Source organism: Chaetodon trifascialis, chromosome 12, assembly GCF_039877785.1.
Source record: "Chaetodon trifascialis isolate fChaTrf1 chromosome 12, fChaTrf1.hap1, whole genome shotgun sequence".
Taxonomy (NCBI): Eukaryota; Metazoa; Chordata; class Actinopteri; order Chaetodontiformes; family Chaetodontidae; genus Chaetodon; species Chaetodon trifascialis.
This window is the reverse complement of record NC_092067.1, coordinates 19,338,223-19,469,726: the sequence shown is the minus strand read 5'-3', so window position 1 is coordinate 19,469,726 and position 131,504 is coordinate 19,338,223. Positions and strand designations below refer to the sequence as shown.

General features: G+C 41.2%; 17 protein-coding genes across 18 annotated transcripts; 5 read left to right on the top strand and 12 right to left on the bottom strand.

The window, feature by feature from the left end:
• Positions 1–2,131: 2,131 nt before the first annotated feature.
• chpfa (chondroitin polymerizing factor a) lies at positions 2,132–10,303 on the bottom strand. The gene is made up of 4 exons (XM_070975501.1): positions 9,859–10,303; positions 7,961–8,525; positions 6,255–6,437; positions 2,132–6,095 (listed from the first exon to the last, which is right to left on the bottom strand). Exons 1-4 carry the CDS (start codon positions 10,146–10,148, stop codon positions 4,833–4,835), a joined length of 2,301 nt encoding a protein of 766 aa, XP_070831602.1. The 5' UTR covers positions 10,149–10,303; the 3' UTR covers positions 2,132–4,832.
• Positions 10,304–13,559: 3,256 nt separating this feature from the next.
• On the top strand, positions 13,560–23,059 carry LOC139340523 (pyridoxal kinase-like). The gene is made up of 11 exons (XM_070976390.1): positions 13,560–14,152; positions 15,015–15,069; positions 18,197–18,301; positions 18,998–19,081; positions 19,183–19,217; positions 19,407–19,492; positions 19,659–19,704; positions 19,804–19,915; positions 20,090–20,226; positions 20,309–20,375; positions 21,630–23,059. The coding sequence occupies exons 1-11, from the start codon at positions 14,072–14,074 to the stop codon at positions 21,755–21,757; spliced, it is 936 nt and encodes a 311-aa protein (XP_070832491.1). The 5' UTR covers positions 13,560–14,071; the 3' UTR covers positions 21,758–23,059.
• Positions 23,060–24,471: 1,412 nt separating this feature from the next.
• Positions 24,472–46,542, top strand: agpat3 (1-acylglycerol-3-phosphate O-acyltransferase 3). Of its 2 annotated transcripts, none has more exons than XM_070975529.1 (10): positions 24,472–24,815; positions 37,260–37,316; positions 37,510–37,740; positions 38,266–38,435; positions 38,695–38,856; positions 40,247–40,400; positions 40,486–40,588; positions 42,062–42,137; positions 42,458–42,656; positions 42,752–46,542. In XM_070975529.1, the coding sequence occupies exons 3-10, from the start codon at positions 37,563–37,565 to the stop codon at positions 42,841–42,843; spliced, it is 1,134 nt and encodes a 377-aa protein (XP_070831630.1). In that variant the 5' UTR covers positions 24,472–24,815; positions 37,260–37,316; positions 37,510–37,562; the 3' UTR covers positions 42,844–46,542. The 2 variants fall into 2 exon arrangements, with proteins under 2 accessions (XP_070831630.1, XP_070831629.1); XM_070975528.1 differs by lacking the exon at positions 24,472–24,815 and adding an exon at positions 31,611–31,724.
• A 3,055-nt stretch (positions 46,543–49,597) lies between these two features.
• On the top strand, positions 49,598–66,064 carry LOC139340503 (GTPase IMAP family member 4-like). Its single transcript, XM_070976352.1, has 2 exons — positions 49,598–49,920; positions 64,097–66,064. Exons 1-2 carry the CDS (start codon positions 49,890–49,892, stop codon positions 65,749–65,751), a joined length of 1,686 nt encoding a protein of 561 aa, XP_070832453.1. The 5' UTR covers positions 49,598–49,889; the 3' UTR covers positions 65,752–66,064.
• Positions 66,065–68,506: 2,442 nt separating this feature from the next.
• LOC139340467 (olfactory receptor 6E1-like) lies at positions 68,507–69,436 on the bottom strand. The gene has a single exon (XM_070976306.1). The coding sequence runs from the start codon at positions 69,434–69,436 to the stop codon at positions 68,507–68,509; it is 930 nt and encodes a 309-aa protein (XP_070832407.1).
• Positions 69,437–72,076: 2,640 nt separating this feature from the next.
• Positions 72,077–73,003, bottom strand: LOC139340442 (olfactory receptor 52E8-like). Its single transcript, XM_070976270.1, has one exon. The coding sequence runs from the start codon at positions 73,001–73,003 to the stop codon at positions 72,077–72,079; it is 927 nt and encodes a 308-aa protein (XP_070832371.1).
• A 2,988-nt stretch (positions 73,004–75,991) lies between these two features.
• Positions 75,992–76,927, bottom strand: LOC139340660 (olfactory receptor 4B13-like). The gene has a single exon (XM_070976570.1). The coding sequence runs from the start codon at positions 76,925–76,927 to the stop codon at positions 75,992–75,994; it is 936 nt and encodes a 311-aa protein (XP_070832671.1).
• Positions 76,928–79,454: 2,527 nt separating this feature from the next.
• LOC139340659 (olfactory receptor 1M1-like) lies at positions 79,455–80,390 on the bottom strand. Its single transcript, XM_070976569.1, has one exon. It carries the CDS (start codon positions 80,388–80,390, stop codon positions 79,455–79,457), a length of 936 nt encoding a protein of 311 aa, XP_070832670.1.
• Positions 80,391–82,877: 2,487 nt separating this feature from the next.
• On the bottom strand, positions 82,878–83,813 carry LOC139340658 (olfactory receptor 1M1-like). Its single transcript, XM_070976568.1, has one exon. The coding sequence runs from the start codon at positions 83,811–83,813 to the stop codon at positions 82,878–82,880; it is 936 nt and encodes a 311-aa protein (XP_070832669.1).
• Positions 83,814–85,769: 1,956 nt separating this feature from the next.
• On the bottom strand, positions 85,770–86,693 carry LOC139340657 (olfactory receptor 51E1-like). Its single transcript, XM_070976567.1, has one exon. It carries the CDS (start codon positions 86,691–86,693, stop codon positions 85,770–85,772), a length of 924 nt encoding a protein of 307 aa, XP_070832668.1.
• Positions 86,694–89,038: 2,345 nt separating this feature from the next.
• LOC139340656 (olfactory receptor 2K2-like) lies at positions 89,039–90,019 on the bottom strand. The gene has a single exon (XM_070976566.1). It carries the CDS (start codon positions 90,017–90,019, stop codon positions 89,039–89,041), a length of 981 nt encoding a protein of 326 aa, XP_070832667.1.
• A 3,531-nt stretch (positions 90,020–93,550) lies between these two features.
• LOC139340655 (olfactory receptor 10A3-like) lies at positions 93,551–94,528 on the bottom strand. Its single transcript, XM_070976564.1, has one exon. It carries the CDS (start codon positions 94,526–94,528, stop codon positions 93,551–93,553), a length of 978 nt encoding a protein of 325 aa, XP_070832665.1.
• Positions 94,529–96,353: 1,825 nt separating this feature from the next.
• Positions 96,354–97,295, bottom strand: LOC139340654 (olfactory receptor 51E1-like). Its single transcript, XM_070976563.1, has one exon. The coding sequence runs from the start codon at positions 97,293–97,295 to the stop codon at positions 96,354–96,356; it is 942 nt and encodes a 313-aa protein (XP_070832664.1).
• Positions 97,296–103,217: 5,922 nt separating this feature from the next.
• On the bottom strand, positions 103,218–104,168 carry LOC139340653 (olfactory receptor 10J5-like). Its single transcript, XM_070976562.1, has one exon. The coding sequence runs from the start codon at positions 104,166–104,168 to the stop codon at positions 103,218–103,220; it is 951 nt and encodes a 316-aa protein (XP_070832663.1).
• An 8,047-nt stretch (positions 104,169–112,215) lies between these two features.
• Positions 112,216–113,142, top strand: LOC139340435 (olfactory receptor 2F1-like). The gene has a single exon (XM_070976261.1). It carries the CDS (start codon positions 112,216–112,218, stop codon positions 113,140–113,142), a length of 927 nt encoding a protein of 308 aa, XP_070832362.1.
• Positions 113,143–116,702: 3,560 nt separating this feature from the next.
• Positions 116,703–117,629, top strand: LOC139340651 (olfactory receptor 7G1-like). Its single transcript, XM_070976561.1, has one exon. It carries the CDS (start codon positions 116,712–116,714, stop codon positions 117,627–117,629), a length of 918 nt encoding a protein of 305 aa, XP_070832662.1. The 5' UTR covers positions 116,703–116,711.
• A 5,654-nt stretch (positions 117,630–123,283) lies between these two features.
• On the bottom strand, positions 123,284–126,902 carry LOC139340385 (frizzled-7-A-like). The gene is made up of 2 exons (XM_070976175.1): positions 124,714–126,902; positions 123,284–124,536 (listed from the first exon to the last, which is right to left on the bottom strand). Exon 1 carries the CDS (start codon positions 126,456–126,458, stop codon positions 124,755–124,757), a length of 1,704 nt encoding a protein of 567 aa, XP_070832276.1. The 5' UTR covers positions 126,459–126,902; the 3' UTR covers positions 123,284–124,536; positions 124,714–124,754.
• Between the last annotated feature and the right edge of the window lie 4,602 nt (positions 126,903–131,504).

Sequence of the window (131,504 nt, the reverse complement as noted above, 5' to 3'; positions counted from 1 at the left end):
AGCTACTCTACAAATTCTGTTGATCATGTTTCCCTCATAGCATGCTAGCGGTTCATTTTCTCTCATGCAGTAGTTTGAGTCCATATACCTCAAAGCTAAGAGATCCAGATTTTGTTGCTAACTGAGAAGGTTTACAGTCTAACCCTACCCTGCACAAAGTCGAGCCTGTTTAAAGCAGCCAGTGTTTCGACAGGCTTTCGACAATCCACTGTATGGAGTTCATGACATTTGTCTGGGAAATTTACGAAATACTTAACCTCACAGGATATCATGTTTACAAATGACAACATAATTTTTCTGTTAATTTGATTGGTGCTTTCTGTTGCCGCAACATCGCTATACATCATTTTAGCTCACAATGAGATTCCACACTCCTCCATCTGTCAAATCCCCTCCTCCTGTCAAGTAATCATGGGCTATACATGGCTGTTTAATATTCATAATCATGTGTCACTTTGACATTTTCAAAAGGTTCCCAATCACAGTCTCTGATGGCATCCTGTACAGGCTATGCATAACAATCTTCTCCTCTGTCATCAATAATTGTAGCTATCCTCAGACGAGTCACACAGGGGGCTGGTGTGATGAGATGAATACAGCTGCATTATCACTGTAGTTCTCTTTGGCTGGTAGAGCCTGGAGTCAATGTAGGAAGGTTTTTTTTTTTTAATCCTCCAGATGCTGTGTTTACTGCACTGTAAAACACAACCTGATTAAATCTGTATACAAAATTAAAGACGCAGATCAGTCGATTACAAAGAGTTGATTTTACAACGGTGTGCAGTCTGTGCGAGGTGCCACAGGGCTGAGAGGTGGGCGGCAGCTCTGGACTGTAGCAGATGGGACAACTTCCCTGCTCGACAACATGTAGCTCACATTCCTCGGATTCCTCAAGACTCGACTCTGAGCTCCCTTCTTGCACAGCTGTTTGGGCCTACCTTTTTATAGCTCCATGACGTCCAACCTGTTTGTGCTTATTACATTATCCATAAAAATCAATTTAATCCCACTAGCCACCGATGTTAAGTTATGAATATGTGCTGTTGTGTCCGTCTTTTTCAGCTGCTTATTTTTAGCTGAGGTCTGCAAGGTCACCTCATGAGGAGAAAATATGAGTGAGGGGTGAGAAAAAGCAGCTGTCAGGAATTCATAAGTATAAACTTCATCCCATGTCTGACACCGATGGAAATGGACCGTCACTGCAGTAACAAAGAACGCTTACGTTTTGTACAGAAATGTGATCTTGTGATTATTTCCTCTGTTAGAACACATTTTATAAATGTTAAATATAATAAATACAATAACTATTAAAGTTTAGATTGGTAAAACCAGTGCCTCCTAAATCCAGAGCCCGGTTCACTTTGTAACTCCATGTTGTCTGTTTTTTCTTCACAGTCAAAAGAGAAAGAAATGTCTTACAAGGTCACAAGGAGACTGAAGGCATCTCAAAAGTAGGTTTTGGTAAACGTGGGGCAACACAGAGGGTCGTTACAGAAGTATAATTATCTAGTTAGGATAAGTGAAGTGATTTTGGGACCATTCTTCTTAATGTCTAGCAAACCATGTAATTTCACCTCTTGCAGTACCCTCCAGGTGAACTCAAGTTGTCATGAAAACTCTCAAATTCTTGTGCCAGTTTCTGAAGGACTTGAACCAACTGTGTCCCTGTGTGGGAGGAGAAAGTCCTGGGATCGAACGTAAAACGAAGTACAAAATAATGACTTACAATTAACTCCCAGCTGCTCTGTAGTTATGTGGTTTTACAGCATGCCTCAGGGTAGTGCATACGGACCCTTGAAATAACTAAAGCTGTAATTAAGGTTGCAGCGTTTTCCCTGTTTTTACCCAACCCAGACATAGGGAATACCTCGGGTCTGACATGAGCAAGAATGTTCACTGCAGTCCCACTGAGCGCACGCAGGGAACACGAATTAGAAAAGCAGTTTGTATCAGATATGCCATTTCTAAATGTTGCTCAGCGGCAGAGCTCACCTCAGCCGCTGGACTTGTGCTGCCGACAGTAAACACGCTCATCTGCTGACACCTAAAGGACAAACGGGAATTTTGTGGCTGGAATATAAAAATGACTACTGCTCATCTTAAAAAAAGATGGCAACAAAAAGAGGAAATGTTTATATTCAAATAGTCTTTATTTAAAAATTACAATAATTCACAGTTCATTGGGAATTACAGCACACATTTAAATGTGATGAGCATTCATTAAAATGTATTGCTTTGGTTATAGTACCCATATGCATAATATAATGTAAACTGACAGGTCCAAACAATGATGGAAATGTAAAAATGAGACTATGTATTTGCCTGCTTTTTGAAATGAATTACTTGATTGAAAATGAAAGACACATTTTAATTGTCAAATCACGTGATTTTCCAAGAACAAAACACAAAGTGAGATACAGTATACATTTAATTTTGTCACCAAAAATAATAAAATATCAATTGCTGTGTAAATGAAGCTAAAAAAAAAAAAAAAGGCTTAAAAATAGAGTCTATAAAATATTCATACATGTACAGAGAATGTCATGAATGCCTCTGTTAGTGCGGAAGTATTCAGAATCTGCATAATTCATCGAGAAATGACAGATAAATAAGTTATGGACAAAATACTTCGAGACTTCGCTCAGCGATGGTGGGTGTGTTAACAACACGGGGTGATTAATCTGCCACGCTCGCTTAATTTTAAGCTTCTCACGTCTGCAGGAGGCAAATACGACGCAGATCACCACAACAACTTCATATTGTAATCTCAGCCCTCCATCTTTCACAGTGGTTTTTGGAAGATTCAGTTTCCATTTCTGCACATTATTAGTGTCATACTCTTCAAAGAATCAAGGAGAACATTCATATTACGTCAGCTGGAGTGCTGTCACGGTGAAAAACTGCTCTCGTCAACTAAGAGATGCGTTATAAAATGAATGCAAAAATTCAGCTAGAACTGACCTCCATAGTCTGTTTTCACATGGCAGAAAATACAGCAAACACTGATGAGGACCACCACTGCGGACATAGTGTTTCCAACATATACTTTGAATCCAATTAAAGTTAAATAAAAAGGACTTTCCTTAATTTTATGTATCTCAAAGTAAATTTGATGATGAAAAGTGTCTAGTGTCAGCAAAATACATTAAAGGTCTTGCAAAACAAATTACAGTGTATTCACCTAACATTGAACAGAAAGCATGAGTCTTACTCTACGTAATTTCATGAACAGTATTGTGATAAACACACTGCCGTACTTGCAGCAAATGTCTTTGAAATAAAAAGTCCCGTCCTCCATCGGACATCTATATAGTTGTGTTATGTGTAATATTGCACATTATCATATACTAATAACTTTCTGGTGTCAAGTACCGCGACCTCCACCACCACTCAGTAAAATGTAGAAAAGGCCTCCCACTGGACTGCACTGCAACTGGGAGAAAAGAACCATTTCATGAACTGAGCTCAGGTAATGGAGATCAATGACACCATTTAATAACTTACAAAATCTTACACAATACCGTCCAAAACACTTTGGAACAGTTAAACGTCTTCTTTTAGAGTATAAAAACTGTCTGCTATAAGTTGGTGACGTGGAAAAATATTTCATACATTCTTAATTTCAATCATTTCTAGAATAATTACATTATGTTTTAAAGTACCACTTGCTTGAAACTCCTTCCCTGCTTTGAGGCACAAATACAACCTGTGGATGGTTGGGATTATAATATTTCCAAGTTACCTAAAAAATGTAAAGTTGACTGGCAACCATTCAATTCTCCCAGCTAGTAACAGGCTTTATCCACAGTGAAGGATGAAACGTCCCACCCATTCAAAAGAGTTATACATGTTGTAACAATCCCAAAATTCTACTGAAAAACATCAGCTGTGCATCACCTGAAGTGAACCGCAAAACTGTGTCATCATATGAAACATCAGTGTCAAGGCACAGATACAAAGATGCGCATTTGGAAATACACGAACAGTAAATATCAAAAGCTCAATGTTTCAACACCCTCGTGTGAGGGGGCACGCAACCTGTGGTGCAATCTATTAGAGCTGTACACTGAAGCTCCATTTAATAATAACTGCCAGTCTATCAATGTGAAAGGATTGCTGCTTATATGTGATCTTACTGAAAGGCAACAAACTACTGCAGCGTTTTACCTCTTTCAACTCCCTGTTTAGATGAAATGGATTCAAACACCCCAAACAAAACAATAAGCAGCTGTATCCAGCACATTATCTCAAATTCGTATCGTGTATACTAGTTCCCAGCATGCAATGGTTGAAAGGAAGATATGTCTTCCAGGATTTAATGAAACAAACAAGATAAAATCCCAGGTGAATACTGGAATTATACTGGAGTAACTCCAGTGGGTTACCTGCGTAGCCCGTGTCTGCTGGATGTCTAGTGGACACCTTAAACATAACAACTGAATAAATCAGCACTACATCAAGGCGCTGCTAGTGTGAGTCTGATCGTTTGAGCAGCAAAAAGCATTTGGTTCCAGCAACTCATATGTATGGACAAGTACTGTAAACATTTAAGGAAAGGTTCCATTAGGAATGTACTGCATTCAATGTTCCAAACTAGCTGAACCAAATAACCCCTGATGCACGCTGAAAGATGGAGAATGTTAGGCAGGGTCACATATGTAAGTAACCACAGCCCCAGCAATTGGCTGTGTTTAGGGCAAAGGGTTAACGTATGGGTGGTACTACATGTGTTCCTCCTGTTCAACCCAAAATTAAAAAAGAGGCTAATCCAACAAACACACAGCTGGTGGGTTAGGGTTGGCTAACCCTAACCCTAACCCTCACTGGTGTTTTCAAGTGCTGTTTCCTTGTTCTTGCTCAAACAGCAGCATGGCGAGCTGGGAGCGAGAACCGAGACCTTCCAGGTTGCTCTGAACACATCTGTGATAGATTTCCTCACTAAGCCGTGGGTTGCAGGCTTGGGAGGTGTACTGCTGATGCAAAGCTGGTTCCACCGCCCTGAATACGTGAAGATCCGAATACTTTACGAACATGTCAAAGATGTCCAGGGTCTCTAGAATTTCCTCATTCTCTTGGACGTCTGCCACCATTCGTGTGCGTGTTGCCATGTAGTCAGAGTTGTAAAAACACGCTTCTTCAAATGACCTGCGGTCAAAATGGCCTGCGTCTTTCACCAGATCGATTGTGACTGGACGCTGCTGGTTGTGATAGGCCACATCAGGCTTGTAGTCCTGGAAATGGACGGGAAAGAACACCTGCCAGTTGTTTATGGAATTCATGCGGCAGCGGTTCAGGAATTCTGAATTGATGTGTGTGTTAGCATTAGCTAAGAAGAAGAGCGTGTCAACCGGGTGTTTCTTTGAGATGATGTCCATGAATTTGATCTGGGATGGCGTTTCCGTCTTGACACTTATCCATGGGATCTTTACTGTAGGGTATTTGCGTTCATAAGCATTTATCTGAGTCTTCACGCTGGCAAATATGTCATTCTGGTTAACTTGCTGTGCCTCCACTGGGTCATAAATAAACAAGAATGTTAGGATGGCATTTTCACTGGTCTCAAACGCATTTGAGGCAAAGACTTCCAGGAAATGGTCGACATTGCTCCGGTCCTGCAGAGTAAGAGGTATAATGATGTGAACCCTTGTAGCTTCAGTGACGTAGGGCATGGGAATGATCTCAATCCGACTCAAAGGTCGCACCAGATGAACCCGTTTGGTAATGGATCGGCTGTGACCTTTCTGGTTAACCACCTCCAGCTGAAGGTCTAAGGTGTACTCCATGCCCCTGGTGGGGTCAAAGCGCCTGTAACCATTAATCAGCTGCTGCTTCTTCAGGTGTAGGACAGGCTTGTACTTCTTGTTCAGCTCTCCCATGGCTACGTCAATTACATCAGCCACATCCATGCGATCAATACCACTCAGTTCACACTTTGGAGAGCCATCGATGCAGGAATAAATCTCCTTCTCCGTAAAGTATTCCCATTTCAGAACTTCAAACCTAGATTTTGGCTCAAAAGGTGGACTGATACCAATGGGCCACTGGGAGCTTCGGTTACCCTCAAAAGCAACCACGCTCACGTTCTTTATTTCAGCCTGTGGAAACACAAGAAGCATTTTGATCTACACAGTTGCAAACCCACCACTGGCCGAACTAATACTGTGTCAACCTGCTGTACAATACAGGTAAAACTCTTTAAATCTACAATAGAGGCTACGAAGAGAAGCCAGGTTTTTGCCTTAAAATCAGCTTACCTGCAGTTTAGCAATCTCATCGTAAGTCTTCTGGAGTTCAATCTCAGTGAAGTATCGGTGCAGCCGGTACATCTGTTCAGGGTCAGACACTGGATGGACAGTTAGAGCTTTCTTGAACTGTTCACTCTGCTCTTTACTGGGATCCGAGTTTTTTCCCAGCTCATAATGGTGGTACTGAAGGCCCTACGAAGAAACAGAGAGGTCTTTTCATGAGGCGTCTGAAATCCAGCATGACAGAAACATGTTTCTCCAAGCTTAGTTGTTACGCTACGCTACTTCGACTCAGACAAACATGACACGGTATCCAGGCAGCATCTTGGGTTCATCTCCACTGTGACTGTATAGAAAACACTGACATTCATCCTGTAAGAATACTATTGTTATGCAACTGCAGTTTTGGTCATTTTCAGGAGCTAAATTTGTTCTGGGAATATGAGGTTTAGGAGATTTTTTATCTTAATTAATTTCACAATTTTTATGTTAATAAATTCTGACCTAAGCAGCATCAGGTTAAAAAGCAACAGCTAAGAAATTAATGATGAAACCTATGGTGCAAGTGGCACCTGAATCCCACTTAAAGACACAGTCATTTAAGCTGAAAACAGAGTAACCACCTAAGGAGCTTGAGTGATTAAAAAAGTGAATCCAATCTGATAAAGCTATTAAAAGAACAAAGAATGGAGACGCTGCTTAACTGAGCAGCAAGGCCGCTCAGCCAACAGCCTGTAGTGGTACACTTAGTGAAGCATTGTCCATGCCTAATTGTCATCAATGCTCTCTTAACACATAAATTGATGTCTGGCTCTACGTTCAAGCTGTTTTCTTCACCCACACCAGGCATTTTAACTTTCCCCCTGCTCCTCTCCCTTATCTAGGGAGGCTCTGTTGGAGCTCTTCTGGCTCAGGGCACTTTAGTTTGCCATGCGACTCACTCTCAATTGTGTAACAAGATGGTTTCCTGCACTGGGTCATGGCCAAGGAGGAGAAAATGGAAGCAAAAGGCAGTGGAACAAGTCAGCAATAAAGTATTGGCCCACATGTATACTATAAAAACAGTAAGGACACATTCACACTGATAACCTTCTAACAATGTTTTTTAATGTGTTGACAAAGACCATAAACTTAAGCGTGGACGAAGCAAACTGTACCGAACACAAACAATCGCCTGAAAGGGCACTAGGACAGATCAAGGCTCCACAGAGCTTGTTTGACCTTAAATGCTAATGACATTACAGGAGCAGAGCATGTTGACCCACAGGGGATTTTCACACCATTGAACCTAAGCAAGGCTGAACTCTGCTGTGCTCTGCTTGCCTGTTTACCTATTCCACGTTGCTGCAGGAGCTGTGCAAAAAAAAGAATGAAAGGCTAAAGGGTATTAGCAATCTACTCTGTAATATAAATACCACCTCTGTGCTAGCATGGTAATTACAGTTTTATATGGCTGTCTGTCAGTTTTAAGTGCCGTCCCAGAGGCAAAGCATGATTTCTGTCGTGACAGCTTTGTTTTTCTGTCGAGCAGGAGAACCCCTGCTGGAACCCGTCTCACAACTCTTCTGAATGATAGTCTCCTTGTTCTTTTTAACTATGAACTGCCTCATTTGGTTCCCTTTCGACATCAAACAGTGAGAAGCTGAGATACAGCATTTTATAAATTAAAAAATGTTTGTACTATTGAAAAGAGATCAAGAATACACCCAACCTACCTCGTATTCACTGACACAGTTGGTGCTGGTGTAATCGATGATGCATCTTCCGAGCCACTCGTCAGGCCTTGCGCTCAGGATGTCGTTCCTACAGTTTTCCAGGAAGGGCTGGAGCCGGAGGAGCAAGGTACGTGACAGGAGGTACCCAAACCCTCCATAGCAGTACCTCCCCTCCATCTCCCCACCTATGAACTCCTCAGGACTGCCCATGTAAAGCTCTCGGTCCATACTGAGGTGATCCACCAGGAATTTGATCCTGTCGGCTTCTGTGTAAGCGTCATCTTGGACAAAGTAGAACCAGTCGTATTCATTGATGTAATGGTCTAAAATGTATTTGATATTTTGAAACATGTTCCATATCAGTCTCTCGTCTCCATGAGAGACAACAAACATGCCATGAGGGACTTTGCGGTTGCGCATGCCGGTGAAGAAGACGACAGTGTCCAGGTGATGGCTAATGGTGCGATTGACAGCTACGCCCAAGGTGTTTATGGTGTTTTTGGATGTCAAGACCCCGACGAACAGACGCTCTCGCATCCCCAACTCTGTGCTTATGTATTTAGCCCTGAAAAAGAGATCAAACAGCTACTGACTAAATGCTGCTTTGGGAAAAAAAAACATACAAAGAAAACTAGAAGAAAAACCTTCACCAGTGCTGACTAATTCTCCAACTTATTGTCACACTAAAAATACATTGTTTTGACCATTTTGTTTCTGTAACTTTTGTGTTCAGTTGATTATACAAGGCAGAGATTTGGGATCCGGTCTCATCCTCATGGGATCCTGTCCACCAAATTTCAAGGAAATTATGGATGTTTTGAAATGTCTCACGCAGACAAACAAGAAAAACCATAAGCTCTTTGGGAAAGTAAACATGCGAGAACTTGAATTGTGATTCATCACTGCAACCGCAACCCAACCCAACATCTATTTCCCTGTTATAATGTAAATGGCATAAATTATCCCTCATATTGGAACTGCAATGATTTATGGATGAACTGTTGCAAAGCAAATAAATCGAAAATCAATCATTTTGCAACCAAAAATGCCCAAACGTTTGTTGCTCCCAGCATCTCAACCATAAGGATTTGCAACTTTTATTGTTCATATGTGAGAAATATATAGTATAGTAAATATACTACAGTAAATATGTAAATATATTTAGAGTTTTGCACAAACAAGACATTGGAAGACATTACTCTGAGCTCTGGACAGTTGCGATGAGCTTTTCTTCCATTAAACTAAATCAATAATCAGCTAATCGAAGAACCAGTCGGCATTGATCGAGAAGGACAATAATCATTAGCTGCAGCCCTGCCCTTCAAGCTGCCTCTGAAGGCTGGATGCTTGAGTACTGGCAGCCCTGACCTCTGCAGAACTTTTCCACTGGGAAAAGTCTCTTTCTGAGAACTGCACGGCAATGCAACCACTCTGGGTGTGAAGGCTAACACTGAAACAAGGTCTCTATCCAGGAAATCTTGGAAATGTGTGCCTGTTTACAAAGAAAATGTGAAGCATGTAGTTAATGATAGCTCTGTGGCAGGGAGGGCAAGGGCTGCAGACTTTTATCAGACTTTGATCAAGGCCATTAACATGAGGGAGAGGGGAAGTACTTCAGGTTCATACTTAGTTATGCCTGCTTTTAGTGTAGTTTTATCAGCTTATTCTTCATGTTGTCAGTGGAAATGCTCATGCACACACGAGAACACCTGTACAGCTGGCATTATGTGGACTAACACCATGATTTATCATTAAGTGAGGAAGAGCTCCACTGCGGCCCGCTGTGCTGCAGACTATAATAATGAGGTCTGTGTCCAAAACAAGTGTAAGCCATTTATTATGTGCCTGCTTTAAGGAATGTGTTCACCGTGCACAGTAAATGACCGTACAAAGCTCACCTGAAAACTTTCTTTGGGGCGCTCTGCTGGACTTGTTTATATGGGACTATTCTTGGTTCAAAATCCTCTTCGGACTCCACATCGTTGATGGTCGAAATGGAGTTGGGCTTCCGGGCTCCTTTGAGCTGTCCATCCTGCCCCACGGTCACATCCTCGCCCTCCTTACCGTCAAGGTAACACGCTTCTTCCGTCCAGTTTACGCTCAACAAACTCAACGTGAAGCCTAAAGAAATGCCGATTACCACCGGGCCGACCGACCGCAGGACAGAAATAAACGCGGAAAATCTCATCTTGTGCGTCGGCTCTTCTGTCTTAGCAGTCCCGCGTCGCTTCAGAAAAGCGTCCGAACAGGCCTGTGGTTCGGAACAGGTCAACTGTGCATCAAGTGGGACTCGAGGCAGCTGTATCGACGTTCAACTTCAGGAAAAGATGTAGGTTCTTCCTTAAAATTTACGCAGGACTCTTACGTGTCAGTATAGCTGCGACATTGCTCCTCCCCGGCTCGACGTTCGCATCAGAGGCCGGTCTAGTTCCAGACTGTGTGGCTGAGTACACGCTGCGCAGCGCGGAGGGATACTCAATAAGACCTGGTTGAAGGCAGGGCAATGCGTCCTGGAACACAACCAAAGTGTGTTCGTACCTGGTGACGGCCTCAGTTCACACATGCGGTCATATTTACTGAACTAACAGGTAATGTTTTCAGCATTTTTGTGCTGCTTTTTCCTTTTTAATTTAACCAAAGCTACAATCACATACCGCTATTAATATTTAAAAACACATAGCTGAAAAATACAGCTTAGAAAATGACAAGTCATAAAGGTTATTAAACCATTGTAATCGGTGAAGGACATACCTGCATTCACTTAGATCTATATAGACATTTTGTTAAGGTTTTGTAACTTTTCATTTAATGCCACTTAACACTTCCACCCCACTACAATTCTATTTTACTCCACTACATTTATTTAACAGCATTAGTCTATTAGTTTCTTTACGCATTAAGATTGTACATACAAAAAAATGATGCATTGTTATTAAAACTGACCAGTAGTATACATAATACTTTAATTTTTTTCTGCTTTGAGTGCTATTACTTTTGATACTTAAATTACATTTTGTTGATGATACCTACGTATACTTAAAGTAACATCTTCAGTGCAGGGCTTTTGTGATGGAATATATTGGCTGCCTAGTTTTGTTACTTATGTAAAGGATGCGAATACTCCATATTATTATTGCACTCAAAAACTTTCATAGTTTTTAACACTTTCATTACATTTGTAATTTGCACCTCTCTTGGCCTATTTCAACGTGTAACACTATGTATTAATACAATACAGACTGTGTATTATGTACACAGACATTTCTCTCAGGATCTTATTTCATCTTAAAGAAAGCAATGGCTCTTTTATACAAACACTCGTATCTTGTTTACGTTATCATCCTTTGTTGCACTCATAAGGTGCACATCCAGTCTGACTGTACAAACACATTTCGTATAATTTGTTTGATTTCGGATGTATAATCTGATATAGTATGTTATTCGATAGATCTTATTCTGATCTAATGTAACAGATATAAATGCTGTGCCTCGGGCTCCAAAAGAAGAAGGGCAGCAGGTAGATTTTTGTGCGTCTTGTGAATGATTAAAAACAATAGGGGCTTAAATGTAATCAAAAATATTACAACCTCGTGAAATCCATTGTTTTTTCATTGAATTTGCCCCATCCATATCACATTACTTTTTTTAAGGATTCATCCAGTGTTTAAAATGAGCACAATTACGCACTGACACCAAAGAACATCTTTATTAAGGATCGAGAAGAAAAGCACTCAGTAGCAGAAGTCTCTCTCTGCAGCTGCCTCATGTGTATTTCAGTGATGATTAGCTCAGCTTTCAGCTCATCCACCTGGCTCTCGCTGTTCTCTATCTGGCCTTTGTGCTCCTCACCCAGGTGTCAGGGGCAGTGGGCTTTGTAGTCTGCTCAGTCGATCTTTCAACCGCATCTTTTTGAGTCCTCTCCTGAAACTCGCTGCCCCCGATCTCACCCGTCTCACTAAGACCTCCATCCTCCCCCTGAGCCTCTGACCCACACAGCAGCAGCAGCAGAATGAGAGAAGACCTCATTGTGCAGGTGCAGATCTTCAGACTGGTACACTTACAAGGTCGGCGTGTTTCGACATATTCTTCCCACTTCAGCTGGATAAATAGAGTCTTTTTGATTGACAGTTTAACAAGATTAAAAGCCTGACATGATTCAGTATGTTCCTGTGCTGGTGGTGCTACAGGCTGCTGATGTACTGTCCTTGTACACATGCAGTCCATATATGAACATACATTAATAGACAAAGACCATCACACATACACATCACATCACTTTAAAGGGAGTGACAATTATCTGACTTTATTAAGCATAATTTTATATATATATACACTTCAATTATAAGAGAGTATTTTGTCATTTCATCTCCTCGTTTATGTCCCTCTCCTGTGATATGTAACTAAAATACAAATATAAAAGGTTTCCTCTCTTGGAATATTGTTATTGTGTTCTCTTGTGCCCTCTGTTGGTAAATAAAATACCTGCAGTGCCTCACTTCATCTGAATTTAGGTCATAGCGGGGTTATTCAAATCTGTCAACTTGTGATCAAAGAGTTATAGAACAAACAGTGACTTGCACTAATTTAACATTCATTTTCTTTCAGTAGTGGGCTATTTTTACACAGACTGACTCTTGAACACGCCGTTTGCAGGTTTACATGTGCACAGGTTTACCACTAGATGTGTCGAAATCTCACCGACAGATGGCGCCACATGATGAACTTAAACGGCCAAAACTCACTTTTTGTGTTTGTGCAATCCATTCCTGTATGAAACATTAATGTTCACTTACAGGTCAAAAGTCTTGGCCGCCATCATTTAATCACCATTACTTTGCAACGCTGTGTGTATTTTAATCCAGATCCTGACACAGATTATTATTACATATTTTTATTATAATACATGTATACGTATTATTTAAATAACGCATTTAGAGCAAAGTACAGCCTTAGCAGAGGCATATGCTTTATCTCTTTATAGTGTAAAATGGTTATACATGATTTATGAAATTTGTTGTAGACATGAAGGTCTGAAAATCCGATGTGAATTATTTTTCTAATCTCTTTCTAGATCAGCTTGAAAATGTATGTGCTGTGCTATATGCACAATTTCAAAATTAATTCACTCAGTATCCATTAATGATTTTTTTTATACATGTGTCACAAAATCTTTACAAGCTCCTGGAAACACAAAGAACTATTCAGTTTCACATGACAACCATTTACTTCACTAACATAACTGCAGTATGAGTAATTGTTCAGCTAGTATTAAAGCAGAGGTTCATATTTTATCCAAGTCTTTGAAGGTTGTGCTTGCTGTAATAATTCCTCCTTTTCGCACAGGTCATGAAACCATCCTTTTGCATAATGATTCAATGTAAGTGATGGGAGATAAACAAAAAAATAAATAAACGCTTTTCTGTGTAAAAATACCTCCCAGAGTTTATTATGAAGCTCATATGAGGTACCGCAGAGGGCATTTAATCAAGTTTAAACTACGGAAGGGGCACACAAGAGGACACTTTTGCAGCGTTTTGGACCATGGGGACATGCGTGAGTCCACCAGAGCTAAAAAGATTTAACTTTGTGTTTTTGTCTCAGCCTGCTGAAGCCTCATATTCAGATAAACAGCGGATATTGCACAGTTGGGGAATTGGGGATTTTGTCCATGACTTAGTGACATTCAAGTGCAATAGGGAGGGATCCCCTACTGGCCAGTATATACAGGAAGAATAACTACAATAAGGAAATTCTGTCGCAATGTTTATATGGGAATCTGTTTGTTGTTTTAAGAGAGTCTTTAAAAATCGCGAACCTATCCTTTAACTAACTGGAAGCTGAGCTAAACGTTTAATCTGGCATGATGTCGGTGTCTCCTACATTCTTCAAGGGCTTTTGAACGCATCAGTTTAGGTGTCCTAATCAGCTGCCTGAAGAAAAACCGTAAATGTCACTCGCAGCGGCGCCGCTTCTGTCCTTCAACGCTGGAGTTGTACCTCACATGCTGAGTTTCAGCGTGTCAGACCCTGTACAGATCTTTAATGCAGCTTTAAGACTTATCACGTCTATTTCTGCTAGGTGTTTTTAAACGCGCTCGGTGTAATTGCTGTAATGGAGTGTCGTGTGTTGTCCATTCAGAGTCATGTTGTCAGGGGATACGTTGGGAACAAGTCGGCAACGTTTCCTTTGCAGGTAAGAGCTGGATCTTCTGTTCAGGTGGCTCCGCTAAACGACTCAGTTTGGGCTACGAGAAAAAAGGACAAACAGCATTAGACAGACGGAGAAACATTTGGAAATGCGTTTTGTTTTACAGCGTGACTTCCTGAGTCTTGCGTTTATTGCAACAGTATTTCCTGTCCTGTGGAAACATTACAGGCCGTCTTCCAGTTTTCAGAAATGACCCACCGAGCTTCTTAGACAACAGCTGCGTATTAAAAACACCGAAATATTCACAAACTCCGTGAAAAAATTGGCTTTACTGTGACAACGAGGTTGGAGAATGATCAAGAGTCTCGTTGCCAGTTATTTCCACTCTGCAAAAACATGTCTGCAGCCACAGGTAGTCAACAGTGTAAATTAATGGTATAAGTTGGAGGTTGGTTTAAACATGGTGTTTTATTTACCTGAAGGGACTGTGAATTATTAAACTGATTGAAGCCATGTTCTGCTTGACAGTAGGTTTTTTGTCCCCATATTAAAGCATCATACCAAATACCAATGTTTGAGAAAGACCATAAGACCTCTGGATGTGATTTCCCACTCAAGGCAGCCATTGGTTTCATTTCCATGTCACATTTCTGGGACTTTGTGTATTGATTGATTTGAAATATTTGCATTGTATGACCATGCAGCCTGTATGTTGCAGAGGCAGCAAAAAGTTGAAACGATGATCCGGTTTATGCTCCTTTTGTCAAACACGGTTCCAGTCAGAGCCCAGCAGGTTCAGCATGCTGTTCCCACAGTGCACAATGAACCGATGAAGCTCACTGAGATCGTGGGTGACACACGTCATTGTTCTGTGTTTTAACAGCTGCTTCATCACTCTGTCTCTCAGGTGCTGGGCTTTGAAGTGGACTCCATCAACTCTGTGCAGTTCTCCAATCACACAGGTTGGTTGTGTGCTTTTCCACAGTGTGACACAGCTGAATGGTTTTTACTGTGTCTCAAAGTAGATGAAGTCATTTTCCACTTTTTAATAACTCGACCCGTTCATATTTTTGTTCAGATGTGAAGCTGTGATTAATTTTTTTGATTGCTAGTGTAGTACATGGATCAGGAATGCTCCGACTCTGAAAGCCTATGAAGTTGTGATCCATGTGGTGTTGTTCAGTGTCTGAAAGCCTCTTTGTGTGGACTTTGACCACTAGCCATTGTTTTGTTTGAATCTTTTGGTCTTCATGAACCAAAAACTGATTCTGGAGATGATGTGTTGGGTAAGAAATTCATTCAAAGTCTTTGTTAAGGATACACCCAACACATGAGTGAGAAAGACTGAACAAAAACAAAACTGTGTTCACGTCTTTTAATTAGGTGGCTGCGATGTAATCACTGTCTGAAGTTCTTGTACTTTGCCTTGCTTGTGTATAAACCTTTGGATGAGCTCTGTAGTCTTTATCTGAGTCAGTAAAGTGCAGCCTTTGTGGTCATCAGTCAGGTTGAGAGGAGGAGACTCTGTATTGCGTTTAAACTATAAAGTTAATGTTTTCCAAGAACCGTCTCTCTGTCATCAGCTTATCTTACTTTGAAGTTTGGGTGTATCTGTGGGAGTTGCTTGGTGTGAATACCATCTTTTAAAGTTGATGCAATTGAGTCAAAGTCAGCTGTTAAAAAAGTCAGTTTTAAAGATGGAGTAAGTTTTCCTTTAATTTGAGGATACTGAAGATTTACACCCAAAATGATCCTTCCAAGAAAAAACACACATAACATCCTGTAACATTGAGTCTGACAAACAGAATCCTGAAGGGGTAACACAAAAACAAATACAATTTTACATAGATACACGTGCATGTACAAATACATTTAACATCTCTGTTGTTGGAGTTTATTGCAGACAATTCACATTTGGGTGTGAGTACAATTAGTTGCATAATATGTGTATTTACATTTTCATAGTTTGAGGAAAAGCTTTGTTACAAATGTGGACACAGCTGAGCTGATACCAGGAAACAGATTTAGAATGTAAAAGGAGTCAAATCACATACGGGGGCTGATGAAAGCCAGACATCTTCATCTCTGGCCTGTTCATTATTCTCTCTCTCTCTATATATATATATACACACACACACACACACACACACACACACACACACACTAGTGCTGTAAAATATATCGCGTTATTAACGCAATAAACCAATTTTAACAGTGTCATTGTTTTTATCGTGAGATTAACGCTCTTTGTGACCAAGTGAACTTGTAGTTTTTTATATGCTGGGGCCACTGCTAGTAATGTAAGAGAAACCAGAAACTACAGGATCCGGTTGTGAACCGGAAACAAAACAATAGGCACGCCCCACGCACGTGTTTGGTCTAGCCTGCTCGCTAGCTGTCAAAGAGTAGGCTACCAGTTTGTGTGGATGCGAACAAGATTCAGAATAGAAAGTTTAGTTTCAAAAAGTTGCCAGATGGGTCGACTGACAAGACCAAAGTTATCTGTGTGTATTGTCGGTGTGAACTGATTTATCACTGTAGCACATCCAGTCTGAAATACCACCTGATGGCCAAACACACGGCGAATGCGAATTTTCTGCCGTCTCCTTATCAAAACCAGGCGACAATGGTTGGCTTTCGACAGAGGCATATGGATGCTATTATGTTCAAAGGAAACTTAAGGAAGGAAAGTTTAAGCCATGGTTTAACTGCACTATAGCCTGAGTCCTAGTTTACAGTGATGTGCACTTTGTAACTTGATCTTGTATCACCCTGTTTTGATCCCTTAGAAAAGGCTGTAGAAGGGCCTTTTTATTTTTTGTCATCTGTTTATTGACTGTGTTAAATTGTGTGAGATTTTGCTTCAAATGTGAATGACTGCTCAAAGAGAGGATGTTAGTGTGAAATAAAACGCTACACTTTGCACAAAGCAAGCCTATCCACTTTTCCATGTTGATAAGAGATTAAAATGATAATTCAAGGGACATTTAGAATAGATAAAAAATGTGCAATTAATTTGCAATTAATCACAAGTTAACTATGACATTCATGAGATTAATCGCAATTAAATATTTTAATTGATTGACAGCACTAATATATATGTATGTATGTATACACACACACACACAAATATATATATATATAGAGAGAGACACAGAGAGAGAGAGAGATAATAAATATTAACAACTCTATTATTATCCCACAGTTATGCTTCATTATAGTCGCTTGTGCAGTGGGCCAGTAAAATTGTTGCTCCATCATTGCTCGATTAAGGAAAACAACAATCTATCAGGTTGAAACTTGCTTGCTGAAACACCTGCAGAGAGGACAGGATTATATTCTTCGGTTCTTGCTGCCAGAGTATGTGAAGAATGTGTTTTCACTGCAGGGGCAGGACACATTTGCACAGAGACCACTTAAATCAATATATCTGCTCCACTGGAGGAGCAGACTGGTCAGAGTTGAGTATATGGACGTCGACTGTGATCCTCATATGTGCAAACATTATTTTCACTTTCGTTGGAGGCATTAATGCACACTTTCCCCTCTAACCGCAGCACATGCCTCTACTTTGCCTCAAGCTTTCTGTTAAGTAATCTCTCCAGGAGGTGCTTTCACTGGCTCAGGGTCAGCTCGGGGCTCTGTGTGAACTCTGCGCTTCAGTATGCAGAATATACCAAAGTGTGTTTGTGTGTGTCCGATCATTTGCAGTCAGAACAGTCTTTGAGGGTTTATTCTCGGTTAACGGTGAAAGGGGGACAAAGAACGAGGGGAAGCTGGCAGCCAGGATACAGGCATCCCATCAGTCAGTGCGGGGGCCCACTTGGCCCTGGACAACAACCAGAGGAGAGGGGCTTCAATAGAGGGAGTGGGGGGATGGGAAGACAGAAAAAGGAGGAGAAAACAGTTCTTTGTCTGTTCTTTAGATTGATAGACAGCATGGTGGCAATACTGCAGTTTTTCTTAGTTTAAGTTGGTCTAAAGTGTGTGATTCATGGTTCCCTGTGGACCCTGTTTTTGTGTTTTCCACATCCAAAGTCAGTGTTTTTAAAGTGTCGTGTCAGTTTGAATCTCCCCTCTCAATCCTAGGCTACGCCCATTGGAAAGGACAAGTACTGACGGCAGAGGAGCTGAATGTGCTGTATGAGGGCATTAAGCTAAACAAGGTGAACCACTATGACTACATCCTCACAGGTGAGTTTCAGCAGTGTGTGCATGGGGAGTCAAGAAATGTGCAGATGAGAAAGCCCAAACACGGCAGCACAGTTTTATAAGAAGAGATCCTAAATTCTCCTCCAACAGCAGCTTCAGTAGGACAAAAATCCAATGCAGCCACAATGTAGTGCTGCATTTTGAGTGAAGGGACACGCTTCCCCCCCAAAGTCACTGACGTGTTGACTCCAGAATGTCAACCTGCATCCCATTGACTGTGCCTGTCTATTAAAGGTCCACCGTGTAGGATTCAGAGGCATCTAATGGTGAGATTGCAGATTGCATCCAGCTGAATGCCCCTTGCCTAGTTGATCCTACCGTGGCTGCAAACCCCACAAAACATAAAGGCCCTTCGTAGAGCCAGGTTTGTTCATTGAGGGCTGCTGTAGAAACATGGCAGTGCAACATGGCAGACTCTGTGAAGAGGACCCACTCCCTTTGTAGATATAGAGCTCAATCCATGGTAATTATACACCAATGAAAACATACTTCAGAATGTTATATTCCATTTCCGCCATATTCCAACAGATCCCCTTAAATCTTACACGCTGGACCTTTAAATTTGACCCTTTTGGTTCTGTGGGCTGCCATTGATTGAGTGATTGATTGACTGAGTTCTTGGGAAGGGAACAGAACAATAAATATTTTCTTCCTTCCGTTTAAACTTTCATCCACAAGGCTACAGCAGGGACACGTCTTTCCTGGAGATGGTGGTTGACATCATTCAGGAGCTGAAGAAGGCCAATCCCAGCCTGATATATGGTGGGTTATTCACGTCCTACACATCTCAAATTGAATTGAATAATAATGAAAAGAATCATTAGTTGCAGCCCAAACTTAATGTTGAATTGTCTTTGCCACAGTTTGTGATCCTGTTATGGGAGACCAGGGTGCTATGGTAAGCACCGTGCTACTTAAAGTTGGTTTATTTCATATTGAGTCTGTACAAGTACGTGTGGCAGAGAAATCATGTAACTTTCATTCCTATTGTCATAGTTTCACTGTGGGAAATCCATCATTTTTGAAGAATTATGTGTAAAAACTGCAAAGAAAAATGGAATGAAGTTGTTTTTGCCGTCTGTTTCAGTACGTTCCAGAGGACCTGCTGCCGGTCTACAGGGACAAAGTCGTGCCTTTGGCCGACATCCTCACCCCCAACCAGTTTGAAGCAGAGTGAGTGCACTTCCAATCATCAAAATCAATTGTGCACTGTACAACACAGTAAAAGGCATTATCAGGAGAAATATAAGTCGTGGATCACTACCCCATGTAGATAAATACTGTGACTGTAGTTGCTGCATCTCATAATGTTTATAAAGTCTGGCCTGTTTCTATGCAGGATATTAACCGGGATGAAAATTAACACAGAGGAAGATGCTCTGAAGGTGAGTATCCTGCCTGTTTCTCCTTGTGTCGTATCTAATATGGTTTATGACAACAAACATCACAAAGCTTGAGGAAATGGGACCCCTCTTACTCCACAGGTGATGGACTTGCTTCATAAAATGGGTCCAGAGACCGTGGTCCTCACTAGTACAGATCTGCCATCGAAACATGGGGACCAATTCCTGGTGGCCCTTGGAAGCCAAAAAATAGGTAAATAAGACTTTCTCCAGACAGAACATCTAGTTAGATTTGGGGATTTAACTCATTATTTCTTGTTTCTGGTGGGAAAACCTTTGTGTCAGTACTTGCCAGTCATGGATTTGATGCTCTTGTGTGGTTTTAACTGCTGTTTTGATATCACTGCCCTGTGTTTCCTCACTGTAGTGAAACCAGATGGGACCAACACCAGTCAGAAAATCTGCATGGACATTCCCAAAGTGGATGCTGTGTTTGTGGGGACAGGAGACCTGTTTGCTGCCATGTTGCTAGCCTGGACTCACCATCACCCCAAAGACCTGAAGGTCTGAACTAATCCGAATCTGAGCTAATTCTGCGACTACACTCCATGATAAATTCATCCCAGCTTCTCTCTGTTTTTCACAGGCTGCCTGTGAAAAGACTGTTTCCGTCATGCACCATGTCATCAGGAGGACCATGACTTATGCCAATGGTAGGGTTTGTGTGTGTTTGACGTCTGTTTGTCTTGTGGTCTCTCTAGTTTTTCTTGAAGTTGTTTGCTGGACATAAATTAACACTGTTTGTTCCCTTCTGCTGTTAGTACTATATTTACACTGTCAATAGTAATGTGCATTATGTAGAAGCCACTAGAATTTTCTTAAAAAACTCCTTTTTAGACACATCTTAATTGAATAGATTATAGTTTGCTTTGTGACCAATTTGCTTTTACTTTTTTAATTATCGAATAAAAGTCGATTCCATATCGAAGGAGGCGCACCAGTCATGTTTCTCTTTTAACTGTATGTAAAAAGCCAGCCAGAATTCATTGAAAGAAGAATGAGCCACGTTTAGACCAGCTATTAAAATAGGATTTGTATCCGGATACATTGTCCAGATAATAAACGATCCAGTCTTGCCTTCGCGCTTACACCTGGTATTTTTAATGCGTTCTTGTTATCCTCATAGAGATCGGATCTCTGTCCTCCACATTAAAATCTGCCTGTGAGCAATTTCAGGTGTCAGAAAATCAGCCCCAGACTCCCTTTAAAAATCATGGAGTTTTGTGGGTTGTTGAGTTAGGGGTAGTTAATTATTTGTCCCCTCCTAATATGTTAAGTTATTTATTTCTTTGGATTAAAAATCAGTTTGTCATAGTGTGTTGGAGTACCAGCATGTAGGCTGTGACAAGATGAAATGTATGATTCGTGAACTGCAGATCAGCTGTCAGATAAAAGCAACGCACACTCTCATACACACAGTTATTTCCCACTGTGTGTCATTTATTTCCCACCCATACGGCGTTCATTTTTCATGCAGTTCTGTTTAATAACACAGCTTTCATGGCACAGAACAGACGTACAATCAGTATTTAGAGGCGTCTCTTTCTGCCTTCTTGCTCTCTAAATTTGGACAACAACCTATATTTTATGTTGGCTAAAAGCAACCATCAGTGTTATGTTGTGCACTGATGTCAGCACATTGTACAGACTGTGTTTACATCTACTAAGATCCGGGCACAATGCGAGCCAGACTACCTCCAGATGTGCGTCAGGCACATCCAATCATATTCCAGTAATGACACATGTGCATCTTGTATTAACATGCGTGTTCCCTTATCAGGACAACATGCCTGCATGCAAATCACATTTTAATACCAGGTGTAAATGAGGTCATTGACTGCCAGTAACCCAAAGTCTAAAAACCTGGTGTTTGCTTTAAAGTGCTCTTCTTCTCCTCTCTCTGTCAGAGATTGCTGGTCCTGGGAAAAGGCCAACTGCCGCACAACTGGAGCTGAGGATGGTTCAGAGCAAAGCCGACATCGAGAATCCTGCCATTGTAGTGGAAGCTAAGGTTTTACAGACGTCTTCGTGCTGAAGACAGTAACGTTTTCTGTGAACGTTCACATCGTGCTGGTACAAATCAGCTTCAAATCTGGGCCCTCCGCCAGACACATGTAGGATTTTCACATCAAAGACTGTCGCGTGTCTCTGCCTTACAGAATCTCTGAGGTTTTCATGAGAGGGGTCAGCAGGATTTGTTGTATGTACGTTCTGCTCACACTGGAATCACTGCCACATGTGTCTGTACTATGGCCTGTGTAGACATCCTCTGCCCTTCAACAGAAAAAAGGACATTAGCCAACTATGTTTAGATTCAAAGATAGTGTAAATGTACTTTAATCCTCCTTAACAACTCATTTAAAAAACTCATTTCAATCAAGCTAAATAGAAAATACACAGTACCAGTGATGCATGCATGACCAGGCCTCTACTTGTTTAGGTTATGATAGCACATAAGGACTAGTCATGTGTACTTAAAGTGTGTTGCGCACAAGGCATTATAAGCACATGATTATATCTATAATATGATCAAAATAAAATGTGTTGGGCCAGACGTAGCACACAATGCAAAATCAAAGGGGCTAACAGCTTCTTGGTGAGAAAATATCTAATAATTTTTAATCGATGATGTCAGATTTACAATTTATTGCATTGCGAGTTTTCTGAAATGATTAAAAAAAATGGTATGAATGCATGCAATGTGCTTATAATGTACTTGGGTGTTTTATCATGCACTTTAAGTAAAGTGTTACCACCTTATTCATGCTGATTGGATGCATTTTAAGTGCTGAGATGTGTATCGTAACTCCCACGAATGTCGAACATCTTATGCAATTTATATGCAGTCTGTACGGTCATTACCCCAATTTGTTTCACTTAGTTTTGCTTGAAACAAATTGTAACTTAAATGATAATCCTGAGAATAGTTTATGTCTAAAATTGCTCTTTTAATCAATTTTCTGATGTTTTTCACCTCTTTTTTTAATTATGCATTGCTTTCTTGAACTAGCAGATGTGTAACATGTTAGATCCATGTCTTTAACATCTCAAATTGAGGTATTTGCACAGATAATCTTTAATATATTTACTAATGATCATTGTTTTCATTATAACTGTTGTCATATCTCAACAAAAGAGTCTGTATGAGAGACCATGCTGTATAATAGCCTTAACAGGGTTAGGAAGAAAAACATTGGTTGTGAATGTTTTTGTGTACCAATGTAATAGTTGATCCTCTCACATACTGTTAGAAAGTCAAGTGCCAAACCTTGAGCTGCTGCTCTGATACAGAGCAATAAAAGAACAGAAATAATAAATTATGAATCTTTTACTGAAACTATGCTTTGAGTCCATTTTTATTACTTATTTATTATTGCTAGGTTTTAAAATGAGTCTCCAAAGCGTGTTTCATTTGTTTTTTACTGATACATTTTTTTTGTTTTAAGGTCATTTTTACTATGTGTGCATACAAATGCCAGCTCTTCTTTTTCATTTTGGAAATGTGATGGATTCAGACTCATAATCCCCAGATAACGTTCAGGTTGAATGTGGGCAAAGATGATGGGTAAAAGAGAGTAAAATTAAACCTGTGTTATTTGTCAAGACTTACACGAATAAAAAGAAGTAAAGTGAAACCTAATTTACTCAAAATACTTTGGTACAATTTAACCCGTAAACTTAAAGAGTGGCTCATTTTTAAAAAGGTATTCATGATATATGTATATTAAATGAACTGCTTGGAAAATACATGATTGCATTAAATCCTGTTCATGTGTTGCAAAGAGGACAGGAGAATTCAGATTAGATGCTTTTAATTTGAAAGAGTGAATAAAAGTACAAAATAGAGAAGAAAGGCACGCAAGTCAGCTGCCTAGTGTTTACTATATTGTGTCATTAAAGCCAGGTGACCACTCTGCAACACTAATCCAGAGTATGAATAGCCGCATTAACCCAAATAACCAGACGGGCCACTATGTCTGGTCAGCTGCAACCTGAATACAGTGAGCAAACTTAGGAGGACTTATGAGCACCATCCATAAGGTAACCAAAATGAGAAATGACAGCAGGATGTTACAGACACAAATACCAGATTTGTCAGACAAAAAGCCAAGGGGCTTATGCATACAAGCAGTTTCTGATCCCTCAGCTTGTCTTGCATCCAGCTTATGCTGCAGCTATGCAAAAACACCAGCAGAGGGCTAAAGAGGTCTAAAGTTGATCAAACATGCACACCTAAATGACCTCAATGACAAGTCACTGCCTGTGGCAGGTTGGAGGTTTAGGAGAAAAATGTCTGGTGAAAAGTTTTCGCCTTAAGCACCATTACACATGTAAGATCAGGGAAAATGGATTCAAGATATTGGGTGTTAAATGAAAAGTGCAATTAAAGACCAAATGTTTTCAGCCCTGTAATACAACAGTACAAACTCTCTCATAGGTCATGGTGACTGTCAGTATATATAAGCAATCCTGTTTCAGATAATGCAAAAAAAAAAAAAAAAAAAAAAAAAAGAAAGTATGTTACTTGTGGATAACATGCAATTTTTATTGTACATGGTTTGTAGACTGCATTTAATTTCTTTCAGTCAAAGGGATACTTTCCATTAAAAGGGTAAATTTAAACATGAGAGAAATTCTCAGTAATTAAACTTTATGTTTTATTAACTGGTGTATTCTACCTGGTCACAGGGAATCAGTATGGCAAAATACATAGTCACATTAAGTAAATGTACTTCTACTGTTTTTTCTGTACATGGACGTGTAGTGGATTATCACATGTGTGGCTGCAGAGGTCCGTTGTTTTAAAAATATTGTGTATTTTATTATTTTTGTGAGAATGAATGAGGGGCCGGACCGGATGTGGGGCATGCCACCTTCAGATGGGCTTTGAGGAAATGTGGGGCTTTAACCGACAAACAATAGAGCTCTTGCAAATCGCATTAGCTCAAGTCATTTTCTTGCGTTTCAGGAAACGGACGAAGTAATAAGGGCTGCTTGGCAGACTTATTGTACGCCCCTAAAGGCCAGAAAGCGGTGAAAAAAGTAGAACAAAATCTACCGACTCGTCCGACTCCCAAGTGAATAATTTTCAGGTAAGCCCAGAGTACCGTTACTGACACTGACTGCTGGTGTTAGCCGGCTGACTAGCATAGCATGCCGTTAGCAAGCGACACAGGTCAGTTTGATTATTTACGGATAATGTTTGAGGGAAATTTGGCCACCATTAGCAAATGAACACTCCAAATAGCCTGCTCCATCTTCCTCCCCAAACACAATTATTACCCTCGCTACACTTGTCTTGCTAACGTAACATGCTAGCGTGTACTGTTAGCCGCTCATTCTGTCCTTGTGCTGCTCGGTTGAGTTGCACACTAACGTCAGGTTTCGGCTCCGGACAGCTAGCGGTAACTTATTTGTTCTCTCAGGTAGTAATAGCGGGACCCGTTTATGTTATTTTCTCATGCTTAACGTTAGATGTGGAAAGATCTGTGTTTGAGACTTTGAGTTCACCGCGCAGCTAGCTTCATTTACGTCGCCGGCCGCAGTGAAGACATGTGTCAAACGAGAAGCCCAGTCACTGGTTGGACACAAGGTGCATACTGGCTAGTTGGTTATTTAGCATTTTTAAGCTAGCCACCCCTCGCTAATGAAGTTAGGCCACTTGTGCGTTTTTATTCGGGGTTCTTGAAGCTGCAAAACTAAGCCGGGTATATCCTGAAGTGGCATACAGTGTGGCATGTCAGAGTATGGGCAAAGTGTCTCTGGGTTCATTTCAAATAAACTGCTGTACTGCTGCCAGCCGTCTGTGCCTCGCTTTACGTCAGTTCAACCAGCTGGCTCCAAGTTGACCTGCGTAACGGTGTCGTACCACACATCAGACGCGAGGTTACTGGAGTTCATTCAAGTCTGCGGCTCTTTCAGCCAGTGCTAACTTTAGGCTTGACTCTCAGTTTTGACCAACGAGACGAGCAGAACGTGACAGGCAAGTGGTGTTACTCTGATCCTTCCTGACAGATGATTTCTTCCAGCGGTGTTTTAAAGGATATTTCGATGCTCACCCGAGATCATTGTGATGCTGTAACTGTTCATGCTTTGTGCAAGAGCCAGCTGTGTTCTCACGATACTGTCCACGTAGTAAGACTGTGTCCATTGACACAACGTTTGGCTTGATAGACAGTCAATAATCAGTATTAAATGGGAGTTTTGTAGAGACGCTTTTTAGGTGTGTCTGCATGCAACATACCTTGAGCGGGAGATGTGTAGACTGCTTTATTGCTGGGCAGGGCCAGTGATTAAAGACTATTGTTATTAACTTATTAGTTAATATGTAAGGTGGGTGATTCATCTTTGATTATCTGATAAATATTGAGACAGAGAACTACTTATCTAAATTGCAGTCTGCTCATTTTCTGTTGAGAATAACCGCTTGACTGTATAATCTTTTCAGCACTGATAGTAATCATGATTTCATCCTGCTGACCACAGGGACCCCTCACAGCCATTTTCCAATTAATCAGGAAAATGGGCATCCAATAGTAGTTATGACTATAATGTACAGAAAGCTGCAGACTTCTAAACATTTTAGCTTTCAGCCTGGTGAGAAATCGTTCTGGCCAGCAAGAGGTTGTAAATGATTTACTTTCCTTTATATCCGATTCTTTGGATATAACATATATACATTTGGGTTGTTGCAGTGACTCCGTTTTGCCTTAAGAATAAGCAGAATAAGTCTTATTTTTTTATGCAGGAGGACAGACTAATTACACTTTGGCCTCATAAACTAAGAGCAAACAGAAATTATGTATGTTGTGTTGCAATGGTGGGCAAATTGAAGCATCTATCTCAAAACTTCTCAGGTTGTACATCAACACGTCATAAAAATGCATGTGTTCATAGATTAAGCTGTTTGTTCAAAGTCCAGTGACATGACTGTTGGATGTAACCTATTGAACTCTTTATCAGTTAATCAAGTCGTAGTATTGCCCTATAGGACTTTGAGATAAGCCTTTATCTAAACAGTGCCATCTTGGACTGTAATCCTGCACTAGCAATGTGTCATTTTTTGACATCCTGGTGAACTGCAAAGTAACTTTGAGCATTCATATTCAGGCAGTCTTGCAGTTTTACCTATTAACTTATCCTCCTTCTTTTTGCATTTGACCCATTATTTTGCTGACAACAAGATGTACCTTGAGTATCCTTGAGCCTTATCAGTCATCACGTCTCACTATGGCTACATCCAGAGTCCAGAGGGAGCTTTGAAAGGGTTCTGACCATGCTTAAGTGGTATGCAAGGCCATCCTACATGACTTTTTACCTTATTTGTTAAATGCTCTGTCCTTTCTGAGATAAACCCTTCTGTAAAGGCTTTACATTAAAAGTTCGACTAGTTTTCAAGATTTTCTCAATATCAAATTCCATTGTTTGAGAATTAATTTGAAGCAACTTTGCAACTGCATTCTTGATTTCTGGAGAGTAGCTTTGTATCAGGCAGACCTCAAGGACACGGTTCGATGTTTACACTGAGGAATTAACTACACTCACTGTGACTGTTGTAATAAGATCACCCAAGTGCAAAGATCTTTAATGTGTTTTTAATAGTGTTTGGATGATGGTAGATAGCTATACATTATATAGACAGTGTTGGTAGGATCTGTGAATTGCTTGTTTTCATTTCATGAGATGTGTTAATAATGATAAAGAGATCAAATACATTCAGTATTAGAGTGCATTGTGCATATGGGGTGTATTATTGCCATAACAATGATAACGTCAGTTCATTTTCTAAACTGTGAAGTCCAATGTAAAACTGGGCATGTGAATGTTAAATCACACTTGATGTGTTATCATTCTCCATGTTAGTTTTTCTTTTTTGGCCTTTGTATGCATGTTCATAATTAGGCGTATAATGGTTTGAAACCAAGACTGAAACTGCAACACAGATGTCCACGGTCTCGAGTCCTGCTTCCATTCATTCGTTTTTCAGTTTGCAGGTAACACTTCAACACATGTTAATGACAAAATTATCATTCTGTGTATGTCCATGTACTTTCTAGAACACAAGCTTTACCCAGAACACTTTGGCACGGCCAAATATTGTGTATTAGCTGTAGCATGCTTGTCAACTTACCACGATTAGTCAAACTCATGTAGTTGTATGGGAGCATTACGGTTCCTGGTTAGTTACAGCAAAAATGGACAATTAATGTCAAACTGTCTATCAGCTAGGGATGTCTTTTTTTGGTTAGTTTTGCTTTCGATACCCTGACAGCCTCTAACGAGCACAGTGGGTGGCATCTCGAAGTCAGTCGTGCCTTTGAAGATTTCAGTGTCCCGGACAAATAAGAGAAATTCTTGTCAAATATTTTCTGTCTTTATGGACCATATTTTTCCATGTTTTCATGTCTAAGTGACTAATAGGGACAGCATTTTTTTTAATGGTCCAGTATTGAGCAAGAACGCTGCAGATAGCAGCCACAAAACAGGCTGCAATGTAAACCCTCCGGGCACTTGCACACCATCAATGTACATCCACTAAAAGTATTAGTTTTTGCCACCGACAGACTTAGACTGTTGTTGCAAGTATTTGACAGAGCTTTACAGACCTTTTTGTTGAAGAATAAGGTCATTTTTGTCTAACCATAAACAGCCACTATATCGTTCTCACCAAAGCCACCAGACTCCATTTATAGAAACAATAATTTTATTGTTGTAAAACACACTTCATTCATTCTTGACAGAAACAAAATAACACTTGCCAAAACCTTCTTGGTTCACCCTTACTCTGTTCCATCTCTACCAACTCTGGTAGGTCAAAAATAAACCCTTAATTCACTGAATCAGGAGAGGAGTGAGAGGGCGGACATCATGAGAAGCGGCGGGGGGTAAATGGCATTTGGAGCTGGAATATTTTCACATCTAACCAAACTTGGACATCATGACTGGACAGATTTGCTGGACTTCAAAAATATTTTCCATAAAAAACAGATTATTCAAAAAATAAAAAATAAAATAAAGTAATTACGACATAACAGAGACCCTATTCCCAGTCATCATTAATGAAGGGACAGTTGTGATGTAGCTTTTGTTTGTGAGAGCTGTCCAGCAGTTGATGGCTAGAGCTAGCTAGCTCTAGCCTAGCTACCTTGACTTTTAGCTCATCCCTCCTTTCCTCAAAGTGTTCAAAGCATTCAGTCACAGTAGCTCTTGTTGACACCCAAATGTGTCAATTAGCAGATTGAAACCGACTGGAAGGCGAGACGTTCTCCCTGCAGTGTTCAGGTGGCCTTTCACTGCAGATTCAGACCAAAGCAATAACTAATGCTGCAGGAGAGTTTATCTCTGTAGATATGTGGCCATACTCAGTCTAAATAACACGGGATTTAAACTTATGGTCAAAGTGCTTGAGCTATGTCTTTACATGTTTGGTAGTCAGTCCACTGTCCATGTTTTTGTTTTCTCTGCTGTGCTGAAGACACATCAAACGGTGAAACAAGATACATGTCTAACTGTGAATTTTGTATACTGTAACATCCCTATTCATAACCAGAGGAAATTAATGTGCTTTCAGTGTTTTTTTACCTGTAATAGTAACTTTTGGCTCTAGTAAGTGGTGTGGCTTTATATGTAATATCACACATGGCCTAACTAACAACTATTGAGTGTGCAACAGTACAGTGGTGCTATGTGCAGGGCTGAGAGCACTCCATGCTTCGAAACATGAATGCCCTTCATTGTTCAGCCATCACAATGTATTTTTATCTCTGTTTATATTTGGCTTTTATGCCCAGTGGCAAGGCCTCAGGACTGTGCTGTAACCTTTGACCTATTTGCTTCAGTAAATGCTCGAGTTTATTTCTGCATCTCTCTACCAGCTTGTCGGAACCACATTTGACATTAGGGTAGGAACCCAAAGGCTTTTGTTAGCTTGCCCTGTTTGTCGTCTCTGTGTGGCTGAGCATTACAGATCTGTTGTGAGTAATTTTCAGTACCCAAGGTACTGTGAAGAAGACAAAAGAGGATTAGGATGGATACCACAGATTTCTAGGCTTTGTTAATTAATCACTAATTATACTGTCTCTCCACCATTATTTATTCATTTGACTGAGAGCAAAGCTCAGGAACTTCCTCATCACATTCATACAGTTACACATTTACACCCGAAAGCTGTTCTTGTACAACCAGTCAGCAGGCCATTGAGCAGCTCCACTGGAGTGTGGAAAGTGATGGGTAGCATCACTTTCCCAGACTACCCAGATTTATCGTGCCAGTCCTGAACCAAAGACCTTCCACCCACAAGCTTGTTTCTTTAACCTTTAGGCCACTACTTGATCAAAACACCGCTTGGCAACACCCATGAAGAGGTTGTTTAAGGAAACTATTGGTTCTCCAGTCTCCAGAGCTTTCTATAAGCACCAGCTGGTGGCCAAACAACCAACTAGTCATTTAAGTTCAGCTGGCTTCTTTATTATAAAAAGTTTTTGCTTCTAATAATCTACTTTTGACTGACAAGTTGGGTTTAGCTTTGCATGTACATTCAATGACCAACAACCTCTGCTTCAAAACAATGTGAGGATGATGATGATGATAGAGAAGCATGCCCCACTGTATGTTTAAGTCACGCCCTTACAAGTTCTATAAGAATATGTGTGTGCACGCACACACACACTCAGTTGACAGATTGTGTCATGCTGAGTAGAGAGCTTAGAGTCGCCTTCAGCGTTTGGCAAATATTAGCAAAGTACATGATGGCGAAACACATTAAGAATTGCATAGATTGTACAGCCAGGGGAAATCCTTGTTAGACGAGCTGGCCAAAATTTGTTTTAAATGGCCAGAATTTTTCTCCAAAGCACATTCTCCTGAACCTCGCCAGTTGGCTACTCTTCCTGCTGGCCACCTACTCCATATCCTTGCAGAAAGCCCTGTAATTAAGAGGTGGCCAATGTGAATGTGAGGCAAGAAATTCCACATCCATCCATCCATTATCTATACCGCCTATCCCTTTCGGGGTTGCGGGGGGCTGGAGCCTGTCCCAGCTACAATGGGCGAGAGGCGGGGTACACCCTGAACCGGTCGCCAGCCGATTGCAGGGCCACATGCAAGGACAAACAACCATTCACACTCACACTCACACCTACGGACAATTTAGAGTCATCAATTAACCTAATGAGCATGTTTTTGGTCTGTGGGAGGAAGCCGGAGTACCCGGAGAGAACCCATGCATGCACGGGAAGAACATGCAAACTTCACACAGAAAGGCCCCGCCTGACCCGGGGATCGAACCAGCAACCTTCGTGCTGTGAGGCACGCGCACTACCTGCTGCGCCACCGTGCAGCCCGAAATTCCACATTATGATTGGTTTCTTTAGTGTAACAGATGCCATTCTGCTAACTCCACCCTGGTATGGGAGAGCCCAGCTTCCTTCTTTGTTTATGTTAATGAAATGTGACATATCCAGGGTGCCCATGGCCTGCTAATCAGCACTAATCTGATCCATTGGATTAGAGGATGGGAATGCATGTAAGACACTTCTTACAGTACATGTGTGCCTCCCTCCTTCTCGAAGTGAGCCATCTTTCAGTCTCTTAGCATTTATCAGTGGACTCCAGTAAGAATCCGCAGCGGCCTTGAGGAGTTTTTGCCCTTGTTCTCAATAGAGATCCATTCTTTCCGGTCATTTTTGTGGCGATAGGAAATTCATTGGTTCTCAGTACAGTCTTGCGCTGATTAGGCAGTTCTTCCAACAAGATCTGGGATCTGGCTGTGTTCTTGCTGTCATCATAATCTCCCGCTTTCATTTTGTGGGATTATCATGGCTGTGAAACAGGACAGCCTGTGACTGCCCATTGCTCTCTGCAGGCCTTTTCTTTATGTTTTTATTCTGGCTTTAATTTGGTGAGATACCAGGAGCCAAAATGCTGAACCAGAGTGCTGTGATGATCTTCACTGGGATTTGTGGGGCGTTGGTGGTCATGGCAATGGCCTACTACGTCTACTGGTAAGTTAAATGTGAGAGAAGTGGTCTGGCTAGCCTCGGAAGGGCCTTATCAAATTTATTAGAACTTGTAAGAGAGAGCAGTCAGCATAGCACTTAAGGGCATGACTCAACCTTTCACAGGGATAAGTGGAGTGCCCTTTGCAAGCCAAATTCAGTTTTTAGAATTTAAATGACTTTGTAAAGGTGTGGTACCCGCCAGGATGTGTCTGAGGTTTGCCAGTTAGCTGATGTCTTCTGCTCTTTATTTCAGCTGTTCTTTCTCATATCAGAGTCTCCTAGCAAGCAGTGGTCATTTGTTGGCATAGAAGCTGCATTCAGGAGATGCAGAGCAGAGGCAGCTGTCCGGCCTTAAGCAGCTTTAGCCCAGTCAGCATCACTAATCTTTCCTCCAGGCTGAGTGGGGTCACAGGTGGGCTCTGCACCCACACGGAGGTGGACCCCCATGGGCTGTTTTCATGGTCAAACATAATGTTTGTTCCTCTGAACCTCTTATACTCCATCTTTTTTATATGAGCCTGTTGAAACCTCGGTGCAAGACCAATATGGTCTTAGCAAGAGAACACAATGCTACAGGGAGAAGCTGCTTTGTGTGATGAAGTCATGGTGGTTTTCAGCTAAGTGTTTGTAATCTTTTTTTGATTTTGGGTCTGGAGAGTGAGTAAATGTGAACACTTAGATCAAATTGGATTTTAACGACCTACTCTTACTGTTAACCTGAATAACTGAAATGGATCACTGATACAGAATTGCTTATCTATTTGTATGTCGTTGGTTCATGCTCTGTCTTATATAAATATTTTTTCAATTGTTCGTAAACACTCAACCTTATTAATGATACCTTGTCTTCAATACACCTTAGCCTAAGAATATGCACAATATATCATTCGCTCCACTGCCCAGTTGGTGACAGTTCAGTACACCTGCCAAGCAACCGTCAAACACTTAACCTCTGTAACAGCCTGTATTAGTCCCGCGTTTTAATGCTCATTACCTTACCAAATGTGCATATTGCTCATAGTTCAGTCCTGCCGGGCAGCCGACAGCGCTGAGCCGAGCACTGGCTGTATGAGCATCTGGTTAAAAGTAGTTTAGAAAACTTCTTTGACAGTCATCACCCGAGCTGAGAGCGTCAAACACGAGTCGCACTGCCCTGCCTCGCACTGGCATTGGGGTGCCACTGGTGACTTGACAGCCCCTGAGAAGCTTGTTATGCATATGTGGCGGTGGGGTAGTCGTTGCTATCATGGCGTCTGATGTCAGGTGGTAGAGATGATGATATTCGCAGCTGGTTTTCCAGGTTTGGGTAGTCAGTCTTGAGCAGAACTGAGTCTTAGCGAGAATCCATTTAGCATAGCAACTATGTTCATTTCTTTTTGTTTACTTTTCCTCTCCTGAAACCTCTCGCCAAGTGCCTGAAGGAACTGTCACACTCACCAGCATATTCAGATGTTACCGTAGGCTTTGTTGTTATAGAGTTGAAAATGCAATTAATTTCTCTTCAAATGATTTTACATTTGAAAGCAGAGAGCTGAGAAGTTAGCTGTAGCTTCAGGTTCAGCTCTGAGAGGTACTTGGTAATGTCCACCATGAAGGTTTTCCTTCATCTCTATAAATTATTCAGACAAACTGACGCTCTGGAACAATTTTACTTTGTCTGGTGCAAGCAGCAACAAGCCACTCATTCATAGTTATTAGCTTGCTCGCCACAAAACTTACCTGTATAACTGTCTCTGTCAGGATTCTTGGGATTGGCCCCTCGATGGCCAGATCAAATGGTATCGTGAACCTTATACAAGTGAGATGTTCCCACCCCTGTTTTAGTGGGAAGACGAGTGGGGAAAAAAAACTATGAACCTGGTTGCGCTAATTCACACTGTATTGAGATCTTGGTTGCCCATTTAACACAAATCTCATTTTTCTCAAAGCAAATATGTTAAATGCTGCTGGTTAGTTGCATTTTGTAAAATGAAGATATATTTAGAGGTGACATGAATGCAGACAAAGTTAATAGTAAGACACACTTTCCTCTAGTGTTGTGAATGAAGGCCTCCATTTCAGCTTGAGTGAAAATTTGTAATTGCTCTGAGTTGAATAACTCCATGAGGTTGGAGCAGAAAGAGGAGTGTGGAGCAAAATGCGAACAGAGTTCACGGCATGTCTTGAAATCTGTTGAGCTGTCACACACAGTTGCTGCTTGTTGCCACAGCAAAAGTTGGTTGGGAAACTTCTCCATTGGCTGCTTGTGGCCAAACAACACACTGAAAGTTTAAAGTCTCCACAGGTCAATTTTCTTACTAAGTAGTACTCACTTAGTACTGAGGTTAATTGTAACCAGTGGCTGATTGTAAAGCAAGTTTAACCCTAAAAATACCAACATTACTTGGCTTAAAGAAATTTATTTGGGCTTCCAAGTCTGTTTAATATTTTCAGAGTAAGTTCATAAACTTAACAAACACAGTATACCAATGAATTGATCATTTGTATGAATGTGGTGGTGACTCTGTCACCAAAAACAAATCAAAATCAATCAAAAAGCAGAGTTTAACAGCAGCCTATAGTATCAAAACACTTAAAATGTGTTTACCTTGTGTGCATTGCAGGATAATCCTACCCCGAGCGTGGATGTTTGACGTTATCTTTGAGACAACAATGGAATGAATGTAGATGACTTTTTTTTTAACATTTACCAGTAATTTTCACCAGGGAAATGCGTTAACCGCTTTCATAACAATTCTATGAATTAGACATATTGAAGATGTTGGGGAGATGTGGCAATCTTTAAAGATTCTCTCGGATCTACAAATGGATCTGACTTTCTGGGGCAAAGGTTTAAGCTTAAACAACAGAGTGTGCTGAAGACATTTCTTGATAAGCAGTGATATATAAACAAATACTGATAAATTATCAGATTGAGTAGCTTTCTGGGAACTAAAATAAAGTCACATGCAGCACTTGTTGAACTCTGTATTTACTCTTTGATTCTTTCGTGTTGTAGCTTGCCAAACTTCCAATATATGTTTCAGGAGCCACAAGTGAAATGTCCAGTAGTGTTGATTCACCCCTCCCAGTCACTCTCCCCCAGTAGGAACAAAGATCATGTCTGTAATTTGATGCTGAGACAACTGTGGATGTTTGGACCAATAATCAGATCCATCTGGCAACTGATGCCTTAGGCACATGTGACAGTATTTCACCAAAGTGTAACGTGGATCTTCACTAGAGATTTACTCAGTTTTATATTCATTTTCCCAAGAGACTGAGCTGAAGTTCTGTGGATGTGCATGTAAGACTTCATTTCATTCACACCCTGGCCAGTTTCTTAATCTGTGTATTGTGTTACAGTGATTAAGTAGGGATTGATTGCGCTGGAGAAGACTTGTTGCCGACCTACAATGAACCGGCCTGGTGTCGACTGTGTGACTTAATTTAAAGTTGCTTGGTTTGTCCTTTACTGAGATAATACTTTGCCATGTTGGATTTCTGATCATCCATATTTAGAGGCTGTTTTAATTATTTGTCAGGATAGATAAAACACCACAGGTTGCTAATGTTTTTTGGCTGTCTTTGGAATTCACTCACAGGCATCCATTGCTTGTTTTATGTAGGTGCCCTTGTGAAGAAATATGTAAGGCAATAATTATAGAAGAAACAACAAAGTGGTCATTGTAGACACGATTTGAACAACAGAGTCTGTTGTCGATGACGGTTATGTCAGTGACACGCAGGCACACAATGTTTCTGTCTATCCCTTGTTGTCTAGCATGCAGCCTGTTGTTCTAAAAACCAAACAGCACACGGCCTCTTTTCTGCCGGTTTGCTGACGCAGTTGTAGCAGTGAATGCAGGTGACTGTATATATGTTGATGTTGCTAGCGGCGCACAGTTAATCGTCTAATAGTTGTGAGCACAACAGCACAATTTTACCTTCCACAGTGAATCAAAAGTTATTGAGTGCAGCGTTGATGCTTTACTTTTATAGTGCTTGTTCTGGTGAATCAAATTAAATGCACCCTCTTTATAGGTAAATCGTTTAACCACCAGGTGTTCACTTTAAATTTCATTCATTTTCTGTTTTATGTGTAAGGAGACGCTATTTCACATGAGCAATGACTTGTTTTAATGAAATTTAGATTTGTTTTATTGAAAATATTTTGAGACCAAACTCACAGACTTGTGTTATATAACTGTATGATTTTTAGCCATATACTCTCACATTGAGAAAGTTTTAGAGTGTGAAACAAAGCGGGTGGATACGCAGATCGCCACACAGAACTGCAGAAGACCAACTTAGATTATAAATGTTTCTCAGAACAGCTTTAAGCTGGCTTGACCTGCACTTTAATGGGCTTTGGTGCAGATGTGAGAACAGTCCATTCAAGGCCGAGCGGTCTGCGCTCATCCTGATGGATACTCATAGATATTAATTGTCCCTCCTAACAAAGTGCTTGATGTTTTTATGAGCAGTGTTTAGTGACAGTGACCTAACAGTAGACCCAGTATGGCCACCGACTTGTGTAGTGTGAGATGTTGTCTGATAAAGCATCTAATGGACACCTTGCCTTAAACAAACTGTATGAGCATGTTGTCTGCATAATACACACCAGCCTTTCTTCCATCCATTCAATCTCTGTGCCTGCTTATTCTTATTCAGCATCATCGAGGGGTGGAACCAATCCCAGCATGCTTTGCACAAACACGGAAATGCCCCGGACAGGTCCCCAGTCTGTTTCAGTGCTAGGCTTCAGACAGACGCAGTCACTCACATCCCTTGAGGCCTATTAAATGTTTCCAGTTCACCTGAGTACAATGTGTTTGACCTGTTGGGGGAAACTGGAGCAGCCAAAGGAAACTTGCTCAAGCACAAGCCGAACGTTGCATAGTGGCACATGAAGCCAAAAAAAGCCACTTCCTGCTGTAAAGAAATTACGCCACAGAGCATACGCATCACATATAGGGGCTGGCTAACTTCCGGTTTAGCCCTCCGCTAGCTTGAATGGGGATAAAATGATTTCCTCGCATGGCTTTTCAGACTTTCCAAATATTATCAGACCAAATGGATCAAATTCTGATAGTGAAACAAGTCGTTTTGTGAGTTTTGTGATGCTCAAACAAAAATTAAGCCACTGTGTTACGACTGCGTCTTTTTCCTGTTAATAACACAATGAAAGCAAGAGAGATATCCACAATATGTGGTTTGAAGCTGCAAGGACTGGCTTTAATGTCTTCCTGTCCTTTAGTATGGCATTCGTTGGGGTTTAGGATGGACTATACTGTGTTTTATCTACTCTGTATTTTGAAAAAATATTATGTCATGCTCGTCTCGTGTGCCACGAGCCATGCTGTCGCAGCATTCATCTTCTGCTTAATGTCAAATTGAAACCTACGCTAAGACCGACGGCTAACACAGTCCACCCTGTTCTGTTTGATGAAACATGCACCCTGCCCTTTATTAAATTCTGTAATGATACTGCACTGTAGCCTTTTATGCTTTATGTCACTCCTGCCACCTGAACCTCTGCTCTGCTCTGTTCATCAGGTCTGTAGTATTGGCTGAAGGACCGTGTAAACGGGGCTTGTAAAAGGATCCACCGTGGTAAGAAACACTGCTGTGTTTTTTTGCAATTTCTGAAAGCACATTTGCCTGCACAACAACAGACCATATCCATTTGTCTGCACTGTTCGATCAGTCTGTAATTGTTTGCCACCCCCGTGCTCTTTCATTTTCTGTCAGTAAACTTGTTTTCTTTGCTGTGGCACTCCCTCCTCTGTCTTCCACCCTCGCTCAGGTTGGTCGTAGTGTATAGAGAGGAGCCTACTCAGCCCTCCAGGCTCCTCAGCCATGGCTCTGCTGGCCTACCTGAAGAGCCTGTTCATCCTGCAGCTGCTGATGGGCTTTGTGTTTGTGGTGAGCGGCCTCATCATAAACTTCATTCAGCTCTGCACCTGCATCCTCTGGCCGATCAACAAGCAGCTCTATCGCAGAATCAACTGCCGACTCTCCTACTCCCTCTGGAGTCGTGAGTAGATGATATTCCAACACTGTTGCCATGAGTTGTATTTTTCCTGCATGCAAATACCAAGTTAGATTTCAAAAAAATTACGTAGAAAAGGCACCAGGTAGTGTGTCATCACACTTAACCTGGCCACCTGTTGAATGCATGATCCTCCACAATGTCAGTGCCCCCACTAACTTTGTCTGTCTGCTGTTTATTGCTGGGCAGTGGGAGTACGGTGGGTTTATCCGAGCTTTTTGCTGCCCACGGGGGCTCATGAGAGCAGCCGCAGCTCAAACAGACAGTACTTTTACACCAAAATAATGATCTAAAAATTGTCCATACAGCTGCAAAGTTTGCTGATAATCCTCTGTGAGGTTGTCACTACAACCAACCAATTTGTAGCATGAATCACTGTTTCATTAATCAGCAAAACTGAGGTGCAAATCTAACATGTATTTCGAGGAAATGCCTTAAACTGGTAGCTTAGTTCCTATATTCGAGAGTTGTCAGTTCCTCTCAAATGCCCGTGTTGTTGTCTCTGTGCAGAGCTGGTGATGCTGCTAGAGTGGTGGTCGGGCACAGAATGCACCCTATACACCGACCAGGCTACGGTGGACAAGTTTGGCACAGAGCATGTCATCATCATCCTGAACCACAACTTTGAGATCGACTTCCTGTGTGGCTGGACCATGTGTGAAAGATACGGCATCCTAGGGGTCAGTAACATAGCAAAATATGACCGTTAGTCTGGGTCCAAAATGATCCTCAGCCAGTCATTACATAACTGAATTAACACTCAGTATCGTCACATCCTGCTCCTCACAACCAGGTTGGACTTCAAGCCCAAATGTGAGAAATCATTAAAAACACAAACCTTTCCCCTCTCTCTCTCTCTCTCTCTCTCTCTCTCTCTCTCTCTCTCTCTCTCTCTCTCTCTCTCTCTCTCTCTCTCTCTCTCTCTCTCTCTCTCTTTAGAGTTCAAAAGTGCTAGCCAAACATGAGCTACTGAAGGTTCCTCTGATTGGCTGGACCTGGTACTTCCTAGAAATAGTCTTCTGCAAAAGAAAGTGGGAGGAGGACCGAAATACTGTGTTCAGAGGACTGACCAGGCTCAAAGACTACCCTGAATATATGTGGGTAGGTACACGACAGACATGCTTTCTTTGTTTGTCTTCTGGCTTGAGCGGGCAGGCGCTGTAGTAAGCTGTGTGTGGGGGTTAGTAGTTTGCTTAGATTTATTTTCATGCTGCTACCCGTCCATTTGCACAAACACCCTGTAATGTGTCAGTCAACTCTAATCCAGTTGCCCAATCCAGTTGGTGAAATATCATCCCAGAACTGACTTCTTAGTAACACACATGTTGAGGCCAAGAACAATCCCTTCAATGAAGTCTAGGTATGACTGTTTCCATTTAGGGATAGAAATACATAATGTGGATAAATCAGTTTACTCATTTAAAGGAAAATTATGCTTAATTACTACTTGGGTCTCATTTTTGTAGTTGATCACTTTACAGGTTGTGGTCAACCAGGAAGTCAGTTCCCAGAGCACATAGAGATTGCTAAAAAGAAGTCCTACAGGGCAACCAGAACAACTGATAAAATCCAATGTGCGTGCACCCAGAAGTCCAGTAATAATCCATCAATGCACAGGAATGAGTAAGCACCATTACTGCAAGCAGAGTAGGTCAAAGGTCAAACCAGAAAGTTGGCCTGTAAGGGATTTACATGGAGCAGTTTGAGTAATGGTATTTGTGTCTGCATTCCCTCTTTTCTAGTTTCTCTAGGTTGACATATCTGGCAGTTTGTTAAAACCTGTGTGATTGTGTGATAGATTGTGTGTGAGAATGGCCGAAACCACAAAATCCGCTGAAAGTCATGATAAACTGAAATTGTTCTGAAATCATTTAAGTTCAGCTCTCTTACTTACTCAGGAAAAATACATGAGGAACTCCAGATGCTGCCCTTTGACCCAGTTTCTCTTAAATAGGTCGATTTCAGTGGTGATATACACACAGGTTAACAGTGCACCAGCTGTATTTCAAATCTCTCAACGGGAAGTTGTGTTTTTTCTTCCCTGTGAAACTTCATGAACTGGGCTCCCCCCTGTGCATAAACAGTCCTGCTTTGGGAGGCAAAACAGCTCTTTACTGTCAAATAAGCAGGTGGCTTACATTCATGGCATCTTACCTTGTGCTGTGCGCCTGTCCTGGAGGTGTGAAGGACCTTGTGTTACAGATTTTCACCACGACTCACCTGCTCAGATTAGGCAGATCAGCAGTTGATCTAATTACCCCTTAAGTCAAGCATTAGGCCACTGCTAATGACATAGTTTTTGAATGTTCAGGTAAACAAACTACCCCTTCCTGAGATAAGACGGTGACTGTGTTTTAGCACAGTGTTACATTGAGGTGAACTTGATCTGTAATTCAACCAAGCAGAAGTAGGGTAGTGGATGGGACAAGAGAAAAGAGGTCACCTCAAGTCTTTGTGTGTGGGTGTTAACACAGCTCTTCTCCCTCCACAGTTTCTGCTGTATTGCGAAGGCACACGCTTTACAGAGACCAAACACCAAATCAGTATGCAGGTTGCAGAGAGCAAAGGCCTGCCCAAGCTCAAATACCACCTGCTACCCCGAACCAAAGGATTCACCACCACGCTGCAGTGTCTTAAGGGCACAGGTTGGGACTGCAAACACACACAAACCATTGTGCTCAAAACATGAGTCTTTTGTTCTTCATATGTATTATTTTCTCCTCCTTTCAGTAACTGCTGTTTATGATGTGACTCTCAACTTCAAAGACAACCAGACTCCCACTCTGCTGGGCATTGTCAACGGCAAGAAATACAAAGCTGACATGAGTGTAAGGTGAGTGCCACCGATACCCTCCATTTATGTTTGAATCATCAGCTATTGTAATAATGATGCATTACACTGCCAGCTGCACTGAGGTTCTTCAAGTGGAAAATGTGTTTTAAACCTTTTGGCCTCCTACCAGCTGCATTTTTGTCCCATAACAATGAAAGAGACAGCGAGAGCGCTAAAAGTGTTGGCTCGAGTCCCAGCACGTTTATGGTTTCAGAACAATAACGCTGATTGCAGGACACTCCTACTGAGTAAAGAGCTCTCAGTGAGATGGAAAGTCTCTCACAGAAATGGCTTCGGAAGATAAGTCTGGATAGATCAACTGAGTCAGAGAAATACAGTGAAAAAACCTGGAAAAGGAGGATACTTTGTGTGCCTTTGCCCAGGTGATAGCCATGGCCGGCTTTTTATCGCGTTGCTGGTCTTTCCGTATGTACATCTCAGTCTTGAGAGAATCTCTTCATATTTGACACAAACGTTCACTCGAGGATGAACTGATTAGATTTTGGTGGCCAAAGGTCACTGTGACCTCATAAAACATGTTTTTTGTCATAACTCAAGAATTCATACGCCTATTATGACATAATTTCAAACAAATGTCTCATAGATAACCTGATGAAGTGATGGCATTTTATGAGGTTAAAGGTCAACTTCACTGTGACATCATAATGTTCTGCTCAAACACTTTTCTGGCCATTATTCAACACCATAACTCAGGAACAGAAGGGCAGATTGTGACCGTATTTCGCATTTGGTCAGATCTGTGCTCATTGCATAGATCTTCTGTACTGCTGGGTTCAAGATGTGTGTGAAGCATCCCCCTTTTTACAGTTTGCAGCTTCTCTGTAGCAACACCCATATTTGAAGCATTGCAGTCCACCACAAGCTGGTTCTGCTAATATTGAGCTTCATGTGGTAGTGGTTGCACCATGTGATGAAGCTCTCTATCAGTCCTCTGTGCTCTTCTGGGAAAATACTCTCTAAGTGAAGACAGCATGTAACTCACTGGAAAGTATTCACTGGAATCAAACACGTCCGTAAAGTGAAAACCTCCATCTTGGCAAAGCATCTGCTTTATTAAATTCCTTCAAAGTCTTCACTTATATATATATATATATTGTGAGCCTGGACAGACGTGGATGTAAGCTGCTGCTTGACTGGTTAGCAAAGGAATACGACCACAAGGCGGTAACTCTAGTTTCAGTCCATTAAACATGCGAGTGGCTTTAGAGACTGAAATCACTCAACACAACAGCAGATGAGCTGTGGTGCAGAGTGGAAGTGAGCTTGAGATAAGGGAGCCCCCTGGTGGTGAGAGAGAGCCGTAACTAATGATCTGAAACGTGTTCTGTTCTCTCTGAGAGGACCAGCGGAAAGTTAAGTGTCTGTGTGTAATCTGGCTGTGCACCTCTGTGTGTGACACTGAAGAGAAATATGATTTCATTCCTAAATGATCTTTTACTCTTTCCCAACCAGGCGGTTCTCTGTGGCGGATATACCAGATGATGAGCAACAGTGTGCCAACTGGCTGCACAAGCTCTACCAGGAGAAGGTAAACTGAGGAAAGCTGACAGTGAAGGCACAGTCTGTCATCAGAACGTAAACAGGACCCATCCCAAAAATTCAGAAAAACAAGCTTTGAAACTGATTGACAGGTTCACTCTCAGACACCTCAGCTCACTTGTTGTATAAGTAATTGGAAAGGATTCTTTCTGCTATGAAAGTGTAAACTTCCTTATGCACCTCTGGCCCTTGAGGCTCAGTTTGAGCAGTTAGGTCTTTACTTGTGGCAACATTTATTTTCTGATTTAATGCATCACTTTGTCATTTATTGGCACTGGCACATATGATCAATGAATCCCTGTCCCTCAGGATGCCTTGCAAGAAATGTACAGCAAGGAGGGCAAGTTCCCCGGACCCACAATAATCCCACCTCGCAGGCCATGGACGCTGCTGAACTTCCTGTTTTGGGCCACCCTGCTGCTTTCGCCCCTCATCAAGTTTGCTTATGGAGTGGCCGTCAGTGGCTCCCCCCTCCTCATCATTGGCTTCATCATCTTCCTCATCATAGGTGGGTAAACTCTCCACCAGTGGCCCTGAGAAAGACAAAATTTAAATTGCTGTCCTCAGTCACGCCTCTCTTTTTCTCCTTTGTTCTCCCCACAGCCTCCATAGCTATCCGTCGCCTCATAGGGGTGACCGAGGTGAAGAAAACAGGTTCCAGTTACGGCAACCCGGAGGCCAAGAAACAAAACTGAAGCGTGTCACCCCTCCCCCCCTCCGTGTACGGCCGCTCTGTACGGCCGCCCTGCGGTGTCTCACCCCCACCCAACTCCATTCTCCTCCTACTGTTGAGTCAGTTGGCAGGCCGGGGAGGAGACCCAGCTGTGAAAACAATAATAGAGACAAGAGTTAGAAATACTAATGGCACTAGAGTGAGAGAGCGAGAGAGAGAGAGAGAGAGCGAGCGAGCATGAAAGGTCTGGGGTTCCATCTCCCTGTGTAACTGAGCATGGGGGAGATGCAGCACTGTATCTCCTGCATCTTTCTAAATCCAGCTAGCAACCCACTGTTCCCATCCAAGTCCCATTAAATCCCGCTAACACCCAAGGTTAAGCTCCTAACCTGTCTGAGGTCACATGGACCCATTTCCTGCTCACGGCTACCTACTTCCACTTCCTGTCACCTATCATCAGCTCATCAGGGAGTGGTGACGTGCTCATCCTCTCTGTCCACAGAACACAAGGCCTTGTGTATCTTTTAAATCTTAGCCTCCATCGAGGGGCGGTGTGTTTCTGCAGCAGTAATCTGTAACGTGCAGGGCATCTCCCTCCTTTGTTTTTTCACTAAGTGGGACTTGTAATGGGAACCGGTGCCTTGAGGCCCAGCCTGATTTCCTCAATCTTAAAGGGTCATTTCACCCAAATCACAAAACATTTACCATTTAACTACCAGGTATGTAGTCAGGCAGATAGTTTGGGATTCGTATGTGCAGAGGGTCTCATTTAGCCCAGCCAGACAAGTGCAATGTAGGTGAATGAAATGTCCATTTTTGCACCACCAGTGACGTTGCGTCGGGTCAGCAGCAGAAGTCTCAGGGCAGAGATCTGAAAATATAAATCCCACATCATTTCCAGGGCTGCATACTGCATGGCTTAAGTGGGAAAATCTTTCTTTTAAATCTGGTGGTCTCGGTGAACTGACCCCTTAACATCTTCTCCTTATTGGAGAGGCTGGTGTCTGTTTAACTACAGCAAGGGCTCGGAATGTGAAAACCGTCCGTATCAAGGACACCTAGCATCTGTTACAGGTCTCATGTGTAGCCCGCCGCACCAACACCCACAGACTCATTCTGCCACATTTGAATTCTTTTTCCAGTTTCTATTCCTATTCTCACTTGCTTTACACCAATAAAGCAAAAACACACGTTATGCTTCCTTTTTAAAACATAATCTGACCCCCTAAATGTGATCAGCCAGCACTCCCAGTGCTAACACTGAAGCAGGTCAACCTACCACCCCCCCTCCCTCTTATGATTGACAGCTGAAATGCAGTGCACGCCAGTGTGCTCGACGCGACTGTTGTGCTTCTGCTGTTGAATGGCAGTGGAGCCAGATTCCAGAAAAAGGTCACCAACTGTCTTCATGTAGCCTCACAGCTGTTAGCATTTTATTTGGCTGTCCAGATATAGACTGCGTAGTAGTGATGTTTTAACCTTTGCCTTAAGTCAAGCTTGCTCAGGCAAGGGATTGCTTATCCGCCACCCCTTTAAAAACAGCACCCACCTCTTACCTCCACGTTTTGTTTGAATATTACTCCTCCCCCTCCTCCTCCTCCTCCTCCCATGATGGTGCATCATGGAGTAGTGTGCATTCATTTGAATTGATTACCAAACTGAATGAGTAATTGAAAACCAGTTTTAATCTTTGAAGTCGAAGGCTAGAAAAGTTGTTGGTTCGTTAACTGTTCATTGTCATTAGTTGAAGAAAGCTGCTGTGCTGGCAGCTTTGTTTCTCGTAGCCATTGTCGGTGCACTCACAGTTCCATACATTTCACCATTTTTAGAGCCGATCATCCCAGAGTTGGTTGTTTTTAACTGTAACAAATGAAACATCAGCTGCTGCAACACATGAGTGAATCTCATCCAGTGTTATCTACCAGCTACATTTCCTGGTCCAAACAATGGTAGCGAGACCTGAAGGGGATAATTTGTCCCGCTCTCTCCTCCCCTCCCCCCTCACATGCCACATGTAGTATTAATCACATATTTTGATTTGTTGGTTTATTGTTTTTTGGTGGTGGTGGAGGGGGGTCATCACTCCTCGGCAGCAGTATGTTGAGTACCTCCTCTTTCTCTAGAGTCCTCTCAACCCAGACAGATTTCATGCAAGCCTTAATAGACAGCGCTGCTTAATTTTTGTGTGAAAGTGTAGAAGCTAACTGAGCCCCCGTGGTGTTGTGAAGGATTGAAAACTGAAAGATGGCCTCAGAATTAAAGAGAAGTGAGAGTCCACTCTGATGGACGAAGAGCCCTGTCCGTAATCAATTCACATTTTTTACAAGGAGGCACTCTGAGTTGCTTTACCTCAAATATTTGTTAAAGCTTCAGTATGTTAGCTTGTTGTCTCCCAAGAGATCTGTTTCGTTGTCCTTTGAACCCGGCAAACTCATCCGATAGGAACGCAGCCCCACTGTCATTCAGTAAAAATCATTTTCCTGAAGCAGAAAAGATGCTGAGAAGCTCCAACAAGTATTTGGAAAACCTTTTTACACTGGATGTTTTTTAATCAGTAAAGGAAAATAAATGTACCTTGTGGTTGTTTTTTTTTCTTCAGAGGTCTCAAATGGAATCAAACGACACAAACTGACACCACGTCTTTCTTTCTTTTTTTAAATCAACATAATTCAGTTAGTGGCACCTCCTGCTTCAGCTTTTGTTTTGTTTTCTAAGGCTATTTTTATGTTTTCTTCAATTAAAAACACTTGAGAATATTAAAGGATTTAATCACAAAGCAAATCTTACTTCTTTGACTTATTTGGATTTGTGTGAGTTTCTCTGTTTGCTCAGCAGCTCAGAATGAAGGAACATAGCTCAGCGGCACCAGGGCCGGGTGTAGCTGCATCCACATCCTCCATCTTTTCAGCTCCATCCACAGCACCATTGTCTCAGAGGCACATCTACATCCACTCTCCTTCATTCATCATTGCATATTCACAGTTGTCCATTAAGATACAGTATGAAGTCACTGAAGAGTGACCGTATGTAGAGACTGTGTAAACTGAAAATATGTACATAAGGTAAATGATGAATGTCATTCACTTTTAGGAATTGTAGAGATGTACTTAGCTGTTCTTTTGCAGTAGACCTTTTGAATGACACATTAACCAATTGTCCAAATGTCCTGAGGACGTTTTGGATATACAGTCGCGAGATGTGTGAGAGGATGCTGAGACTGTATAAATATGTACATAATGTAAATGATGAGTATGATGTTCACTTTGAGAAATGGCAGAAAAGCTCTTCTGTTCTTTTGCAATGGCTCTTGTGAATGATGGGCCAAGTGTTCAGGCTACAACCAAATGTACCACTGATGGAAAAGCCACAGCAGAGGATTCAAATTGAGCTGGCCTGAGTGCAGCGCAAAGGTTCAACTCAACACTATCTCACCTTTCAGGTCTGGAGCTGTAAATACCTTCAGCGATGCCTCTCTTCTAATTAAAGCCACAGACAGAAGGCTGTAGTCACAGATGATGCTTACAAAGCATTTTTCCAACTTTGTAATTAATCATGGTTTCTACTGTAGTCGGTTACTTTTTGCATGATGTGCACTATTGCACAGTCACTGAATCGAGTTAATTCTGACTCAGGGACTCTTTTACAGACTGGCAATGCGACAGCTGTGGCATTAACTCTGGATTTGAACCTGAATAAAAAGGCTTTCTGAGGAAGCTGAAAAGGTGTGATTTTGCTTTTGTTAACACGATACCAACTGTTCAGATATCATGACTTGTTTTCTTTAAAGCCCCTGAAAGCCTGGTTTCAAGCTATAAGTGTTCTATACAATTTTAAATATTCCTGACTAAATAAGCCAGATTGGAGACAAACATACTTGGGTATTATTACGAGTTTAAAAACTCAGCTAGACTTCATCAGGATGAGAAACGACACTTTGATTCAGACATGACTCCGCTCTCATTGGTGCACTGAAGAACATGAAATCACCTTTTTCCCTCAGAGATCTGCTCACTTCCAGCAGTGAGAAGACACAGGAAACTCATGAAATAACCATAACGTTACAAGAAGTCATGTAAATCACTCATAGTATAACCAACAGTAACATAGAAAATTATACTTGAATAATTACATTGGGTGAGTGGGAAAGTGTCAGGGCAGCATTTTAAATACACCCATGTGTTTTTCAGTTACTAACATTTTTCGTAGATTTCTATCATTAGTGCACAAATGAATTAGATTTGCACTTCGTGTGTCTGTGCAGGAGAGTCATTAGTCACATATGTTGACGATCATTAGTTCCTGTGATCATATGCACACGTGCAAACACACCCTGTGTGTCATCAGCGGCTGGCCATTTGTATGTCATTAACAGCTGTGAGATGTGTCACAGACAGGGGACAGGGGACAAGACAGGGGACAAGAAGACAGTTGTTCTGATCTGCTGGTCATAAGTCAGTGTCCTCATCCCAGCAGGTGGACCACATCTGGTAAAATCCCAACATCTGGGCTGGCAGGGTGGCCTCATAATTATAACAGTGCGACAGACTTTGCTCAGTGTTGTTTGGAATAAAATCAGTCAGGCCTTATTTTTTGAAGATTTCAAGCTCATATGCAAACACTTTCCTCAGAGCAAATGTTGTAAAATCAGCTGTTGTACAGCAGCTTAGTGGAAATACTGGCGAGAGAATCACATTTTAAAATCTATCCTTAATGAGCATAGATGGAAGTTTCTGTGTGTGTGTGTGTGTTTATCTGCATGTAAAGTACACAGAAGTATCAGGCAAATGCAGTTTGAAAACGTGGCTTCATGCAGGTGTGTTTCTGTATACATGGATGTCCTCGGTGCGGCGTCCACATCAGCTTGTGGTTTTGTTGTCCTTGAAAGTTGAGTGATGTATAAATGTGGCTGCGACTTCTCCTCAGCAGCCACTAAGCCGACCTAAGGAGCAGTAAAACCCTCTCATAATACCAGGCTGTGTGGCCTCTTGCCTTCTGTCACCCTGTCTCCTCAGAACCTGGGATTTTCTGGGAAAGCTTCCAGGCCGTCTGGACTGACTCAGACAGCTGTACCTTAAAGGACCTCACTGAACTGAACTCATACCCTGGCATTAAATATGGTGGTAACTTTAACCACTTTTACACCAAAAATAGAATGGATGCAGGGTATTTAAATGTGGGTAAACCCACTAAACATAGGCGACTGACTCCTTTCCCCTTGCTAGTAGATGAGTTTTTTGTGGTAGAAAATTGGGAGCAGTAGAAAGCAGCATGGAGGCCAATGACAACATTGTGCTGGTTACTTTTTATATCTTTTATGAGATGATGATGATGAGATGGAAACTGCCAATAATGGCAGGTTTTACTGATATCAGGCAATATGTATATGCCAACATCGTTAACCTCAACATGCATCATAATCAGGTCAGAAAAGGGACAAATATAGCAAGTCCACCCAGGTCTGGTGTTTCCATAGTGCCAATAGGAGCTGGTGCTGATAAATACCTGTGAATACTGCAGGTTTTTTTACCCAGGAATGAACGCGGATTGTACCTTGAAGACAAAAGCCAGATGTTGGCACGTGTTAGTGGATGTTTTTGTCCAGTGAAGGAGGTTTTAGTGTAATTACACTGTTACAAACGTGTTCGCCGCATGTGATAACTGCATGTGATAGTTATCCTCAGAGGACAGGTGATAGGACTGGCTGTGTTGGCTGCACTTTGACCACTTGTCAGAAAGCGGAGTCAAACATTAAAGCCCAGGATGACATGTCACTCTGTTGTGTTTGGTTTAAACACTGATTTCAAATGTAACACAAATATCAGCATTGAAAAAATATTTAACAAAAAAAGATGGAAGAGAGGATTTTGATGGGCTGCAGAGCAATGACACGGAAAGGTAAGCTCCTGAATTACATTTGCACTTAGCCTAAATTATTATGTATGAATAGTATGCTAGTATAAATACTAGCATTGTGTTTCTTGACAATTGTATAATATATGTGTATGGTGATCAAGGAAGAACTATTAAGAGCACAGACCTGAAAAAAAAATCTCCCAGCAAGGTCCATTTAGTAGAAAAAAGTCTTTGTCAGCAGGTGGAGTTTGTTCAGTTGTCATGGAATAGTAAATGTAAAGTACGCAACCATGTTGTCCTACAAGTTGAGACTGAAAGTTCATTCTGGACCTTCAACAAACAACAGAACAGTCTATTCTGTAGCTTTCAATTATACCACAGCATGTTTGTCATTGAGTGCTGTTTCCAAGGTCCAGAAACAGTCTTGAGATCTTGAGAGGACAGGTCCTTCGAAGTTCTCTGGAAAATATCTTATTCCCAAAAATATTTAAGCATATTTGCATTGCTGCTGAATAATCTTGTCTGCCGCTGCTAGGGGACAAACACCACCTTCAGGAGCTGAGGATCGTCCTCTTGGGGCACGACTGGCTGGAGAAGAGTTTGACAGGAAACGCCATCCTCGGACGGCAGATGTTTGACACCAGCAGAGACGTGAAGATGTGTGTTAGGAGACAAGGTGTTCTTGATGATGGCCGTCAAGTTGTCGTAGTCAACAGCCCTGAGAGGTGGATCCACTACTCTGTCCAAGACCCTGGTCTAGTGAAGGACAACATGTCAGTCTGCATGGCCATGTGTCCACCAGGACCTCATGCCTACCTCATGGTCATACCCATCAGCTCTCACAGAGGAAGGGAGTGGACAGTAGAGGGACCTCTTGAGCTGCTTCATGACACAGTGTGGAGGAACACAATAGTAATATTCACACGATGTGAGAGACTGAGAGGGTTGTCTGTGCAGGGTTTCATTTCAAGATGCACGTTTCTGAAAGCAGTTTTGGAGCGGTGTGGACATAGGTACCACCTTTTAGACACAAGCATTTGGGGGAAAGATGATAATACTCAGCTTGCAGAACTTTCAGAGAAGATTGATGCTGTGGTTGCAGGAAACATAAAGGCAGGGGGAGTTGGCTATGTGACAACAAGTGAAGTCTGTGGAATAACTGAGAGGGAAAGGAAGGCAAAAGAGAGAGCGTTGCTGAGGCGAAGGAATGTGCAGATGGCCAGAAGTTCGCTCAGATCTCTAATAGGTAAGCATTGTAGTATAATTTTTCTATTTGATACGTGAAGAATTAATATGTGAAGAATCGATATGTGAAGAATCAAGTGTAACACTGTAAGCTAATGGTAAACAATAGTAGCAGCTCTATGAAGTTTGATATGATAAGAGTAGCTCTGTGCAAGCCTGATATGATAGTAAAAAATAATTGCTGTTTGCTTAAGTGAAGGAAGAGCACATGAAAGGCCAAGATGCCAGTGCAAAGATAAGAAGGGAGGTTGCTGTGCAGCGACGATAATGAGCTGCAAGACACCATGCAGCCAACATTGCGAGGGCAGGACACCTGGACCATAAATCTTTGGTGCTTTCCATGGCCTTGCAGGTGTTTTAGCCGGTTCTGACCAGTTTCAGACCAGGATGATTGTGACCTAATATAACCCTGCGTGTCCTTACATAACCTTACTGTATTTAATCCATGTTTAACATTTGTTATAATCATGAAAGAACTAAATGGTCTTATAATCACAACTATGATTTACTGTGTGTTAACGAATAATGGTTTGGGATGATTTAATATACTTTACTATGTTTGTGAAGCATTTTCTATGTGATGTGTCCTTATGCTTACATGCAATCATGATAATAAAATGTAATTTGATGTTATTTTTAAAAAAACAGAGCCCATGACAATCAAAAACTAATGGTGTATAATTGGAGGAATAGAGAGGAGAAAAGAGGAGATAGCAGCCAAAAAGTACCTAATGGTGTAAAAAAATAGAAGAGCCTAGAAAAAAGAAAAGATGCCCCAAGGGCGGGGAATACCTTCAGCAGAACTGTATAAAAGATAGAGCACTGACCATTGTAGGTCAGAGACTTCTTCAGATGTACACCCTGTGTGTTTCTGGATTTCTCTCCCTTTGCTGCCGCGGCAATAAAGTGTTTGCATCTCGGACCCTGACTCCTGCAGATCCTTTTGAGCACTTTTTCTCAGACAGCTGAATTTGACTATTTCTGGACTGTTGTGGGTTGCACATCTGGCCTTCAAATTCCACAACATATCAGTGGCGAGCCAGCCAGGAGAGGACAAGGACAAGGAGGTCCCCAGCGCCAGAGGCGGCTACACTCTGCCACCAGACACTCGGGCCCACGAAATTTAAAGGTAAGCAGAGCATTTACTTCTGCAAATTAGAAGAGAGTGTCTGGGTGACGGGGGTGGTCCGCCCAGGTGATTGGTGTGATTCTCTGATGATCCACCTCTACCGAACCTAACCTAAATTTCAGAAATTACTGAACTTTCAATGAACTGCAGGGGGCAGCCGAGGGGCTTTGTCTGTCTGCTTAAACTTTATGTCTGCATATATGTCTGTGTCTGTCTCAGTGCTTCAGCAGAAACCATGGTGCGGACATGAATGAATGGGGAGAGTGTGAAAGAATCATATTTAATATATGTATTGCATGCTGGTTGATTGCAACACTGGTATTTGCTGGAGGACTAGTTTGGCTGGTATTGAATAGGGACGACTAGAAAGAACAGAGTAAACGTCCCTGGGAGAGATAAGTCTGAATATTCAGAAATAGAGTGTGACACGGATCTCTGTAGTAAGAAGGTTTATTAAGTTGACAGTTTCCTTGATAAACGCCTTTCCAATGTTGAGGAAGTGTATTTGGAAGGGAAAAGGTGTAACACAGATCGGGAAAGGAGTGAACGAAGCTTTAAAGAGGTATTAAAGCGCCTTAGACGTTGATTTAAGGCTAGAAGCAGGCCGTTCATGTTGAGGAAGTGTATTGAACGCGCAGAGACAGAAGACAGATGAGAGTGAGGATCGTGTGTAGCAGGGAAGCCTGTGTGATTATAGTATACCAAGTCAAAGCAGGCGCAGTTGTCTTTCTTATGTGTCTAGTCAGACGCCCATGAATACCGCCGTCTAACGATTAGTCGGGTCTGCATGGGTGGGTTGTCTGGCCGTCGACGTAGTCAACATTTATGGCTACCGCTCTCCTACATTAATTAAGAGAAAATTAATTAGAAGAGGCCTGCACGGGTAAATGCTTGACAACACCGGTGGGTCATCAACACGGATACCGCTCCCACGGGAGGTCTGCATGGGTGATTGATTGACCAGCGCGCCGCTGCCCAGAATGAAGCAGCGACCACCTGTTTGAGTGGTCACCTCGCTTAGGAAAAGCGAGAGATAAAGAAGTGCACAAAATCACTAGGGAGTGATTACAAGAAGAAAATAGTAAAAGAACAAAAAAAGGAGTTACAGAAAATAAAGGAGAATAAGGATTTAAAATACCGTAGTGGTATTTTCGGAGGAAAAAGGGTTAAAGAGAAGAAGAAAAAGTAAGCGGAGCCGAAAGGAGGGGTGAGCTGGTCTTCCCCTCTCACACTCGTCTTTGACACACACACACACAGAGAAGAGTGCAGGTGCAGGTACAGACACGCACCCACACACATACACATACACACGTGCGTAGGAGGAGAGTAGGTGAGACACACACACAGGAGGGAAAGTCGTGGAGTAACACATACACCAGAGGCCTCAAAGTTGAGTTACTCCAGAAGAGAGAGAGTAAAAAAAGAGAGGAAAAATTGATAATCTGCAGCAAATAACCCATCAGTCCTTAATCGGACATATTAGTCTAGGGATTTTAACGCTGCTAGGATTTTTACTCTTTCTAAGCGGCGTTATATGGAGAATAATGGAAGACCTGAATGCTGCTTAAAGCATAATAAATAAATAATGATAAGAGCATAATAAGATTGGATAAAATAAAAATATAAAGATAAATAATAAATAATAGAGTGGACAGAAGGTAGTAAGTTAATGATATAAGAGTGTGAATAATAATCATAAAAGGTGAATGGATGCACAAAGGGAAAATAGTGATAGTGAAGAAGAAATATTACTGCCTGAGCACATAAGTAGCGCAGGAGATATTGAAACTTGTGGCATCAGAACACACTTTTGGCTAGAACGTACTTATTTTGATGAAGAAGGGGTAGAAAATTGGCAAACTGAACAGGAAATCAATTTGAAGTTGTGGCTGATTACGAGAATTATTAATTTGGCTCAAACAAAAGAGGAGTTTCCTTCAGTACCGTGGGAAAGAGTGATACGAGGTTTGTGGACACCACGCACTTTGGCAACTTTGCTGGAAGTATTGTGTAATAATCCAACTGTTTCAATAACTCTCCCTTTGCGTCCTTTTTTAGGAATTCCTGAAAATTTGACTATAGCAGGGAGACACAGGGCTGCAGTAGATCCACGACTAGAGATACGCATCGTCCCCAGGAGGGTAGAGTGGGAAACAGGAAAGTTTGGGTATATTACAAAGACCCCTGCCGCGGACGGATCTGAAGACCTGAGATACGATCCCACCAAAACACCCAGACTTAAACAAGCTGTAACTGCGGGAAAAATAATAGTACTGATAAGAACAAAAGGGGAAGGAGAGCCTGAACTCACTAGACAGGAGTTAGGAGCAAAACAGGGATTTATGGGAATTAAAATGTCAAAAGGGGAGGGGCTGTTAACCCCAGTGGAACTGGTAATAAGACAGCATCCAGATTACGCAAAACAAATTAAGCAGTGCATGACAAAGTGGCATAAGCGGACATCAGGAAGATTACAGTGGCCTGAAAGGGGCACTTTTGAAGCATCCTGCTGTCGTGAAGTGGAAGCCAACATTAAACATTACAAGGCTAAAGACACAAGCAACAGCAGAGAAGGAAAGAGAGCCAGAGAGAGGGAAGTGCTCAACTGGTTCAGAGAAACAGCCAGACAACACCTGATGGATGTGAAGCAAATGCCTGCTATGACAGAGAGAAAAGAGGGACCAACAGAACAATCAGTGACGCCCTCTGCCCCAATGGAAACATTACTGCCGCCCCCATACACACCCGAAAAGACTTATGCAGCTGCTAAACAATGCCCAATACGGGGAGCAGAAAGAAAAACAGAAGGTGAATTAGTAGGAAAATTTACCATCAATTGGAACCCCCCGACTGCTGAAGAAGAGAGAGAGTGCAGCAAGGCAGGTGGAAGCTTATCCTCCGTCAGATTAGTATGTGACAGTATGGGAGAGTGCTCCAGCAAGAGACATGGAGTAACAGTCACCCCACAGACGGAGGATGAGAGAGATAGAGCTGATTATGCAAAACTATCAAGAAATCACCATACAGAAGATATGAAAGAACAACAACAGCATCACACAAGCCTAAAAAAGTCATCATTTGGGCTGGAAGAGGAATGTGGTCCAGAAAAATGCAGAGATACCTGCAGGGGGCACCAAAGCAACCCTACTTCGTGGGAAAGCAGTAATCCTTTCCTCTCAATGGACAAAACACAGCCTCATTTACAGAAACCAAGCCCCCCGCCTTCTGAAGCATCCAGAAACTCGAATAGAGACGAAATGCAGCAAGAACTGGACGAAGTATTTGCCCTAAACGAACAAAGAAGAAGACTGCAAGGGCATTTGGAAAAGCTACAGAAAACTCAGCAAGAGATAATGCAACTCAGAAGAGAAAATAAGCATTTCTCTCTGACGGAGCTACCAGCTCCCTCACAAACTATGAATCTGGAGTTGAGAGGAACGTTAAGAACTGAGGAAAAAGAAGTGGATAACTACTCACGATGCTTTCTCAATGAACCAGAGGATGATCTGATGACCTTCACAGACTCGTTGGAAGGCCCAGAAAATATGGAGGCACATCAGGCTGGTGGCATGACTCTCAGAAGTAAAAAGCAATTGAGAGACCCATACAATAGATCAGCCTATTCCCAGATGCCCCTTGTAACAAAAGGCCAAAATAATATCCGACAATATGTGCCATGGTCATTCTGCGATATGATTGGGTTGGCAGGAAGATTGCCAGACATACATGAAGGGGCTAATAAATGGATTACAGCCCTGGAAGAAAACACAGCTGGAGTCACCCTTGCATTGGGAGACATAAAGGCGCTGCTCATGTATGTTGCAGGCAAGTCAACCACGGAAGAAGTTTTTCATGGAGCACGACTTCGTGCAGCCGTGATAGGGCACACGGTCGATGGTGTTGGTTTCAATGGACATCGGGGAGCAGTGTGGACGGAGGTGAGAAAACACTTCCCTGAAAAAATGGATCCCTCAAAGCTGGAAGGAGAGAAACTGAAGGATGATGAGTGTCCAGCCAAATTCCTGAGAACCTTCCAAAACAGATGGAGAGAGGAAACAGGAGGAGCATGGAATGCTAATGACACCACCAAAAGCCTGTTTAAAGTGATGGTAAAAAAAGCCATGCCCCAAGAGGTGCAAAAGCGTTTAGACAATGTGGTAGGCTTGATGAAGATGGAGTGGCCTTTGTTCTCTGAGCACGTTGTACACCATGTGGAAAACACAAGAAAAGAAAAGCAGAAAGAAGAGGAGGTGACTAAACACCTGGCTAGTAAACTCACTCAGCTGCAACTAAATGAACTAAGCACTAAACAAAAGAAAGAGAAAAGCAGAGTGCAAGCTCCGGTGTATACCATAGACCCACCTCCAGCACCTTCAGCAGCGGTGACTACGCATCAACAACCGATGGCACCTCAGCCAGCAGCCCCACCCCAGGTGCAGCAGACGCCTGTGCCTGTGCCGCCGCCTGCCCTCCAGCAGCCACCACAACAGGCTCCTCCTCCACCTCCGGTTAATGTTTATGTGAATCAGCCTCCACCAAATAGAACACCGCCCTTCAGAGGTCAGCCAGGGCAAAGAGGAGGCATGTATCGTCAAGGAAGAGGAAGAGGATTTGCCTCCCAAATGCCTAGGCGTGCCCAATCACAAACTCAACTAAATGTTGCATCGGACGAATGTTGGGGATGTGGCCAGAAAGGCCATCGTCGCAGTGACTGCCCTGTTAACCCTTGGGTAGGGCCAGCCAAAGAGTGGCAACAATAGGGGGGCCCGGAGGAGCCAGAGAGGAAGTACATGACACCGGTTGTATCCACCCAACCGCAAGACGAGCCAACTGTCGACGTCATAATACGAAATCAAAGATATGATTTCATGGTGGATACAGGAGCCACCTACTCTTGTATTGGTAGTGAAGGCTCCTCTCTTCCTCTCTCAGGCCTGTCCATCAAGACCATAGGCTTCTCTGGGACAGCACAAATAACTCCTTTAACGCAACCGGTGCACATGGTAATCTGCAACAAAACAATAACAGCCCCTTTGCTATATTCTGAAAATACCCCCATCAACCTTTTGGGACGAGACATTCTGTGCCCACTGAAGGCTACTATTACCTGCACACACAAGGGGCTTGAGCTGGAGCTCATGAAAGAACCCACCTTCCATATGATGGCTGCTCTGGAACTATCAGAAATACTGGGCTATGACAAACCTCAAACCTATATACAGCCCATGGTATATTGGATTCAATGGCCAGCTAAATCAGAATTGGTGCACCAGTGGAACGCATGGAAGGACCTAGTGCATAAAGAGTTTCCCTCTGCACATGACCCACAGCTGCCATTACATTGCACTCTAATGTTTGATGAAAGACAGCAACATGCTGATTACAAAGAGTGCTGGACAGAACTGATCACAGGCAGAATATTTTCCATGGTGTGTCAAGACCTGTATGTTGGCCCACAAGGAGCAGCTGCAGCAGTATTATTACCACCAGAATTGCATCGATGGTTTCAGGTGCTAAATTCTGTTCCACATGTCACTCTTATGATAGCTGGGGGACAGGAGTCACACCACCTGGGACCAATGATGAAAGATGTTCTGCGGGTGACGGACTGGAGGCCCACTCAGAACCCACAAATACAGTCTTCCTTCAATGGACAATATTTGAAAATCTCCATACGGACTTATGATGAAGGGACAGGAGTTCAAGTATTACTGAGCCAAAGGATCCCAGCGCTGATGCCACTTTCAGAAGAACACAAAGCACTGCTCAGTCAAGTTCCACCCAGATTGTGGTCACAAAGTAAAACAGATATAGGGTTAGTGAAGTCAGCACAACCGGTTCAGATCAAAGTTAAAAAGGGAATCGTCTTTCCGTACAAAAGGCAATATCCGCTGAAAGACCACCAAGTAGCCGGAATACAACCTATTATTAAGGGCCTGATAGCAGCAGGAGTATTAAAACCAACCAAAAGTCCGTGTAACACGCCAATCCTTCCTCTTAAAAAACCAAATTCTAATGATTATCGCTTAGTGCACGATCTACGCCCTATAAATGCCATAGTTGAGGCAGAAGTACCTGTAGTACCAGACCCACATACTATTCTTTCTAATATCCCACATGACGCTTGCTGGTATACGGTTATTGACCTCTGCTCAGCGTTTTTTAGTGTACCACTGCACCAAGACTCACAATATCTTTTTGCTTTTACCTTTGAAGGACAGCAATACACTTATACACGTCTCGCACAGGGCTATGTTGAGAGCCCATCTATATTCAACAGAGTGTTGGCTAATGATCTTCAACATTTGGAGCTTACAAGCACTATGTTACAATACATGGATGATTTGTTAATTTGCAGCACTTCTAAAAAACAGTGCCTCAGGGATTCAGTTTCCGTTCTGATGGCGTTGGAAAAAGGGGGGCATAAGGTAAGCAAAGATAAATTGCAGTTCTGCCAATCACAAGTTGAATACCTGGGCAGACAACTTTGTGGTAACAAACGAACCATTGCACCCTCACAAATTGAGGCGGTGACAAAAGCTCCCAAACCGCAAACGGTGGGACAAATGCTCTCTTTCTTGGGGATGGCCGGTTTCAGTCGACCATGGATCTGTGATTATGCTATCAAAACAGCTCCACTGCGCGGTTTAATTCGCGCTGCAGGCCAAACAAATGGCTCAGCTGAACTACAGTGGACTCCAGAAGCTGAGGGAGCCTTTGAGTCCCTTAAACAGGACATGCAGCAAGCCCCAGCACTTGGCAATCCTAACTATGCTAATGTGTTTCATCTCTATGTTGCAGAAAAAGCAGGATATGCATGTGCGGTACTGATGCAAGAAACTCCTACTGGTAAGCAGCCACTAGCATATTATAGCACCAAGCTAGATAATATTGAAACAGGTCTGCCTCCCTGTTACCAGGGACTAGCAGCAGCTGCTTTCGCCTTCCAGAAAGCATCAGCCATTACAATGGGACATCCAACCATTTTGTACACGTCACATCAATTACATGCGTTAATAACAAGTCCCAGATTTGTCTTAACACAGGCTCGAAGGACAGGCTATGAGGTAATCCTCTCAGCCCCAGAACTCACTATTCAACGTTGCAACACAATAAATCCTGCCACGAGGATGGTGACACCTGCAGACGGGACACCACATGACTGTGTTGAAAAGACAGATGTGTTCTTGAAGCCACGACAAGATTTGTATAATCAACCAATACCAGCAGAGCTTACCTTTTTTGTAGATGGTTCCTGTTTTAGAGATGCTGCAGGGAATCATGCTGGTTATGCTATCATACAGTTGCATCCTGATGATACATTTACTGAGGTACAAACTATGAAATGTGCTCAACCTTGTTCTGCTCAACTTGCAGAAATTAAAGCTTTGACTGCAGCATGCCGCCTAGCGGCTGGAAAAACTTTGAATGTCTACACAGATTCACAGTACGCATATGCAGTTTGCCACATTCATGGCATAATCTGGAAGCAGAGAGGCTTCCTCAGAGCAGATGGAACACCAGTAACTCATGGGCAAGCCATCTCAGATCTTTTGGAAGCAATACATTATCCTAAAGCCCTTGCTATTATAAAATGTGCAGCTCATCAAACCACAAACACTCTAATAGCTAAAGGCAATAATTTAGCAGATGAAGCTGCCAAGCGTGTAGCCACATCTACCTGTATGGGACCCATTTTGTTAGCAGGAGACTGTGAGCCTCTCACAACCTTGACATCTCTGATAGCAGCACAAGCAGCAGCAGGCCCTTATGAACATTCTGTATGGCGAAAAAGAGGAGCATTCAAAAACAGTGAGACAGGTCACACACCAGGTCTATGGCGTGGCCCACGTGGCCATTTTGTTCTCCCTTCTTCCCTTACTAAGGTTGCTATTCTTGATGCGCATGGTCAAGACCATTGCGCAAGGGGGGAGGTACTGAGACGACTTCAGCCTGTATGGTGGTCTCCGTTTTTGGCGGCTATGGTTGACAGAACACTACAGGAGTGTGAGGTATGTGCACAATATAACATCAGAAAATCGTTCACAGCGCCACTTGCACACATTCCACCACCAGAGGGACCTTTTCGACATTTAATGATGGATTACATTGATATGACACAACGAGTAAAAGGGTTCAGATACATTCTGGTCGTTGTGGACAGGTTTAGTAGATGGGTAGAGGCTGTTCCAACTAAAGGCCCGGATGCTAGAGCAGCAGCAAAGTTTTTGTGCAAGGACGTTTTTCCGAGATTTGGTTTTCCTGACACCATCAGTTCAGACAATGGGGCTGCATTTGTAGCAGAAACAATGAAGGTGGCTTTAAAAATGCTGGGCATCAAGCAGAAGTTTGGATGTGTGTATCATCCACAGTCACAGGGGGCAGTGGAAAGAGCGAATGGAACATTGAAAGCCAAGCTTGCAAAAATTATAGCAGACAGCCAATACAAGCTTAATTGGGTGGATGCATTGCCTCTAACCTTGATGTCTATGCGCACACAAGCTAATCGACTAACACATCTAACGCCGCATGAGGCCCTAACAGGAAGACCGATGCCAGTGCCCTTCTACAGAGGTCCCTATGAGGGGCCGCCACTTGAGCAGTGTGAAAGAGAACTAACCTGTTATTTGCGACACTTAACACAAATACATAAAGCTGTGTTTCAACAGATAAAAGCTGTCTCGGAGGAGAGGAACGCCGACATCCCAGAGCCACTGAGAAAGATTGTGCCTGGTGACTGGGTCTACGTGAAGGTGTTCAAACGAAAGTGGAACGAAGCCAGACGAGAGGGGCCCTTTAAGGTTATCCTATCTACCCCAACTGCTCTAAAAGTCGAGGGTAAGAGAGTTTGGTTTCATTTAAATCACTGCTGCAGAGCCAGAGATCCGACGCAAGCGCAAAGGGACGGCACAGCCGCCCTGCAGGGACCAGGAAGGCAGGAAGACAGGGACGGCGGCGCCGCCCTAAGACAACCAGAGAGGGACAGCCGCGCTTCCCCTCAGGGGGAAAGGCGAACACCAGAACCGCAAGGAGAGAGGCGATCACAGAGACTTGCAGAAAGGAGAAGGCGTGAGAGTAGAGACTCAACAAGTAGCGCTGCAAGTAGTGGCTCACTGCAACCCAGACAAACTCCTGAAGATAGTGCAGGGGAAGATGCAGGCGAAGGAGATGAGGGCACTTCATGATCCCCATTCAGCACAGGAGAGGGGACATCAGTACAGACATGTCCACCAGAACTTGACCCACTCAGCTCCCTCCATTGGTTGGAGAGAGAGCCAGACTGGTCTCCAGATAACTAAACTAAGAACTTTGACTATATTGGTTATGGGGATGTGTCTAATATTCCTAAGCACAAGACCTTTGCCAGAAGAAGCTGAGACAAAGAGAGGCCAGATTGTAAAGTGCCTTTTAGCCGTAGGCTCGAAAGCAGCCTCACGTGGGGAAATACGACTTAATGACGGCATGGACAGAAAAGAGTTATGATCTCCCTTTGGGCATCACGGCAAAATGTACCCGACTTACTTTAAAATATGATTTTGATCTAGTAACTCCTGAAACGCCTGACCGATTACCACTCACCACAAAGAATATTGTAAATATAGTTTCCCTGTATTGTGGTCCACTTATACTCTTTAGTACTCATATGTTTTTACAAAAGCACAAGAGAAAGGGGGTGAGGAAACTATCGAAACTTTTTAATCGACACTATGTATGCGCAGGTGATGGCCTTTTCAAACGGGGTCCACATTTATTTGCATGTAAGAGCCAACGTTCCTTTAAAGTAGGAGAAAAACTTTACTTTGTGGACAAAACAGAGAGAGCTGTTCTAGCAAAGGAAGAGGATTATTATAGATACCATCTAGAGTAAGGTTTATGTGTCCACTAACCTCTCCATATCGCTCTACAAAGACAGAGATGTCTGACCGTCCGAGTACCAACTGGCAGCGTGATCTGCAGAGTCCAAGTGGTCCCTTCCATCCTCCTCCACCCTATCCATTTCCTGGGCGGATGCAGACGGCAGTTGGCGATCCAGTGCAGGTGCCACATGCTTCACACCTGGCTGTTCCTGCTTCGCCGGCTACCCCTATCCCTCGAGGAGGCAATTGGATGGCTCCACCTCGTGGTCCCCGAGCCCCGCTGATGTCAATGAACGGAGCAGAATCTGCGTCTGGCCCTCAGGTTGCTGAAGGGCCAACCACCGATCAGTCACACCCTGCTGAGCATGCTTATGCTAGTACATCTGCTGCAGTCACACCCCAAAACCCACCGACTTCTCTATTGTCTTTGCTCCTGGAGCCTCAAACTAGCAATGTTCCTGCTGGAGGTGAGGCCACACCTACACAAGGGGTCACGCCTGTCCACATTGTGGCCCCCACTCCAAACCGTCTCCTTGATCCGGCTACACTCCTCATGGATATGGAGCACTTCAGACCATACCTGGAGAATAAAACACCCCAAGAATGTGCTTTCCTCATGCAACAGCGCCGTAACGCTCTCACTCAGCGATCACGGCAGCGCATGCGTCTTGATGCCGCGCTGTATCGCCATGAGAAGGAACAATGGGAAAGGGAGAAAGCGCTTTTTGTAGCAGAAAAGGATGCCTGGATACAGGAGAGAAATACCCTGTCCCGAGAAAAGCATGCGGCAGTTCTTGAAAGAAATGCCGCCCTACAGGCAAAGGATGCTTTCCTGAGAAAATATCATGTTGAACGACAAGCTTTTTGTAAGCTCCAGGAGGCTTATGACCAGCAACAAGCTTATATTGTTCTCCGCGATGCCAAAATACGCAGACAAGAAGAGCGTATTGAAGAGCTAGGGGAACGGCTCGAGGCCTTGAGATCAAGGCACCTGATTATATCCACCCAAGCCCCACCTGCCTCTCCCATTCCACCTCCAATCACCTCCCCTGTCCCATCCAGCCCGGATTCCCATCCATTTTCTCCAACCTCCCCTTCCCCTGATCCACCAGGTGCTGATAGCCCCTAAATCGTGTGGATTGAGAGACTTTTCCATGCTTCTAATCATGTCAATCCTGCTGAAAATCACTAGTGTCTGTACTGAAGTTATAAACCACTGAAATGATTGTCTATGATGCTGTTCACTAAGAAGGGAAATACGCAGAAGTGATTTAAGTCTTTCTCTGAAGTTTAATCATCTCATGTTTCTTTGTATTTATTATGATATATGATATATTGGTTTGCTATGATATATGAGTTTGAAGTTATCAAAAGTGCCTTACTACTGCATGTTACGACTGGAAACTTAATACTACTGAGTATATGTATTTATGCCTCACTGTCTTTGGGAACGGTTTGCTGTGTCTTCCTTCTTATGACGAATTGCTCACTTATGAGGAATTGCTGTTCATTAAGTCGTTTAGGGATCCCTACTAATACTAGTTTGGTTGAGCCGGCTCTGTGACTTTACAGTCACAAAGGGGGGAGATGTAGTATAATTTTTCTATTTGATACGTGAAGAATTAATATGTGAAGAATCGATATGTGAAGAATCAAGTGTAACACTGTAAGCTAATGGTAAACAATAGTAGCAGCTCTATGAAGTTTGATATGATAAGAGTAGCTCTGTGCAAGCCTGATATGATAGTAAAAAATAATTGCTGTTTGCTTAAGTGAAGGAAGAGCACATGAAAGGCCAAGATGCCAGTGCAAAGATAAGAAGGGAGGTTGCTGTGCAGCGACGATAATGAGCTGCAAGACACCATGCAGCCAACATTGCGAGGGCAGGACACCTGGACCATAAATCTTTGGTGCTTTCCATGGCCTTGCAGGTGTTTTAGCCGGTTCTGACCAGTTTCAGACCAGGATGATTGTGACCTAATATAACCCTGCGTGTCCTTACATAACCTTACTGTATTTAATCCATGTTTAACATTTGTTATAATCATGAAAGAACTAAATGGTCTTATAATCACAACTATGATTTACTGTGTGTTAACGAATAATGGTTTGGGATGATTTAATATACTTTACTATGTTTGTGAAGCATTTTCTATGTGATGTGTCCTTATGCTTACATGCAATCATGATAATAAAATGTAATTTGATGTTATTTTTAAAAAAACAGAGCCCATGACAATCAAAAACTAATGGTGTATAATTGGAGGAATAGAGAGGAGAAAAGAGGAGATAGCAGCCAAAAAGTACCTAATGGTGTAAAAAAATAGAAGAGCCTAGAAAAAAGAAAAGATGCCCCAAGGGCGGGGAATACCTTCAGCAGAACTGTATAAAAGATAGAGCACTGACCATTGTAGGTCAGAGACTTCTTCAGATGTACACCCTGTGTGTTTCTGGATTTCTCTCCCTTTGCTGCCGCGGCAATAAAGTGTTTGCATCTCGGACCCTGACTCCTGCAGATCCTTTTGAGCACTTTTTCTCAGACAGCTGAATTTGACTATTTCTGGACTGTTGTGGGTTGCACATCTGGCCTTCAAATTCCACAACAGCATCACCTAAAGCTGCTTTAATAAATGTTTGTGTAATGACACCGGATCACTCATAGTAGCAAACCCAAAGAGAATCGTCACCTGACTCTGCGGTTCCCCTTGGCTTTCCAGAGCTTTTCAGCTTCTTTCAGATCATTGTTTTGTTTTTCTGCCTGCAAATTTAATCTTGCGGTTGATTCTCACAGCTCTCATTGTTTAGCTTTTGGCCACAAAAAACGTTTTCACCAAAGAGCCAGATGTCCCAGGTGTGGAGACTTGACTTAAAAGTTGGTATTACAGAACATCAATGTTATGTTCACAACTTATTTTTGCTGCCCCCCCGTGTGGCCAAAATCTTATTGCAGATTTAACTTGACATTACATTTTAAAACAACATTACAGTTTAAAACTAAAATTATTTCACAATTAATATCAAATAACCAAAGTTTCTGAGAACAAAGCTTTCCTCCTTCAGATATCCCTCACCAGTCCTAACCATTCCTTATGTCCCCATTGTTGTTTTTCATAGAGCAAACATGAGTTTTTTCCAAGAGAAAAATGTATGTGGTTGCTTAAACTTTTCTTCTTCTTTTTTTTTAAATCCAGGGGAATCACCTCCGATCCCAGTGCTTCAAATTCTCATTGTGGGACCGAAGCAGGTTGGGAAGAGCTCGGCTGGAAACATCATTCTTAGTGATAAAGTCTTTCCTGCTGGACATTCAACAGCACAGTGGACTGAGAGACAGGGAGATGTTCACAAACAGCGAGTCACTGTGGTTGACACTCCTGGCTGGCATGGGAGATACTGCTCATCGGACACTCCATGGGAGGTGCAACAGCAGATTACCCACAGTGCATCTCTGTGTGCTCCCATTCCCAATGCTGTCCTGGTGGTTGTACGCAGCGATGAGTCCTTCACCGAAACCGACTGGTTGAAAGTGCAGGAACACTTGAGCTTGCTTGGTGTTTGGGTTTGGACTCGAACCATTGTGCTGTTCACCTGGGGAGACAAACTGGGAGCCACTCCCATTGAGGAGCATGTTGAGAGATGGCCTGCCCTCCAGCTGTTGGTGGACAAATGCGGAAATAGATATCACGTTTTTGATAACTCAAACGAAAGTGGAGACATTCAGGTCAGAGAACTGCTATCCAAGATTGAGGAAACAGAGGTGGGAAATGATACTGAGCACTTATTGCACAGTTTCATGAAACTCCAAGAAAGCACCAGGAAGCTGAATCAAAGCTCCAGAAAGATTGCAAGACAGCTCAAAAGGGCAAGGACAGCCAATGATCTCCTGAGGCAAACAGTTGAAGAGAAGGAGAGGATGGTTGAGGACAAGATCAGGACAGCTGAAAAGAAAGATGAGCAGATTGAAGCTCTGAAGACAACTATGGAGAAGGAGAGGGAGACAGAGGAGAGGAGAAATAAAGACTATGACGACGAGATCTGCAGAAGATTAGTGGAGGCTGAGAGGGAGAACAAACAGCTCAAACAAGTCATTATGGAGAAAAACAGGATGATATTAAGCTTGAGTGAGACATGTGCTGTGAAAGATGATGTGATTAAAGCTGCAAAGCAAAGCAGTGAACAGGAAAAGAAATTGCTAGAGGAAACACTGAAGGAACAAGAGCGAGAGACAGAAGCCTTGAAGAAAAAGTTGGAGAGGAAAAATAAAGAGCTGGAACAAATGATGACGAATCACAAAATAGAAGCAAAAGAGCTTAAAGAGACAATTGAGCAGCTGAAGGGAGAAAATGAAGATACAATGAAGGCGCTGAAAGCCACAATCAAAGGGATGCAGAGGCACTATCAGAAAAAAGAAACCTATAGAACGAATGAGATGAACACTGTGCACTTCGACAAAGATAACCAGCACAGGAAAACAGTGACAGACCTGAGGTTAATAGAGGAGTTTGGCCAACAACAAAAATGGGTATTCACAGCGCCATTGAGCAACTGTGGAGACACTGTTAAACCCGGTGAGTACCACCTGATCAGCAGCACAGACCCTGAGTCTGGTGTTTATAGTGCAAACAAAGTGTGGGAAGTGGAGGCTGACTGGACTCCGTCATGGCTGAGGGCTGGAGGTGCTGCACTAGGAGCTGCCGCTGGTGCTCTTGCTGGCTCCTCCCGGGTGGCTGCAGGGTTGAGTACCAGATCAGCTGTTGGGGCTGCAGCTGGGGCTCTGCTGGGCAGCTTACTGGTCCAAGGAGCCAGGCCACTGCGGAGGAAAATGGAGTCAGACGCCAACAGCAAATGAGTCTACACCATGAGATATCATGGACATAAAAACATCTGGATAAAGGATGGGAAAGACTGTCTATAACCACCATATTTCTGTTTTCCTAACTGTACTGGTAGTTCAGTCGCTAAGCCACGTGTCTGTCTCGACTTTTTGTAAATTTTGTAAACCCAGAAATGTTTGCATTCTAAAATATACAGCTTCTTACCAAACACTGCACTGTCAATAACCTCTATCATTGTCCTCGCACTCACTGCAACCAAGCAATGTCCCTTCTCTTCTGTTGCTGGTATGATTACACTGTGCAGTTAAATAAACAAGGATAGGAATGAACATGGATGTCCAGATTCATTCATGACTGGAAGAGAATATATTGTGCCCTCTCCCTCACTGAAATGGATGCAGCAAAGTTTAATGTGAATTCACCATAAATTATCATCAGTACACACCCTCACACCATAATGAGCAAATATGTTAAATGTGCATGAATGGAGACAAATATGTCTCTACTCATTTTGCATGTCAGGATCAGTTTAAAAGTATCAATAAATAACTCAATAATGAACAAAGCTCTAATTCAAGAGATAAATGCTAAACAGTTTCTGCCTTTAATTTTGCACACAGAAAATCCATGGATGGCTAATGAGACAAGTGTCCTGGCTCGCAAGACATTAATTGCATTAAATAAAAGAGCAGAACAAAAAACATGCATATATTTATTCATGTTACAGATGGCGCACAAGAAATGGCTTTATCAAAACTGGAAAGTTAAATGCTTTGCTATTGAGGGCTGCAGTCATCATATATGAAGAACAAACAGGGAGTTCAAAAAGATGCACATTAGTTCAATGAATGAAAAACCTCTGAGAGGCACGCATGAAAACTGCTGCATGTGAAATCACTTGAATTAATATTGTTGAACAAACAAGTTTAACAGTAATCCAGTTCACCAAAAGAGTTTCTGATTTCAGTGTGAGTGTCAACAATTAATTTTACTTTATTCATTTATTTGCTTATAAAACAAAGTTGGTCTGTCCGAGGGGGCCGTTCCTTATCAGTGGTTTACTCTGTCATGGTACGTCACGTCACGTCACGTCAGTGCGTCACTCTCGTGAGCACACCTTGCAGGAATGCTAACAGCTAGCCCTTACTGTTATTGTTAGCAGTCTTAAATTAGTATTAGTATTAGTATTAGTATTAGTATTAGTATTAACTTGCTCAGTAAAGTGGGAGATCGCGTTGAAGATGATGTGTTTTCGAGCGTCCTCGGACAGAAGAGGCGCGGACGTGTTGGAGAACTCCTCTGAAAACGTCAGCGGTGAGTTTGAAGTTATTTTTATTGAAAGGGCAGAGATGTTGTGACTCTCCAGCTGTTGTTGTCAAGAGGTCAACTCAGGAAAATGTTTGTTTTCTGGTTGTTCTGCGCATAAAGTTTGTCTTGGCCCTCCCTGGTTGTGTACTGGTCGAGCTCAATCAAAGTGTGTGTGCGTGTGTGCGCGCGCGCGTTTGCGTGCATGCGTGTGTGTGTGTGTGGTATCTGGAAGCCTGGCGATGATGATCTGTTGTGTGTGTGCCTTCACAATGAAATTCACACGAGAACTTTATTGAATGCAGGAATGTTCTTGCCGTGTTCTCATAAAACAAACAGTACTTTTATGTATACTGTATGCTGTTCATACATTTTTTTTCATAGTTGTTGCTGAAGGCAGCAGTTCTGAAAACCTCCCTGCAGACAAACTGAGCATTTTCTGTGGAGATATGCGTCACATCTGTGGCAATCAAACTGCCACATGTTAGCGACATCAGCAGATGTTACGGCATGTAAAAAGCGGTTTTGTGTTGTAGGATCTATTATCGATCAAGGCGTCCTCGCTGAACCTCAGAGTCAGATCAGAACCACCCCCCCCCCACCCCCACCCCCCCGCGCCTCCATATAATGAATCTAGTGATGGATGGCTGCTTGAGCTCATTTTCTGCCAGCGCCACCCTCCCAGTGGAGCTAGAGAGGGAGGCAGCATGTGAAAGATGACTGAGAATGGAGGACGTTGACCCCCTCCTCAGCATCCTGTGAGAGGACAGACCTCTGCTTTGTGTCCATGCTGAATGGTGACACACTGTCCAGCATGCAGGAAAACACAGTGAGTGATACACAAAGTTGTTTTTAAAGCACCGGCCAGCCAGTGGTCATTATGACTGAAATATCTAGACACTTCTTTTTATAATTAGATTAATTTTTAATATAGCAATAACTGAACAACACTGTGCTGTGTGGTGAGAAATGAACCATTCAGTGCTTTCAGGATGAGGCCCCATGACAATCAAAGCTCCAGTTCAGAGAGTAAAGTTTGAAAGTGAACAGGTTATACAACACCTTATCTGGTCATCTTAATTCAGGAACATAAAGTGCACAAGAATATGTGTGTTATACTGTTTTATATGATGCAGAAAAACATCAGGATGAGGAGCAGGGAGATAGAGGGGAAGGAGAAAGTGCTCCTTTTTTGCCCTTTGAAATGTACAAAGTCCTGTTTTCTAATCCTCTAACATTACATGCAGGAGCAAAAAGGAGGCTATAAAGGTCCATTTATTGACATGTCATGTGTAGCATGCCAGAAACACACTCAACAAATTCAACATGTTCTTTCTTTAACAAAAACTGAAAAGTTAAATACTCACTCAACATACACTGCAGCCTGTATTCAAGTCACTTGACAGTAAAAGCACTGAATTTTTGTTTGTCTTGTTATATTAAATTAGAGATTAAGGGAAGAGCTCATTTTCTTTTGCCATTAACTAAATCCAGAATTCTGTTTCTTATCTTGGTCAGCTTAAATCCATATATTATGGGATTCATAAGAGGAGGGATAAGCAGAAACTCTATAGCGATGAAGTTTTGAAGGCTTTGAGGCAAATCTGTGGAGCCAAATCGCATGTACATCAAATCAAAAACTATTGTAAATAAGAATGTGGATAAAGAGACTAAATGAGGAATGCATGTCTGCATAAACTTTGCCCTGTCGCCTTTGGACCTCACAGAAGTTGAGACAAGATGCATGTAAGTCCACACTATGAAAAACCCATGAAACACATACAAGAAAACTGTCATATATGCTACTACACTGTTTGGAAAGGTGTCAGCTTCAGGGCATGCCAGTTTAACAACAATCCAGTTCACACATAACATTTTCTGAATGTTCGTACCGCATAACTTCAGTTGTGACGTTAGCACAATGTTGATGGAGAAAATGCAGAGAGGTGTTAGCCAGGAGAAACATACTAGCTGAGAGAGCCTCCTGTTAGTCATTAAAGAGCAGTACTGCAGCGGTCGACATATAGCCAGATATCTGTCGTATGCCATGATTGCTAGAATGGACAAATCACAGCAAGCAAACGAGTACATGACGAAAGCCTGTAAAAGACATCCTTCATATGAGATTTCTCGAGAAGCAAACAGTAGATCGGAGAGGAATTTGGGGTAGAAACCTGCGGTCCCATACAGTCCATTAATGCAAAAAGTGCATAATAAGACGTACATCGGTTCATGCAGGTTTGCATCCAAGACAATGATCGTGACGATGGAGATATTGAAAAACAAAATAATGCAATAATACAGTATCGTGAATGTGAATAGAACTACTCTGTAATTCATTGCCTCGTTTAACCCCGACAGGGTGAAAACTCTTACGACAGAAACGTTATCCATGATCAGAGAACACCTGTCGCTCTTTGAGTTCTGCCTTCCCAGTGTCACAGCAGTGATGCTTGCAGAGGACAGGGTTAGCTCTGTTCTCCCTCCACAGCTTTTATCAGAAACCACTTGAGCACATCAGCAAAACAGCCGGGGATTCAAACTTTGTTTCCTTTTTTAGTGGAGGTGTAATCAATACAGTCAGCCAGTTAGTCAGACCAACATCAACACTGATTCTTGCGACAAGGGACAAAACATGTCCTCACACTGCTAAATACAGCATTTGTATTTCACATGTCTCCAGCAGGCAATCACAGCATCAAACTGCCCAAAAAAGTGTTAAAAACTGCTACACGACCTATCAACTGAAAGGAGAGAATCAATAACTTATCAAACAGTTGGAAAAAATAACTTGATGATATTTCCATTTCTTTGATATTTGAAACACTATTTTTCACAAAATATTTCAATGTTATTTAATTCACGTTATCTTCACAGACGTAGGCTGATTCATGTACCTCCTTTAGCATTTAGCATTTAGCCAAACCCAGTCAGTATATGTGTAATAAACTATATTTAAAAAATAAAAATTAAAAACTGACCCAGCATGTTGTTATTATGATACCAGTCCTGCCTGCTGCCATTGACGTTTTTTCCTGTCCCGTTCTATCCTGTGGGAGTCCCGGGATCCTCAGGGTTCACGAAAAAATGTCAGCCTCAAGTTATATGGTAGTTCATGCAAAATGTGCTGCTCTGTAGCGACCTGACATCGTGCTACTGTTGCTACTGTTTTATTTGTGTTTAAACAGGAATAAATGACTCTGATGAATACATGCTCCACTATGCAATAGATTTAAGAAATGGACATTTGTGAATTGTAGGAGGGCATTAACATTACACCTGATCCAAGCTTTATGCTTGATGTACTCATTTATACTTAGACGCTGAATTTTTCATCATTGTGCTTTCAGGTTTCTGTGTTTTCGATCATAAAAAAACTACAAAAACAGCTTTGATTTATGAGATATAGACAATGATTTATTGATACTGAAATACATACATTTATTAACGATTATGATGATCCACATTGTGATTGCGTAAATGGGCATCACTTTGAAAAACACACACAATAGATGATGATGTACCAGTCCACAGACATTTACCACACACAAACTGCATAATTCTGTTTCTTATTTGTGTCAGTTTGAAGAGGGAAAAAATAAAGCATTTTTTGATCAGATACGTATAAGATCCAACAATAAACATTACATGTAAGAAATAAAAAGTATAATCAAAAGCAGGAATGATAACATTTGCTATGGAGGTAGAACAAGCCAGTTTACCTATTAGAAAGTTAATGTAGTAGATCAAGCCAAGCAAAGAGCACGAACACACAAACTCCTTGTGTAGTCATCACAGAGTGGTACACTAGAGGTCGACAGGTAGCCGCATATCTGTTAGTGTGAGGCTTTCCTTTGCAACACATGCAAAAAAGTTTAATCTGTTTTCATACAACACCACCAATGTTGTATGATTTACATGTTGTTGTTGTTTTTTTCACTATAAAGAATTATTTGCAGGGGTGTCCTGATATTTTCAGCCACACTGTAAATTATGTATTCTTTTAGTTTTGCAATACACAACATTAATTTAAAAAAGTAAACCAAAAAAATAAAAAAAACTATATATATATATATGGGGGCTGCACGGTGGTGCGGCAGGTAGTGCGCGTGCCTCACAGCAAGAAGGTTGCCGGTTCGATCCCCGGGTCAGGCGGGGCCTTTCTGTGTGAAGTTTGCATGTTCTTCCCGTGCATGCGTGGGTTCTCTCCGGGCACTCCGGCTTCCTCCCACAGACCAAAAACATGCTCATTAGGTTAATTGATGACTCTAAATTGTCCGTAGGTGTGAGTGTGAGTGTGAATGGTTGTTTGTCCTTGCATGTGGCCCTGCAATCGGCTGGCGACCGGTTCAGGGTGTACCCCGCCTCTCGCCCATTGTAGCTGGGATAGGCTCCAGCCCCCTGCAACCCCGAAAGGGATAGGCGGTATAGATAATGGATGGATGGATATATATATATATATATATATATATATATATATATATATAGATGTATTATGCTGAGTATCATTCAATTTGACTATGAGAAACATGAATGAGAAACCGACTGACATATGAGAGCACTGTAACCATATTGCTCAGTGTTTTCTCTGTGCTGATTCTCTGAGCTTAGCAGTGTTTAATGCACTGCTGTACTACTTGAGCAGATCAGCTGTCTTAGGTGGCACAGGTGGTAACACTGTCGCCTCACAGCTAGAAGGTCCTGGTTCGAATCCCGCTGTGGTTGCTGGTTGCCTTTAGTGCCTGCTGCTCGAGGAAAAAAGGAAAAAAGGCTTTCTGTGTGGAGTTTGCATGTTATCCCCATGCTCACCTGGGGTGTCCTCCATAAAAATACCCTCACTAAAAACATGCAAGAAGATCACCACCTGACTAATGGTGAGAACCAGCCGCATATGCATGGCGTGTGCAGTTTCCCCTCCCTAACCTTGCATGTTGTGTGTTAAAAATGTGACTAATAAAGGATTTCTTCTTCTTCTTCTTCTTTCTCCTGGTGACACTTTGTCATTTCTCCCCACAGAAGAACTTGGACTCCAGTCTAGAGACATTTCCCACACAGAAACTGCATAATTCTGTCTCTTATTTGTGTCAGCTTGAAGCCATATATGAGAGGGTTGATGATTGGAGGAATGATGAGAAATTCTATTGACATAAAGTTCTGGACACTTTCTGGTAAATTTTCTGAGCCAAATCGCATGTATAACAAATCAAAGAGCAAACACATTACGACAGTAATTAAGCAGAGTAAATGTGGCAGACATGTTTGCATAAATTTCCTCCTGTTCTCTTTGGAAAATAAGCATTTTTTGATCAGATACATATAAGACCCAACAATAAACATAACATGTAAGAAATAAAAAGTATAATTAAAAGCAGGAATAATAACATTTGCTATGGAGGTAGAACAAGCCAGTTTATTTATGAGAAAGTTAATGCAGTAGATCTTTGGTATGTGTGAGCCGCATAACCTTGATCTCGACGTTGTTATTGTGCCTATGAACACTAAATAAATAGGAAGAAGCCAAGCAAAGAGCACTAACACACAAACTCTTTGTGTAGTCATCACAGAGTGGTACACCAGAGGTCGACAGATAGCCACATATCTGTCATAGGCCATTATCACCAGAATAGAGAAATCAGCACAAGCTGAAGAGTGCAGCACGAAACCCTGCAGAAGGCATCCAGCGTAAGAGATGACATGAGCGGTAGACAGCAGATCCATGAGGAATTTGGGGTAAAAACCTGCTGTCCCATAAAGCCCGTTGATACACAGATTACAGAGGAAGATGTACATGGGTTCATGAAGGCTTTTATCCACAATGATTGCCACAATAATGGTCACATTTACCAGCCAAATCACACAGTAACACAGTAAAGTGAGAGCAAAGAGAGTCACTCTGTAGTTTGTTGTCCCACCTAACCCAGACAGAGTAAACATAGTTATTACTGTAAAGTTATCTATCATATTGAAAAATATACAGTTTTATTTATCATTCTGAATATGAAACAACGATTATACATCTATGAAACAACTGCTTTAATGGCACAGAGGAAGGAAATAGAGACCGCAAACCTTACTGTTTTGCTTGAGAAAGAAGGACACCCAGCTCCGTGTCTGTTGACCCCTAACAGCCCGAGCTGACGTTCTAACATCAGGTTATTATATCCTTCCAGAACAGCAACAGATAATGAGGCAGTGAACTTGGGAATTCAAAGTCAGTGAGCTGGAAGAAGCTGGAGAAAACTGCTCAGATTACATCAGAAAAGATGACTATTGTCACTGAAACACAGTAAACCTAAATAACAAAGAAAACACTGTAAATACGATGGGGACAGAAAGTAGTCACTACCTGTTATGATCTGGACCTTTTTTTGTAGTGTTAAAGGGTTAAAGTCAACAAAATGGCAAGAAATATGCTGTTCTGTCAGTTTTAGTTGTATTTGCATATGTTTGGAGATGTCAGTCACTGACACATCTGCTGCCATCCCAGCAAGTGACACCAAACAGCATTTTGTTTGTGTTGCTCACCACAACCGAACTTTCACCACACGTAAAACTTTAAATTCGACATCTTACTCTTGTCAGTTTGAAACTGTACATCACAGGATTAATAATTGGATGAATAAGGACAAATTCCATCGCCAGAAAATTCTGTACACTTTGTGATATCTCCTTTAAGAGTAAACGTGGTGTACATGTCTGCATAAATCTTCTCCTGTTCGCTTTGGATGTTCTGATCGGATACATATGTATAAGACCAAACAAAAAAAGCATGACCAAAATATAAATTATAGTTAAAAGCTACAATAACAATTGTTGCCATGGAGGCAGAGCGAGGTAGATTACAAATTTCACAAAGTTTGATGGAGTGAGAGACGGGTGGTGAGACAATCAGATAGGTTGGCTCCATGGACTCTGCAGGTTGGTTACTCTGTGTTGTAAATAATGTACAGAGTACATTACAGTATAGTACTCTGTACTGTGGTAGCAACTACCCCTTGCTTGTTTTTAGTGCGCTCATGCCACTTTTCTCGCAGGTTTCTGAATGTATGAAGATCCGGGGGCAGTGGGAATGTGGGCAGTGGTACACACTGTACATGCAGTTTTTTGAGTTTCATTGGTATGATGTTGCAGGTCGGCAACAAAGAATAATTCAAATGTGAATTTGGCCGTCACAGTCTCACAATGGTTTTGCAATATTGTGATATTTGATATATCGTGATTTTTAAAACAAGTAATATCGACGAAGTAATGTTTGTCAAAAAAGAGGCTTCTCATTTCTTCTCTGACCATCAGTTTTGTTGGCTGTCGTCTGAATTGACTCTGATCTATTGACTCAATAGATAATAATAATGATAATAATTAGAACTTTATTTGTATAGCACCTTTCAAAAAACACAAGGTGCTTGACAAAAGATAAAAACATGAGACAGTAGTACAATAGCAAACACCCCCCCCAACACACCCACAGACCTACAAAACCACCGCACATTATGCGCGCACACACACACACACACACACACATACACACACACACACACACACACACACACACACACACACACACACACACACACACACCCCAACGAAACTGTCGGTGTAATAACATGGCCGGGCACTGAGGAATCATGAGAGGAACAAGAAAACACCTATGGGGAGCTCATCCACGCTGCAAGGGATCATAGCCCACGGCCACAGGGAGCACCACCACAACAGAGACCCACGACCCAGATAAACCGGGGTGGACCCCATACACAGTGCAGAGCCCCCCAGCCCTCTGGGCCCAAGGGGTCCCCGGGATGACGCCCCGGCGGGCAGACCAGACACACCTCCCAGCGTGGAGGCCCCCCATGTGGAAGCACTGGTGCTAGAACCAAAAAGACAATAGAATAAAAAGAACTAAAAACTAAAAGACAATAGAATAAAAGACCTAAAACCTAAAATTGAATAGAATAAAATGACCTAAAAGCTATAAGACAATAGGCTAGGGTAAAACATGTCTGAATTAAAAGAGTAAAAGAAATCAATTAAAAGCCAAACTAAAAAGGTGAGTCTTGAGCCTCCTTTTAAAAACACCAATGGTCTCTGCGGTCCTGATGCACTCCGACAGGCTCTTCCAAAGCTTCGGACCATAATGGCTGAATACCACCTCCCTGTGGGTTTTGGTCCGAACCCTTGGAACAATTAAAAGGCCGGTGCCAGAGGACCTCAGGATCCACGAGGGCTGATTTAATAAAAGCAGGTCAGATAAATAAGATGGCCCAAGACCATTAAGACACTTAAAAACTAATAAAAGCACCTTAAAATCGATCCTAGCCAATTTATATGGTGTGACTAAGGCGAGCAATGGAGGGAACAGTCTAGGAATAATGTGTGAACCCTCCCAAGTTGAAATAATGAGGTTTCCCAGTATTAGTCACAAAAAATAGATGCTCTAAAAAGTGATTGATGGCAGATTTAAATGGGAGCTGTAATTGTACTTAATAGCAATCTCAGCAATAATTTAAGGAGTGCAGTTTTATCATAGAACCAATGGCTGGAGCTGCAAAAAAAATATTGCAAAGCTTTATGAAAGAATACACTTCATACGATATGACTGAATGTTTGTAGGCTGGTGAGTTATGTTTGGATATTTTATTGTGAATTTCCTTGTTATAAAATCATATATACACCTGCATGTTTGCTTGTAATTTAAAAATATTACCGGGTTTCCCATCTGTTTCAGTGTAGACTGTGTCTTAGACTGTTCAGTTATGATGTTCTACTCACATTGATTTAACTTTTTATTTGACACACGTGACACGGGGCTGTGTAGTTTTTCTAAATGTACTTTTATTTTGAAAGACCTTCACCAAAGAGCTGCAGACAGACCATGCTGTTTTAAAAGAATAAAGTTCACAAACAACTTAATATAAATTTTGTGCCTTTCTAAGTAATTGTTTAAGATTGACTTCAAGAAAGAGTTTTTAAACATGAAAACTTCCCGAAAATGTGTTTTCTTATTTCTGGTAACTTCAGGCCATACACAAGAGGGTTCAGAAGTGGAGGGATCATCACAAACTCCAAAGATAAGGTTACAGCAAAAAGTGGGTTCAGCTTTTCAACATTAACACGACTTAAGACAATGTCACAAAGTGTAGTGATGGAATAAGTGATAAATGAAATAGTATGTGGTAAGCATGTTTGGAACACTTTGCTCTTGAACTCGGATGAGCTTATCCTGCACACAAGCACAATTCGAAAGTAGGTATACAAGACATAGATCAGGGGCAGAATTGCTGTAACTGTGGTGAAGAGCAAGCCAACAATATTATTGATAACAGTGCTAACACATGACAGTTTAGCAACGTTCCAGATGGCACAGTATACCTTCAGGATCTTGTTGCCACACAAAGGAAGCCTGATGGACAAATAAAGACATATTGCCACAGAAAAGGCTGGACTGATCCAAGCAAAAGCTGCCAACCTACAGACTGTCTTAGAGGTCATTTTGCTGTGATAGTGTAAAGGATGACACACAGCAACATATCTATCATATGCCATAATGCTCAGGATGGTCATTTCATAGGAAGCATACGTGTAAATAACATAGATCTGAGTGAAACAAGCAGGGCGTGAGATTAAATGAGTATCAGACAGAAGGTCCATCAGGAATCTGGGGAAGAAACCAGTTGAACCATACAGAGAGTTGGCCGACAAAAATGCAATGAAAATATACATGGGCTGATGAAGCGCTCTCTGCTGTGATATTATCAGTATTATAAGAAGATTAGCAGAGACAATGATTGCAAAAAGCAGGAAACAAAATACAAAAGCTGGATCGCGGTACAGCCCTAAGTTCACATGCATGGTGAGGTTAAAGTGAGAGGCTGTGGTGTCGTTTTTCATTGCACACTCGTCAGGTTGAAGTAGAGATTCATTGAAAAAAAAATCCTGAAACCCTTCTTGTAATCATAGCTTTCAGTATCCATCCATCCGTTATCTATAACCACTTAACCTTTCTTAACCTTTGCAGGGTTGCGGGGGGTTGGAGCCAAGCCCGGCTGGCACTGGGCGAGTATCTTTCGGTGTCGTTTCCATAAATCTGGGAATCATTTCCTCTGATACTGAGATCACAGAGTGTGTAATTACTTACATCTTATTAATGTAGAAATAAATATGACCAAAATGTCGATGACAAAATCATGAAAGCTTATTATTGTGTTTCCTTTTGTGAGTCGTGAGGCGAGTTGGAAAACTTTATATGAGGCGTTAGAAGCAGGAAGAAGACTGTGGAAATGGGAGATTGGCTGACTTCATTGCTGCAGAGACAAACAAAGGCCCAGTGGAATAACACCCTAGGTGGGGCTACATTTGCCTGGCAAGTTATTCCAGATTCACATGATCTTTTTCCACCATGTTTCCAGCACAGCTTCTACAGCTTTTTTCCCTTAATCCTTACTCAAGTATATTGAATTTCACAAGGCATTTATACCTAACGAGAAACAATATAATCAGGAATTGCAGCCTATTCAAAATAACCTGTTTCTCACAAAAGACACGTGGTTTTTCCTTCTTGTTCAGCATTATTCCAGCTAGCACGTGTGCTTGGCTCCTCTGAGTAGATGTAATCATGCAAACCTTTGTTTGGGTTGCTGCAACTTGAAATGTTGCTACTTAACTAAGCTACAGTTACATTGTCCATATGAGATTTAGCTTTGTTTGGCCCAGCGTTTGCTCAGGACCTACTTTACATTTGCTAAGTTTGCTCCTAGCCTTGATTAGTTCTGACATGTTTTTGTCTGCAGAGGATCTGTTGGTGTGTTGCTTGATGAACATCAGTGTTTGGTGTTTGGTGAGGAGACAGACATGCTCTCCCACCAACCCCTTTTCACTCTCGACTTCGTCAGAACCCACATTGCTTGTTTATTATTGCTGACTTGACCGCAGAGCCCCTCAAGCTGAAAAATTATGCTAAAGGGTGCCCACTGCCTTAAAAGCTAAGTGCTTGTTTATTGAAGTCCAAAATATAAATGAATGAATCATGTAGTAGATTTTATTTCTAAAATTATTTTTGCGATATTTTATGACTTACTATCATAACCAGTGGTAAGCCTTATTATCAGATCAGTGTGTGGCTGAGAATGGTAGTCTGCCACTGTGATCTGGGAGTTTTTAATTGTTTTTAATGTTAGTAGGATGGTGTTTTAAGTTTGCATATTTTATTGTGAATTTCCTTGTTTGGTCACAGTGAAAAATCATATATACACCTGCATGTTTGTTTCTAATTTGAAAATATTACCTGGTTTCCCATCTATTTCAGAGTAGACTGTCTCTAAGGGTGTATTCACACCTGCCTTGTTTGGTTCAAACCAAACCAAAAAAAACTGCTGGTGTGGACCTTTTGGGCTGGTGTGAATACAAACCATCGAACTCTGGTGCAGACCAAACAGCCGGACCGAGACCCAGCCGGAGAGGTGACCTCGGTTGGCGTCCAAACAATCCCTGGCGCAGTTCACTTGATATGTGAAAGTGACTGAACTCGGTCTGACCCAGTTCTAAAAATTATATGCCTTTTTGGACGCTACAGGCTCCCATTGCTGCAGCCATTATGTTGTGGCAAACACCTCTGATGCTCCAGAGGTTCTGCAAACGTTTGTAACTGTATGAAACAAATCAATATAAGCACAACGAATGCAACATGCTGAATCTCCAGAATCTCCATAGTTTGTTTTCACGGGCACCCCCCACACCCTTTTTTTACCGCGTTACCCTGCCCCCGACTGTCTTGTCCAATGATTGAACGATCTTTGCACACGTGGTTTTGTTGACAAATTCTGGGGCTCTTGTGAAAATTGCAATGTGAAAAGGAACCACACCAAACCAAAAAATAAACATTGTATTTTGGTCCGAACCAAAGACAGCAGACCAAAGGACTTTCCTGGTCTGAATACGCCCTTAGACTGTTCAGTTATGATGTTCTACTCACATTGATTTAACTTTTTATTTGACACACGTGACATGGGGCTGTGTAGTTTATTTCTAAATGACTTTTATTTTGAAAGACCTTCATCAAAGAGCTGCAGACCATGCTGTTTTAAAAGAATAAAGTTCACAAACATCGTAATGTGAATTTTGTGCCTTTGTAAGTAATTACTAGTATTCTTTTTATTATCATTTTTTGCTTTGTCTATGTGTATACTTATGGTTCTCTCTCTCTCTCTCTCTCTCTCTCTCTCTCTCTCTCTCTCTATATATATATATATATATATATATATATATATATATATATATATATATTCTCTTCCTTTTTCTCTTCTAATTTTTTTTATTCTAATTTTATTCTTGTAAGGAGCACCTGCAACAAAAACAATTTCCCCTCAGGGATCAATAAAGTAATTCTGATTTTGATTCTGATAATTGTTTGAGACTGACTTCAAGAAAGAGTTTTTAAACATGAAAACTTCCTGAAAATGTGTTTTCTTATTTCTGGTAACTTCAGGCCATACAGAAGAGGGTTCAGAAGTGGAGGGATCATCACAAACTCCAAAGATAAGATTACAGCAAAAAGTGGGTTCAGCTTTTCAACATTAACACGACTTAAGACAATGTCACAAAGTGTAGTGATGGAATAAGTGATAAATGAAATAGTATGTGGTAAGCATGTTTGGAACACTTTGCTCTTGAACTCGGATGAGCTTATCCTGCACACAAGCACAATTCGAAAGTAGGTATACAAGACATAGATCAGGGGCAGAATTGCTGTAACTGTGGTGACGAGCAAGCCAACAATATTGTTGATAACAGTGCTAACACATGACAGTTTAGCAACGTTCCAGATGGCACAGTATACCTTCAGGATCTTGTTGCCACACAAAGGAAGCCTGATGGACAAATAAAGACATATTGCCACAGAAAAGGCTGGACTGATCCAAGCAAAAGCTGCCAACCTACAGACTGTCTTAGAGGTCATTTTGCTGTGATAATGTAAAGGATGACACACAGCAACATATCTATCATATGCCATAATGCTCAGGATGGTCATTTCATAGGAAGCATACGTGTAAATAACATAGATCTGAGTGAAACAAGCAGGGCGTGAGATTAAATGAGTATCAGACAGAAGGTCCATCAGGAATCTGGGGAAGAAACCAGTTGAACCATACAGAGAGTTGGCCGACAAAAATGCAATGAAAATATACATGGGCTGATGAAGCGCTCTCTGCTGTGATATTATCAGTATTATAAGAAGATTAGCAGAGACAATGATTGCAAAAAGCAGGAAACAAAATACAAAAGCTGGATCGCGGTACAGCCCTAAGTTCACATGCATGGTGAGGTTAAAGTGAGAGGCTGCGGTGTCGTTTTTCATTGCACGCTCATCAGGTTGAAGTAGAGATTCATTGAAAAAATAAAATCCTTTCAGTATCCATCCACCCGTTATCTATAACCACTTAACCTTTGCAGGGTTGCGGGGGGTTGGAGCCAAGCCCAGCTGGCACTGGGCGAGTATCTTTCGGTGTCGTTTCCATAAATCTGGGAATCATTTCCTCTGATACTGAGATCACAGAGTGTGTAATTACTTACATCTTATTAATGTAGAAATAAATATGACCAAAATGTCGACGACAAAATCATGAAAGCTTATTATTGTGTTTCCTTTAGTGAGTCGTGAGGCGAGTTGGAAAACTTTATATGAGGCGTTAGAAGCAGGAAGAAGACTGTGGAAATGGGAGATTGGCTGACTTCATTGCCGCAGAGACAAACAAAGGCCCAGTGGAATAACACCCTAGGTGGCGCTACATTTGCCTGGCAAGTTATTCCAGATTCACATGATCTTTTTCCACCATGTTTCCAGCACAGCTTCTACAGCTTTTTTCCCTTAATCCTTACTCAAGTATATTGAATTTCACAAGGCATTTATACCTAACGAGAAACAATATAATCAGGAATTGCAGCCTATTCAAAATAACCTGTTTCTCACAAAAGACACGTGGTTTTTCCTTCTTGTTCAGCATTATTCCAGCTAGCACGTGTGCTTGGCTCCTCTGAGTAGATGTAATCATGCAAACCTTTGTTTGGGTTGCTGCAACTTGAAATGTTGCTACTTAACTAAGCTACAGTTACATTGTCCATATGAGATTTAGCTTTGTTTGGCCCAGCGTTTGCTCAGGACCTACTTTACATTTGCTAAGTTTGCTCCTAGCCTTGATTAGTTCTGACATGTTTTTGTCTGCAGAGGATCTGTTGGTGTGTTGCTTGATGAACATCAGTGTTTGGTGTTTGGTGAGGAGACAGACATGCTCTCCCACCAACCCCTTTTCACTCTCGACTTCGTCAGAACCCACATTGCTTGTTTATTATTGCTGACTTGACCGCAGAGCCCCTCAAGCTGAAAAATTATGCTAAAGGGTGCCCACTGCCTTAAAAGCTAAGTAATTGTTTATTGAAGTCCAAAATATAAATGAATGAATCATGTAGTAGATTTTATTTCTAAAATTATTTTTGCGATATTTTATGACTTACTATCATAACCAGTGGTAAGCCTTATTATCAGATCAGTGTGTGGCTGAGAATGGTAGTCTGCCACTGTGATCTGGGAGTTTTTAATTGTTTTTAATGTTAGTAGGATGGTGTTTTAAGTTTGCATATTTTATTGTGAATTTCCTTGTTTGGTCACAGTGAAAAATCATATATACACCTGCATGTTTGTTTCTAATTTGAAAATATTACCTGGTTTCCCATCTATTTCAGAGTAGACTGTCTCTAAGGGTGTATTCACACCTGCCTTGTTTGGTTCGAACCAAACCAAAAAAAACTGCTGGTGTGGACCTTTTGGGCTGGTGTGAATACAAACCATCGAACTCTGGTGCAGACCAAACAGCCGGACCGAGACCCAGCCGGAGAGGTGACCTCGGTTGGCGTCCAAACAATCCCTGGCGCAGTTCACTTGATATGTGAAAGTGACTGAACTCGGTCTGACCCAGTTCTAAAAATTATATGCCTTTTTGGACGCTACAGGCTCCCGTTGCTGCAGCCATTATGTTGTGGCAAACACCTCTGATGCTCCAGAGGTTCTGCAAACATTTGTAACTGTATGAAACAAATCAATATAAGCACAACGAATGCAACATGCTGAATCTCCAGAATCTCCATAGTTTGTTTTCACGGGCACCCCCCACACCCTTTTTTTACCGCGTTACCCTGCCCCCGACTGTCTTGTCCAATGATTGAACGATCTTTGCACACGTGGTTTTGTTGACAAATTCTGGGGCTCTTGTGAAAATTGCAATGTGAAAAGGAACCACACCAAACCAAAAAATAAACATTGTATTTTGGTCCGAACCAAAGACAGCAGACCAAAGGACTTTCCTGGTCTGAATACGCCCTTAGACTGTTCAGTTATGATGTTCTACTCACATTGATTTAACTTTTTATTTGACACACGTGACATGGGGCTGTGTAGTTTATTTCTAAATGACTTTTATTTTGAAAGACCTTCATCAAAGAGCTGCAGACCATGCTGTTTTAAAAGAATAAAGTTCACAAACATCGTAATGTGAATTTTGTGCCTTTGTAAGTAATTACTAGTATTCTTTTTATTATCATTTTTTGCTTTGTCTATGTGTATACTTATGGTTCTCTCTCTCTCTCTCTCTCTCTCTCTCTTTCTCTCTCTCTCTCTCTCTCTCTCTCTCTATATATATATATATATATATATATTCTCTTTCTTTTTCTCTTCTAATTTTTTTTATTCTAATTTTATTCTTGTAAGGAGCACCTGCAACAAAAACAATTTCCCCTCAGGGATCAATAAAGTAATTCTGATTTTGATTCTGATAATTGTTTGAGACTGACTTCAAGAAAGAGTTTTTAAACATGAAAACTTCCTGAAAATGTGTTTTCTTATTTCTGGTAACTTCAGGCCATACAGAAGAGGGTTCAGAAGTGGAGGGATCATCACAAACTCCAAAGATAAGATTACAGCAAAAAGTGGGTTCAGCTTTTCAACATTAACACGACTTAAGACAATGTCACAAAGTGTAGTGATGGAATAAGTGATAAATGAAATAGTATGTGGTAAGCATGTTTGGAACACTTTGCTCTTGAACTCGGATGAGCTTATCCTGCACACAAGCACAATTCGAAAGTAGGTATACAAGACATAGATCAGGGGCAGAATTGCTGTAACTGTGGTGACGAGCAAGCCAACAATATTGTTGATAACAGTGCTAACACATGACAGTTTAGCAACGTTCCAGATGGCACAGTATACCTTCAGGATCTTGTTGCCACACAAAGGAAGCCTGATGGACAAATAAAGACATATTGCCACAGAAAAGGCTGGACTGATCCAAGCAAAAGCTGCCAACCTACAGACTGTCTTAGAGGTCATTTTGCTGTGATAATGTAAAGGATGACACACAGCAACATATCTATCATATGCCATAATGCTCAGGATGGTCATTTCATAGGAAGCATACGTGTAAATAACATAGATCTGAGTGAAACAAGCAGGGCGTGAGATTAAATGAGTATCAGACAGAAGGTCCATCAGGAATCTGGGGAAGAAACCAGTTGAACCATACAGAGAGTTGGCCGACAAAAATGCAATGAAAATATACATGGGCTGATGAAGCGCTCTCTGCTGTGATATTATCAGTATTATAAGAAGATTAGCAGAGACAATGATTGCAAAAAGCAGGAAACAAAATACAAAAGCTGGATCGCGGTACAGCCCTAAGTTCACATGCATGGTGAGGTTAAAGTGAGAGGCTGCGGTGTCGTTTTTCATTGCACGCTCGTCAGGTTGAAGTAGAGATTCATTGAAAAAATAAAATCCTTTCAGTATCCATCCACCCGTTATCTATAACCACTTAACCTTTGCAGGGTTGCAGGGGGTTGGAGCCAAGCCCAGCTGGCACTGGGCGAGTATCTTTCGGTGTCGTTTCCATAAATCTGGGAATCATTTCCTCTGATACTGAGATCACAGAGTGTGTAATTACTCACATCTTATTAATGTAGAAATAAATATGACCAAAATGTCGACGACAAAATCATGAAAGCTTATTATTGTGTTTCCTTTAGTGAGTCGTGAGGCGAGTTGGAAAACTTTATATGAGGCGTTAGAAGCAGGAAGAAGACTGTGGAAATGGGAGATTGGCTGACTTCATTGCCGCAGAGACAAACAAAGGCCCAGTGGAATAACACCCTAGGTGGCGCTACATTTGCCTGGCAAGTTATTCCAGATTCACATGATCTTTTTACACCATGTTACCAGCACAGCTTCTACAGCTTTCCCCCCTTAATCCTTACTCAGGTATATTGAATTTCACAAGGCATTTATACCTAATGAGAAAAAATATAATCAGGAATTGCAGCCTATTCAAAATAACCTGTTTCTCACAAAAGACACGTGGTTTTTCCTTCTTGTTCAGCATTATTCCAGCTAGCACGTGTGCTTGGCTCCTCTGAGTAGATGTAATCATGCAAACCTTTGTTTGGGTTTCTGCGACTTGAAATGTTGCTACTTAACTAAGCTACAGTTACATTGTCCATATGAGATTTAGCTCTGCTTGGCCCAGCGTTTGCTCAGGACTTACTTTACATTTGCTAAGTTTGCTCCTATTCATTTCCTGTAAGCTGTAAGGAATTTCCTACTCAGCAGCAGTTTTATCACACTGGCCATGTGTCAGCTACTGTATGTTGACTACATCTGTGTGGCGCTTACAGTGTGTAGCAATGGTGTGAACGAAGAAAGTAGCACATGACCACACAGCGACAACAAGCACGTAAAATCCTGGCTGTGACAGAAAGATAGAAAAAATATGCTTTTGAACATAATGCAGATGAAGTGAATTACTTCCACCCATTTTTGGGTGGATGTGCATAAAGTAGTTTTGCCACTGTCATGTTCTTATGACCTTTTGCAGGGACCTCAACATCACTCATTTTAGTCCTATTCAGTGTGTCATAACTGAAAATATGAGGTTGTATCCTTGTTCTGATGTCTGTCAGTGTAAGAGTGAGTAAATTTGATTTTCATGGTATTTTCTAACCTTCAACCAGCAGGCCCAACCCACCAACCTTTGCCTTTCTCTCTTTGCACCAATGATTAAAATAAAATAAAGATACAATCATTGAATTTATGCACACAGTGCACGTGATAGCAGTGAATTGCATTTATTTTTAATAGAGCAGATAACATAAAGAATTCTTAAATAGTATATTGATTAATATACAGGTTGTAAACCAATTGAAAACAAATACAAATGATTATGCTGTATGACAACGCCAAGGTTTTGTGTTGCTTTTACAATTCATCAAAACTACTGAGGTGCTGAAATTTTAATGAAGTGAAAATGAGGCCGCTGATGGACAGTTAAACTCCAGCTCTACCTCCTTCAATCCCAGTTTACACCAGGCTGTGCAGATTTCCACTAGCTATTACATTATATAAATTATGATCTTCGTTTATTTAAACATGACCAGGATCTTTCTAAGGGTTGAGATTTTTACGTGACAAAAGCGCAAAATATTGTGTTCAGTTTATCTCATTGTCACTTAATGCAGTTCATGGTGAATTAACAAACAGTCATTTATGTCCAAAACACAGACTGTAGTCTGCAATTGCAACATGTGGCCATAACATTGTCACAGTCACTCTGCTTAAAACTGATCTCTGTTGTCCTTCACGTTTATATATATAATATATAAACGTAAAATTACATTATGGATTTTAAGAGATTGTTTAATACCATGATAGTGTCCTTAAAATGCGTCTTCTAATTTCTGGTAACTTCAGCCCATAAACAAGAGGATTCAGAAGGGGAGGAATGACAACAAACTCCAGTGACAAAATTACTGCCACAAATGGATTTATGTCTTCAATATCAAACCGGCTCAAGGTAATATCGCAGAATCCTGTGATGGAATAAATCATGAATGAAATAACATGCGGCAGGCAGCTCTGGAATACTTTCCCTTTGAATTCTGCTGAGCTTCTCCAGCAAACAAGTACAATTCGCAAATACGTGTACAGAACATAAGACAGGGGGATGAAAACTGTAGATATGGTAAAAAGCAAACCATAAATATTGTTTACAACAGTAGGAATACATGACAATTTCACAATATTCCAGTTGGCACAAAATATTTTTGGGATCTCATTACCACATAAAGGCAGCCTGGCAGACAAAGAAATGCATCCTATAAGACCAATGGCTGGAAAAATCCAAGCCATGGCTGCCAACTTTAAGACTGTATTAGAGGTCATTTTTTTGTGATAGTGCAAAGGATGACAAACAGCAATATATCTATCATATGCAATAATGCCAAGAATGGTCATTTCATTGGAAGCATATGTGTAAATAACATAGATCTGACAGAAACAAGCCACATGAGAGATCACATGATTATCAGACAAAAGGTCCATGAGGAATCTGGGGAAGAAGCCAGTAGACCCATACAGAGAGTTGGCAGATAGCAAAGCAATAAACATATACATGGGCTCGTGTAGCGTTCTTTCTTGAGATGTCACCAGTATTATGATGAGATTAGCAGTGATAATAAAACTGTAGAGCAGGAGGCAAAAAGCAAAGGCAGGGTAGCGGTAGTGTCCAATGTTCACAAACATGGTGAGGTTAAAGTAAAAGGAAACAGTGCTGTTTTCCATTCCACTCTCAATAAATCTGCAAAGAAATCTGTCGTTGGACAAACTCTTATTCCTGTCCTGACAAATCAGTGATCTGATCTGGTAGTCAGAGCAAAGGAAAATGGAAGCAGTTTGAACATAATGTTACGTAGCATTGGTCAGACCTAGAGTAAGTTTCACTGTACTTACTGAAGCGAGAGTGAGCGATCTTCAGGTGTGTTCCACATTTTGCTTTCGGTCGGCTCTATGGACACGCCACAGGTGTAGGTGATGGGAGGAGTTGAGCCTTCTGTGTTGCCTGACTCTGGACATGTCATCTTGAGAGTTATGACAGTAACATCATTTTAGCTTGATTATTTCAGGTTTCTACTTAAAATACATTGTAGTAGTTTCTTGCAATATATTTTCCTGCTTATGAATTCAAAAAAACTGAAAGGAGATACCTTTAACCAACCTTAAACCAAGCTGACATTATGCCAACAGGTGCCGCTGGCTGTGTAGGTCTTTCCCTTAAAAATATCCAGCAAGCTGATATCTGTAGGTAGTGTGTTCCAGATCTTTGGGGCTTAACTGACCATTGTGTCATCTCATCTATAGTGTCACCAAAGACGAGGGCTATGAAAAGAAACACATTTGAGCTAAACCATAGTTTTCACGGCATTAAAGTTTTTGAAACAAGCTGTCAACCCATTTTTCAGCTCTTAACAAGGACATGTAAGGAAGCAGTTGTCCATCTGTACATCCAGCAGACATGGAACAACGTTAGCATTAATTTGGACTTTATTGACTCCTTATATCACCTTAGAGGAATTTCTTGCTTTTCAGCTTGCTACATGCACCACTGTGTTCAGCACACTATGAACCAGTCACTGACCTTGTACTTGATAGGTATAGTTAGTGTTTCTCAATTCTGGTCCTCAGGGACCCCTGCCCCCTCATCAAGCTCTGCAGTGACCTGATAACGAGCCACTCATTTGAATCAAGTGTGTTGGACCAGGAAACATCTGAAACATGCAGAGCAGTGGGGCCCGAGGACCGGAATTGAGAAGATTCAAGATTCTTTATTGTCATGTATTTGTAACAATGTAACATCGTCACCAGTAATGAAATCAACTTCACGGTGCAATATTCAGATATTCAGAATTGATTTGGATTTGGATATATATATATATATATATATATATATATATATATATATATATATATCCATCCATCCATCCATTATCTATACTGCCTATGCGGGGGGCTGGAGCCTATCCCAGCTACAATGGGCGAGAGGCGGGGTACACCCTGAACCGGTCGCCAGCCGATTGCAGGGCCACATGCAAGGATAAACAAACATTCACACTCACACTCACACCTACGGACAATTTAGAGTCATCAATTAACCTAATGAGCATGTTTTTGGTCTGTGGGAGGAAGCCGGAGTGCCCGGAGAGAACCCGCGCATGCACGGGAAGAACATGCAAACTTCACACCCGGGGATCGAACCGGCAACCTTCTTGCTGTGAGGCACGCGCACTACCTGCTGCGCCACCGTGCATATATATATATATATTTTTTTTTTTTTGTTTGTTTGTTTGTTTGTTTGTTTGTTTGTTTTAGAATAATTCTTACAAGAATTCAGAATTTTATTATAGAAGAAGGTATTTATAGGTATATCGTACTGGATAAGCGCATCACATGTTGCAAAAAAAAAGTTGAAAACAACAACAAAAACACAACAAAAGCATAAGGTTGAGGGGGACACCAAGAGATGGCAGCCGTCCTCACCGGCGCCATCTTTGCTCCTCTCTCTTGAAACATTGTTACAATTAATTTTTTCAGAGCTATCAGTGTGTTGCTGAGAATGGTAGTCTGCCGCTGTGATCTGGGAGTTTTTAATTGATTAAATTGGTTTTAGTCTCCAAGATCAGCTTGTGTATCTCGACATATTAGTATTTAGCAGTAAAAACATGAAAGAACAGGAGAGCAGGAGACAGTATGTACTATCAACATGTGGATAAGATAAATGTCTGACACAGCTCTTCTTTACTATCATCACTAAAGCAGCTTTTTTACAAAATCGATTGCTGTTATTTTCCCAGAAATTTCGTAGACAAGGACGAAGGTAAAGAGGAAAAGAGTTAAATGTCAAATGATATATTTACTAGATGGTGTCTTATTAGTTAAACACAATATTTGTGTATAACATGACATTTAATTTAAAACAGGTGATTACAATTAGTACCCTAGTGACAATTTACATGAATCTCAACAGACAACAAAACTTGGATTTAACAATTTATTGTTGTAAGCAATGATTTGATGTTCACACATTTCAGTTCAAAACTGTGTCATGAAGCACCAATATCACAATATTATAGTCAAACTAAATGTAAAGAGACATTTTCAATTTTTCTAAAGCAACTCTTTTTAGTTTTGTGTTTTAAACACAATATCTGGACAACGTATCTTCTGATTTCTGGTAATTTAAGGCCGTATACAACAGGATTCAGAACTGGAGGAATAATAAGAAATTCAATTGACAAAAGTATGGACACAACTGGATTTATCTCATCAAGATTTTGTCGGTTCAGAGCAGTATCACTAAATGATGTGATGGAATAAATCACAAATGAAATAACATGAGGAAAACAACTCTGTAGTACTTTTCCCCTCACCTCTGATGACTTTTTCCAACAAGCGATCACAATTCTCAGATACGTGTACAAGATAAAACCAAAGGGAAGGAAGGCTATAATTATGGCCCCTAATGTAGCAGCAATATTATTAACAGGATTGGCAACACATGATATTTTTACTATATTCCAGTTGGCACAGTATACTTTCTGTATACTGTCCCCACATAGAGGGAGCCTGGCAGTTGTATTGATACTAATTGTAAGGTTACAGGCTGGACAGACCCAAGCAACAAATGCCAATGTATAGACAGTTTTAGGCGACATCTTTCTGTGATAGTGTAAAGGATGACAAACAGCCACATATCTATCATATGCCATAATGCTAAGAAAGGTCAGTTCATAAAAAGCATATGTGTAAATAACATAGATCTGAGTGAAACAAGCTGGACGTGACATCAGATGGGTGTCAGACAGAAGGTCCACGAGGAATCTGGGGAAGAAACCAGTAGAACCAAACAGAGAGTTGGCAGATAAAAATGCAATGAAAATATACATGGGCTCGTGCAGTGTGCTCTCTCGTATTATTATCAATATCATGGCAAAGTTTGCAGACAGAATAAAGCTGTAGAGCAGGAAACAAAAGACGAAGGCTGGATAACGGTAGTGTCCAATGTCCATGAATGCAGTTAAGTTGAAGTAAAAATACAGAGTGCTGTTTTCCATTCTCTAAATCAAAGGGCGTCTGTGTCGAGAGACAAAGTCAGTGTTTATGTCTGCTCTTGTGCAGATTCTGATCACCGTTTTAAAAAATCAGCCTGAATAAACTGAACATGCAACATCACTGAACAATAAAAAACATACCTGTCAACATATTTAGTTATATATATTTTTAGTTAGATTTTAGTGAGATCTATACACAGATAAACTACAACTGTGGGTTCTGGGAAATGTTCAGCATCTTTTATCTTGACCAACCTGGTAGACGTCACCACATTATTTCACCTCTGGAGAATTAGGAAATTTCCCCACAATGATTGCTAAAGTTTCTGATGCAATTTTTTGTTTGTTTGATTTCCTGGCCTCACTGGCTGCGTGGCTCTATGGATGGCCATGAAATGTTGTATAAACTTTCATGGTTCCCAGATAAATAATTCAACTTTGTGAGCCCCTGACTTTTCCTCTACCACCACCAGCAGGTGGAAGTTCTCACTCAACCAGTGAAATATCTTTATATCTTCAAGATGTATTAGCAAAGATTTTGTACTGACATTTATGGTTCCCAGATGATGAATCCTAATTACTTTGGTGATCCCCCGAATGTACTTCTAGCTCCACAAACAGGTTCAGTCAACCAGGAAAATATCTTGACGCCTTCTGAATGGAAGTTTATCTGAGACATTCAGAGAATTAGTCTTTCAGACTTTGATGACTTTGACCCACAGATGTGTCGGACCATAGTCATATTGGACCTTTGTTCTCACTGGGGAAATGTTATGAAACAATCGCAGTTTGAGGTAACTTAAGTATGTTATGTAACTTCCATCCATCCATTTTCTATACCGCGTATCCCTTTCGGGGTTGTGGGGGTGCTGGATCCTATCCCAGCCGTCAACGGGCGAGAGGCGGGGTACACCCTGGACCGGTCGCCAGTCGATCGCAGGGCTCAAACACACAACCATTCACACTCACACTCACACCTAGGGGCAATTTTACAGTCACCAATTAACCTAATGAGCATGTTTTTGGTCTGTGGGAGGAAGCCGGAGTGCCCGGAGAGAACCCACGCATGCGCGGGAAGAACATGCAAACTTCACACAGAAAGGCCCGACCCGGGGATCGAACCGGCAACCTTGTTGCTGTGAGGCACCACCCCACCGTCCTCTGTATGGAGACTTTCTTGCTCTTTATACTTTGTCACCTGACTTCCTCCTTTGCTCCTGACATAATTACCACTGACCTAAAAGTACATACAGGTTTTGGAGCTACATATTCTGTTATCCAGTAGAGGTCTTTTTCAGGGACGTCCCTGCTTATTTCAGCAAGACAATGCCAAGCCACATTCTGCATACATTACAGTAGCATGCATCGTATTAAAAGAGTGCAGGTACTAAACTAGCCTGCCTGTAATCCAGACCTGTGTCCTACTGAAAATGTGTGGCACATTATGAAACACAAAACAGACAACAGAGCCCCCGGACTGTTGAGCAACTGAAGTCATATGTGAAGTAAGAATGGGAAACAGTTTCACTTTCAAAACTTCAACTTTAGTGTCCTTAGCTTTACAGAGTGCTGTGAAAACATACAGCAATACAACACAATTGTGTAAATTTACAAAAAACAAGAATTTTCGAAACCTATAAACGTGATCGAAAGCATGGTTTGGACTATTCTGTATAATTCTGTTTACCTTTAAAGGTCCCATATTATGAAAAACTCACAAAAACTCGCAAAGACAAGCACAAATCTCTCCATCAGGTCCCAGCTGCAGAGGACAGACGAGCAGCGTGGATTGAATTCATTTTTTAAGGCAATGTCCCAGCTGCAGTTGGCAAAAAACTTTTGGTGTGTGCTAACCACTTTGAGACTGACTGTTTCTGCAACCTCGGTCAGTACGAGGCAGGATTAGCTGGGAGACTTTTTCTAAAGGAGGGTCACTTCCAACTTTGCGTGGAATACCTGCAGACCAGGGGCATGTAAGAATGCAAATAACTAGCTGTGTGTTTCTTTTGTAGATTAGCATGAACTCTTGCATGTTGTTGCATGTGTTTTGCCATTGAGAGTGATGTAAGGCTAACTGCTAGCTTCTAGTTACTTCTTGTTAGACATTTTTTGACGAACCTTTCAGAAGCATCCTGCTGAATTCTCTGAGTCTGAGGTTCTGCAGGAGCCTCCCCTCCTTTTTCAGGATCCGATTCAGGTTCGAACATGTGTGGTTGAACTACTGAAGAACTACGTCTGTTCATTGCCGCCATGTTCGCTTCTTTGACATGGGTAGTGCTACATTAGAGTCTACGCTCTCCCCGTTACCATGGTAACAGTTTATGAGTGAGGCATGGGCAAATTAAATTTGCATTTAAAGCTACAGACACCAGAAACAGGGCATTCTGAAAGGGAATGAAACAGAGTGAAATAGGGGTGTACGATCGTGGTCTGATACTAAGCTACCGAGGTGTTTGACTCCCAGGAGTGACCTGGCTGACGCACTAACACCTTACCATCTGCTGTATTGTTTCCATAAAGAGTCTGCAGCTCTGCTTGCTGCTGCTAATACAATCCATTTATTTTCCGTGTGCACAGTGAACACATAGTACGAACATCTTCAAATGAACAAACAGCAATCATACGGTTCCTCTCTCCCGCTTTCTGCCACAGCGGTCAAAAACCACATGCCCTTCCAGGGCCAAACAAACCCAACAAGGTGAGGTGACCTAATGAAATACCTGCGTTCTCGGCGACAGGACAGCGACACCCAATGGCACATAACAGAAAATACACCAGGTGACCATAATAATTTTTGACCCTGAATCTTTATGAATTTGGCTCTTACAAGAGGGAGGCAAGAATCTTTTCCTAAAAGCTATTTCCAGCAAACAGCTTCAAAAACAGATTTTCTGGAACTCATAGACCTATGTTATCTTGATGAAAAAGCTTTATAATATGGGACCTTTAAGGACATTTATCATTGTCTTTTAAGGCCTAAACAATTACTCTTCCCTGTGTCATTTAAATGTAAAAAGCATGTGGTTGTAAAAAGTTTGTAGTTTGCCAATTTATGAAGAAAAGCAGCAGCTTGGGTTCATGTCATGAATTCCAACTGACCCCAAAATATAGGAGAAAATGTATCAAAATGTCCACAGATATCTTTTAGACTTGTTGCAGCATAGACCATTTCTCAGTTGTCTACCTGTTGTGCTCAAACTGTTCCAAATATTCATCAACATAGTTCAATACACTTCAACCAGTGAAGCGACACAGCAATACATTACTGGCATACAAAAGGACATTAGTGAAGTGCATTGTGCTGCAGGAGTGGTTGAGCATTTTTATTTTTATTTGCCTTTTTCTTTATTTGTCATGAGTCTCAATTCTGTGATGTAGGAAACTATCAACATTTTACAGTCACATTTCAAGGCCACTACATTTAGTCTGTCTTAACTGCCAGAGTGAATGTAGTTTAAGAAAGCTGATTCAGACACCAGATACTTTGTCTTGTCTTTTGTTTTTGTCAATTGTTTTGCCCTGTATGTGGTTTATTCACATGATCAGTACAGTCTGTGGTAGTGTTTGACAGGAATTCCTTTTAGTTTTGTGTGTTATGCTTAATATCTTCACAGCGTGTCTTCTAATTTCTGGTAATTTAAGGCCGTACACAACAGGATTCAGAACTGGAGGAATAAGAACGAATTCCAGTGACAAAATTACAGCCACAAATGGACTTATCTCATCAAGATTTTGTCGGCTAAGAGCAGCATCACTAAACGATGTGATGGAATAAATCACAAATGAAATAACATGAGGAAAACAACTCTGTAATACTTTTCCCCTCACCTCTGATGACTTTTTCCAACAAGCAACCACAATTCTCAGATACGTGTACAAGATAAAACCAAAGGGAAGGAAGGCTATAATTATGGCCCCTAACATAGCAATGATATTGTTAACAGCATTGGTAACACATGACAATTTTACTATATTCCAGCTGGCACAGTATACCTTCTGTATACTGTTCCCACATAGAGGAAGCCTGACAATCATAATAATGCTTACTGTAAGGTTACAGGCTGGACAAATCCAAGCAAAAAATGTCAATGTATAGACAGTTTTAGGCGACATCTTTCTGTGATAGAGTAAAGGATGACAAACAGCAACATATCTATCATATGCCATAATGCTCAGAAAGGTCAGTTCATAAGAAGCATATGTGTAAATAACATAGATCTGAGTGAAACAAGCTGGACGTGACATCAGATGGGTGTCAGACAGAAGGTCCACGAGGAATCTGGGGAAGAAACCAGTAGAACCAAACAGAGAGTTGGCAGATAAAAATGCAATGAAAATATACATGGGCTCGTGCAGTGTGCTCTCTCGTATTATTATCAATATCATGGCAAAGTTTGCAGACAGAATAAAGCCGTAGAGCAGGAAACAAAAGGCAAAGGCTGGATAACGGTAGTATCCAATGTCCATGAACAAGGTCAGGTTGAAGTAAAAATACAGAGTGCTGTTTTCCATTCTCTAAATGAGTATTTTTGTCTGCTCTTGTGCAGCCTCTAATCGCTCTTTTAAAAACATCAGAAGTCTAAATAAACTCAACACGCAGCATCATTAAACATGTAAAAAGAAAAATACACCTGTCAACGTATTTAGTTATCTCTTAAATTAGATTTTAGTGAGATCGATACTCAGGTAAACTATGACTGTGACTTCTGAGAATTGTGCAGCATCTTTTATCTTGACCGACCTGGCTGATGTCACCACATTATTTCACCTCTGGAGAAATTTCCCCACATTGATTGCTAAAGTTTCTGATGAAACATTTGTACTGGTAAAATGTTTGGTACAGATAATTCATAATGCCCAGAGGATAAACCCCAATGACTTTGTTGATCCTCAAAACAGAGTCCGACTGACAGGTCACCCTTTTTTTTTTTTTTACTTAACCAATAAAATATCTCAACATCTTCTGGATGGATTGGTACAAACTCTTGCACAGTCATTCATGGTTCTTAGTCGATGAATCTCAATGACTTTGGTGATCCCTTGACTTTCCCTCAAGCATCACTGTGAGGTTGAAGTTTGTGGTATTGACTGAAATGTCTTAACTATTGGACATATTGCAATGACATTTGGTGCAGATGTTGACGCCCCCCTCAGGATGAATTGTAATAGCTTGGTGTAATAAATTTTCATTACCATCTTCAGGTCGAAATATGCAGCTCATCCAGGATTTTGATTTATGACCAAATAACTCCAAAGCTAGAAATATGCCTGTCAACCTGAGCCTCTCTTTGTGTTTAGTCCTAATTAGTACATGTTTGCATGCTAAATGGCTAAACTGCAACATTATGCCTGCTTAGCATAAGCATGTTAATATTGACATTGGGAGCATGTTAGCATGCTGGTGGTAGCATCTAGCCCAAAGCACCACAGTGCATACATTCATCCTCAGAGCCCTAAGCATCACTGTAGTCTCTTGGTCCTCTTTCAATAATCCCCTTCATTATTCAAGATTCATATTCTTTTGGTGTAGACATTTACAGAGGTAACTAAACTTTAAATTTTCAGACACTTGTATTTCAGTTACCACTCATCCTCACCTAACCAGCTTGCAGAAACAGCTATATAACAGGCCATAGTCTAACCTTTTGATGACATGTTTACCTTTAAGGACATTTATCATTGTTGTTTAAGCCCTAAAGCATTTTTTAACATGTATCATTAAAATGTAAAAAGTGGTTGTAAAAGTTTGTAGTTTGCTAATTTATGAAGAAAAGCAACCATTGGCAGTTTGGATTCATGTCATGAATTCCAATTGACCACAAAATTTCAGAGAAAATGTAGAAAAATGTCCATAGATATCTTATCGACTTGAATTAATGTTGATCACAGTCTCAGTTCTGTGAGGAAGGACACGATAAGATAAGATAAGATAAGATAAGATAAGATAAGATAAGATAAGATAAGATAAGATATACCTTTATTAGTCCCACAGTGGGGAAATTTCAGGTATTACAGCAGCAAAAGTGAATAGCAAGCATAGAGGGCATCAGTAAAAGGACATTAAATATCAAACTAAACAATATAAACAAGGAATAATGAAATATAAACAAACAATACTGATATTGCACATTGATATGAACATTGCACATTGATATGATTGATATGGTTGCACACTGATATGATTGCATGTTGATAACCCTATGAACTTTTTAAAGAGCACATTGCAAAGGTGTTTCATACTCATAAGATTTGCAACCAGAGTCTACATAGTGTAAGAAACGATGAGGACACCAGAGGATTTATCATTTCACGCAGACAGTACTCATGGTTTCGTTGATCATTTTGCTCTGAAATGCTGTTTCACACATAATATCTGGACAACGTGTCTTCTGATTTCTGGTAATTTAAGGCCGTACACAACAGGATTCAGAACTGGAGGAATGATAAGAAATTCAACTGACAAAAGTATGGACACAACTGGTTTTGTCTCATCCAGATTTTGTCGGTTCAGAGCAGTATCACTAAATGATGTGATGGAATAAATCACAAATGAAATAACATGAGGAAAACAACTCTGTATTACTTTTCCCCTCACCTCTGATGACTTTTTCCAACAAGCGATCACAATTCTTAGATATGTGTACAAGATAAAACCAAAGGGAAGGAAGGCTATTATTACTGCCCCTAATGTAGCAATGATATTGTTAACAGCATTGGTAACACATGACAATTTTACTATATTCCAGTTGGCACAGTATACTCTCTGTATACTGTCCCCACATAGAGGAAGCCTGGCAACCAAAATAACGCTTAATACAAGGTAACAAGCTGGACAAATCCAAGCAACAAATGCCAATGTATAGACAGTTTTAGCCGACATCTTTCTGTGATAGAGTAAAGGATGACAAACAGCAACATATCTATCATATGCCATAATGCTCAGAAAGGTCAGTTCATAAGAAGCATATGTGTAAATAACATAGATCTGAGTGAAACAAGCTGGACGTGACATCAGATGGTTGTCAGACAGAAGGTCCACGAGGAATCTGGGGAAGAAACCAGTAGAACCATACAGAGAGTTGGCAGATAAAAATGCAATGAAAATATACATGGGCTCGTGCAGTGTGCTCTCTCGTATTATTATCAATATCATGGCAAAGTTTGCAGACAGAATAAAGCCGTAGAGCAGGAAACAAAAGACGAAGGCTGGATAACGGTAGTGTCCAATGTCCATGAACAAGGTCAGGTTTAAATTAAGATACAGAGTGCTGTTCTCCATTCTCTAAATGAGTATTTTTGTCTGCTCTTGTGAAGCCTCTGATCACTGTTTTAAAAAAGTCACCATCATCATTAGATATTTTTAAGAAAATAATTATACCTGTCAACAAAGTAATCTGGGTTGCACACTGGCTTCAGCGATATCTATACACAGATAAACTACAGCTGTGATTCCTGATGTCTTTTATCTTGTCTGTGGTAGTCGTCACCACATTATTTCACCTATGGGGAATTTGGAAACTTTTCCACAATACATGTAAATTTTCTGATGAAGTCATTTGTTTTTGGCCTTGTCCACCACTTTGGTGGAAATATCACTACAGTTGTGTGATGAATTGCCCTGAGTTGTTTTAGAGAAATTCATGGTTCCCAGAGGATTACTCCTTTTGACTTGGTGATCCCCTGAATTTTCCTCTAGTGCCACCAGCAGGTCAAGATTTTCACTAAACCTGTGAAACATCTCTTCATCTACAAGATGTAATCATGGTTCCCAGGGGCTAGTATTTCAAAACTCGTAATGTGGATCAAAATGACCCAGTTTTTCACAGAAGCTAGCCCAACTTTGTTGACTCGTGTTAACTAGCTAAGGCGCTAACGAGCTAGCTGACTTTGATTATATATGTGGTGGTCTATGGTTGGTTGGAATTACATTAAATGTTGAAACACCCACTCACAGTGTTCAAATCTGTGGTTTAGCTGCACTGAACAAAGCTACCTCGCTCATGCTATTCTGCACCTGTTGACAGCAAATTTCCTTTAAATCGGCTGCATGTCTACAGATTTTTGCAATAATTTGGAAACATGACGTTACATAGTACTAATGCAGAAGTGCACTAGTTTTGGGGGGTTCAGTTTCAGTCGGCTGCAGTGTTGTCATGATGATGTGCTTTTGCGTGTTTCTGCGGCTACTGTGCATTGCCGACAGTGTCCTGAAGATAACCTGACCTCATACCCTCTCACCTTCTACTTCCACAGGACATTCACATACTTCCAGGATGCCCAATCAGCTATGCCACTGTTAATAAGGACAACCATAGTACACCAACAACCACTGGTAAACTGGACCCCTAAAGCAAGGTAATTTATAAGATGCACACCGTTATTTGCGAATGGTTTAGGTGTTACTGTTTCCCTGCATTATGTGCATGTATGGAATCGGGTGTAATATTGGAAAAATGCAAGTACACAGATCTCATAGTGTGTCAATGAACCAATTACAGACGAGCAGCGGATGAGAACAAAAATATGTTGTTGTTTTTTTTACTGTGAAAGCCTGCAACACAACCTTTAACCCCTAACCCCCTCCCATTTATACAAAATTAGCCTAGAACACCAGTCTAAGCTGTATCCAAAGTAACTTGACAGCAGGTACTTGAACCATTTGGAGCACATGCATGGTTTTGGTCTCTTTTGAAAGTTTACATACTGAACTCTTATCCCCAGCAGTCGGTATCACTGTGTCACTACTGGCATTGAGTAATGAAAGTTTGAACAGAATGAAGGAGAAGGTTTTTATTTCCACCTGAATATTTCAATATATTTCAGCCTTATTTGCTGGAAAACACAATTGGATCACAGCATGAAGCCTTACATGAGTCCAAGTTCAATCAAAATTGACAACAATACCACAGAAAATTAATATTTTACATATAGTTTTGAAATGGTTTGTCGAGACACTCCAAAAATGGCCATTTATTATACTTGTCTGCAAAAACATCTATATCTACAGTATATTCAGACAATCAATCAGCTCTATGGACATTTTAAGGCCGTAGTTTATGGTGTCCTGATGGATTTTATTGATTATACGTACAGTTGTGTTGCATGTAATTGTTAATGAGGTTTGTGGTTGCACACATTAACCAGCCAGACCAATGAGGATCAATAATAAGAATTAAAAAATCAGTAGCTGATTATTAAAGTAAACTATAACATTAATTTTGTTTAATGTATTGACTGTATATTTGGTTTCATTATGGAAGGGAGTAGGACTGAAGGTATACTGACTTGAGAGCCTGTTTGTGCCTGGCTCTCCTGAGGGGTGTTGTTTTATTAATTACCCTCAGAGGAGAGTGGAGATAATGACCTGTTGACCACGTCTGCCATAATTACTCCATGTACTCTATGTCACTCTTTAAAAACAACACTTACAATGTCTCCTCTGAGGTATTCATTATTGAAGTGAATCTCTTTGACAATTTTTGATGTCAACAGGTGAAGTGTGAAAGCATTTGTTTATCAGGCCATCCCATGAGGCCAGCCTGCATTGACCACTGGATCATAATTAGGTGGCTGTAGCCAGCCCTGTTCCCTCAGGCCTATTGTTTTCCACTGAGGCCCACCAGGGAGGTCCCGCTAATGATACCCATGACAGCAGCCTTTCATCAGATATGATAGAGATATGCAAGTCTGAATATTAGTAATTACATCATTTGTATTTCATCATTGTGATTCATCCCTCTGAGGCATAAGGTACACAAACACAAATCTAAACAATAGGATTTTTAGGTTGCACAAAGTATGACCTTAATTATGTCAGAGGTCAGTCCCCAAGACAGTCTCACTACTTTCCACTTCCACTACTACAGACTAATCTGATTAAATTTAACAAATATGAGATTGTAGTTGAATTTTAATTCCCAATTTCCCTTTTTCCATTTAAGATACATATTTTGTATGTACTGATGGGAGACACAATAACAGGAAACCCTGTGCAGTACCATGTAATCCACTGCAAAAGCTGTGATGTGTGATAATGTGTAATAAGTAAGGATTTGAAGCCACAATAGTTGGTAGTGTTGTATTGGATTGCTTTATGCTGTATGGCGTTGCAGTTATTTTGTCTAGCCCTCATTTTAAGACATTTTTAGTTTGTAGTTTGTACGGCAAATTTTAATTTAATGACAGAAAATCTTGCTGACTGTCAGCTAAAGCTAAGAAAATGAAAACACATAATATCCATTGATTACAGATGCAGAAGCCCCGTCTTCCATTTCTAATATTAAAATGTCATAACGATGATTGAGAAGATATTCATACATATTTTTTTACACACACTTGTTGAGTTGTTGGTCATGGGAGGATGAAGCGTATCTAGAATAGCTGGGACAAATTATCACTACTCATTTATTCATTCATTCAGTCTCAGTCGGTGTTGTTAAGAAAACTTTGTATCTTGAATGCAACTCCTTTGTCTTCTGTCACTCAAATCAGCTAAAGGAAATTCTGCAGATGGGAAACTCAAATGGTTTATTATGTTCAGGGCTGTTCTTCTCAGGTGAGGGAGTGGGAGCTACCACGGAGGTGAATGAAGACATAATAGTCATCGTCTGTGCCTCATGTTCATCATGTTCATGCTTTTGCACCCCAGAGATGGGGTTTTAATCAATATACATCAGTATGTATATTCTGCTGTTAAATTATTAACTTTTCCTCTGTCCTTTTTTATTGTATTGATAGTGCTTCCCCTGATTTAGCTTCCCCATACCTGATGCCCCACCTATGGTCAATTTTTATTTAAATCTCAAAGAATCCTCGATACTTTAGAAGACATCCCTTTATTAGTCACTACACAACATGCAGAGTTACAGGGAAAACTACCCACGCCATGCTTCAGTGAAATTCTTTTCTCTGCTTTTAACCCATCCCGGGAAGTCCTTCCTCCGCAGCAGACCAGGAGCGGTGGGCTGCCAGCCAACAGCAGCGCACAGGGACCCAGTTCTTATTGTCACCACTGATCAGGTGGTGATCTTCTTACATGTTCTTAGTGGGGTTTTTTTTAAGGAGGAAACACCAGGTGAACACGGGGAGAACATGCAAACTCCACACAGAAAGGCCCCTTTCCCGGAGCAACAGGCACCGAAGGCATGGTGGAGGACACACCCCCAGCGCCCACAGCGTCCCAGGCGGGAATCGAACCCGGGACCTTCTAGCCGTGAGGCGACAGTGCTACCACTGGTCCACCGTGCCACCAAACCATGATCTTTTCCTGAATCCAGCCAAGTATTTTTGGTGCCTTAATCGAACTGTCACCATTTTATGTTCACGTGACACACGTAACTGTCACATACGCAATGTATTTTCCCAGGAGGCCACTGTCCATGTCCCGTGTCAAACCAAAAGTCCATCCATCCATCCATTTTCTATACCACGTATCCCTTTCGGGGTTGTGGGGGGGTGCTGGAGCCTTTCCCAGCCGTCAACGGGCGAGAGGCGGGGTACAACCCTGGACCGGTTGCCAGTCGATTGCAGGGCACAAACACACAACCATTCACACTCACACTCACACCTAGGGGTGAGTTAACCTAATGAGCATGTTTTTGGTCTGTGGGAGGAAGCCGGAGTACCCGGAGAGAACCCACGCATGCACGGGACGAACATGCAAGCTTCACACAGAAAGGCCCGACCTGGGAATCGAACCGCAAACCTTGTTGCTGTGAGGCATGCGCACTACCTGCTGTGCCACCGTGCAGCCCAAACCAAAAGTCCAAGTTGAATTATTTTAACTTGCGTACTTAAATTAACTTGCATGACATACTTATGTCGCATATGAAATGTAACAGAGATTTTGTGTGTAACATAACTGTAATAGAGAAAACTCATGCACGCGACTTTTTCTCCAATGATCTTATAAGTTGTTTTGGCAGTGACTGTCATCTGTAGGCTATCTGAACTATATATCTAACGAGTGTGAGTGAGTATTTCCTCACTAAAGCAGCAGTATATCAGGAATGGTATCAATATTTTTTGCTGTTTAATTGTATTATCTGTTTTAGGATTTCAATAGCGGGGCTGCACGGTGGCACAGCAGGTAGTGCGCGTGCATTGAATTTTAGTCAGGATCACAGCAAGAAGGCTGCCGTTCGATCCCGGGGCCTTTCTGTGTGAAGTTTGCATGTTCTTCCCGTGCATGCGTGGGTTCTCTCCGGGCACTCCGGCTTCCTCCCACAGACCAAAAACATGCTCATTAGGTTAATTGATGACTCTAAATTGTCCGTAGGTGTGAGTGTGAGTGTGAATGTTTGTTTGTCCTTGCATGTGGCCCTGCAATCGGCTGGCGACCGGCTCAGGGTGTGCCCTGCCTCTCCCCCATTGTAGCTGGGGTAGGCTCCAGCTCCCCGCAACCCCGAAAGGGATAGGCGGTATAGATAATGGATGGATGGATGGATTTCAATAGCATGTAACACTATTTGTTACTAGAATGTAACAAATATTAGAAATACCTTACAATACAAATCACCACAAAATATAGCCTCCAGAGTGAGTTGAGTGACATGGATACTGTGTGCAGTAAACAGCGCCTTTTCAACCAAGCATGCATACAACACGTAGAACCATAGGAAATGATGGCAACAGCTTCAGCCTCTAAATGCTTCCTAAAAATTTGAAAGTTAATGTTATTGTTCACTAAAGTGAGACTAAAACTAACAAAAAGTATCTTGTATATGGATAAAATACAGATGAGATTTAAAGTCAAACCTCTTTAATTTATTTTATTTAGTACAAATATATCAACCTGATATCAGTCTTAAAAATCTCCCACAAGCCTGTTTGTGTCGTATAGTTGACGTATAGTCACCTGAGCTTGACGTGACAGCATTGTCTGACTCATATCAGCTTTCAGCTATAGAGACAGTGTTCAGGCTTTTATAACACCATATGATTCAGAGATTAACACACATCCTTTTATTCCAGCCTAATGTCACATTTTTCATCTGAGCTCTGCTCTTGAGGCAGAAAATTTGTGATTTCCCTGTTGGAATAAGCCTTATACATCTGCTGTACTATTATACTTCAGGTTCCCACATACTGTAAGCTTCATCTATTGCTTCATACATTCTGAAACTTGCTTGTTTGATAATAAGATGTGCAGGATGGAGGGTGGAAACTGCTCACTTACAGGACAGTATGCTGATTTTAGAAATCAAACCTTCAGTCTCAACTTAACTCCCTGACCTGTCTTCATCCACAAAGCTGTCACTCTGCATTGAATTTTAGTCAGGATCAGTCCATAAATTACAGGGTTAAGAAGAGGGGGCATCAAGAGAAATTGTATGGCCATGAAGTTCTTAACATTTTGTGACACAGATGACGCAGATCCATATCTCGAGTACATAGTGTCAAAAAGCAAAGCAGCTGTGACGTTAAGCAAACACAATAAATGTGGCACACATGTCTGTGTAAACTTTCTGCGGCCCTCTTTTGACTTTAAAGCTGAGTTCACAAGCCGTACATAAGAAAGCACAATGAAGAGAACATGACCGCAGTAGAAGGAAATAATAATCAATCCAACAATGTTGTTTGCTGTCGTTGAACTACAGGCAATTTTAACAATTGACCAGTTCTCACAATAAAGTTTCTCTATTGTGGTGCCACATAATGTTAATTTAGATGTCAAAGTTATAACTACAACCTCACAGCACAGAGGAACAAGCCAGGACAAACTGATTAAAGCAGCTATCCTTCTCACAGACATCACAGAGTGATAAACCAGAGGTCGACAGATAGCCACATATCTGTCATAGGCCATCAGAGCTAAAATAGAGAAGTCAATAGTTGCATAGGAGTATATGACAAAGACTTGCATAAAGCATCCCACATATGATATGACATGAATGTCAGACAGAAGATCAAAAGCAAATTTAGGATAAAAGGCTGCAGTACCATAAAGTCCATTGATGCACAGGTTACACAAGAAAATGTACATGGGTTCATGAAGGTTTTGATCCAGGATTATGGTTAAAATGAGAGAAATGTTTACCACCAAAATCAGACCGTAGCATAGTAAAGTGAGAGAGAAAAGCGTTATTCTGTAGTTGACTGTTGTACTGAAGCCAGACAGTGAAAATACAAGTATACTGGAAGCATTATTCATTCTGTGCTCTCTCATCTGATCTATCCTACAAGTGTGCTTACCGTGAACTAGTTTAAATAGTAGAGATTTCAGGGCTGGATCTGAGAGGAGACTCCCTCTTCTCTATTACAGGTGAGCAGTTGGCTGGTAGTTGAAATGTAAAGAAAATCCATAGGTGCTGGCTTGATACTTGTTTTTTGACCAATTTAGTGTGACAAATTTGTTTTCAGTGTCAAAAATGTGACTTCTTTGATGATCATAGATTAGAGATTTTCATTCATAATATATGAGACTTTTTTCTAGAATGATAATACATAGCTCTATAGCAGTTCTTCATAAATGTGCTCATATTGTATGTGTAACTTGCACTGTGATATTTAGCTAGGATGGTTTTGTGTGACGGTGCCAAAAAATTCAGGGGAGCAGGCCCCAACAGCACGTTTGTGACAGTACACAAGATGTTTGGAATATCTGGAATGAATTTATGTGGTGGGTGCTACTATGAGCTCATGCTCGGTCTACATTGGGTATTTTTTATGTTTATCAAAACTTTGTCCGATGGGGACGGTGTAAATTGTTTAAGTCTTTAAAGGGGAACTTTTTTTGCAGTGTATTCATGTGTGAAGTGATTTTTTTTTTTTTTTTAGTGCTAAAAGCTATTTCTATGTGTCAGTGAAGCAGAATTATGTGGTCCCTCCTCAACAGTGATGTCATAGTTAAAACTCTAATACTATTTTTACACTAAAACACCAAAACGGTCGATAGGCCAAGATCTGGCCTTTGTCTGCTCTGTGACAATACAGTTTGTAATGTCCACAGAGTATTTTTGTGTGTCTGAATGTGTGGGTATATGTGTGTATGTCTGTCGGGCCGCTTTCAGAATGGATGAGTGCATGTATATGTCCGTGTTCTTAAGTGTGTGTTTTTGTTGCAGGATCTCAGTAAATCACACCAGTTACCTTGTACATGGCATTTAATGAATTAGACAGCGAAGGAGACGAGGTGACACAGTGCATTGACTATCATAGAAATATAAGTTGTAATCAGTATATTCCAGAGCAACTAAAACATTTAACAAATATAAATAATTGTTCTTTCTTGCATTTAAACATCAGGAGCCTGAATAAGCACCATGATGATCTAGTTAATTTCCTTACAAACACAGGTTGCAACTTTGATGTAATTGGTTGTAGTGAAACTTGGCTGAATGATAGGTCATACACTGACATCTTAAATCTTAATGGCCATAAGTTGTTTACCAAGAACAGATGTGGCAGATCTGGTGGTGGTGTGTGCCTATATATCTCCTCCACATACAATGCGAACATTTGCGATGACATTGTCATAGCAGACAATCATAGTGACTCCCTTTTTGTTGAAATAAGTGGTAAAAGAAGGAAAAATCTTATTATCGGCGTGATCTATCGTCCCCCAGACGCTGATCTTGAAATCTTTAGGGCCAAACTGGAGGAAGCATTATTTTCTATAAACAATAAAAACAAAAGTTGTATCCTCCTTGGTGACTTCAATGTTGATCTCTCCAGGGACAATGCAGCTAAGAATGACTTTATGAATACATTACACTCTTCATCCTTCTTCCCCACGATTAATACTTATACTAGAGTCACTCAATCAACTAAGTCGATTATTGATAATTTCATCACAAATATTCAAAACTCTACATTTGTATCTGGAACTGTACTCTCTGAGATTTCTGATCATTTCCCTATTGTCTTATTTCTTAACCTTCCTGCTAGGCCTTCACCCACTCGCCATAAAATAAAAATAAAAATACTAATAATGAAGAAACTATACGATGTCTGGGTGAGGACCTGCAGACCAAGGCATGGTATAGAGTATATAATTGTAGTGATACTGATGCTGCATTTGAAAATCTAACCAAAGAAATAACTGACTCTATTCAAAGGATCATTCCTGAGAAAACTATCATATGCAGCACAACTAAACAAAATCCATGGATCACAAAGGATATATTAAAATCTATTAAGCATAAAAATAAATTATACAAAAGATACATAAATGAACCTAATTATAATAATAAAAATAAATATATTAATTATAGAAATAAACTTACTCATATCATTAGAAAGAGGAAGATTAATCATTATGCAGAATTGATAAACGCATCACAGGGTGATTCCAAGAAATCTTGGAGAGTACTAAACAAGGTCTTGAACAGAGGCCAAAAAACTCCTGTGTTCCCTGACCATGATAACAATACAAGCAATGTCACCAGAAATAACAGTCTTGCCAACAAATTCAATGACTACTTTGTCTCCATTGGTAGCAACATATCCAGTAAAATCAGCCAGCCCCAGGACGCCTCTTTTAAAGATTACCTATCAGGTAACTATCTGGGCTCCTTCTTCCTGAATCCAACTAACTGTGATGAAGTCTATAAAATAATCATGAATATGAAGAGTTCAAACTCAGCTGGAATAGATGGGATCTCTAGTAAAATTCTGAAAGGCATCTCCAACATAATTACTGCACCTCTTACATACTGTATCAATCTATCTCTACTCTCTGGAGTAGTGCCACAAATGGCAAAAACTGCACAAATCACACCAGTCTTTAAATCTGGGGATAAGAACGATCTGAGCAACTACCGACCAATATCAATTTTGCCTACTCTCTCCAAGGTTCTGGAAAGAGTAGTTTACAACAAACTCAGCAGCTATCTTGACAAGTTAAACATCACTGTCCCATCCCAGTATGGATTCAGAAAGAAAAATACTACATATATGGCAATACTTGATTTAACTGACAAAATCCATGATGCAATTGACCAAGGCCACTATGGCATTGGCATTTTTTTGGACTTGTCTAAAGCTTTTGATACCATTGACACTAACATCCTAATCAATAAACTACAACACTACGGTATTAGAGGCCTGGCGCTAGACTGGTTCTGCAGCTACCTGTTTGGAAGACATCAATATGTTTTTATGAACAACCACAAATCATCAGACAAACCCATCAATCATGGAGTTCCCCAGGGTTCCATCTTAGGGCCGCTCCTCTTCATCTTATACATTAATGACTTTGTTAATTCCTCGTCCATACTACATAAAATATTATTTGCCGATGACACAAACTTGTTTTTTTCCCATAAAAATCCAAACATACTTGAACAAATCATAAACAGTGAGTTAGTGAAAATAGACACATGGTTTAAATGCAACAAACTCTCTCTAAATATCAATAAAACAAACTACATTTTGTTCCGCTCCCATAAAAAAAATGACATTAAACAAATTTGCCCAAAAATAAACGGACAAAACATTGAAAGAGTCGGCTCTACAAAATTCCTGGGGATCCACATTGATGACTTCCTTAATTTTAAAAAACATATTGATGATCTCACAACTAAACTGTCTAAATATGCTGCTCTGTTCTTTAAGTTGAGACACTATCTGCCACTCTCTGCACTTCTTATTTTGTACAAATCTTTGTTTGAACCTCATTTACAATACTGCAATATCATATGGTGTAACACATTTCCAACTCATTTAAAAAAGCTTGAGATACTCCAAAAAAAAGTCATACGCGCCTTAACATGGTCTGAGTTTAACGCTCCCACTAAAAAGATTTTCCACCACTATAACCTTCTGAGGCTCAGTGAGTACAACTATTTTCAGAATGCTTGTGTAATGTACCAGACTGTCCACAAACTAAATAATAAACTATGTGACCTCATCCCAATCTGTGTTCCTAGGCACACCTATACCACCAGGAATAAAAATCTAATCACTGGGAAAAAACAAAGACTAAAATGTACGAGTTTTAGCATTGTGTGCAGAGGACCACAGATTTGGAATGAGCTTGATGAAATACTAAAAATGTCACATTCCATCTCCATCTTTAAGAAAATATTAAAAATTCAACTCCTAGCAAAGTATGTTCAATGTGCTGATTAATAATTTATATGAATACCTGTATCTTATTGCATCCATTAATTACTTTTGATTAACATTGCTACTGTACTTCGCATCAAATCCAATGTAACCTTAATGCTGAGATTTTCTATTGTGTGTCTATCTGTATGTTGTCCATATTATAAGGATATCTGGCCAATATCCTATATTCATGGAAAACCGGGCCCCCTATTAAAAGCTTTAAATAGCTTACTTGGGGTGACCCTTTTCTCACATCCGACCGTGTAAAAATGCTTGTTGTACATATCATGAATTGTATCTCCTGGATGATGTGAATAAACTAAACTAAACTAAACTAAACTAAACTCCCTTCACACAGCCCTGATTTTCTTAAGTCTGGCAACAGAACCAAAGGGTCGTGCAGAGGTCTAGTTTTCTCTCAGACTACTTGAATTACAGTATCCTGAAAGGTTATTTGGGGATTTTTGCCCATTGACACCGCTAACTACAAATGGCCCTGCATCTAGTAAGAGCCTGAGGCCAAAATACATTTCTCCTTGGAGAATAGGAGGTCGCATATCTTTGGAGGTATTTGGGTTCAAGTTTAAGAAGAAGAAAAAGAAGAAGAAGAAGGCATCACTTTATTAATCACAACACAACATGCAGAGGTACAAGGGAAACTGCACATGCCATGCTTAAGTGAAATTATTTTCTCTGCTTTTAACCCATCCCGGCAAGTCCTTCCTCCACACAGGCCAGGAGCGGTTGGCTGCCAGCCAACGGCGGCACCCGGGGACCCAGTTCCTTTTGTCACCATTGGTCAGGTGGTGATCTTGATCTTCCTGGGGTTTTTTTAATGGAGGATACCCCAGGTGAACATGGGGAGAACATGCAAACTCTACACAGAAAGGCCCCTTTCCTCGAGCAGCAGGCACCGAAGGCATGGTGGAGGACATGTCCCCCAGCGCCCACAGCGCCCCAGGCGGGAATCTAACCCGAGACCTTCTAGCTGTGAGGCGACAGTGTTACCACTGCTCCACCATGCCAAATATTAAGAAGTGAGAGTTATTGCACTGAAACTGTATTTCTTCTCTATTGTTTTAGTTTGTCTTTGGTAAATCGCCTTGTTCCACTGTCCCAGCTTTGCCTTATGGACCAGCTCTACCGCCATCAGAGTAGGGTTACATAATATTGGAAGGCACAACATGGCTAATTTGATAGCATCTTCCATTATGGACTCTTCAGTTCTCTCAATTCCCTCAAAGGTTGGAGTTGGTCAGTGACACAGTTTTGTGTGTCAGAGTTCACACAGTGACGTGTTTGTCCTGCATGGAGACTGCTGGTCCCAGAGCAGGACATCAACAATAAATTGATGTCCTGGGGATACACCAGACTAATGACCCTGAGGCTTAATCATCATGTTTACTCTGTATTTCTGTGTCTCTCTGTGATATTACATAACAATAGATTGAAGTTACATCAGCGAATCTTTATTGTCGTAGCAATAATGTGGAAATCTCATGTGTATGGACTGAACACATCAACCAACAAGGTTGATGTCCTCAGTGTCTCAAGCTACTGTTAAACTTAAATCATAGTATTTGTGTGTCACATAAACATTTAAATGAAAGTATTTAATAAGAAAATGCATTTTTATTGAGTCTGGTGCCATACAGTGTATCTTATACGCATCATATTTTATTGTCTGTTCTATTTGTTGATGTTTTAAAAGAAGGTTAAAGAGACACCTTTTTAATCAGGCTTTTAACTGACCTTTAACGTCGTCTTACGTTTTTATCAGGTTTTATCTTATGTTGATGTCTTTTATTTTGCTGTTTTACATTTTGTATAATTTAACCTATTTAATCTACTTTATTTATTATCTTATGTATTTTTATTCTTTCAACTGTTTAATTTATTTTACTTATCTTATATCATGCCTTTTATTCCATTTTATGCTTCTGTTTTCCAGTGTTTCCTCAGGGGGGTCCTCCACTGAGAGCTGTGTCTGCTGCTGGGGGTGCTGTCCTCAGGTCCCTTCTGCCCGGCTGGTTGGGGGGCTCCCCACTTTGGTGTGGGGGTCCGCCTGTCTGTCGGAGTCGGGGGGCCCGGGTGCCGGCACCCCCTGTGGTCATAGTCTGCAACTCCTCTCAGTGTGGACGGCCCCAAAGGTGGCGTTTTCTTCAATCCTCAGTGCCTTGCCATGTCTCGCTACTGTCAGTGGTGAGAATGTGTGTATGTGCGTGCGTGTGTGTGTGTATGCATATGTATGTGTGTGTACATACAGAGGGTGGGAGGGACAGGTTTTCTCTGTTATTCTGTTTTTCCTTTACAATGTTTTTAACTGTTGTAAAGCACTTTGTGTTGCATTTTATTTGTATGAAAAGTGTTATATAAAAAAAGTTTGATTTGATTTGATCAAGTCAGGTTTCTCAGACTATGAAAACTACAACATGACGTCTTCTGTGGCTCTGCAGGGAGCTTTTTGAGTCACTGATGAGCAAGCTGCTCGACAGTCAGTCTCAGGATGGACTGGGCCTCTTCCACTGGTGAGCAACATTAGATGCACTCATTGAATTCAGTAATATTGCTGGCCCGATGAGAATGTGGATGTGGCCCACTGGCCTCCAGATCACAATATGAGCTGGGACCTGATTGACTTGCCGTATATAACCCAGACTTTGAGAAGGCCTGCTATGAGGATATTAGATCACAGGCTTTGTTTGCAAATCATTGCATTCTGTTTCCATGGTCTCCACCTGGAGACCTTGTGGTCCAGGACACACAGACTGTGTGTCATGCTTTTTTTAAAAGATCCATGAGTTCCATATAAACCTTTTTAATGATATGACTCTTTCTCTTTTAAGTCCTAGGGTATATTATAACCTTAAACTTGCCAAGAAAACTGAAATACCTCAACATCTTTGTCCTTTCTCCAACATCCTCATTCTCACCTTCATCTTCTACATCTCCTTTTTTTATTCCTGCTACTACTGCTTGCTGTCTGTAACACCCTAATTTCCCTGGCGGGGGATTGATAAGGTTATATCTGATTTTATCTTATCTTACTCTCTGTGTAACTTTTTCAAATCTTCAGCTGTGTCCGCTGTCCTTTCCTGCATCATATTGACTTCCTCCTCTAACCTTAGTTTGCTTGGGGTGCCCAGTAGCTCACCTGGGAGAGCATGCAACCCATGTGTTAAGGCTGTGTCGCTACAGGTTTGATCCTGACATGTGGCCCTTTGCTGATTTGCACAAAAGGTACCATACAATACACCAAAAATACCCACATATAGTGCTGATTCTCCAAAAATCTCCAGCATGCAGTGGATCACTCTGTCTCATCTACTGTGTCCCACAATGCAAAGCCCTGGAACTCACAATGAGGAGTTTATTATACTTTTTTTATGCTACATCATCAAATTTGATGAAAATTCATGACAAATGCTCCAATTTTTTGGAGTTGTTGAAAGTTGATGAGAGTTAATGAACGGTAAAGAAGTTTAAAGAAAAGTTTTTCAGCTTGTGTCAACGTCTCAGCTCTCTGTCTCAGCCCAACCCACCTCCTTCTTCAAGAACTGTATAAAGTTCAGTGGAGGCTGTTGTCTTGTTCAGTTGGGGTGGTAGCACCAGCCACTTGAAAACCTCCATATCTGTGAGATGACAGTGATTTTCATTTATGTTGATATACTGTTTGCTTAATGTTGTTCTTTGATTGCTAATGTCTACATCCTGACATTTTATCACAGGTGACAGGTGAAAACACTCCTCCAAAATGTGTTAAGAAGAAGAAATCTGAACTATTTTTTAGATTTTTGAAACACACTTGAACATATTTTGTCCAGTGTGGTGTGTGTTGTGCTGGTACACACTGGTATGCAGAAATCAGTGTTGAGAATTTTTGCACTGTTACTGGGAAAATAACTAAAACTCAAACTGATTCTTTTTGATTCTTTCTTTCTGTACTCTGGAAATTTTCTAAAAACCAACAAGGAAAGTCTCCCAATGTGTCTGCATGCCTTTCACCAGGATTTTTGCAAACTTAAGTGCAGGTACAATATTTGTCTGAAGCATTATTCAAAAGTATAACAGACAACACTGTAGCTGAGTCAGCTTTGCTGTTAACTTCTGTGTTTCACTGTGTGGAACCCACATTATACAAGACAGAAATGGAGAACTCAACTGAGGTTGTCTCTTTTGTGCTGGCAGCCTATGGCAAAATTGGAGAGTTAAAATACCTGTATTTCACCATAATGCTGTTATGGTACCTCTCCATATGTGTGGCCAACACAGTTCTTATTTTGGTCATATATGTGGACAAAAGGTTACATGAGCCCATGTATATATTACTCTGTAATTTATTTGTAAATGAAATTGGTGGCAGCACATCACTGTATCCTCTTTTGCTTGCACAGATGTTTTCAGATACCCATGAAGTGACCCTGCCATGGTGTTTTCTGCAGATGTGTTGTATCTACACGTGCGGTTCTGTTGAGTTTTGCAGTTTAGCAGCCATGGCCTATGACAGACATGTCGCAATCTGTAAACCTTTACACTACAGTGTCATTATGAACACAGGGAGAGTAGGAGTGATCATTCTGCTTGTATGGGTGTATTCATTTATTAGTTTTATGTTCTCGTTTTCATTCATCATCCATTTGAAATTTTGTGGAAATGTCATTGACAAAGTGTTTTGTGACCACCACTTAATAATTAAACTTTCGTGTTCAGTTTCAGTACTTAACAACATATCTGACCTGGTTTTTGCCTTTGTAACTATGGTTATTCCATTTAGTCTCATTTCAGTCTCTTACATGAAGATTTTGGCTGTTTGTTTGAATACCTCCCAAGAAAACAAGGAAAAAGCCATCTCCACCTGTGCGCCTCAGATTATCTCATTATCAAACATGTTTGTCGGCTGCATTTTCCACTTTGTTGATTCCAGATTTGATGTATCTCATGTACCAGATAAAATCCGCATTCTTTTATCTGTGTATCTACTGATTTGCCAACCAATGATCACCCCCTTTATGTATGGATTTAACCAAATGAAGATAAGACAATCATGTCAAAGATTTTTGTTTGATGAAAAATAGATGTTTAGAGCAAGGAGTATCTGTTCTGTGGGAGAATAACACTATATTTGTCTCCATAGTGGTTTAAAATCTTTCTACAAAAATGTATAATAATAAATGTATAATAATAAATAATCTAGAAAGCTGTGCATGTCTTATGTTTATATATTATGCAGAAATTGCATAAAGGTGCAAGGCATGTACCTCTGAAGCTTTAGAGAAAGTTACTGACTGCATTACTGGTATGCAACCATTAATTTCTCCTTTCTCTCTGGAATGATCAGCTTTCAGTAAAACTAAAGGTATTGTTCTCCCCTCTGAAATACAAAACAACATGTTACAACTAACTGCTATTGCCAGAAGTGACACTGAAAGGGCTGTTTGAGGCTTAAGACTTGGTTTTAAGGGTTACTGTAGAAATAGATTGAGGTTAGGTTAGGGAGGACTTGGGAAAGCATTATGTGAATGAGTGCCCTCACAAGGATAGAGTTACAATTGTGTGTGGCAAAATGATAAAAAGAAGCTAACTAATGTAGCAGTAAGCAAGTTCCCAGAAGGCAAACTCATCTTTTATGGCGTCGGATATCAGATTAAGGAAAGTGGAAATTACAGCCTCACTGTTTCAACCACTCTGCTGCAACAGTTACTGGATGGTTGAAGACTTTCTTTACTTTCTTTACCTCCTCTTTACCTCCTCTGTGAAGCAAGAGTAGCTGTTACAGACCACTGACTGTTGCTCCTTGATGGCTGTAGCCCAGTCATCAGTTTTAGAATGACTGAACTGCAACAGTGTTCAGCTACTTCTAATGACGTCCAGTAACATCAGGTTGAACATCTGATGGAATCTCCTTGGTGAGATAAAGCGAAATGTAGGTGCTCTGCTTCTGCTGTGTCCATGGATGGCTTAACTGTCCTGTAAGTCTGGCAGAGAATGAGGATCCAAACTCAGACACAGACTGGAGACAAGGCAGTATCAGATCATTCATATCATTAAGTGGTCCATAACGGACAGGAACCAAGACACAGCAAAAAATACAAAATCAAAAGCAACAGGCTGAATGAGAAAAGGCACTGATATGCTCCCACTGGCTGACAAGCTGATTGAGCAGGGCTTGGTGATTGCTGACAGCAGACAGCGGCAAAGGCTCAGCTGGCAGCCTACAAGGCTGGTGGGGACCTTGTGCATCTGGAAGACAGCGAGACAACCATCAACCAGTATGACAGGACCTCTTTCCTTGGGACAGCTTCAGACTTCTTCTGGGTCCATCAGGCTGATGCCAATAGTAGTCAGCAATGAAGGCTCCAGTAAATGCCTGGAAGGACCTCTGCAATAGCATTCCTCCGGATGGTACCCCTTGTAGTCCACCAGGAACTGCAGGCCTTTGTCCTGGCAACAGACATGCAGTAAATGCCTGACTGTGGAGACATCAAAAGTCCCAGACAAAGAGGTGGCAGAGAAGTAGCATAGGAAAAGGGCCTGGTGGATGTCAGCTTGATCTTGGAGACGTGGAAGGTGGGGTGGACCCGAAGACAACAGGGAAGTTGCAGACGCACTGCAGAAGGATTAATGATTTTCAGGATCTTGAATGGGCCCACAAATCTGGCAACCAGTTTACAGGACTCAACTCTGAGAGGAAGATCCTCCGACTACACTGACTACGTTTACATGCAGTCAAGTAACCCTTTCATAACCGGAATATCAGCAATTACCCGGTTGCACACGGCCATGTAAACACCAATAACTCTTTTGAAAAACCGGAATATGCTCCCGGTTTTTAAAAACCCAAAACACGTTATCCGTGCGTCACTGTTTTGATCAGGATATCCGAATTGGTTACAATTACCATGTATACAGGAATAACCCTGTTTGCTCACGCATGTAAACAGGTTATTCCAAATGTTTCAGAAACCGGAATATTGACCCTAACCCAAATATTGACTCAATGTAAACGTGGTCATTGACACTCTCTGTCCAATCTGGCAACAAGTAGCTGGAGTCTGATGCTGGTCCACCTGGAGCTTGTATGTGGAGGTTGGAATGTGTTATTTTCAGGCAGCTTAGGGGGTGTGTTGACCCCATGACTGGTGAACTACAGATTTTCAAGTTCTCACCCTTATTGTATTTTCAGCTTTTCAACTGTCTTTTCCTCCTTTGCAATGACGCACATTACACTGAAATGCTGTGGCATCTGAAGAAACCTGTAACATGCTGATTTGTGTCTTGCAAAAACAATCCTCTGGATGGAAAGTATCACCAAAATACTTTCAACACATTGATATAAAGACACGTGAAGCTAGTTTACCCAACCACTGATACTTTCCTCTCCGGAATGCCTTCAAACCCTTCCACCGCCCACCATTTGGCAAATCAGATTTTTTTTCATTCCTGCAAATATTGCTGTCTGTAAGATCTTAATTTCCCTGGCATGGGATCAGTAAAGTTATATTTTATATCTTATTTTATCATTCCACCGTCCTGCTCCTGCCTGCCAATATGCAGAAGCTGAAACAAGCAGCACCCACCGTGAGGACGGGTCTGACCACTCCAACACTGTATTACAAAACTGTTTTGATCACATAGACTGGAAAGTGGAGGGGGAAAAAGCCTGTTATGACCGTCACAGAGCTATCAACCTCTTCTTTTCCATGTGCGTGGTCCCTTCATGCTTCAAGTCATCCACCATTGTCCCAGTGCCAAAAATAGCAAGGTAACATGCTTAAATGACTGGCCTCCCATTGCCCACAGTGAGCAAATTTTTTATTACTGTACATCTGTTTTATAATATTTTAAATAAACATTTTAATATACTGATTGTTTATTGTGACTGCTGCAATGAGAATTAGCAATAAAGAAATCTTGAGTCTTGAAAAGTTTTTCAGCTTACGTCAACAGCTTGGCCCTCCAGTGCAGCCCAACCCACCTCCTTCAAGAGCTGTATAAAGGTCAGCAGAGGATTTTGTCTTGTTTAGCTGGGATACTAGCAGCAGCCACTTCGAGGTCTTTATATCTGTGAAATATCTGTGTACAATGTGACTGTAATTATGTTTATATGCTGTTTGCTTGGTGCTGTTCCGATTGCTGATATCTACATCCTGACAGTTTTCCACAGTTAACTGAAAAGATGCTTCTCAAATGGGCTTCGAAAACAAAAAAAAAAAAACAGCTATTCTTTGTATTTTTTAAAAAAGCATTTCAGCAGTTGTCTGCATCATATTCCATTAACCAACTAAGTGATGTTATATTCCTTTATGACCATAATTGATTTACCTTTGTTATTTTGTCCAGTGTGATGACACACATTGTTGTGCGGTTGCACACCGGTGGGAAGGGATGAGATTTGAGAATTGGAAGTTTCTTTGTGATTCTCTGTGTTCTTTCTGTTCAATTCTTTTATATTATGGATTTTTTCTAATCACAGTCAAATCTCAATGCATTTGCCTGCCAAACTCCAGGATTATTAGAAAACTTGCAGGTACAATATTTGTCTGGGGTATTATTCAAAAGTATAACAGACAACACTGTAGCTGAGTCAGCTTTGCTGTTAACTTCTGTGTTTCACTGTGTGGAACCCACATTATACAAGACAGAAATGGAGAACTCAACTGAGGTTGTCTCTTTTGTGCTGGCAGCCTATGGCAAAATTGGAGAGTTAAAATACCTGTATTTCACCATAATGCTGTTATGGTACCTCTCCATATGTGTGGCCAACACAGTTCTTATTTTGGTCATATATGTGGACAAAAGGTTACATGAGCCCATGTATATATTACTCTGTAATTTATTTGTGAATGAAATTGGTGGCAGCACATCACTGTATCCTCTTTTGCTTGCACAGATGTTTTCAGATACCCATGAAGTGACCCTGCCATGGTGTTTTCTGCAGATGTGTTGTATCTACACGTGTGCTTCTCTTGAGTTTTGCAGTTTAGCAGCCATGGCCTATGACAGACATGTCGCAATCTGTAATCCTTTACACTACAGTGTCATTATGAACACAGGGAGAGTAGGAGTGATCATTCTGCTTGTGTGGATGTGTTCATTTGTTAATTTTATATTCTCATTTTCATTCACCATCCATTTGAAATTTTGTGGAAATGTCATTGACAAAGTGTTTTGTGACCACCACTTAATAATTAAACTTTCGTGTTCAGTTTCAGTACTTAACAACATATCTGACCTGGTTTTTGCCTTTGTGGCCATTGTTATCCCATTTAGTCTCATTTCAGTCTCTTACATGAAGATTTTGGCTGTTTGTTTGAATACCTCCAAAGAAAACAAGGAAAAAGCCATCTCCACCTGTGCGCCTCAGATTATCTCTGTGTCAAATTTGTTTGTCGGCTGCATTTTCCACTTTGTTGATTCCAGATTCGATGTATCTCACGTACCAGATAAAATCCGCATTTTTTTATCTGTGTATCTACTGATTTGCCAACCAATGGTCACTCCTTTTATGTATGGATTCAACCTACCAAAAATAAGACAATCATGTAAAAGATTTCTAAAATAAATAATTAGAGAAATGGGGGGTATCTGTTCTTTGGGAGGATAATACTATATTTGTCTCCATAATGTAGTTTACAAACTATAGACAAAAAATAATGTAGAAGGTTCATCAAATCATGCCCCTTGCTGTGTGTGTGCTATACCAATATGTATACATGCATATATTGGACAAAATCATCCACTCATATATAGAGTTTTTGTGTTTGTAATATCTATCCACACACATGTATTTTTTTCATATACTTATGAACACAATAGTCTTGTCAACTATTTACCTAGATTTGTTTGGCTTTGCTGTCCTACATACCAATTTTGTCTTACAGTTGCTCCTTCAAAAATGATCCTCTATGTATTTCGGTAACTGGAAAACAAATTAAGAAAAGTTCCCTTCTCCTTCCCATCCTGTTTGCTTCATTTTGTTCTTTGATTGCTGATCTCTACATCCTGACATTTTGTCACAGGTGACTGAAAAGATGCTTCTCAAATGTGCTGATCAGAATCAGAAGAAATCAGATCTCACAAGGTATTTTTTTATATATAATTTCACTCTTTGCTTCACTGCATCATAATCCATTATCCAGCTAAGTTATGTTATATAGCTTCATAACCATAATTAACTTGTGGTTAACAAGTGTGGTGAAACACAGTTGTGCTGTTGCACAGTGGTATGGAGGGATCAGTGTTAACAGATTTTGCTCCCTTGTTGGGAAGATTTTAGTCAGGAAAATTATGTAAGTGAAATCAAAGTGACGAGTCAGCAGCAGCCACTCACATTGAGCAGCATCTCAATGTGTTTGCATGCCTAAAACCAGGATTATTTGAAAAATGAAGACACATTACACCAGAAAGAAATTAAGAACTCAACTGAGACTGTGTCTTTTGTGCTGGTGGCCTGTGGTAAAATTTCAGCAGGATGCTGTGATGCTGTTATGGTATCTTTCAGTAAAACTAAAGATATTGTTCAAGCATCAGCATATTACATATGATATATTACAGCCAAATGCAACCCAATATGACAATACTGGTCTGAAAATATTATTATGACAATATTCTGGAACTTTAAGTTCCATTGTGGGAATATAAATAAAAAAAATATTGCATTATGACTTTTAATGAAACAGTGAATTTAGAATCAATCAACAGCCTCATTCTTCAGCTTAGCTGCTTAGCTGCCGTGGTGGCACGGTGGCTCGGTGGTAACACTGTCACAGCTAGAAGGTCCCCGGTTCGAATCTCACTGGGCGTGTCCTCCACCATGCCTTTGGTGCCTGCTGCTAATAAAATAAAAAATAAGTTTGGATTTTGCATGTTCTCCCCGTGTTGACCTGGGGTATCCTCCATAAAAATACCCCCACTAAAAACATGGTGACGAAAAGGAACTGGTCCCCGGGCCCCGGGCGCTGGTTGACTGGCAGCCCACCGCTCCTGGTCTGCCGTGGAGGAAGGACTGACCATGGATGGGTCAAATAGCGGGATGGAATTTCACATATGCATGGTGTGTACAGTTTCCTCCTCAACTGCATGTTGTGTGTAAAAATGTGACAAATAAAGGAAATTCTTCTCTTCTATTAATTTGAGTTACCTTCAAGTTCTCTTTCTGACTGAAAACTTCCTTTTTATGACAAAATTTCAACTCATAAATCTCCAGTATGTAGGATATGAAAATATCAGACTTTGGTGACCCAAAGTGCTGATGTCAAAAATGACACTGTCAAAGCAAATATTGCTGTACTCATGTTCAGGATGTCACGGCCCATCTTTTAACTATTGTTTAAACTATTAGTGCTGTGGCAAAACATGATTTAGCAATTTTAAGAAAAAAAAAACACTAAATCTGTGTTTCTAACAATCCGTTCAAACAACTGAAAAAACTGCACGGTGCTGACGGGCTGCATGTACTTACAGCTGTGGCCCCCAGAGGTCAGCACTAGACCAGAGATTATTAACATGTGAGCACTCAAACGCATCAAAGCCTGTCTGCAGGGCTTTAAGGCTACAACTTTTATGGCTCCAGAGGGAGCTGAGCAATGTCTGAGTCATTTCTCGGTTGAGTCTGAAGACTACAGTTTTGAAAATGAACAAAATCTGGAGGTATTAACGTAGAAAGAAATGAGGTTTATACTATTACTCTGATGGAACTATTTTCAGAACTCTTACACACCAACAAATAATTAATGGAGAAAGTATCAGCAGATTAATCCATAATGAAAGTAGGTGCAGTCCTGTAAAAAAAACTGTTAAAAATTAGCTTCACCTTGTGAAATAAGTTTCCTTTTCCCCTTCTCTTTTCTCCTTTACCTGTTAGTGCACGAAGGCCAAAAGGTTACAGGTCATTATTGCCTCAGGTAGAGCACAATAACCCTTCCTGTGGTGTCCTCTCTGGCTCTGTTACAATAGCAACCAAGGTCATGTGGACAAAGTGTGTGTGCATAGAGGGAACCGTTCAAGGAAGATTGCTAAAATCTTAAGGGTTTGGGACTGTGACTTCAATTAGTGAGGCAAATGTCAAGATGTATGACAGTCAGGCATGAGCTAATGTTTAGATTTAAGTATCAAATAGAGTCTTTCCACAAAGCGGTGATGGTGGTGAGAATGGCCATATTTGGGAGTGGTATGAGAGATCAGTGGTAGAGACATGTGCCACTGGGGTATTTATACAACCTATTGCTGAGGACATCTTGAGGAATTTGTTTAGCGTTGTGATGATTAACTTGTTGATGTTGGACCAATCATCCACTTCTTGATGCACCAAGCCTGCAATACATGAAGCCTGTTGCTGTATGAATACATGAATAATAATTTTCCACATTATACTTACATACTTTTACTTGAGTAACATTTTCCAGGCGTAGGCCAATAGACAAGAAAGAAAGAAAGAAAGAAAGAAAGAAAGAAAGAAAGAAAGAAAGAAAGAAAGAAAGAAAGAAAGAAAGAAAGAAAGAAAGACATCCCCAGTTACAGAGGGGGAAACTGCACACGCCATGCATTTGTGAAATTCGTTTCTCCACATTATCCCATCCCGTCAGGTCTTTCCTCCGCAGCAGACCAGGAGCGGTGGGCTGCCAGCCGACAGCGGCACCCGGGGACCCAGTTCACTTTTGTCACCACGGGTCAGGTGGTAATCTTGCATGTTTTTAATGGGTTTTTTAAGGTGAACACGGGGAGAACATGCAAACTGCAAATCACACAGAAAGGCCCCCTTTTCCTCAAGCAGCAGGCACAGAAGGGATGGTGGAGGACACGCCCCGGCGGCCACCGCGGGAATCGAACCTGGAACCTTCTAGCTGTGCAGTGTTACCACCGTTCCACCTATACAGTGTGATATTAGTGCTTTTATTGAAGTAAAGGTCTGAATACTTCCTCCACCACTGTACAGTTCAGTCAGTCAGAGTTAATCAGCTTCCATAATTTCTGGGGCATCTTAATAAAAGCGCAGCGGATGTACTCCCCCCAAACATCCCAGCTCGGTTTCCTAAATGTCAAGGTTGAATAGAAATTAAGGGCTTGCTGGATAATGAGAGAAACCGCTCATACAGCAGGGGCTTGTCACTGCAGCACTCATTCACATCAGCAGGTGGTGCTGTGGCATTTTCATTATGCAAAACTGGATCATTAGTGGAGGTTAATTAATCATATAAGCCCTGTAATGGAGCAGAGTGATAGCATTAGCAATTGGTACGAATGTTAAATAGAATTAGCAATGTACAGTCAGTGCACGATATTATTTTTCTCATTAATATAAAAAAGTAATACACGTTTTATAGAGATGTTGATCTTATTTGTGAAGTATACATTTTGTAATATCTATCCCCCATTTTAGATTTTAATGAGATGCCTTTACTTCATTAGATGAGCACATCATTGATCTTCTGCTTCAGTAAAACCAAGTTCTCGGTCCCTTCTGCTCAATACAAATAAATTTCTCCCCTATTCCCCTTTGAATTACCATTCATGCACTTCTATTTGTGTGTCTGCAGAGGGTGCTGCAGTATCACAAACTAAAACACTGCTCAGTGAGGCCAGAGGATTTTTACAGTTGTGCAACAGAACAAAAGCAAAAGACCCTTATTTAAAGATGTCATATTTATGAATTTATTATTTTTGTTTGTGAGTGGTTTTGGTTTCAGTAAGCTACATCAACAAAACAGACCCAGCACTAATTGTACTAAACTGACTACACTGTCTAACTTGTTCTTGTATGATTAAAGCAGCAACACTGCCCAAAGCGTTTTGCAGACAATGGAGGGATATTGTCAATAACCTTTAAGTTTATGGGACTTGTGCTCTTCACTTGTTGGCCAAATTTCCGGCTCAGCAACACCACAATGTCGACTGTGTGTCATCACTAATGACTATTAAGTCATGTGTCAAGCATTTTCACTGGTATGCCATCAGGTTTAGGTGGTAAGTGAAAGCAGTACGACCTTAACTTGTCTCAGCTGGTCAGTAGAACACTTTGTGGAGAAACCTTTGCTTTTACTTCTGCTGCATTATTTAACAATAAATATCCTGCATATGTTGGCAAAACAGCCTGAACTCAAGGTCCACTTACTCTGAGATTAAGAGTGTTTTGTCAACTACAGTTTCCAAGGTCAAAACTTTCTGTGAAATTCAACATGATTTAATCTCTGAGCACAAACCACAGGGCTCGCCACATTACAAACCTTATCGCTTTTATTCAAACTGTATACATACAACAGGCTTATGTCATTAAAAAAAAAGTAAAAAAGACAAAAAATGAGTATCCCCATAAATACAATATGCCTTTAAAAACAGTCTGTTTACTTGGTAGGTTGCATATGTTCTAATAAAAAAAAAAACCCACGTTCATATTCCTTCTGAAAACTGGGTACAAGACAAACACATCAGTCTGGTATCATTAACACTGGCAGATCTGTGCTGCCTGAAGACAATTACAGAGAATACTTTCGCCTTGTTAGGTAAAAACTTGATGGATGAGAGATGACTCATGTGTAGTGGAGTGGTGCCCTGTTTCCTAATTCAATCCTTTAACCAGGGTTTGAGGTATGTAGTACATTCACATAAGCAATGTGACATTTCTCGTTTCCTCTGTAGTAACAGCATGTGTGGATTCAGAGCGCAGCTTTTTCGATTTAAAAAGATTAGAGCACCGGGTCCGTAGTGTCATAGTGTCTGCCCTATTTGCTGCAGGGTGTTTCCATTCATTATTTACATGTGATCTATGTAGAGATGTGCTACATGTGCTACAGATTTCACCACAAGTACTGCTGATTTGATTTAGTCATGGAAATAAATTTCAAATATTCACACTCCCACATGCAACAGCAGTTTACCAATGGGACAAAATCACTGGTTGATGCTAATTTTATCAATAATGTATTCAGCACTGTTAAGTGACGGCATCACCGTTCCAACATTTTGTTCTCACTTAAATTAAGAGTGTTAAGTTCAAAAACAGCTCAGGTTTCAGAAAATGAATAAAAAGCCTGAAATACACTTTTCCCAAAGTTTACAATTACTTTTTAAAAAATTACTGTTACCTGCTCTCTAGGAAAAGTAGATGCTAAACCTCATCAACACACGTATTTCTATAGTAATAACCTGCTGTATTGTCTCCAGTGATTAAGTCCCAGATAAAACACTCTACCTCCGCTTAGCATCGAACAGTCTGTCTCCACTTCACTCTCTCTAAATAATGACAAAAAAAATTACATACATATCCCCACATGGCTGCAATCTTCGCCTTCCTTCCTGGTGTTTCCATGATTTAGAATATCAAACATAAATCATTGTTTTCAGGCAACAATAAACGCAGTTTCTCTGTGTTTTGAAGGCTGACGTAAGGTAGCACAGAGACTAACATAATTATACATTAAAAACTCTAAAATGTTCAGTCTGCTTGTGAAAATCATTGAAAACTTCAAGTGAAATTATATGGGAGTAAGGCAGAGTTACATTGGATAGAATACAGGTGTGAATGTGTACCGTCATCTTCATCCAGGATAAAATAACATTAGAAATCCTGAGCAACCATTTCCACCCTGTATGGATTAAATCTGGATCTTTGAAATGGTGCTTTGGATGTCTTAAAAGCTTAAAAAGTCTTTCAGATGAGGGATCCAACAGTTGAGAGACCACACACAGAGACAAACAATGAGCTGTTGTCTTCATTGCAGAGAGTGGAGGCCCGTTCGTGTGTGTGTGTGTGTGTGTGTGTGTGTGTGTGTGTGTGTGTGTGTGTGTGTGTGTGTGTGTGTGTGTGTGGTCTCTTTGTTTGATCCAGGTCATCCTGTGGTGAATCAGTCATTTTTAACACTTTTAACCTTAAGGATAGCTGTGCAAACCAATACATAACTTCATTCACCTTCGGAGTGAACATTCAATACAGGAGCAAATACTCAACAGTTTGAAAAAATAACGTAAAAAAAGTGAGAAAAAAAAACGTTTGATTTCTGGGCAGCCACTTGGCACATAACGGCAGAAACACATGCATTATTCCTCAGATTAAAACAGACGAGATTGTGCTCTGCAATGTCTAACATGTATTAAAAACAAGTTCAGTCTTTAACTAAAAGCAGAGTAACTTCAAATATGCACGTACAATCCAGGCATCCTAAATCATGAATTCACAGTCAGAGGGTGTGGCTGCTGTAGGGATCAAACCTTTGACCTTTCTGATGCAGCATGTACCAAAGGCCACACTGCTTGACCCATCAGTCTTTTTGTTATGGTGCTCTCCACTGAGAAACTTTCACCAGAGTAGACAGGAAGTACATTCAAACTGTAATATTAAAGGATATAATCAATAATATGTAGGGAGTTTCATATTAAAAGTAACTTCACCAGTCTGGCATTTCAGTCCAGGGACCAGCATGGCCATTTACACCAAAGATAATCCAAAGATGCACATGCCGGGGAGTGTGTGCTCTCTGATGATGATAGAAATATAAAAGAAAATAAGATATATATTGAAAATTCATCCAACTTCTATCAAATATAAAGTTTGGTTGTATGTCCAAAAGCCTGAATTGCTGTCACAAGCTGAAAACACAAAAATCCAATCAAAAACATGTCCAAAATAGTATTAAAAATGAAAGCTATTTGACCTCATTTACATGGTTTTTATATCCGTGGCTTTCTCTCAACTTTACACCGTTGTCTCTCCGTGGTTACCGCTGCTAAGGCGCTTGTAGAACCTCCGCCATGATTGAAGAGTCTTCCCGGACCAGACCCAGAAACCCGAAGTGATCCCGACGATCATGGTCATCAGGTATTTGATCATGAACACAGTGAAATCCGGGGTCATGTGGGCGAAGTTGTGAACCGGACAGGGGACCGCGAAGCGCTTACAGGTCTGCATGTGCCAGGTCCGCTCCCAGTGCTCCCTGAAGGCCTGCTCGTAGAAGTAACAGGCGATCACTATGGTGGCGGGTACCGTGTAGAGCACACTAAACACACCGATCCGCACCATCAGCTTCTCCAGCTTCTCCGTCTTAGTGCCGTCATGCTTCATGATGGTGCGGATTCGAAAGAGGGACACAAAGCCGGCTAGGAGGAAGGACGTGCCGATGAACAGGTAGACAAAAAGCGGGGCCAGGACGAAGCCGCGGAGGGAGTCCACGTTAAAGATCCCAACGAAACACACACCAGTGAGGACGTCGCCATCCACCTGGCCCATGGCGAGGATGGTGATTGTTTTGATGGCTGGGACAGCCCATGCGGCCAGGTGGAAATACTGAGAGTTGGCTTCGATCGCCTCATGGCCCCATTTCATCCCGGCAGAGAGGAACCAAGTCAGGGACAGAATCACCCACCAGATGGAGCTGGCCATGCCAAAAAAGTACAACACCATGAAGAGGATAGTGCAGCCCTCCTTTTTAGTCCCCTGAGCCACAGTCCTGTAGCCGTCGTCTTTGAATTTATCCACACAAACAACCTTGTCCTCTAGGAAAAACCCAGCAGCGTAGGCTACCGCCACCATGAAATAACACCCAGATAGGAAGATGATGGGCCTCTCAGGGTATCTGAACCGCCTCATGTCCACTAAGTAGGTGAGAACTGTGAATAAGGTGCTCACACAGCACAGAATGGACCAGATTCCAACCCACAGCCGGCCGAATTTCACTTCATCCTCCCGGAAATACATGATGCCGGTTGGTTTAGTGGGCTCACACGGGGCTCCGCAGTCTTTGACCCCCATGAATCGGTAGCCCAGGTAGGAAGGCACCTCCAGCTGTAGAGGGCAGGAGAACTGGTGGTACTGGTTGTGCTGGGGCGGGCGTTGGTTGGGTCGGTTTATGCTCGGAGGAAGGGTCACAGGGTCGGGTGCATAGGGGGAAGACGAGGAGGCTGGGCTGCTGGGTTCGGATGTGTTCTGGCCGACGCAAATCTCGCCGGCTCCGTGAACGGGGAAAGCCTCGCAGCGGAGCCGCTCCGGCCACTGGAAGCCGAATTTATTCATCAGGGCTTCACATCCCTGCCGTGCACGCTCACAAAGGGACCGACATGGGGGGATGGCCTGCTCCAGAACTGTGCAGACCGGGGCATACATGGAGCAGAGGAAGAACTTTAGATCCGCAGAGCACTGGACCTTAACAAGAGGGTAGAACTGGTGCACCTCTAGTCCGGCGTCCTCCTGGTTCGTGTGGCCCAGGAGGTTCGGCATGATGGTCTGGTTGTAAGCGATGTCGGTGCAAAGCGGGATGGAGATGGGCTGGCAAAACCCGTGTTCTGGGACGGATATTCCACTTTCACTGTTATAATGCTGAGCAGAAGTGAGTGAGGATAGCCCGCACACCAGCCACATGATCCGCAGCAACACGGAGCCAGTGGTGGACCTGGCCGCCGCCATAGTTGGGGAGGAGGGGGAGGGAAGGAAAAACTTTGATTCAAGTAGGGCGACTTGAAAACGGTTGAAAAGCAAAGCAAATCTGCATTAATTGTATCAGCACTTAGCTCGTAGTCCGAGTAAGTCGAGTTGAAGTTGTCGTAATCGTCTTTTCTTCGTATTTTATGAAGATAAATCCGAGTGAAACGTTCGTCGTGTCATGACTTCTTGATGGTCTTTGTAAGTGACTCCAAGCAGTCCACTCTCACTCCCAACCCGGTGAAAATAACACTTAAAGTCCCATTTTCTTGAAGTAATGCAAACACGAATTATTCCAGCGCGCTTTACACTACCGCGTCGTTACTTTCGCGCAAAACGAAAAGCATTTAAAACGTAAAAGTCTTATATTTCCATCGTTTTTCGTCTTGACTTTACACAGAGCGTCGGTTCACATGCTGAGCAGTTGGAAGTCCAGAGGCTCGCTTTCCTCACTCCGTGCAGATTCCACCGGTTTTCAGGCGCCCCCTCCATTCACAAGACCCCCAGACAGAACGCAGGGTGCCTTGAAACCGATGCCGCGTCTCAGCCAATCCTAGCATTTGTTTTCCTACAGGATTCGATCTTGATTGGCTTTTACTCCCAATGGACGGAAAATGTGTTACAGTAATTACATTACACCGGAGAGTTTACAGAAAATAATCATTTTCTGATAGTAGAGCACTTAAATTTCGTAGATGCTATATAAAATGTATTCCTTTTTGCATTTATGAAACAAGGGGAAAAAGAACAAATCCCATTTGTCAACTGTCAAATTGTTCTTTAACTATTTTTTCTTGTATATTTCTCTTCCTTACGTTTACTAAATGATTCGTGTTCATACATTTATTTGAAAATAAAGCAAACAGTACTACCTAAGAAGGAATGTTAACAATTTTAGACAGAGCCACAACTTAAAATTGAAATTAGTGTTTTAAGTAAAAATCTCTGCATTCTAAATTTGTTAAATTAAAAATGTACTGTATTACTTTTGCTGAGAAGAGAACAGCACAAAGCCTTTAGATTCGTTTAGGAAACACTGGAAATTATAAAGAAAGTGTAAAAACACAGTTCCTCTGAATTGCTGCCCACATTTCAGATTTTTCAGTAATGTAAATAGTGAATTTTGATGAGGTGAAATGAAATGGCAGTTACATCTGATTGCCAGGCATGCAATCAGTAAAGTCAGAGTAACTATCTTTGCAGAGCAGCTGTTCACTTTCTAATACCTGGACAAAGTATGTGTGTAGTATTCAAACCTTTTTTCGTTTTTTCTTTCCTGTTTATCATGGTTCATCTTCCACATAAGCAGTCACACCCTGTGGTGTTATCTGAAAGTTGCAGAAAGTTGTATTGAAGTTGATGCAGTCAAAACTTTTTTGCAGCTGCGAAGTTGAGCTCTCGCCATCTCCTCACAGAATCTCTACACAGTCCTTCACTGTGTGTAGGACATGTAAACACATTGCAGCTCACTGAGGAAACCATGAAAAAAAACAAAAAACAAAACCCAAACAGATTCCAGCATCTTAACTGCTCAACCTCAGCAAGAGCTGCAAGTGCCTGTTGCTGTTTACTGCCAAAAGGGTTTCATTGCAAACAATCAGATGCAGCTCCTGAACTGATCTGTATCATTGTGGGAATAAACAGCAACAACAGGCAAAGCAGCAGTAATTTGAAGTGACAGCATGATCAATCTGCCCAGAGGCGACCAAGTGTTGGAGGTGTAGGAGGTTCCTGGTGGCCTTGCTCGCATTTGGTGTCTTTTCACCCTGAGTGGGATAAAAGAGGGTGGGGGAAGGTTGTGTTGGGGGAAGGGACAGGAAGAAGAGAGAAGGTCGAAGAGGGCAGGGGGAGAAAGAGAAGGAGAGAGAGAGAGAGAGAGAGAGAGAGAGAGAGAGAGAGAGAGAGAGAGAGAGAGAGAGAGAGAGAGAGCAGGAAAAAAAGCTGAACCAAAAGGAAAAGTGAGAAGTGGAAGTTTTCAGCTGTAAACTGGCCTATAAAAGATAAGACAAGTTAGATTGAAACAGGCCAGCAGGCTGATCTGATTTTCTGACCCACAGCAGAGTGACAGGCAAACTGTTCTTCCTCGCCCTAAAGACTCTTTGCTGCTTGTGGCATAGTCGACCGTAACACTAGTAAGAAGGCAGAAAAAGTGGGTTGGACTTAGAGAGTCCTCCAGGACAGGGACCTCTTGGTCTCATTCTGCAACTAAGTAAATCACCATTACATGCTCAGCTCTCAAAGGCTCAGTCCTTGGGCCTCTTTACATGCTTCCATTAGGTCAAATTATGTAAATTAATTGAATTGCGTCATTCTGCAGACACCTACAGTTAGCTCTGTCACCAAGCAACTACAGTCCCATAAAGATTCTCCTCATTTACATAGAAAAAATAAGAAACTGCATCCTTTAGCTATAATTAAAGACAGAAAATTAAAGGATAAATTCAGTGATCATCTTGACTGTCATGGTATAATCCCGAAATCAGATCTAAATTTTAGCAACGACACCAAGTTATTAAATCTGCTCACAATGAAAACAGCAGGAATCACATCAGTCATATCCAGGCAGGTCTTGTCCATGCTTTTTCTCGCACACTAGACAACTGCATTCTCCTCTGAAAACATTCAGCATGCTGCCGCTACAATCATAACACAGAGGAGAAAGAAAACTGAACAGATTACCTATTTTCTTTTCACCAGTATAAACTTGTCATAGTGTTAAAAATATCACTGTTTATCTACTGACCCCCTAAAAGGGCTTCAGACAAATACAGATTTGGCTGTCTAACCAGGCTTGCAGCTACTTTAAACTTGTTAACAGACAGTTTATTAATTACACATCCAACAGTTAGGCAGCAACATTATTGTTCATCTGGAGCTGTGTTTCCAGACACATGACAAATATACGCAAGTCCAATATTCACTCTCTTTCAGCTCCGTTTTTGGTCTGTACCAGCTCCTGAGAGAAATGTGTGGCTCTTTAGCTTCCAAAAACAATGCTGTGAGAGCTGTGAAATTGAACCAAAACAGTATATTTGCATCCGGACAGCGAAACAATGAGCTGAAACTCACTTTAAAGCTCTGTCAAGCTGAGGGGAGCTGCACATTCAAGTGATAATTCTCTGTGGGTTCATCACGAGTGACACCTTTCACACTGTCGCATTGTTTCCACATTGTCATTTAATACATTGGGATGATAAAACTCGATTTTAGCTGCTTTAAGTACCTTTAAAACCAGATGAAAACCTTTATGTTTTCCACTGACTGGTTGAATCTGAAGCACATGTTCTCTGAATTCCCTTCTTCTTCTTTTGATCTCTTACTCGTAGAATAGTTGATATTCTTTTACTTCGTGTTTTTGGTGTCTGATTTTAATAAACTGACCTCATCATCATGAAGTATGCTAAGAAAAGACAAAATGATTTCATGAATATGTGAACTGAATGGCACAGACACAGAAACTATAGCTGGGAGCCTCCGGTAGATCAATTATCAATCTGAAGAACGGATGAAATTTTTATGGCTGCTAGTTCTGATTAAAGGATTGGTTTCACTGGCTGGCTTGAGTCTCGGTATGCTCAGCTGATTGACAGCTGTGTAACAAGTAAGGACTTCAGGTATTAAAGCTATTGATGTTGTTAGCACACTGATTTCCCACGAGAGTATTGGACAAATCACCATCTGAGTGTCACAGCCTGCAGAACCAGTGATGTTAGACACTGGAGATGGATGGAAGCAAAGGTTAATAATGAAAGGGTGGGTGGGTTTTCTGGGGCTGCTCTGATGAATGAACAGGCCAGCGACTCAGTGAAGAATCACAAAATAATTAACTTAGTGCTCCATAACATTGCTTGAGAAATGTGTTTAAACGTATTGCTACGCGTTCTCTTTTCTGATTGTTTATATGGAGCATGATTCAGGCCAAAGCATAACATCTGTATGATTCTCATAAATGGGTGATGTGGTTGATACCTTCACAGTAATATTAATAATTGTGTTTTCCAAAATCTCTCCCTTTATATAAATATATCGCAATGTGGGAAATATATGCCAAATTCAAATGTATTAGGAAAAAATCACCCATTTTGTCAGTTTGTAATTAAGATAAGAGGAGATAAGATTAAAAAAAGTGTTTTATTCATCCTAATAAAATGCTGAAGATGATGATAAAAAAAATAGATTACTTAGACATTGATTTGCAGAAGAACAACCTAGAGATATCAATCAGAATCAGAATCAGAAATCCTTTATTAATCCCCGAGGGGAAATTGTTTTCGTTGCAGTGCTCCTTACAGGAATGGAATTAGAATAAATTAGAAAAGAAAGAAAAGAGAGAAAAGAGAGAGAACTATATATATAAAAAGCAAATATAAAAACAAATATTAATATTGAGAACATATATATAAAACAAAATATGCCACAGAATAGAAGAAGAATATAAAACAATATATATATACTGAGAAAAAATAAACAGTATGTACAAACAGGTGTGCAAAGTATGTGCAAAGTATTACAAATAGTAACAGATGTGCAAAGTTTAGTCAGATATGTAACAGATGAGTGAAAAGACCAGTGAAATCACATCACAGCGCAATTCTGCTGATATAATATCAAGTTATTGCCTAACCCCACCTCTGTGCATATCTAAAATACACATTTCATCACATCGAAATTCTAAGTTGGTCGTCAGTGAAAAAGACTTCAAAGTAAATTTGAGATTTACGCAGACATCATTTATGTTGTTTTAGCTACAACAGATTTATGAACAATGCTTAAATGTTGAGCTAAACAAATAACATTGATGTGGTTGGTTGGAAACAATAGGCCACTAATTGGTGACCACTAATTTGGAGGATAAGTGATGGTAATACGAGACGGTCGTTGTTGGAATTTGATGGTTAAACCTCTTAAAACAGACACACGGTGCCCACCATTACACCCACGCAGGCTCAAGCATGTAAACACACACACTTTGTTCAAATTTACAGTTAATAACTGAAGCAAGATGACGGCGTTTTAAATGAGCTTGTAATA

Excerpts from the sequence above, each read along its gene's own strand:
- chpfa (XM_070975501.1), bottom strand. The coding sequence starts at position 10,148 with ATGAGATTTTCCGCGTTTATTTCTGTCCTGCGGTCGGTCGGCCCGGTG. Across the intron at positions 6,438-7,960 it reads ACTGTGTCAGTGAATACGAG|GGCCTTCAGTACCACCATTA; the intron begins GTAGGTTGGGTG and ends GTTTCTTCGTAG. Across the intron at positions 6,096-6,254 it reads ATGAGATTGCTAAACTGCAG|GCTGAAATAAAGAACGTGAG; the intron begins GTAAGCTGATTT and ends GTGTTTCCACAG.
- LOC139340523 (XM_070976390.1), top strand. The coding sequence starts at position 14,072 with ATGGAGTGTCGTGTGTTGTCCATTCAGAGTCATGTTGTCAGGGGATAC. Across the intron at positions 14,153-15,014 it reads CGGCAACGTTTCCTTTGCAG|GTGCTGGGCTTTGAAGTGGA; the intron begins GTAAGAGCTGGA and ends TCTGTCTCTCAG. Across the intron at positions 19,082-19,182 it reads CAATCCCAGCCTGATATATG|TTTGTGATCCTGTTATGGGA; the intron begins GTGGGTTATTCA and ends TCTTTGCCACAG.
- agpat3 (XM_070975529.1), top strand. The coding sequence starts at position 37,563 with ATGGCTCTGCTGGCCTACCTGAAGAGCCTGTTCATCCTGCAGCTGCTG. Across the intron at positions 38,857-40,246 it reads ACTACCCTGAATATATGTGG|TTTCTGCTGTATTGCGAAGG; the intron begins GTAGGTACACGA and ends CTCCCTCCACAG. Across the intron at positions 40,589-42,061 it reads AAAGCTGACATGAGTGTAAG|GCGGTTCTCTGTGGCGGATA; the intron begins GTGAGTGCCACC and ends TTTCCCAACCAG.
- LOC139340503 (XM_070976352.1), top strand. The coding sequence starts at position 49,890 with ATGGCCAGAAGTTCGCTCAGATCTCTAATAG. Across the intron at positions 49,921-64,096 it reads TTCGCTCAGATCTCTAATAG|GGGAATCACCTCCGATCCCA; the intron begins GTAAGCATTGTA and ends TTTTAAATCCAG.
- LOC139340467 (XM_070976306.1), bottom strand. The coding sequence starts at position 69,436 with ATGGATAACGTTTCTGTCGTAAGAGTTTTCACCCTGTCGGGGTTAAAC.
- LOC139340442 (XM_070976270.1), bottom strand. The coding sequence starts at position 73,003 with ATGATAGATAACTTTACAGTAATAACTATGTTTACTCTGTCTGGGTTA.
- LOC139340660 (XM_070976570.1), bottom strand. The coding sequence starts at position 76,927 with ATGAAAAACGACACCACAGCCTCTCACTTTAACCTCACCATGCATGTG.
- LOC139340659 (XM_070976569.1), bottom strand. The coding sequence starts at position 80,390 with ATGAAAAACGACACCGCAGCCTCTCACTTTAACCTCACCATGCATGTG.
- LOC139340658 (XM_070976568.1), bottom strand. The coding sequence starts at position 83,813 with ATGAAAAACGACACCGCAGCCTCTCACTTTAACCTCACCATGCATGTG.
- LOC139340657 (XM_070976567.1), bottom strand. The coding sequence starts at position 86,693 with ATGGAAAACAGCACTGTTTCCTTTTACTTTAACCTCACCATGTTTGTG.
- LOC139340656 (XM_070976566.1), bottom strand. The coding sequence starts at position 90,019 with ATGGAAAACAGCACTCTGTATTTTTACTTCAACTTAACTGCATTCATG.
- LOC139340655 (XM_070976564.1), bottom strand. The coding sequence starts at position 94,528 with ATGGAAAACAGCACTCTGTATTTTTACTTCAACCTGACCTTGTTCATG.
- LOC139340654 (XM_070976563.1), bottom strand. The coding sequence starts at position 97,295 with ATGGAGAACAGCACTCTGTATCTTAATTTAAACCTGACCTTGTTCATG.
- LOC139340653 (XM_070976562.1), bottom strand. The coding sequence starts at position 104,168 with ATGAATAATGCTTCCAGTATACTTGTATTTTCACTGTCTGGCTTCAGT.
- LOC139340435 (XM_070976261.1), top strand. The coding sequence starts at position 112,216 with ATGGAGAACTCAACTGAGGTTGTCTCTTTTGTGCTGGCAGCCTATGGC.
- LOC139340651 (XM_070976561.1), top strand. The coding sequence starts at position 116,712 with ATGGAGAACTCAACTGAGGTTGTCTCTTTTGTGCTGGCAGCCTATGGC.
- LOC139340385 (XM_070976175.1), bottom strand. The coding sequence starts at position 126,458 with ATGGCGGCGGCCAGGTCCACCACTGGCTCCGTGTTGCTGCGGATCATG.